At 43.8% G+C, this 144,179-nt stretch overlaps 4 protein-coding genes and 1 pseudogene across 6 annotated transcripts; 2 read left to right on the top strand and 3 right to left on the bottom strand.

The window, feature by feature from the left end:
• The first annotated feature begins 15,415 nt into the window (after positions 1-15,415).
• Positions 15,416-18,088, top strand: LOC132491601 (pro-neuregulin-2, membrane-bound isoform-like; annotated as a pseudogene).
• A 12,914-nt stretch (positions 18,089-31,002) lies between these two features.
• GNE (glucosamine (UDP-N-acetyl)-2-epimerase/N-acetylmannosamine kinase) lies at positions 31,003-70,184 on the top strand. 3 transcript variants are annotated; one of them, XM_060100845.1, is made up of 12 exons: positions 31,003-31,140; positions 36,475-36,680; positions 49,840-50,291; positions 53,460-53,612; positions 55,956-56,168; positions 58,559-58,646; positions 59,386-59,596; positions 61,936-62,065; positions 62,425-62,646; positions 64,613-64,795; positions 67,400-67,516; positions 68,040-70,184. In XM_060100845.1, the coding sequence occupies exons 2-12, from the start codon at positions 36,517-36,519 to the stop codon at positions 68,273-68,275; spliced, it is 2,169 nt and encodes a 722-aa protein (XP_059956828.1). In that variant the 5' UTR covers positions 31,003-31,140; positions 36,475-36,516; the 3' UTR covers positions 68,276-70,184. The 3 variants fall into 3 exon arrangements, with proteins under 3 accessions (XP_059956828.1, XP_059956827.1, XP_059956826.1); XM_060100844.1 differs by lacking the exon at positions 62,425-62,646 and having other exon boundaries at positions 31,060-31,140; XM_060100843.1 differs by lacking the exon at positions 36,475-36,680 and having other exon boundaries at positions 31,067-31,140.
• Positions 70,185-74,294: 4,110 nt separating this feature from the next.
• On the bottom strand, positions 74,295-94,435 carry CLTA (clathrin light chain A). Its single transcript, XM_060101116.1, has 5 exons — positions 94,110-94,435; positions 86,910-86,947; positions 84,708-84,825; positions 80,330-80,441; positions 74,295-74,763 (listed from the first exon to the last, which is right to left on the bottom strand). Exons 1-5 carry the CDS (start codon positions 94,309-94,311, stop codon positions 74,592-74,594), a joined length of 642 nt encoding a protein of 213 aa, XP_059957099.1. The 5' UTR covers positions 94,312-94,435; the 3' UTR covers positions 74,295-74,591.
• Positions 94,436-113,662: 19,227 nt separating this feature from the next.
• On the bottom strand, positions 113,663-115,429 carry CCIN (calicin). Its single transcript, XM_060102388.1, has one exon. It carries the CDS (start codon positions 115,427-115,429, stop codon positions 113,663-113,665), a length of 1,767 nt encoding a protein of 588 aa, XP_059958371.1.
• Positions 115,430-120,333: 4,904 nt separating this feature from the next.
• Positions 120,334-140,622, bottom strand: GLIPR2 (GLI pathogenesis related 2). Its single transcript, XM_060101749.1, has 5 exons — positions 140,501-140,622; positions 130,369-130,477; positions 129,905-130,008; positions 127,877-127,954; positions 120,334-120,778 (listed from the first exon to the last, which is right to left on the bottom strand). The coding sequence occupies exons 1-5, from the start codon at positions 140,511-140,513 to the stop codon at positions 120,618-120,620; spliced, it is 465 nt and encodes a 154-aa protein (XP_059957732.1). The 5' UTR covers positions 140,514-140,622; the 3' UTR covers positions 120,334-120,617.
• Positions 140,623-144,179: the final 3,557 nt, after the last annotated feature.

The raw sequence follows: 144,179 nt of genomic DNA, 5'->3' as shown, positions 1-144,179 counted from the left end.
ACCTTTACACTTATCCCCACATTCAAGGGAAGTCTCAAGTTTTCACAAATGCCCCCCTCCCCTGGGGTAGATGCTCGTGTAGTGGGTTGAATGGTGGTCCGCTGTATTAGTTAGGGTTCACCAGAGAAATGGAACCAATAGGATGTAAATATATATATAGAGAAAGAGGTTTATTTTAAGGAATTGGACCACATGATTATGGGGGCTTGGCAAGTCCAAAATCTGATGGGGGAGGCAGCAGGCTGGAGACCCAGGAAGAACAAATATTGCAGATGAAGTCCAAAGGCTGGCTGCTGGCAGAATTCCCTTGTGCTCTGGGGAGGTCAGCCTTTGTTTTATTCAGGCCTTCAACTGATTGGGTGAGGCCCACCCACAATATGGAGGCCAATCCGTGAATAATGTTTGAGCACATATCTGGGCACCATGGCCCAGCAAAATTGACACATAAAATTCACCATCATATCCCCCAAAAGGTGTGTCCCTGTCAAATTCCTGGAACCAGTGAATGTTACCTTATCTGGAAAAAGAGTTTCTGGAATTAGGTATCTTGAGATGGGGAGATCATCCTGGATCATCCAGGTAAGCCCTTAATCCAATGACAAGGGTCCTTACAAGAGACACACAGAGTGGAGATGCACAGGACGGAGAAAGGCCACGTGGAGACAGACAGGAGACGAGAGTGATTTAGCCACAGCCAAATAAGCCACTGGGAGTGAGAAGAGGCAAAAAATGATCCTTCCCTAGAGCCTCCAGAGGGGTTGCAACCCTGCCACCACTAGATTTTGGGCTTCTGGCCTCTAGACTGTGAGGGGTATACATTCCTGTTGTTTGAAGCCACCCAGCTTGCAGTGACTTGTTACAGCTGCCACGGGAAACTAATTCAGCTGGACAATGGTGAGAGGCTCCTCTCCCTCACTTCTGTGCTGTGGTTCCTCACCCTTGCACTTGCACACACAAGAAGTTTCTAGCAATTGCCACCAGTTCCTAGCAATCTGCTTAGTGCCTGCCCCTCCTCTACTTTCTGGGTACAAGGGTCCCATTGTGCGGGATATTAGAACCAGAATTTAACCGTGGACCCTCTTAAAAATGTACACGGTGTCATTTGTTGGTCTTTGCTGTGGAAGAAGCCATAGGCCAAATGGAAGTAAGGCAGAGGCTGAATTTGACACAAGGAGTTACCAATCGTTATTTCATCAAAGCCATGGACCCAATGCTTAGTTGTGTTTGTATAAGAAAAGATAAGGAACAATGATATTATGTTTCCCACTCTAGAGTAGTTAAAGTTTACATAAGTGTTAACACAGTACTAGAAAAATGTGAGGTGAGGCCTGATTTCAAATCCTGCATCTTAAAAGAAAAAAAAAAATCACACTGCAAAATCCACTTCAATAATCAAGATAGTTCATCAGTATAGATTTGTATTTATTTATCAATGTCTCATATTCTTTGAGTATGAGTATGCTTTCTCCACATCTGACTTTCTTTTTTAAAAAAAAATCCTCTTTCATATCTTTGGTATAGTTGTTTTCATTTTCAATAATCCAAAACATGTTGAATCACTTTTAATAGATCAAATAATCTTCTCTAGACATAAAATCATGAAGATTAAGACTGAGCTGACCTTCAGCACCAAAGAAACCATTCTGCCTTTCTCAGGTTTCTTTAGCCTTCTCATAAATACCTCATCCCAGCCCATTTTAATTTAATTCACATACTGAGTGCCTACTATGTGCTCGACACTATGCAAGATTCTGGAAATACAAAGATAAACAAAATAGCTGTGGTGACCCTAATGGAGTTTACAGTGTACTCCCAGTGCCATCCTGTTGAACTGTCGTGTGCTGGAGCAGCGGTTCTCAAAGTGTGGTCTGGGGTCTGCTGGGAAGGGAGGAGGGGTCCCTGAGATGGGCTGTGTGTGAAGCCCAAACATACTGCTGTGTTCATGATAATACAGCCTATTCTCATTTTTTTGCAGTACGTAGGGTCTATACAGTTGCTGTGAAACGCCGAGTTAGTGAATACCGAACTGTTTATCACCCCTAAGAGAAACATAAACTTAGGTTCCTGTGAGCCTCTGGTCACAACATTTTTGTCCACTGGTCAATATATAACCTTTGTGTGTTTCTGTTTAAAGACACCTTAACGTGAGAGAATGGGAGGCTTGTAGCCCGTCTCCCACCTACCTCCCTACCTTCCCCGGGAGGATATCATGGCATGATTTCTTAGGCCTTCCGGGTTCTGAGGAGGAAGGGGCTTCCTGCCCCAGTCCCCTCAGAATAGGGCTGTAGAATGTGAAACTCCTTGCTGTAGCCTAGAATAGGCTCCGCAGCAATGGGGTGTCCCACATCTCACACTGCAGTCAGCGGGCCCTTTTCGTCTCTGTGTTGTCCTGTTTGGTGTGTGTGACAAGGACCAAGGGAGCTGGTACCATAAAAGTGGCTTGTTGTATCTTTACTCTTCATCTGGTCAGGCCCCGTCTTTGGCCTGCTGTGTGCTTGACAAATATGAGCCACCAAAGGGCAGCCGTCGCCTGGGTGCCCTGCACAGGGACTCTGCTCATGGCTGAGCCATCGGGTCCCCAGATACCCAGCTTGAAACCCAGCAATGAGAACGTTATCCAAGTCAGCCCTCAGAGCTGAGCTTTAGTGACAGAGACTAGAAAAGGAGGGAGAGTGCTTTTGAAAATAGAGTTTTTAGTTAAGTGAGGAAAAGCAAACTGGATGTGAGGAAATGGATGGGAATGAAGAGTGGACATTTAACAAAAAAATGCCGCTGAGGGTTATGTATACCCTTCATCATATCTGGGAAATGTAAGAAAAATTTTGAGTTATTTAAAAATTACTCTTTAGTGGCCCAGCTGATTTCTCTGATTACAAAACTGCTACAAGTTCAGATCATGGCTTGCTTCATAGTCTGTAATTATATAATGATTAGGAATTCCTGTGCCTCGAGGGAACTCCATGATGCCTAACCCTCTTGAACTTCCCAACCAAACTGCAGAAGACAATTCTATTATTCTTTATGGAATTGCAAATTCCTTAAGCTTTCTACATATGGCGAAAGGAGAGTGGGCATAATACTTTAGCAGAATTTCTCAGTGGAAATATTCCTGCCATTTGGGGCAGGATAATTTTTTAGTGTGCAGGATAATTTCTGGCATTACAAGAAAGTTCTTTTTACCCAGTGAAACCAAAAGCACCTGTTCTTCGTTGTGACAGCTGAAGATTACCAGCCCCCATACACATTTTGGAATATACCCCTTTTGGGTATGGAATTGCCTCCCTTGAGAATGACTGCCATCCAGGAGAAGATGGAGAATATCTGGGAAATTCAGCCCAAGCCTCCCTCTGCCTAACTTTGTCATACTGTTTACTTCACTCCTGCAGCCACCCCATGTTGATGGGGTCTGGTGAAGGGGGCCCATCCTGAGAGGCAATGTTATGAACTAAACGTTTGTGTCCCCCCCAAATTCATATGTTGGAAACCACACCTCCCCCAAATATGATGTATTAGGAAGTGGGACCTTCAGGACGTAATTAGGATTGGATGAGATCATGAGAGTGGAGCTCCTCATGAATGGAATTAGTGCCCCTATAAGAGTGAGGGGAGGACTTCCCTGATGGCGCAGTGGTTGAGAATCCGCCTGCCAGTGCAGGGGACACGGGTTCAATCCCTGGTCCGGGAAGATCCTACATGCTGTGGAGCAACTAAGCCCGTGCGCCACAACTACTGAGCCTGCGCTCTAGAGCCCGTGAGCCACAACTGAGCCCATGCACCACAACTACTGGAGCTCGTGTGCTGCAACTACTGAGCCCACGTGCCGCAACTACTGAAGCCCGCACACTCTGGGGCCCGAGTGTCACAGCTGCTGCGCCCCCGTGCTGCAACTACTGAAGCCCACGCACCTAGAGCCTGTGCTCTGCAACAAGAGAAGCCACCACAATGAGATGCCCGCACACCGCAACAAAGAGCAGCCCCTGCTCCCCACAACTAGAGAAAGCCTGAGAGCAGCAGTGAAGACCCAACACAGCCAAAAAAAAAAAAAAAAAAAAAAGAAAGAAAAAGTGAGGGGAGCACTGGCTTTCCCTCTGCTCTCCGCCATGTGAAGGTACCACAAGAAGTGGAGATGTCCATAGTCTGCACCTCGAAAGAGAGCCCTCATCAGAACTTCAGCACGCTGCCACCCTGATCTTGGACATTCAGTCTCCAGAACTGTGAGAAATAAATTTCTGTTGTTTATAAACCACTATGTGTTATGGTAGTGCTTTGGTAGTTTGTTACAGCAGCTCAAACAGACTAAGGCATCCCAGGTCCCAAATGGCAAGTTGGGTCAAATCTCCTCTATTTTTGTCATCCCTTTTAACCTGTCAGCACCACAGAGCACACTCCAGATTTCAGCCTAGAGAGGGAGGATACAAGTCAGGCTCCCCTGATCACTGTTTCCGTGCCCCACTGCAATCTTCCTCCCACCATCCAATGGGGCTGCAAGAAGTGGGCTTATTCTCTCTCGTGTGAATTTCCCCTGCTTCATCTCCTTGCTGTGGTGGCGTTTGACCTCTCCCCATCCCTGGGGGTAACAATGGCAGATGCAGTGGAGGAAAACAGGAGAGAGTGAGTCTGGAGGTATTTTAAATTTTTATTTTAGGTGTTGTTGCATTCTACCTTTCAAAAATCTTGGTATCACACTTTGGCAGTGACCAGGGGCTCCCAGTTTGGAAGGGAGGCTGGGGTGGTGGTAAGGTTCTTCCCCTCGCCCAGAGGTATTTCTACTTGCTTCCCCAGTGGACTTCGCTGAATTTGCCTGGCAATCTGAGCCTGGAGGTCCTGCAAAACCCAGTAAGCAGCTTCTATGGAGGAGGGAGGAAGCAGTGCTTGGAAGGGGGCTTCTGGATACTGCTAACAGTCCATTTTCACCTGGGCAATGGTTACACAGTGTGTTCACCTTGAAACAATTCATGAGCTGTACACCTTATGATTTGTGCCCCTTTTTTGTATATGTGTTCTACTCCAAGTGAAAAAAAAAAGTTTAAAATTTTCCTTTGGTCCACTGACAAAACTCCAGCCTTAACTAGAATATAGTAACTCAACCTAATCACCTGAACTTATCAAATTAGCACTTCCCTCTCATACTATCCCAGAAACTTTAAATATTGTGATATTTTCTTCTGTTAATCATTTTAACTTATGTCTATTATCCTATTCTAAAAGTACTGTATGCTAATTATAGAAAATTTAGAAAAGTATAAATAAGAAAATTACAATCTGCAATTTTACCACCCAGGCAACCACTGTTATTTTCTATTTCCTTCTTAGTTTTTTTAATGCATACGTAAACTTTATATATAGTATATATAAACAGATAGTTTTTTTTTACAATATTAGGATCATTTTATTTAAAATTTTTTGAAGCCTACTTTTTTCACTTAATACATTGTGAACATTTTCCCATAATTTACTATAGTTTGAAAATAAAATTAAAAAAAAATGCATGTGCATACCTTCTTTTTTTTTAATGTTTTAATTTTTTAAATTTTTGGCTCCCTTGGGTCTTCGTTGCTGTGCGCCGGCTTTCTCTAGCTGTGGCGAGCGGGGGCTGCTCTTCGTTGTGGTGCGTGGGCTTCTCATTACAGTGGCTTGTCTTGTTGTGGAGCACTGGCTCTAGGTGCGTGGGCTTCAGTAGTTGGGGCACGTGGGCTCAGTAGTTGTGGCTCACAGACTCTAGAGCGCAGGCTCAGTAGTTGTGGCACACGGTCTTAGTTGCTCTGTGGCATGTGGGATCTTCCCGGACCAGGGCTCGAACCCGTGTTGCCTGCATTGGCAGGTGGATTCTTAACCACGGAGCCACCAGGGAAGCCCCAAAATAAAAATTTAATGCCTGTAAAACATTTTATATTATCATTATTCTATCGTAGGTCATTTATTCATTCATTCATTCATTCATCCAACCATTCTAGAATGAGTTTATTAAGTACTTACTATCCTATAGGCACTGGCTAGGTGCTGTGAACACAGTAAGAACAAGAGAGGCGTGGTCTCTTGTCATCAAGCAGTTTTCAGTCTATAGGGACAGAGAAATTTAAAAAATTAATTAAACCAATAAAAATCCCAAATGGAGTTTCTCATGGAACTTGGCAAGTTGGTCCTAAAATTTATATGGAAAAGCAAAGAATAGAGAGAATACTAAAGGGTGTCATAATAGTAAAATAGTTAAAATAGTAAAGACTATATATCTGAATTCTCTAAGTTTTTAAGAGGCATAAATGAAGATTGGAAATCCTGTTTGAATTGTGCTTTTTTGAATGTTGAATTGCTTTAGGAATAAAATATGTGGCTTAATGACTACAATATGGTTACTTACATATCCATACTTGTCTATAAAATGAATAGAATATAGTTTAGATAATTTTTTACATACGTGGGATCACACTTCATATAGCTTTTTAAAAGATTATTTATTTATTTATTTATTTATTTATTTTATTTTTGGCTTCATCGGGTCTTGGCTGTGGCACACGGGATCTTTGTTGAGGCATGCGGGCTCTTCGTTGTGGTGCACAGGCTTCTCTCTAGTTGTGGGGCATGTTTTCTCTTCTCTAGTTGTGGTGAACAGGCTCCAGGGCACGTGGGCTCTGTAATTGTGGTGCACAGGCTCCAGGGTGTGTGGGCTCTGTAGTTTGCAGCACGCGGGCTCTGTAGTTGAGGCGTGGGCTCAGTATTTGTGGCGCTTGGGCTTGGTTGCCCTGCGGCATGTGGGATCTTAGTTCACTGACCAGGGATCAAACCCACGTCCCCTGCATTGCAAGGTGGATTCTTTACCACTGGACCACCAAGGAAGTCTCTTCATATAGTTTTAATGCTGCTTTTTCATTTAGTAATATGCCTTAGGAAGTATTCCATACTGATACATACCATACTAATACAAAGGAATACTTAGGTATTCCTTTTAACAAGTACATGGTATTTTACAGTATGGATATTCTATATTTATTTAACCAGTCTCCTAGTGAGAGTTATTTAGGTTACCTCCAATTTTTTAAAGGTGCAATGATCGTAATTGTACATATATCTTTGTACACGTTAGCAGGTATACATGTATGATAGATGACTTGAAGTGGAAGTGAGTCAAAGAGTATGTACATTACAAATTCTGATAGATGTTGCCAAATTGTTCCTCCAACCATTTATACTCTCATCAGCAGAGTATGAGAGTTTTCTTCCCCAACACCATCACCATTATTATACATTATCAGTCCTTTTAGCTTTGTAAGATTTGATGGGCAAAAAATAATTCCTCCTTGTTTGTTTTCATGTATATTTCCCTAAGTGCTAGTGAGGTTGAGCATCTTTTCAAATATTTGTAGAATTAATTCTATTTCCTCTTCTAAGAATTATGTTTTTCTCCCCTGCCTTTTTTTCTCCATTAGCTTGCTTATGTTTTGTCACATCTCTGTAGGAATTCTAGATATATATTATAGTTATTAAGCATTTGTCTGTGGTATATGTTGCAAATATTTTTCCCAGTCTTGTGCTCTGAGGAGTTTTAAATTTCTGTTTAATAAAATTTGTCTGGTTTTTCTTGACGACTGAGTCTTTCCCACCCCATGATTATAAACGTATTGTCTGGTGTTTTCTTCTATATTTTTGTAAATGCAGATCTTGAGTCAATCTGGATTTTTTTCTGAGTATGGGATGAGGAAGTGATTCACTTTATTTTTTTTTCCTTATGGCTCCCATTGTCCTAGTACTATTTTTAGAGTAATTTTTCATTTTCCCACTGTTTGGAAATTCCACCTTTATCATACACTAAATTCCTTTGAATACATGGGTCAATTTCTGGACTCTATTCTCTTTCATTAATCCATATGTTTATTTGTTCTCTGACACTCCATTGTTTTAATTACTGTAGTTTTATAGATTGTTTTCATATCTGGTAGGGCAAATTCTCCACCTCATTTTCTTCCTCAATTTTTTTTTTTTGGTTATTTTTGTTTATTTTCTATTCTAGAAGAACTTGATAAGCAGCTTTTCATGTTCAGTTAAAAATCTTGTGAAAATTTTCATTGGGCTCCCCAATGAATGTGTAGATTATTGGGGAAGAATCAACATTCTTCCAGTAAGTTTTCCTCATATAAGTCTTGCACAGTTTTTATTAGGTTAGTTCCAAGTACTCAGTTGTCTTTGTGGTTCTTGTGAATGGGATTTCTTTTTCCAGTTACATTTTCTTATTCATTATTACTAGGGATTTTGTATCCAGTCACCTCAGTAACCTCTCATTCATTATAATAGTTATTTTAGTTGATCCTCTTGGGATAGCTAGACAGCCACATAATCTACAAATAATAATAGCTTTAATTCTTACTTTCCAGTATTTTTATGTCACATATTTTTCTTGTTGCACTGGTTACAACCTTCAACGCAATGTGAATAGTGGTGGCAATAGCATGAGAGGTTTTTTTTCACCATACATGTGAGGCTTGCTACAGATTTTGGTAGTTGTACTTTAATGAGTTTAGGAAGTTTCCAGATATCCTACATGACAAAAAGAGCTTTTGTCTTGGTTTTTTTTTTTTTTTTAATTAGAAATGGGTGAAGCAAATGCCTTTTCAAAATCTAATTTATTTAGTTTTTCTTTTTTGTTAATATAACAGATTATATCAAAAGACTTCTAAAGCTGGATCATCCTCACAGTCCAGAGACAAACATTATTTGGTCATTTAGGTATTATTCTTTTCATACATAGTTAGATTTTATTTACTAATATTTTATTTAGGATTCTTTTAATCAATTTCATATTTTGGTTTGTGCCAGCCTGTGCTAGTTCAGTAAATGTGTTAGCCTATGCTAGGCTATATGCTCCCCATTCTGTTCATTAGTTTTTAAAAACGGCAGTATAGCATGTTCTCTTCCTAAAAATGGATTACTTTTTTTTTTTTTTTTGGCCAAGAGGCTTGTGGGATCTAAGTTTCCCCATGAGGGATTGAACCCCGGCCCCTGCAGTGAAAGCACCGAGTCCTAACAACTGGACCACCAGGGAATTCCCAAAAATGGATTACTCTTTTTTTTTTTAACTTTTAATTTTATATTGGGGTATACTTGATTAACAATGTTGTGATAGTTTCAGGTATACAGCAAAGTGTTTCAGTTATACACGTTACATGTATCTATTCTTTTTCAAATTCTTTTCCCATTTAGGTTGTTACATAATATTGAGCAGAGTTCCCTGTGCTATACAGTAGAAAATGGATCACTTTTCATTTTAGCTTTCCTTAAGTACAATGTAACATTATGTGGTAGAAAAGGCCAAGATGGTGATATGTTCAAATGAACATATACCAATGAAATCAAAATAAGCAGATTATCAGCCTATATCCCTTGCCGCCAATCTGGCTGTGGGGTCCCTGAGCACCAAAAGTATAAGGTTCCTCCTTTATAAAATGTAACAACAGTTTTCTATCCTAATGTAGCTTAGATAAAGTGCAACAATATTGATTTTTCCTTCAATCTCATGAAACTAAGGGTTCTAAGTATGTTGAGGCCTGTGACTATTAAAGAACCTTAAATCCTCTAGTTTAATCTCTTTTACTTCTTTCCTCTAAGTAGCATATCAATAAATGTTTTAAATGAACCTGTGTGAAAACAGTGTGAAAAAGACTATTGAGATTTTGATTGTAGAGTTTTGTTTCTACCTTCAAGAAACTCAGGAGAAAATAATTTTTCTGGTGGAAAATAAAATTATCAGGTAGAATTGTGTATCAAAAACAGGAAAGTAACACTCAGACACTGCCTGTCCTACTTTCAAGCTACTGTCCAGAAATACAGGAAGAGTTTAGAGTCACCTTTTTTTTTTCTTCCTTTTCAGAGAGCCGGGGCTCAAGATTTAGTCTGGAAATCAGATGCCTATTTATCACCGCTCTGTGGCAGTTAAACCAAGAGAACAAATAGCTGCCCTCCTCATTGATTCAAACAACACCAGGTATGGAGCTTGTGCCACAGGATGGAAATCAACGTGTATCCTCACCAAGTGTTGTGCTTTCCAGGCCCTCATGTAAGTAACTTAGTAATTCAATAGACCTTTATCATTGAAATTGCAATCAGGAAAAAAGGAGAAAATGACAAGGAGTAAGAGGAAAGCTTTGGTTTTAAATCTGTCACATCTGCCTTTTTTTCTAATGTCATTCTTTTACTGCTAACTACTGGTAGTCACTCTCTGGGTGCTATTTGTTTCTCAGTGATGCTTTCACCACATAAAGAGGGTTAGCTTTTACTTTTTGAATCTTCTGCTTCATAAATGTAGTTTATTTCCAGAAGTGCAGTGTTTACTGCGACTATTTTTATTTTTTCCTTTGCTTCTGAAACATACAGAGCTGCCTGGCTTGGAGTAGTTTTTCTCCCAGCTATTTACCTATTGACTTACTACATTGGTGAGGGGAGTGCATTTATTTTGAGTTAATTAGTATCTAAGCCAAATTAAATGGAAATTACCATGTTTATCAATATATAAATATGTCATATAGTGTATTATATTATAAGAGAGCTTATTTAGCCTAAAATTTTTATTGAGGCATATGGAAATCCAGATGTTTTAGGAAACCATCATTACATTTCAGTTTGGTGATTTTCTTAAAAATTTATTTATTTTTGGCTACATTGGGTCTTCGTTGCTGTGCATGGGCTTTCTCTAGTTGCGGTGAGCGGGGGCTACTCTTCATTGCGGTGCGCAGGCTTCTCATTGCGGAGGCTTCTCATTGCGGGGGCTTCTCTTGTTGTAGAGCTCGGGCTCTAGGCACGCAGGCTTCAGTAGTTGTGGCACGTGGGCTCAGTAGTTGTGGCGCACGGCCTTAGTTGCTCCGCGGCATGTGGGATCTTCCTGGACCAGGGCTTGAACCCGTGTCCCCTGCACTGGCAGGTGGATTCTTAACCACTGCGCTATCAGGGAAGCCTCGTGATTTTTTTAAAAGACGTCTATATGTATTCAATTTTAAAATTATTTACAGTTAAGGAATTGGCTTATAAGCACTTTTCAATCAAATGATGTCATTCTTGCACTTATTTTCAACACAGTCTACTTCTAGTTATATCACTAATGCCTAATTTCAATTTGTCTTCTTCAAAGAGAACTTATTATTTTTATTTTTTAGTAGCACTTGTACTTCATTTAAATTCAGGGTCAGATTTTCTGAGCTTCTAGTTGTAACTTCTTCGGGTTTTTTTCCTCATGTCGTCAATGAAGTGTAAGAAATGGTTGTCTCTAGTTACAAAGGTAATATTTGCTCTGACTCCCTTTTTTCAAGTGACTGATTTTTTTTAAAAATGCACCTTGAAATTACCATTTCATTCCATCTGCCTAATGTTTGGTGGTTCTCCAACCACATCAACTCTGAAATACTCTGTGCGGCCTTAACGTTACCTTCCAAGGTACTCTCCCACTTAATAATCCAACCATTTTCCCCAATATTTCTCAACAAAACTTCTCCCACCAGGCTAGTCTCACTCCCTTTTTGTTATCTTCAACCACACTGTGTTCTCATCTAGGAAGATGCTCATTTAAAATGTAAAATAGGCAGGATTTCCTGGCAGACTGAGTTTGAAAGAGAAAGGAGGAGAAGTCAGGGATGGCTCACAGGTTACTGGGAGGGTGACAATACCATCACTGATACAGAAAAGGAAGAAGAGGAAAATTCACTGTGGCAAGTTGATTTGAAATGCCCGTGGAACACATCCGAATACAGGTGTCCTAAAAAGAGCTGGATATTTGGGTTTGGACTGAGAAGACTGGGCTAGACATTCAGATTTAGAAATAATATTAATGGTTGTTTGTTAAGCCGCGCAAGTGGATGAGGTCACACTAAGTGTGTACTAAAATGAGATGAAGGGAAGGCTAAATAGGGAATCCTAGGAAACATTAACATTTAAGTGGGCATTTGGGGAAGTATAGCAGCCAGAGAGGTTGGAGGTAGGCGGGAAATCGGGAGATGTCATGAAGCCCAGGAAAAAGAAAGTTTTGGGCTTTCCTGGTAGCGCAGTGGTTAAGAATCCGCCTGCCAATTCAGGGAACACGGGTTTGAGCCCTGGTCCGGGAAGATCCCACATGCCGCGGAGCAGCTAAGCCCATGCACCACAACTACTGAAGCCTGCACACCTAGAGCCTGTGCTGTGCAACAAGAGAAGCCACCACAATGAGAAACCCGCGTACCGCAGCAAAGAGTAGCCCCTGCTCTCTGCAACTAGAGAAAGCCTACGCACGGCAATGAAGACCCAATGCAGCCAAAAATAAATTAATTAATTGAAAGAAAGAAAGAAAGAAAGTTTTAAGAATAAAGCAGTGGCCAAAAGTGTAAAGAAAGGGTTGAGAGCATAGAAGCTGGAGGGCAGAAAAGATTATGTGCATGAGCAGTTGGATGAAGTGAGCTGGAAAAGAGGGAACATGGCCAGGAAACACCACGGAATGTTTAACACAAAGTGCAGTAAACTGAAGTCCCTGAGCTTCCACAGAACTTCATTCTCTATGAAATTAAGTAATGTCTAAGAGTCTGATTGTCTAAGACTTAGATAACTACTATACGTAAAATATTATAAAAAGAGTTCTGAACTGGCCAAGAGTAAAAGTATAACAAACTGGGAGCCAGGAACACTATAAAAATTTGGTGAAACAGGTAGGACAAGAAATGTAGTTGGATGCCTTGGGCTAAGAGTGAGCAGGGTATTTCAAGACAGATATACATTTTATTGAGTGAGTTGTGCCTATCACAAGTCTGTCTCTCCAATCCATATCTGTCTCCAGGAGTCCCCAATCTCATGCAAATGTCTTTTAGAGGCTACAAATTCAACATATGCAAATCAGGTCTCATTGTCTTCTCACCTACTCCAGCCCCTCCCCAACCTGCTTCTCCTCTGTTTCAGGGAATAACACTGGCGCCACCCCGTAGACTGAAGTGGAAACCTCTGTCACTCATTCTCTTCCAACCTCATCCCTCCGGTCTCATCTCTGTCATCAAGTTCTGTCCATTCTTTCTCCACCTTCTTTTGATTCTATCCTCTTGCTTTTCATTCCCACCACCACAGCTGCCACTGTATCCAGGTCCTGAAATAGGATTCCTAACTGGCCTACCTTCTTCTAGTCTTTCCTCCTCTTCCCAGTCCATCTCCACAACTCTAAGAAAGCAAATCTGATCACGTCCCTCCACTGGTTAAAAAAATCTCCCAATTCCAGTTAGGAGAAAGAAGGTCTGACCTCCTTAGCATGACATCATGCGAGGCCCCTGCCAACCTGGCCTTGCCCCCTCACCTTCGCTGCATCGCAGTGACCTTCTGCCTCCACACATCTGTCTTAGAACCCCACGAAGTTTCTCCTTGTTCTTCAACTCACCCGCTCCTTTACGCTTGATTCACTCTAAAGCCTGAGCAAGTCTTGTGCTACTATGATCATAAGCTTGGGTGCTGGAGGAGGGCAGACGGGAGAAGTTGAATATAAGTGATTTGGACCAGCCATAGAGAAAAGAAGAGGGGTAGCGGTGCCTCTCTGATGAGAGATGTGATCCCCCCATTGAACTCAGTGCTTAGTAGACTATATTTCTTAAATAAACCACAATTCAAGGGAGACAAGTATACCTGATAGAGCTAACTGCAAGGAATTTATGATCTGATGAGAGAAATAAGACATATAGAATGAGGTAACTAACGTGATTGATTTTTTCCCGTTCATTATAAAACATCGGATTCATTGCTTTACACTCATAAACATATAAAGACATTCAAAGATACCAGATAATTAATAATAAGTGTGAAATAAGTAGTCAAGACAAGTCCTACAGGAATTTAGAGGAGGAAGAGATTACTTCAGGATAGGGTGTTCAGATAATGTTTCACAACAGACATAGGACTTGAAGCCTGAGTAGGGTGTACGTAACAGGAGGAATAGCCTTCTAATTGTGGGGAATGACACAAACAGAGGCAGAGGAGGATGTGTTCACGGCAGAAAGATCTGGGTAGGGGAATAATGTTGGTAAGGACAGAAAGACGTCAGGGTGTGATTGTGGTGTCCCTTCGATGCCCAGCTTGATCCCCAGGCATACTTGCATACTTTACCTATCAGGGAATGGGAAACCCTGAAGTTGTTTTTGTTTTGTTTTTGTTTTTGTTTTTGCTGCGCCGCACGTCATGTGGGATCTTAGTTCTCCACCAGGGATGAACCCGTGCCCCTGCAGCGGAAGCGTGGAGTCTTAACTACTGGACACAATGAACACAGTCTTTTAAGGAGATTAATCAGGCAATAGTGTGCAGGACAGATTAGAAAAGCAAGGGAATGCAGGCCAGAAGAACAAGTAGAAGCAGTTATCTGGGTCTGAGATGCCATAGATTTTTTTTTTGTTGTTGTTGTTGTTGTACGCGGGCCTCTCACTGCTGTGGCCTCTCCCGTTGCGGAGCACAGGCTCCGGACACACAGGCTCCGCGGCCATGGCTCGCGGGCCCAGCCGCTCCGCGGCATGTGGGATCTTCCAGGATCGGGGCACGAACCCGCGTCCCCTGCATCGGCAGGCGGACTCTCAACCACTGCGCCACCAGGGAAGCCCTGCCATAGATTTTGATTCTAAGACTATTGACATGATAGATTTTTTTTTTTTTTTGAAGATGTTGGGGGTAGGAGTTTATTAATTAATTAATTTATTTTTGCTGTGTTGGATCGTCGTTTCTGTGCGGGGGCTTTCTCTAGTTGTGGCAAGCGGGGGCCACTTTTCATCGCGGTGCGTGGGCCTCTCACTATCGCGGCCTCTCTTGTTGCGGAGCACAGGCTCCAGACGCGCAGGCTCAGTAGTTGTGGCTCATGGGCCTAGTTGCTCCGCGGCATGTGGGATCCTCCCAGACCAGGGCTCGAACCTGTGTCCCCTGCATTAGCAGGCAGATTCTCAACCACTGCGCCACCAGGGAAGCCCGACATGATAGATTTTTGTAATAAAAAACTCACATTAAATGTATACACTGATTATAAAACAAATCTTTATTTTTAGGTATGTAAAATTACAAAAATATAGGCATCTTAGAATTAAGGAAATAAGATGAAGATCTGAACTAAGGTGATGATGGTGGGAATGAGAAGGGAAGAGTAGATGCAACAAGAAAAAACAAATCTTGAAGAATTTGAGAATTTGGATGTTAAAAGTCGGAGAGAGAAGATTAAAATATGACTCCATGGTTTTGAGTCTGAATGAAAGTGCCAAGTTGGTACCATTAAAAGAAATGGGGAAGTCAAGAGGTAAAAGAACCAAACTAAATTTTATGTATTGAGTTGGAGGTGAGGAAATATCTAATAGACAGTTGAAGATATGGGCTTAGAACTAGGAAGAAAGATCAGGCTAGATCTTTCTAGATAATAGATCTTGGATCTATTATCCAAGGAATTAGCTACACACAATTCGGAATGGAAGGTCTGAGAGTGAATGACATTCTGAAAGGTCAAGCACGTAGAGAACCGGGGCAGAAGTGTAATTGCAAGGGGGTACCCACGTTTTGGGACAGGAAGCAGGGTAAGGAAGAAAAACAGAAATGATCTGAAAGGTTGAATTAGATTCATTCCATAGTAGGGGCATGAAAACCACGAGAAGAGGGAGGTTGAAGCCTTATATTCATGCGTAGGATTTATGGGTGTTCATCATGTGCATTTGGGTGTGCCTTAAGCCTTCACACTGGTGTGAAGAAGCCCACTGCAGAATTCCAAAGCAATGTTCACTTGGGCCCCCACCTTCATCCTTAGCTGGATGCTGACTACTAACTCTGGGCTATTCCTCAGCTCCAGGAGTTCTGGACCAGTACCTTGGCTGGTTCCTCAGCCTTTGTCGAGCAATCATGAAATTTCTCCAAAGGCTTGTTGCTAGTATCACGTGCAGTTAATCTTAGCCAGATCCTATAAAGTCCAAAAGAATGTACTTCCCACCTAGCTCTTTAATGAGCAGTTATTTAAGAATGTAATTTTGTTGACCCAACTTTTTATAACAGAGTCAAAGTTAAAGGCAAACTAGTTTTTAGCACTTTACCAGTTCAGCTGGAATAGCTGTGCCAGTTAAACTTTCTGAACCCCTGTTAGTCAGGGATGACTTAGTTCTCTCTGGCTTACCTCATTTCCCTAGCAGACAGATAAGAAATAAAGTTATTTATTGGTTTAAAATGTGATACTTTCATAGCCCATAAAAATACATTTAAAAATTGTCCAATGAAGGGCAGTATTTCACAGAAACAAACACATAGTCATCGAATTTTTTTGTATTTTTCTTCTATAATTGGGAGAGCTAGCAAGGCATGTCTCACCATCACAGGAGCTCTAAAAAGCTGATTGGCTGACATGATTAGTAATTGGGAATATGAATTGTGATATACGATCCTGAAACACAAATTCCAAAAAGGCTTCTCTTCTTGTCATGAGTATCTTAATCAGGACGTTTGTAAGCATATCTTTCAATCTCATGCTCTTACAAACCTGAAGTTGACCCATACAGTTTAGATTGTTACTGACTTATTTTCAGCTAGTGTAAACTTAATCCTCACATGCCTTTCCCAAGAGAAACAGAAGTGCTTTCCCCTCTGTGTAGTGAAGCCTCATCAGTGTAACAGGAGCAATTCTCTCTCCTGTGGGGAAGTGCCCATATGACTTGGTTAGGCAGTAAACCATCTGGCTTATGCAGTGATATCTGGTTTGTAAGATGTGCCTTACCTCTTTATATGCTCAAGAGACTGGCCATTAACCATGTTGTGGCTGGAAAGTCCGAACCGACAGCCAGGAGCCCGCACGCACCTCGCACCCTGAGACAGCGACGCGCCCCGCACCGCTCCGGGAGGACCGGCCACCGGGCCCCGTGCCCCGCGCCCCGGCCCCGGCCCCGCCGCTGCCGCTGCTGTGGACCGCGGCCGTGGCGCCGGGGGGCGGCCGCCGGCGAGGAGGCGGCTCCCGCGGGGGCCTCAGTGTGCTAGGCGTCCCCGCCCAGCGTGGGCTCGGTGCAGGAGCTGGCTCAGCACGCCGCGGTGGTGATGGAGTGAAATGCGCACCCGCCGCGGCGGCAGCAGGGGGGCACTCGACAGGAAGGGGGCGGCGGCTGAGGCAGGGGCGCGGGGAGGCAAGCGCCAGCCGCCAGCCGTGGGCCCGGGACCGTGCCCTCCTGGCCCACAGGCCCCGCGCCCAGCGCCGCTGAGCCCGGAGACGAGGCGCCCTATCTGGTGAAGGTGCACCAGGTGTGGGCGGTGAAAGCCGGGAGCTTGAAGAAGGACTCGCTGCTCAGCGTGCGCCTGGGCGCCTGGGGCCACCCTGCGTTCCCCTCCTGCGGGAGGCTCAAGGAGGACAGCAGGTACATCTTCTTCATGGAGCCCGATGCCAACAGCAGCGGCCGCGCGCCGGCGGCCTTCCGAGCATCCTTCCCCCGCTCGAGACGGGCCGGAACCTCAAGAAGGAGGTCTGTCGGGTGCTGTGCAAGCGGTGCGCCTTGCCTCCCCATTCGGAAGAGATGAAAAGTCAGGAGTCTGCAGCAGATTCGAAACTAGTGCTTCAGTGCGAGACCAGTTCTGAATACTCCTCTCTCAAATTCAAATGGTTCAAGAATAGGAATGAATTAAACTGAAAGAACGAACCACAAAACATCAAGATACAAAAAAAGTCCAGGGAAGTGAGAACTTTGCATTAACAAAGCATCACTGGCTGATTCTGGACAATGTATGTGCAAAGTGATCAGCAAATTAGGAAATGACAGTGCCTCTGCCAATATCACCATTGTGGACTCAAATGAGATCATCACTGACATACCAGCCTCAACTGAGAAAACGTGTGTGTCTTCAGAGTCTCCCATTAGAATATCAGTATCAACAGAAGGAGCAAATACTTCTTCATCCACATCTACATCTACCACTGGGACAAGCCATCTTGTCAAGCGTGCCAGAAGGAGAAAACTTTCTGTGTGAATTTAGCAAGTACTTCATGGTGAAAGACCTTTCAAGCCCCTCAAGATACTTGTGCAAGTGCCCAAATGAGTTTAGTGGTGATCCCTGCCAAAACTACGTAATGGCCAGCTTCTACAGTACGTCCACTCCCTTCCTGTCTCTGCCTGAATAGGAGCATGCACAGTCGGTGCTGCTTTCTTGTTGCTGCATCTTCCCTCAGATTTCACCTAGAGCTAGATGTGTTTTACCAGGTCTAACATTAACTGCCTCTGCCTGTCGCATGAGAACATTAACAAAAGCAATTGTATTACTTCCTCTGTTCATGCCTAGTTGACTCTGAGATACTCATAGGTGTGTGAGGCTCCGATGTTTCTGAAATTTATCTTGAATAATGTGATACAAAATGATAGTCTATATCATACAGTACAATGATAATAAAGGCATTTAAAAGTCTCCCTCTTTAGGGCTTCCCTGGTGGTGCAGTGGTTGAGAGTCCGCCTGCCGATGCAGGGGACACGGGTTTGTGCCCCGGTCCGGGAAGATTCCACGTGCTGCGGAGCGGCTGGGCCCGTGAGCCATGGCCGCTGAGCCTGCGCGTCCGGAGCCTGTGCTCCGCAATGGGAGAGGCCACAACAGTGAGAGGCCCGCATAATGAAAAAATAAAAGTCTCACTTTTATTGATAAAATAAAATCATTCCACTAGACAGTCCATCTTCTTTATAAAATGACCCCATCCTGAAAAGGATGTTTGCTAAGTTGTAACCAGTACACGCTTGAAATGATGGTAAGTTCATTTCAGTTCAGAATGTGTTATTTCTAACAAGTAAACAGAAAAAATAATAATAATAAAAATATTGTGGCTGAGATATAGAGTGGGGCGAGGGGAACAGCTAAGGGAAGGATATTTATTAAACTGAAATATCCAGCTTAATATGGTGATTAATTACTCAATTCTTTCTATCTATTGATTTCTTCATCATATGGGCTAAGAACAGGAATGGCAAGTTCATGGCACCATCCCTGCCTCTCTTCCACACACCCCCCCGCCCCCACCAAAAAAAAAAAAGAAAAGCCCATATGGCAGACACCACAATACTCTTTTCCATTGAACTCAGCCTCAGAGTCATTTTCCACAGTTCTCCAGGCAGCCACTATCAGTTTGTTCGAGTGGGGAATTGAAATTATGAGGTTGGGGATTCTTTGTGGCTTACAGTTTTGGTGTTAGTATCTTCTGATTACAAGGAACAGGGAACCTTAAGAAAAAGAGGATTTATTTTAAGGATACACATAGTTTGGAGTCAGAGAGTTGTTCAGGATCCAAGGCAAGTCAGAGACTGGATTCTCGCCCTATGGTCCACCTGTTCAGCCTCTCATAACATATCTGTGTCTCTGTTTTTAATGTGCCCCCATTTCCCAACTGGCCAATCCTCTTTGTATTCCACAGTCTAAATGCTTCAGAGAGCTAATTTAACATGCTTTGTTAATTACCATTGTGTCTATTACTAAGCATAGCCTTGGTGCCAGGTTTTGTCACGGGTCATGAATAGGCAGCCCTTGGGTAGGCAGCCCATGCATACTGGTAATGTTTTCTTTATCTTAGTGGTAGTTATCCAGGTGTGTTCACTTCATGAAAATTCAAAATTCAACACGTGCTTATTATGTGCAAGTTTCTTTGTTATATTTTAATAAGTTTATTTTTCTAAAAATAGTTGTGGGAAACTGATCTCATTTTCTTTTTTGAAGGCTTTATCAAACTAGTACATCAGGAGAATGTCATAGACATATATGTTCATCTTAAGGAAGACATCTTTTAAAATTTCCTAAGACCGTTATGTGCAGTTCAGAGAGATGTGGGCTGGATAGTAGAAGAGTTATGTGAATTCTTAACTAGTGGAACAACTTACCAAAAATTGACAATCAAGATCAACCTGTAGATAGGTTTCTGTCATAATGTGTGAGGGTTCTGTTTAGTATAGAGAGGAAATACAGGCCAAGCATGTGGGATCAAGGGCTGGGCTCTTCTGCTTAATAGCTGTTTGACATTAGGGAACTTTTCTTTCCGTGCCTCAGTCTTTCTATCAATAAAATGGGAGTGATAGAGTCTACATCTTAAGATGGTTTAGAGTACTGAGTGAACATAAATAGTGTTCAGAAAAGTAGGCCACTAATATGCAGGTAGAATTTGTAGAGTGGCAGAGTACTTTATAATTAAATCACCAAGTTAAAGAGCAAGACAAGTCCCTGTTAGAAGAAATGTCCCCAAAGTGGCCAGATGAACATCTGTCAGGGATGCTGTAAAGAGGTCCCTTCCTTTAATGAGAAGGTTGGATTAGATGATCTCTCAAGGTCTAGGATTCTTTGTCAGTCTAATTGTGCCCTAAATACTTGAAGTTATAATTCTGCTTATGGAGTAATTCTATAGAATTACTTGCCAAGAGGAGATGGGGTCACCCATAACAAAATGGGCATGCTTTGGAAACATCTGAGAACTCGGAACTCGGAACTCATCTTTCCAATGTTGGGTGAAAACATGAGAAAGATACATAGCCACAACTTAGAGAAAAACACCGACCTGTAAGACTGAAGAAAGAAACAGAGATTTGGCTGCTTCATTTGTTCTTTAAAATGAACACCTGCCTTTACACATCATCTGAAATATACATTAGGCCCAATAGGAATATACACCTTCAGTAATCTGCCAACAATATCAAGGTAACTGCCTTGATTTGTTTGCAGGAAGTTGATGCTAATTTTTTAAAAATCTGATTTTATTATACTACAAAGCCATCAGTACTTTTTTTGCAGCATGTAGAGCCTTCAGATTAAAGCCAAAGGCAATCAAACCAAATGAACAAAACTTAATGACTTGAGGAGTGGCCAAGATGGTGGAGCAGGAAGACCCTGAGCTCACCTCCTTCCAGAGGCACACCAAAATTGCAACTATTTATAGACAAAGTATCCATGAGAGCAACCTGAAGACTAGCAAAAAATGTCTTCTAAGAGCTGACAGTTACAAAGAAGGAACCACAATGAGAAGGGGAAAAGGGACAGAGATGTAATTAGCCAAGACTCATGCCCACCAGGTAGGTGACACATGAATGGGAGGATAATTACAACTGCAGAAGTTCTCCCGCAAAAGCAAGGGGTCCAAGCCCCACACTGGGCTTCCCATCCCAGGGATCCTGCACTGGGGAGACAAGCCCCTGGAACATTTGGCTTTGAAGGCCAGTGTAGGAAGACCCAGAGGTCTGTGGGAAATAGAGGCCCCACTCTTAAATGGCACACACAAAATCTCACACACTCCAAGACCCAGAGCAGAAGCAGTAATTTGAAAGGAGGCTGGATCAAACCCACTTGCTGATCTTGGAGAGCCTCCTGAAGAGGCAAGAGGCAACTGAAATTCACCCTGGGGACATAGATGCCAGCAGCCGCCATTTTTGGGAGTTTAATCCACCATGAGGACACTGGCACTGGTAAGCACCACTTTGGAATCCTCCCTCTAGCTTATTAGTGCTGGAACCTACCTGCCCACCAGTCAGTCAGCACCCTCCTAGGATGTCCCAGGCCGGATGCCCCAGATGGGCAGGGACACGACCTCACCCACCAGCAGAAAGGACCCCCTGAGGCCCCAGCCCTGCCCCAGGACACACCCTCACATACCAGATGGCCCAGGACCCAGCCCCACCCAACTAGTGGGCCTACACCAGCTCTGGAACCTCCAGCCCCTCAGTCAGAGACCCCAGGACCCAGCTCCACCAGTGGGCTGACACTAGCCTTGGGAAGAGGCCTCACCCACCAGTGGCGGGACACCAGCCCCATGAACACCAAGATCCTGCAGCCAGCTGTGTCAGGACCCGGTGCATTCACCAGCAAGCTAACACCAACTCCAGGAGCACCAGGGCCAGCCTGGCCCTGCCCACCTGTGGGCCAGCACCAAATCTGCAACCCCTGGCCTCCACAGCCAGAGACCCCAGGACCCATCTCTACCCATTAGTGGGCTAGCTGTAGCCCCAGGACCTGACCTTGCCCACTAGTGGATGGGCATCAGCCCTGGGACCCCCTGGGCCCAAACCCGACCCACCAGTGGGCTGACCAGACCCCAGGACCACACAGACCTAATGCCAGCCATGTCAAGACCACACCCACCCATTAGCAGGCCAGCGCCACTCCAGGATGCCCTGGATCCTGGCCCTGCCCAATGGGAGGCCAAAAACAGCTCCAGGACACTTTGGGCCCCTCAGCCATCCATGTTAGGATCCGGCCCCACCTAACAGTGAGCCATCACCAGCTCTGGGTCACCTGCGACCCTCAGCCAGCCATATCAAGAAGCAGCCCCACCCACCAGCATCCCCAGCACACTCCTGGGCCATGGCCCCGCCCATCAGTAGGCCAACACTAGCTCCGGGACCCCCAGCCCAGCATTCAGCCACGCTGGGACTGAACTCCACCCACCAATGAGCTAGCACTATCCCCGGGACCCCCAGGCGGGATCTGTAGACAGTTGCCTCCTGACCTGGGCCTGCCCACTGGTGAGCTGGCACCAGGACCAGGGCACCCCTGGCTGTGCAGTCAGCCATGCCAAGACCCAGCCTGAACTAAACAGAGCCTTACAACCAACTGGAATGATGACCAGCAACACCTACCAGCATGCCCACAGTAGTCAGCCGACCACAACAGAAGGTCCCAAGCAGCCCACATAAGAGGGCACCCCTAAAGCAAGTAGCTCTGGTAACCCCAGGAGAGTGTGCTGCCAGGACCCATAGGACGTGTCCTGCATAAGGCCACTTCTCCAAGATTGGGAAACATAACCAACCAACTAAATACATAGAAATAGAAACAGGAAATTAGACAAAATGAGGCAACAGAGAAATATATTCCAAATAAAGGAAAAGAAAAAAACCTCTAAAGAAGAACTAAGTGAAGTGCAGATAAGCAAATCTACTTGATAGAGAGTTCAAGGTAATGATCATAAAGATGCTCAAAGAAGAGCCTCCTTCTGCCTCTCTCATCCTGTAAGACCCTTGAAACATCCTGCAGGTGGCTCCTATCTTGTGGGAATGTTGTTCACAGAAAATCATATCACCTTGTAAGGCCTTCCTCTGGTCTCAGGGAAGGTATAAAGGAAAGTAGGAGGGGCCGGACGGAGGGGGTCAATGGTTGCCTGGAGAGGTGGCTATTGACAGAACCACAGGTGGGGAGGAAGCTGTGCTAATTAACTGGATCTGGCTCTACAGCTTCCTTGGTCTCCTAAGCCCAGGATGATACCTGCCTCCCTCAGTGTGCTCTGGCTAAGCTTAGAAATGCTTCCTTAGGAGGAGACTAAATAAATTAGAGATTTGAAGTCAGAGGCCCCAGCTCTGAATACCAGTTAAGCCACCTCCTGGCTGGGTGATTCTACCAAGTTAACTTATCCTCTCTGAGTTTCAGTTTTCTCATCTGAAAATGTGCATAAAATCAGAACCTCTCTCTGTGGATTTTTGGTGAGGATTAAATGAAAAAGTTCTCAGAACTGTGAAAATATAAAATGAGTCCTAAATAAATATCATTAGTTGCTGTGGGGGAAAAAAAAGATGCTCGAAGAACTCGGGAGAAGAATGAATGAAAAGAGTGAGAAGTTAGAAGTTTTTAACAAAGAGTTAGAAAATATAAAGAAGAACCAAACAGAGGTGAATAATTCAATAACTGAAATTAAAAATATACTAGAAGGAATCAATGGTAGATTAGATAATATAGAGGGACAGATCAGCGATTTGGAAGACAGAGTAATTACTGTCTGAAATTACTGAAACTGAACTGAAAAAATAATAAAAAGAAATGAGGACAGTTTAAGAGGCCTCTGGGACAACATCAAGCATACTAACATTCACATAATAGGGGTTCCAGAAGGAGAAGAGAGAGAGAAGGGGGCAGAGAAATATTTGAAGACATAATAGCTGAAAACATCCCTTCCTGGGAAAGGGAAATAGACATCCAGATCCAGGAAGCACAGTGAGTTTCAACATGATTGACTGAAAGAGAACCACACCAAGACACATTGTAACTAAAATGGTGAAAATTAAAGATAAATAGAAAATATTAAAAGCAGCAAGGGAAAAGCAGCAAGTTACATACAAAGGAACTCCTGTAAGGCTATCAGCTGGCTTTTCAGCAGAAACTCTGCAGGCCAGAAGGGAGTGACACAATATATTTAAAATGATGAAAAGGAAAAACCTACTACCAAGAATACTCCACCCAGCAAGACTCTCATTCAGATTTGATGGAGAGATCAAAAGTTTTACAGACAAGCAAAAGTTAAAAGAGTTCAGCATCACCAAACCAGTGTTACAAGAAATGTTAAAGGGACTTCTATGAGAAAAAAAGAGGAGGCCACAACTAGGAACATGAAAATCACAAAATAAAAAAGCTCATCAGTAAAGGCAAATAACTACTTTAAATGTAAATGGACTAAATGCTCCAATCAAAGACATAGTATGGCTACAAAAACAAGACCCACATATATGCTGCCTACAAAAGACTCAGTGAAGATCTAAAGACACACACAGACTGAAAGTGAGGGGATGGAAAAAGGTATTTTATACAAATAGAAACAAAAAAAAAAAGCCAAGGTAACAATATTTATATCAGACAATATAGATCTTAAAACAAATATCATAACAAGAGACAAAGAAAGACATTACATAATGATCAAGAGATCAATCCAAGGAGAAGATATAACAATTGTAAATATATATGGACTCAGCACAGGAGCATTTATTTACTTATTTATTTTAAAATTTATTTTTTATTTTTTATTTTATTTATTTTTGGCTGTGTTGGGTCTTCGTTGCTGCACACGGGCTTTCTCTAGTTGCAGTGAGTGGGGGCTACTCTTCATTGCTGTGCACAGGCTACTCATTGCGGTGGCTTCTCTTGTTGCAGAGCATGGCCTCTAGGTGGGTGGGCTTCAGTTGTTGTGGCGCATGGGCTCAGTAGTTGTGGCTCACAGGCTTAGTTGCTCCACGGCATGTGGGATCTTCCTGGACCAGGGCTTGAACCCACGTCCCCTGCATTGGCAGGTGGATTCTTTTTTTTTTTTTTTTTTCTTTTTGCGGTATGTGGGCCTCTCACTGTTGTGGCCTCTCCCGCTGCGGAGCACAGGCTCCGGACGCGCAGGCCCAGTGGCCACGGCTCACAGGCCCAGCCGCTCCGCGGCATATGGGATCCTCCCAGACCAGGGCACGAACCCGTATCCCCTGCATCGGCAGGCGGACTCTCAACCACTGCGCCACCAGGGAGGCCCTGGCAGGTGGATTCTTAACCACTGCGCCACCAGGGAAATCCTCAAGATTTTTTTTGATGTGGACCATTTTTAAAGTCTTTATTGAATTTGTTACAATATTGCTTCTGTTTTATGTTTTGGTTTTTTGGCCACTAGGCATGTGAGATTTTAGCTCCCCGACCAGGGTCAAACCCATATCCCCTGCACTGGAAGACAAAGACTTAACCACTGGACCACCAGGGAAGTCCATGAACCCACTCTTATATGGGCAATTAGTCTATGACAAAGGAGACAAGAATATATGATGGAGAAAAACAATCTCTTCAATAAATGGTGTTGAGAAAATTGGGCAACTACATGCAGAAGAATCAAATGGGACTACTTTCTCATACCATATAAAAAATAAACTCAAAATGGATTAAAGACTTAAATGTAAGACCTGAAACCATAAACTCCTGAAAGAAAAATAGGCAGCACTCTCTTTGACATTGGTCTTAGCAATACGTTTTTTTTTCATATATCTCCAGGCAAGGGCAACAAAAGCAAAAATTTAAAAATGGAACTACATCAAACTATAAAGTTTTACACAGTGAAGGAAACTATCAGCAAAATTATAAGGCCATCTACTGAATGGGAGAACCTATTTGCAAATGATATATTCAGTAAGGGACTAATATCCAAAATACACAAAGAACTCATACAACTCAACATCAAAGAACAAACAACCCAATTTTAAAATGGCCAGAGATCCTGGATGGACATTTTTCCAAAGGAAACATACAGATGGCCAACAGGCATGTGAAAAGGATGCTGAACTTCACTTATCATCAGGGAAATGCAATTCAAGACCACAATGAGATATCACCTCACATCTGTCAGAATGGTTATTATATAAAAGATAACAAATAACAACTGTTGGCCAGGATGTGGAGAAAAGGGAACCCTCATGCACTTTTGGTAGGAATGTAAATTGGTGCAGCGACTATGGAAAACAGTAAGGAGGTTTCTCAAAAAATTAAAAACAGAGCTACCATATGATCCAGAAATTCTACTTCTGTATATTTATCTGAAGAAAATGAAAACACTAATTAGAAAAGCTATATGCACCCCTATATTCATTGCAGCATTATTTACAATAGCCAAGATATGGAAACAACCTAAGTGCCCATCAAAAGATGAATGATTAAGAAGATGTGATACACACACACACACACACACACACACACGGGACTATTACTCAGCCACAAAAAAAACAATAACATTTTACCATTTGTGACAACATGAATGGATCAGAGGGTGTTATGCTAAGTGATATAAGTCAGACAGAGAGAGACAAATATTTCACAATTTCACTTATTGTGGAATCTAGAAAACAAATGAAAGTGAGCCCATGCTCTCTGGAACCCATGTACCACAACTAGAGAGAAGCCTGTGTCACAACGAAGAGCCCACCTGCCGCAACTAAAAAATAAATAATAAATAAAAATAAAAATAAAATTTTTTTAATTTAAAAAATAAAATTAAAAAAAAACATTTTTCCATTTTGAAACAGCAGACTGAACATCTTTTCACACCCCCAAATCTCACTGAAAAGGCAGAAGAAGAAATAGAAAAATACAATAGAAGATTATCCAGGAATCTAAATACCAAAAACACCCAAATAAAGGAATTTCTCTAAAAAAAACAAAAAAACAAAAAACAAATGAACAGGGCTTCCCTGATGGCGCAGTGGTTGAGAGTCCGCCTGCCGATGCAGGGGACACGGGTTCGTGCCCCGGTCCGGGAGGATCCCACATGCCGCAGATGGGCTGGGTCCGTGAGCCATGGCCGCTGAGCCTGCGCGTCCGGAGCCTGTGCTCCATAACGGGAGAGGCCACAACAGTGAGAGGCCCGCGTACAGCAAAAAAACAAAAAAACAAAAAAACCCACAAATGAACAAACATAACAAAACAGAAATAGAGTCATAGATACAGAGAACAAACAGGTGTTACCAGAGCGAAGGGGGCTAGGTGGAGGAGAGAAATAAGTGAGGGAAGATTAAGAGGTACAAACTTTCAGTTACAAAATAAATGAGTCATAGGTATGAAATATACAGCATGAGGAATATAGTCAGTAATTAGGTAATATCTTTGTAAGGTGACAGATGACAACTAGACTTATCATGGTGATCGTTTTGAAATGTATAGCAATATTGAATCACTATGTTGTATATCAGGAACTAACATAGTGTTATAATTCAATTATCCTTCAAAAACCAACCAACCAACAAACAAACTCATAGAAAAAGAGATCAAATTTATGACTACCAGTGGTGAGGGGAGGGGAAATTAAATGAAGACAGTCAAAAGGTACAAACTTCTGTTACAGGATAAATAAGTACTAGAGATATAATGTACAACATGATAAATATAATTAACACTGTTGTATGTTATAAATGAAAGTTGTTAGAAGAGTAAGTTCTAAAGTTCTCATCACAAGGAAAAATGTATTTTTTCTATTTCTTTAGTTTTGCATCTATAGGAGATGATGGATGTTCACTAAACCTATTGTGGTCATCATTTCATGATGTATGTAAATCAAATCATTGTATTGTACACCTTAAACTTATACAGTGCTGTATGTCAATTATAACTCAGTAAAACTGGGAAAAAGTCAGCAAATTATTATTTAAAGTAAAAAAATTAAAACTTAATGGCTTGAGATTTTTGATATGTATTCATACTGTTAAAGAGCAAAGTAACAGAGATCCAGAAATGTAATATTTACCCATAGAAAAGTGATCTTAAAAAGTCAGGAGAAAATGCCCCCTACAGCTCCTTGCTGCAACTTCATCTCAAGAGAACATAGGAGAAAATCCTAAAAAGTGGTCACTTTATTTAGGGTTAAAGGAGTCTATGAACACAGAACCATTCAACTATATATGGAAATATAAAATTCTCAATATTGGTCAAACAAACACAAAATCTCCAAGTGGCTTAATAAGTGTACAAATTCTCAAAATTGTATTTCCTATTATTACAAGTATTTATATTTCTAGTTATATTTTTCCTAGCTATAATCTTAAGCATTAAGTATTTTAGAAACATATTATATTTACAATATACATACAGAAAAGTGCACATATCTTAGGTGGACAATATGAATTTTTACAAACTACACATACCCATGTAATAAGCCCCTAGAAAAAACTGAACATTAACACTGTTTTGAAATTTTTTATTCACTTTCAAGAGGAAAAAATTAATGTTCTATTCTGGATATTTGGTGGTATGGCATGTAACTTTAAAAGCAACATTCCCATCTTGAACATCTTCTGGGACTTTCTATTTTTTTTTTCTTATTTATTTGTTTGTTTGGCTGCGTTGGGTCTTAGTTGCGGCACAGGAGATCTTCGATGAGGATGAGGCATGCGGGATCTTTCGTTTTGGTGCACGGGCTTCTCTCTAATTGTGGCTCACGGGCTCCAGAGCACACAGGCTAGGTAGTAGCAGCATTTGTGCTCTCTAAGTGTGTTGCGTGGGCTCTAGAGTGCTCAGGCTTAGCTGCCCCACAGCATGTGGGATCTTAGTTCCCGGACCAGGGATCGAACCCACGTCCCCTGCATTGCAAGGCAGATGCTTAACAACTGGAACACCAGGGAAGTCCCCCTTCTGGGACTTTCAATATCACTTGTCGTAGACAAAATAATAGCTTTCTAAAGATATCCGTGTCCTAAACCCAGGAACCTGTGAATATGTTTCCTTACATACCAAAAGAGTCTTTGCAGGTGTGATTGAATTAAGGATTCTGAGATGGGAAGATTATCCTGAACTATCTGAGTGGATCCAATGTAATAAATTATAAGGGTCTTTTTAAGTAAAAGAGGCAGGCAGGAGAGTCAGAGAAGATGTGACAAGGGAAGCAGATGTCAGAAAGAGCATAAGCCAAGGAATGTGGGTAGCTTCTAGAAACTGGAAAAGGCAAGGAAGTAGATTCTCCCCTGCAGCCTAAGGAAGACAAAACTACTGATACCTTTGTTTTTTTTAATTGAGATATAATTGACATATAACATTATATTAGGTTCAGGTGTACAACACAAGGGTTTGACATATGTATATCTTATGAAATGATCACCACAATAAATCTAGTTAACATTGATCACCACACATAGTTATAAAAATTTTTTCTTGTGATGATAGCTACACTGCTTCTTTGATTTTAGCCCCTCAAAACCCATTTCAGACTCCTAACCTCCAGAACTGGAAGATAATACAATTGTATTTTTAAGCCACTAATTTTTATGTAATTTGTTACACCAGCAGTAGGAAACTAATACACCATCTGGAGTCTGGTGAATCTGTGTCCAGAATCATATATCTTATTGCCTATCTAATAGCTTCATGTGGCTATCTCATAGGCATCTCAAACCTAACATCACAAATTAAGCCATTATTTTTAACTCCCTAAACCTGATCACTCCTTCAGCTTTTCTCATCTTGGTAAATGGCACCAATCACCCAACTGCTAATGCCAGACATCTGGAAGTCAACCTTGTTTCCTTCGTTTTCTCTGTTATCCTCTCATACCCAATCTATAATGAAGTTGCATCAGTTCTACTTCCAAACTAAATATCATATCGATCCACTTCAAATGAGTTTCACTGCCACCATTTTTTTACAATTACTTTTATTTTATTCTCTTTAATATGGAATGTGTGCATATACTACAAAATACAAAAGAAATAAGTAGGAATTCAGTGAAAAGTCTATCTCCTCCCAGCCCTTCCAGATGCAATCAGTGGTACCAGGTTGTTTGTATGTGTATGTTTGTGTGTGTGTGTGTGTGTGTGTGTATCTTTCAGAGGCTTTTTTTTTTTCCACTGCTACCATTCTTGACTCTCACCCAATCCCTTCTCCACAGAACAGCCAAAGTGATATTTTAAAAAAGAAATCTCCTGGCACTTCCTTGCACGAAAGCCCTTAATGTCTGTCCTTTTGTGGCTGATAGGACCTTTTGGTGGCTCCAAGCTAGCTGCTGGGGAACTAACAGTTCACAAGTATTCTGCAAATTAGAGCATCATTAACTGAAATACATCAAGTGCAAAAGTTTGATTGGACTTGAAATTCACTTTATAGAAAGAACCGTCAATGAATTGTTAGGCTGTTTAAATAGTTTCGCCTGCGATAAATTCTTTAATGGTTGTAAAAAATATATTTTAATGTTTTGTATCACCAATTCAAAGCTTCTTGTCAATGGTGACTAGGAATTCGAAACAATCATTAGAAAGTCTTCATCAGGAGCTGTGTGAGGCCTTTCCCTCCCGTTTCTCTGCCACCTCTGTGCTCCTCCCTGAAGCAGGAAGGCCTGGGGGTTCCCTGCAGGGGAGGCCGAGGCTGAGCTCATTATAAGGATCAGCTGGTCTCTGCCTTGCCTGGGTCATCATCAGCATCCACTGAGCCCTCTAGCAGACACGGTTCTGGAGTGGCACAGCTTCACTCAGGAGAGGGCTCTGGGTCGACCCCCAGACGACCGTATTGTTTTGGTCATGCCTATGAAATGACTGCGTGGCTGGAAGGCGTAAGAAACTGCATCTCGGGCCCAAGGCCAAAACAACTGCCTCGTGCGGCGCTCGGCTCCCGAACTTTCGCGTGGCAGGCAGACGAGCCCCTCAAGGGCGGGACACTGGCCGGCCGCCCGGGGCTGTGCCACGACCACGGAAGGCGCCACCCCGCCCCGGCCTCCTCGCACAGCCAATCGCAGAATTCCTCCCCGCTCACGTAAGGCGCGTCGGCAGATTCGGGTGGGAACGCAGGGCGCGCGGGGTGTGCGGGGTGGGGGTCGAGGCGCGTCATCGCCCACGGGGTCGAGTGGCGGAAGCCAAGGGGGCGGTCTCACGCCGGCCTGCTTTCCGGCGCGGCGCTCAGCTCTTACCCGCGAGGTCCGGCGGCGGTAGCGGCGACGCGGGAGGAACGGCGGACCGGCACCTGGTGAGACCCGCGCGCCCGCCGGGGACTCGGGGGAGGCGGGCTTGGGGAGCGCAGCCTCCGGGCCCGCACCCCGAGGCCTCAGCTCCCCGGCCAGAGGCTCCGCACCCGGCCCGGGCCTCGCTCTGTCTCCCGCGGGCCTGCACGCCAGGGCCGCTCTTTAGTTCCGCTGTGGGCTCAGCCTTTGGCCCGTGGAGCAGACGGGTTGGGTTGAGTGCGGACCCCGGGCGAATAACCGGGAGTGGGGCGCGGGGTGTTAGAGGGAGGCCAGCTGCACTCCATCCCACCGGCTGTCCTGAAAGATAGCAAGCATCCGGTCACGGAGGTGTGCAGGAGAGGGCGGAGAGCTCCGTGACGGACAAGTGGCCCCGGGGTGTAAAGGGTTGGACTGAAAGATCATCTTGAGGGTCTGCGCCCAACCCTGACTGTATTCTGAGTCTGGGCTTTCTTGGAAGCTTGATATGCGTTTATTTTCCCTCTAATCCGGAGCACACTTGTAAAAAAGCACGAAAAAGTATTTTTTTTGGAATTCTGATGGAGAAGAGGGGTGGGGTACAGCTTGGCATTTAGAGGTAACTGGTTAACGCGACTGTGGAAGCTCAGGAAGAAGTCACACCAGAGTATAGCTCAGGATAGAGTTCTGAATTTCAGACCCTCCTGATTCCTGTGTCATCCCGTCTGCACTGAGGGAAGAGAGTGATACATCATATGTTCCCTTCATTCCCATGGTGCCTGGCAGGACCAGGCATAAGGAAGGTTCTCACTCATGGGTGCTTATGAAATGAACAGACACAGGCAAACACTGGATATGGACACTACCTTGAATGCTGATTTGGTGTTTGGTTCTGGTAATTGTTAATTGTGATTTGGGGCAAGTAAATTGGTTTTCACTGTGCCTCATTGTGCTTATTTGTGAAATGGGGCTAATAGGGCTGTGAGGATGAAGTGAGTTAATGCTTGTAAAGCTTTTAACACAGTGCTTGGCAGTTGTTTACTTTGATGGTTTCCTCTGCTCAGACTGCTTGAGCCAAGTGTTTGTCTTTTTCTATAGTTGAGTGGGACAACAGTATTTTTCTGGACAGGGTCACTCACCTTTTGTCAGTATTAATAATGGTCAGTCTTGAGTTGAGAGAATGCAGGTTTCTCAGAGATTGCCAGTTAGTTCAAGGTGAAGGTGTATTTTTTGGGTATTTTTCTGGTTTTACTGGCTCTGGTTACTATTAGGGAATTGAGTGAAATGGATGTAAATATCCAATCCACCTGCTTTCTGAGCTTTAGGCTTTAAGGACTGTGGACAGTGCATCTTCAGTGTCCATTTAAAAGATTTCTTGTTTTTAATAAAATTTTTCAAATATGCTGAAAAGGACAGAACAGTACGACACTCTACCAGTCATCAAGATTGAAGACATATTAACATGTTACCATGTTAGTTTCAGACCTCTACTTATGTTTTTTTTTAAATGTTTACATAGACAACAAAAACCCTTTAGGCCCTCTTTTCCTTTCCCTTCCCTCCTCCTTCAGACGTAACTACTTTCCTGAGTTGCTGTGTAATTTTATTTCAGATCAATAAACAACATACAGTAATGTTTTACATATTTAAAAAAATGGCCCTTTTTAATCTAACTTTTTAGAATTTTCTGTTTTCCTCTAATGTTATGTTTTTGAGGTTTATCAATATTGACACATTTAGACATAGTCCATTTATTTTCATTGCTGTCTAGGATTCCATTGTGTAAAGAAACTAGTTTTTTCTTGTTTTACATTGCACTTTATGCAACTTAAATCCTCCTATTATAGTTTAAGTCCATTATGTCACTTTTATTCATTCCATACTGGTCATGGAGACTTTGGTCACAGTTCTTAGTATAAAAATGGATCCTTGGGGGGCTTCCCTAGTGGCGCAGTGGTTGAGAGTCCGCCTGCCGATGCAGGGGACACGGGTTCGTGCCCCGGTCCGGGAGGATCCCACATGCCATGGAGCGGCTGGGCCCGTGAGCCATGGCCGCTGAGCCTGCACGTCCGGAGCCTGTGCTCCGCAACGGGAGAGGCCACAGCGGTGAGAGGCCCGCGTACCGCAAAAAACAAACAAGCAACAACAAAAAAAATGGATCCTTGGGCATGATATTTTATACAGAACAAATAATAATGTATACTAGGGGTAGAAAGAAAATTTGTTAATTTTGTCCCTGGTGCTTCTGCTTGGGAAAGTGAACTGGTAAAGATTTATTATGTGGCCAGGTGTCATGTACTAGATTGTAAGTTCCTAAAAATCAGAGGTGAGGTCTTTCTCAGCTCTGTCTCTGTTTTTTTTTTTTTTTTTTTTTTTGGCCATGCCATGTGGCATGTAGGATCTTGGTTCCCCGAGCAGGGATCAAACCCACGCCCCCTGCGTTGGAAGCGTGGAGTCTTAACCACTGGACTGCCAGGGAAGTCCCTCTCAGTTTTCTTTACAGTGTTCTGCACAGAGTCAGTTCTCAATAAGTGTTTGTGACATTGGTCATTTTTACTTCCAGGTCTCTCATAACCCTACATATATTTGAAAAGTTGATGGCCAGCAGTTTTCAAAATTGCACTTTTAGGTTTGATATTTCTAATGCCTTTGAACTTTCCCATTTTACCACTTAATTCTGAAACATAATTAAGAGCAGTTAAAAAACAAGGTATGCAACAACAGTGTAGCATAAGTTACTAATTGCATGATGCACTATGTATTTATAAAATATATTTGTATTTATATGTGTGAAGAAATGTGTATTTATTTGTATATGCATAGTTTATCTGCAGAAGGGTAGATAAGAAACTAGTAATTCTAAGCATTCAGGGAGAAGAACTACATGTCTAGGAACACAGATGAGAAGACTTTTTGCTCTTTGTGCCTTTTCAGTTTTAAACCATGTGAATGTACTACCTAATCAAAAAAAATAAGTTAAATAAAAAATTATTTTTAAAAAAGAATTCTCCCCTTAACAAAGGATTTTTACCATTTTTTTCCTAAGATTTAACTTTCTTCCTTAAAGTTTTGGCCTTAGTAACATTGTTTTATTTTTCATAGTTTGTGTATATGGCTACCTTACTTTCAGTTTTGGTATAATAACCTTTGAGTTACTTGGTAAATACTAAACATTTTAGAATTGCCCAATGGAAAGTTTACTATTCTCTTAAAATAAATACAAATTTATCAACCATGAATGATTTGCTTTGCCTCACCCAGCAAATTAAATATCACCAACAATTTATTCAGCTCACATTTAATGATGAGTGGAAAAAGGTTTATGTACAAGAACACTTAGGACAACTGTTTTTGGAAAAATATTTTTGTCTCTTTGGTTAGGTAGTGCTTAGATCTCACAAATACAACTCGCTTGACAGAATGCTCACTTCACTATCTTACAAGTGCTTTCCATTGGGTGGAATTAGCTCTTACTGGAGATTATAAATTCTGAATGGGCCTAATGATGGGCAATTTGTGTGATTATAGAAGTTCTAGCCTACGAGAGATGAGATATCAACAGCAGAAGGCTACTGACGAGATTTCCACTGAGTTTCAGAGTCTACCCTGATTGAAAAGGCAGCTCCCCTTTTATTGGCATCCTTACTCAAGCTTCTCTGGATTCCTGATTGCAAATTCTAAATATTGATACACTTCCAGAGACATAAGCGTTGAGATCAGTCCGTGAAGTGAAATTTTACATTGATAGAAGGAAGTGTAAAAAGCTCCTTGAAACATAGCTCTTATCCCTTGCCCCTGGTTTTTACTTTTTGAAAGGAGGGTATAGAATTGTGGGGGGATGGGTGGGCAAAGGAGTTGAGCAATAGTATATGTGTGTATGATGGGGCCACAGTGCTCAGAGGGAGGCAGCCACGAAGAGGGGTGGAGTAAAGAGGAACTGAGGTTTATGCGAAGGCTTTCCAGAGGAGATGACACTTAGCCTGAGTATTAAAGGATGAGGAAGCACCCAGGCAAGAGGGAAAGGAAGTTTTAGGTAGAGGAGCTTGCATCTAGAAAGGCACAGAGATATGGAGACCCACTGGTTGAACTGCAGGCACTTTGGCATGACTTCGGTTCAGAGTAAGGATAGTTGTAAGGGGACAAATGGTTGGAAGGATGAACTAGGTCCAGATCAGCAATTTGGAATTTATCCATAGGTGATATATCCTGTTTAGCAACGTAATCAGATTTATAAACTTTGGAAAGATCACCCTGAAAGTTTTTGGGAGGCAGGGCAAGACTAGAGACAGGCAAACCAGTTTGACAGCTGTTAGAATAGTTCGGACCTAAGATCAGGGATTGGACTAGGGCATGGGTGGGTGGGGATGGAGAAGAGATTGATTTGAAAGATATTCATTCCGGAGGTTGAATTGACTGGACTGAGGAGGTACAGGATGAGGAGCAGAGAAGACAAGGATGTCAAGGCATTTGGATGAATGGAAGTTCATAACAGAGTTAGAGAATAAGGAAGGAGGAACAGGTTTGGAAAAGAAAGTGAGTTCAGTTTGGGACAGTGACTTTGACGTGCCTATGGGACCGGAGATAGCTGGTAGGTATTTGGAGTTGTCAAGTGTGTAGGTACTGGCTATGGATGCTAATGAGGCCTTGAAGGTGGGGGTTTTTTGTTTCATCTTACTCATCTTTTCCTCAGCACTAATCACAGTGCTTTGTATATAGTGTGTAGCATGAGGGTGAATAGCTCACATTCCTTATAGGATGTGATCTTGAATCTTGGGGAAGTAATTTCCTCTCTTAAGACTTGTGTTTTTCTCTTTCTGTAAGTGGGGGAGTTGAACTAGATCAGTGGTTCTCAACCAAACTTTCGCTCTAATCTGGTATGTTGGGATCAATTGTGAGGAATGGCAAATAATTTTTAGTTAATAATAAAGAGCTGATGTTTGCTTGCCTTTTAAATGAGAGTTGATTTATATTAAACTCTTTCAAAATTGCATTCCAGCATGCTTTCTTAAGTGTAAGAGAAAAGGGTGGAGTCATAGTTGGTCTGCTGGAATTTCATAACTTGATATACCAGTGGGTGTGTCACACACAAGTGGGGTGGAAAAGTTAAGAATCACTATACTAAACGGTGCTTAAGGACTTAAGACTGCAAAATTTTACGTTTATATCTAGGACCTATCATTCTGATTATAAAGAATTTTTATTTTTTGTGTCTATAATGTCTTTTTAAAATTTATTTTTTACTGAAGTATAGTTGAACTACAATGTTGTATTAATTCCTGCTGTACAGCAAAGTGACTCATTTATACATATATATACATTCTTTTTCATATTATTTTGCATTATGGTTTATCATAGGATATTAATTTTTATTTTTGCAACTTCAGGAACTCTATTTTAAGAACCTCTCAAAAAGAAAAAAACAAGTCATGGAGAAGAAGGAGAATAACCGAAAGCTTCGGGTTTGTGTTGCTACTTGCAACCGTGCTGATTATTCTAAACTCGCCCCAATCATGTTTGGCATTAAAATGGAACCTGAGTTCTTTGAACTTGACGTGGTGGTACTTGGCTCTCACCTGATAGATGACTATGGGTAAGATGAAAGCATTTTCTTATGATATTCTTCATTGCATCACGATGTACTGGTGAGAACTTCGGTCTTGGCGCTGTGTGGACCCGGCTTCAAATCGCAATTCTACCACTTAGTTTTTAGGTGGCCTTGGAGAAGTTGCCTAGCATCTCTGAGCCTCAGGTTCCTCAGTTATAAAATGGAGTGAAAACTTGTGTTGTAGGTTATTGTGAAGAATGGAGATAGTGACATAAAGTATCTATACAGGAATGCTGCCTATTAGATGGTTGGTAAATTATAGCTATTATTATTATTACTTTTATTTGCTATTACATCCGGAAATGCCACTTATAAATATATGTTGTGTGACTATAATGTGATTCTATGTAATCTGTTTTGTGAGTTCTAATGCTAATCCTATATTAAAGCTGCATATAAAGTAGTAGATATGGAACAAGATTTTTAAAATCTAATTGATCCACAAGATAAAATAGAATTTTATAATACCGTTACCATTCATTCTTATTTTGCTGACATTAGGTTTGTTATTGATCACACTCTAAATATGAAAAATGAAACTTGGAAAATCTTTGAGGGAGCAGATGTATAAACCAAAGGTGAACATTTTGTTATATGTAATAAAGTGGCATTTAGTGCACCCTTGTGGCATGAAAACATTAATGCAGCCTCCAAAGTACTAAATATGAAAGAAGCTTGTGTTAAGGTAAAATTGTCTTTTTAAATGTCCTTTAACAATAAGATAAAAACAGCAAAAACAAATAAAAACCTGCCCCCAAAAACCAGTTTAGCAATTTGCTCTAAGAAAATACTTTTAAAGATAAGAGAGGAAACTTACGGAGAGCTCAAAAGTTCATAGATTTTTAAAATATGAAATGAATTATGGCTGTCTAAGAAAATCCACTTGGGTTTTACATTATTGAACAGAGATAGGACAAAGTAAAGGAGGAATTTTAGCTAGAGCCTGAGGGGAAAGTCTAAGTGTGTTCTTTTACTTCTGTGAGAAAAGTTTGGCAGAAGACTAGTGGGGAGAGGCTTTCAAGGAGATTGTGGTAGGTTTCTAATCTGCCTACCACAGTAATTAAGCAGGGAAGGCAGTTGTCAGGTGAGACTGCTGAAATGGAAACTTGACTAGTACTTAATGGAAATGTATGTTTACAGTGCATTCTAGCACAAGAAATTGGTTGCTTCTGGGGAGAAGAACTGGATAACTGGTAAAACAGAAGTGAGAAGTAGCCTTTTCACTGTACAAGCTTTTGTATCTTGAGTTTTGTTTTATTTATCCATCTATTTATTTATTTATGGCTGCGTTGAGTCTTCGTCGCTGTGTGCGGGGCTTCTCTAGTTGCGGTGAGCAGGGGCTACTCTTCGTTGTGTGTGGGCTTTTCATTGCAGTGGCTTCTCTTGCTGCGGAGCACGGGCTCTAGGCACGCGGGCTTCAGTAGTTGTGGCACACAAGCTCAGTAGTTGTGGCTCATGGACTCTAGAGCGCAGGCTCAGTAGTTGTGGTGCACGGGCTTAGTTGCTGTGGCATGTCCATTCTAAATGTCATAGTTTGCATCTACTAACCCCAAACTCCCAGTTCATCCCTCTCCCTCCCCCACCACCCCCTATGCAACCACAAATCTGTTCTCTGTCTGTGAGTCTGTTTTTGTCTTGTAGATAGATTCATTTGTGCCATATTTAATTTAATTTAATTTATTTATTTGGCCACACCATGCGGCTTGTGGGATCTTAGTTCCCCGACCAGAGGTTGAACCTGGGCCGTGGGCAGTGCAAGTGCCAAGTCCTAACCACTGGACCACCCGGGAGTTCCCTGAATTATCTGTTTCTTCTTGATTCAGTTTTGGTGGGCTGTATGTTTCTAGAAAGTTGTCCATTTCTTCTAGGTTGTCAAATTTGTTGGCAAATAATTGTTCATAGTGTTCTCTTATGGTTTTTTGTATTTCTGTGGTATCATTTGAGATTTCTCCTTTTTCCTTTCTTATTTTGTTTATTTGGGTTCTCTCTCTTTTCTTCTTGGTGAGCCTGGCCAGAGGTTTGTCAATTTTGCTTACCCTTTCAAAGAACCAACTCTTGGTTGTATTGATTTTTTTCTATTTTTTAAACTCTTATTTTATTTATTTCCTCTCTGATCTTTATTATTTCCTTCCTTCTGCTGACTTTAGGTTTTGTTTGTTCTTTTTCTAATACTTTTAGGTGGTAGGTTAGGTTGTTTATTTGAGATTTTTCTTGTTTTTTTGAGGAAGGCCTGTATCGCTATAAACTTCCCTCTAAGAACTGCTTTTGCTGCATCCCATAGATTTTGTATGGTTGTGTTTTCATTGTCATTTGTCGCAAGGTATTTTTAAATTTGTTTTGATTTCCTCATTGACTCATTGGTTTTTTAGTAGCATGTTTAGTCTCCATGTAATTGTTTTTTTCTCATTTCTTTTCCTGTGGTTGATTTCTAGTTTCATGCCATTGTAGTCAGAGAAGATGCTTGAAATAATTTCTATACTTTTAAATTTGTTGAGGTGAGTTTTTTTTTAATTAATTTATTCATTTTTGACTGTGTTGGGTCTTTGCTGCCACACCAAGGCTTTCTCCACTTGCAGTGAGCGGGGGCTACTCTTTGCTGTGGTGCACGGGCTTCTCATTGCAGTGGCTTCTCTTGTTGTGGAGCACAGGCTCTAGGCATGTGGGCTTCAGTAGCTGTGGCATGTGGGCTCAGTAGTTGTGGCTTGTGGGCTGTAGAGTGCAGGCTCAGTAGCTGTGGCACACGGGCTTGGTTGCTCCGCAGCATGTGGGAATCTTCCCGGACTAGGGCTTGAACCCGTGTCCCTTGCATTGGCAGGCGGATTCTTAACCACTGTGCCACCAGGGAAGTCCTGAGGTGAGTTTTGTGCCCTAGTATGTAGTCAATCCTAGAGAGTGTTCCATGTGCACTTGAAAAGAATGTGTATTCTGGGTTTTTTGGATGTAAAAAATGTCCTGAAAATATCAATTAAGTCAAACTTGTTCTGTTGTATCATATAGGATCTCTGTTGCCTTATTGATTTTCTGTGTAGAAGATCTGTGCATTGCTGTGAGTGGGGTGTTAAAGTCTCCTACTATTATTGTATTCCCATCAATTTCTTCCTTTATGTCTGTTAGTATTTGTTTTAAGTATTTGGGTGTACCTATATTAGGTACATATATGTTGACAAATGTAAAATCCTCTTCTTGTATTGATCCTTTTATCATTATATAGTGTCCTTTATCTTTCTTGATGGCCTTTGCTTTAAAGTCTGTTTTGTCTGATATGAGTATTGCAACTCCTGCTTTCTTGTCATTCCCATTTGCATGAAACATCTTTTTCCATCCCCTCACTTTCAATCTATGTGTGTCCTTTGCCCTAAGGTGGGTCTCTTGTAGGCAGTATATTGTTGGCCCTTGTTTTTTAATCCAGTCTGCCACTCTGTGTCTTTCGATTGGAGCACTCAGCCCATTGACATTTAAGGTAATTATTCATACATATGTATTTATTGCCATTTTATTTTATTTTTTATTTTTTTTCTTTTTTCTTTTGCGGTATGCGAGCCTACCACTGCCGCGGCCTCTCCTGTTGCGGAGCACAGGCTCCGGACGCGCAGGCCCAGCGGCCATGGCCCACGGGCCCAGCCGCTCCGCGGCATGCGGGATCCTTCCGGACCAGGGCACAAACCCGCGTCCCCTGCATCGGCAGGCGGACTCCCAACCACTGTGCCACCAGGGAAGCCCCTATTGCCATTTTAAACCTTGTTTTCCAGTTGATTTTATGTTTCTTCTTTGTTCCTTTCTTTTTCCTTTAGTGGTTTGATGATTTCCTTTTCTTTTATCCTTGTGTTTTCTTCTTTTTGGTTTTTGTGAATCTGTTTTATGTTTTTGATTTGTGGTTGCCCTGTTTTTCAAGAATGTTAACCCCTTCCTATATTTGCTTGCTTTAGACTGATAGTCATATAGGCTCAAAAACATTCTAAAAAAAAAAGCAATCTATATTTTCTTACTCTCCTTCCCCACATTTTGTGATTTTGATTTCCTTTTTCACAACTTCATGTTTATCCTTTTACCGTTCCTTGTGTTTATTGTCACTTTCACAAATAGGCTTTTTTAAAAAAAAATCTGTATATTGGCTTAAGTGGTTTACTTTCCTACTGTAATTTCCTCCTTTCTATATCTTCTTCTTTTCTATTTAGAGAAGACCTTTCAATATTCCTTTTAAGATAGGTTTAGTATTGCTGTATTCTTCTAGTTTTTGCTTGTCTGAGAAATTCTTTATTTCTCCTCCTAAATGATAATCTTGCTGGGTACAGTATTCTAGGTTGCAGATTTTTCCCTTTCAAGACTTTGAATGTACTTTGCCACTCCCTCCTGGCTTGCAGTGTTTCTGTAGATAAACTAGCTGATAGCTTTATGAGGGTTCCCTTGTAATTAACTCTTTGTTTTTCTCTTGCTGCCTTTAGAATCCTCTCTTTAACTTTTGCCATTTTTATTATGATATGTCTTGGTGTAGCTCTGTTTGGGTTCATCTTGTTTGGGACCCTCTGTGCTTCCTGTATCTGGATATCTGTTTCCTTCTTTAGGTTTGGGAAGTTTTCAGCCATAATTTCTTCAAATACATTTTCAATCCCCTTTTCTCTTTCTTCTTCTTCTGGAATTCCTATTATGCATAGATTGGCATGCTTTATATTATCCCATAGGTCTCTCATATTGCTTTCTTGGGTTTTTTTTTTTTTTTTTTTTTTTTGGCTTTCTGTCTGCTATTTTGATTGGGTAGTTTCCATTTTTCTATCTTCCAAATCACTTACTCTTTCTTCTGCATTATTCATCCTGCTATTCTTTGCTCTTAGCTTAGCTTTCATCTCGGCAAATGAATTTTCTAATTTCTAATTTTCTTGGCTCCACCTTATAGTTTTTAGTTCCTTTTTACAGTACTCTGCATTTCTGTGATACCATTTCTTAATTCCTTCAGTATTTTCATTACCTCCTTTTTGAACTTGGTGTCTGTTAGACTGAAGAGGTCTGTTTCATTGTTTGTTCTTTCAGGGGAATACTCTTGGTCTTTTAACTGGGAGTGCTTTCTCTCCTTCATTTTGCTTATATTTCTTTTACTCTGTGAGTTTAGGTGAAAAATTATCTACCCTAGTCTTGGAGGGCTATTTATATGTGGGAGCATCCCTGCACAGCTTGTGTGGATTTAATACTTTTTTGGCATGAGGGCTGTTTTTAGTTTGGATGCTTGCCATCCCTTTCCTCAGCATGTGCTCACTGTTATCCCCTTGATAGGGGATGTGCAGGTGTACGGCCCGTGTGCACTCCTGGGAAGGTGGGGGCAGCGGATGGCACCTGGTCGAGGGATTCTTGGCAGCAGTGGCAGCAGGCCAGGCACGCTCCTGGGAAGGTGGGGGCAGTGACCAGTGCCTGCTCACAGGACCCTCAGCGGCAGCAGCGGTCTGTGCCTGCCTCTAGAGTCCGAGATGGCAGTGATGGCTCTCGCCTACCCCTGGGGCTCATGTAGGCAGTGCCCTGCCGCTGGCTAGTGTGTGAGCAGAGAAAGAAGCTCCTATGGCGGTCCTGTCCGTCTCCTTGTGTGCCACCCAGCAATGGCACCCTGCCTCTCTGGCGGGCCCAGACCTTCTCCCATACCACACCCTGGTCCCCTCAGGCTGTCTCCACGCAGCCAACCCCTTTCCTCTCCCCAGGGTCTGACCTCTGAAGCCCGAGCCTCAGCTTCCAGCCCCCACCCGGCCCAGCGGACAAGCCTCTCAGGCTGGGGAGTGTCGGGCAGCAGCACTGACCCTCGGTGCAGGTCTCTCTCCACTCTACCCTCCACAGACCGGTTGCTGCACTCTCTTCTGAGGCTCTGAAGTTCCCCCTCCCATCCTGGCAGATCTCCCCACCAGTGAGGGGACTTCCCAGTGTGTGGAAACCTTTCCTTTTTTTACTGGTCCTTCCCAGCGGTGCAGGTCCCATCCTGATTCCTTTCTCTCTTTCTTTTTCTTTTTTCTTTTGTCCTTCCCAATTACATGGAGATTTTCTTGCCCTTTTGGAAGTCTGAGGTCTTCTGCCAGCATTCAGTAGATGTTTTGTGAGAATCGTTCCACATGTAGATATATTTTGATTTAAACATTTTGATATGTATTTTCTGTAACATCTTCCATAAGATGTTACGGAAAACCCTGAATGAACTTTTTGGCCAACCCCATATTTGTGGGAGAGGGTGAGCTCCACATCCTACTCCTCCAGTTTGGTCCGATCTCAGCACATTTTTTTTAAGAGGCTAGGGATGTTTCTAAACATCCTACAGTTCACGGGTCAGCCCTCCACGACAAAGATCTGTCTGGCCTAAAATGTCAATAATGCTGACATTGAGAGACCTTGATCTATGGTATTTCCCCCACAGAAACATGAAGAAAATGATGGGAACAGTGCTGTATTTTGGTCTGAAAGGTTGGCTTCATCATTAGCTAAGTGACTTGCTCGCCTATTAAGGTTAATGTCAAATAGGTGGGGTTCAAATTCATGCTTAGCAAAATTGCACATGACTTCATGACTCCATGACTTGGTATTTCAGGAATGCTTGAGAATTTTAGAGTCATGCATGCAAAAATCTGCTGCACTTTCTTTTCTGTGTGTGTAAATAAATAACCTTCTTTCTCTCTCTTCTCAACACACAACATTTAAAACAGATAGAGTGCCCTGCACTGTATGCTCAACTGGTGCTCATTGCATTGTGAAGACTTTCCCATACCAACTAGTTTCTCATTTAGAGAGGGTTAAAAATGACTGTCGTAGACTCAGAAGGATTAATATTCTAATAACTAAAGGAGGTTGCTCTGGATAGGAAGTGAAAATAAAAACAAATTAAGGTGAAAAACTTAGAATAAGACTGTCAAACATGCTAATTAATTGTGAAGGTGGGAGTATCTTCTCGGGAGGAATTGAGTAATTTTTAAGTCTAGTTGACTCTAACAGAATAAGTATCTTCAGCACAATTGTGCATAACTTTTGTATCTCAAGACAGAAGATAGTTGGCACTCTTTATGCAGCTGTCTGAGTATTTTTCTGCAGGAAGAGACATGGTAGGGGGACCATCCCAAATGTAAAAGCTGAGGAGAAAACTTAAAATCCCTCAAGGATCAGATTCCTTCTGCTATTGGAGAGGCGAAGTTTGAGAACTGCTAATCATATTTCTTTATACTTTTAATGTGCAACAGCACAAAGAAAAGAAATAATCAGAAAACAACTGATAGATCATTCAACTGATTTTCATCTAAGAATGATGCTTCCAAATTAGAGACAAGGTTATTTAAGAGGAGGAGGAGAGGTACTATCAGTAAAGATTAATGAGAAGATAGGTTGTGGTGGTGTGGGTACCATGACAGCCCCTACTGCTGTGAAGAGGTTCAGTTTGGGGACTTAAGACAAATGCACTGGATCAAGTCTAATTTCATTTAGAGACTATATCGGTGGCCTAGTTTTGTTACAGTCCCATAGTTTTTGAAAATGTTCAAGTTTGGCAGCAGTTCAAACTAAATACTTAAAACATATTTGTTTAATACATGTTTAATACAGAACTTAATTTAAAAATAAACTCGATATTTCAGTTTAATTCAGGGCTTAGCAAATTCTTCAAGTATATTTGGTGTTATGGGACATAGTGTTTTGTTTTTTGAGATGCTATTTCAAGGGGATTCTGGTTCCTGATTCAAACAGTTAGGTATGAACATTCTGTAGGCGGGACAGTCTCAGAATTAAAGCTATGTTGCAATCTTAGAAGAAATACTGGCCAGAGGTTTCCAAATTTGGTAAAACAAACAAACAAAAAAAAACATTGATGTACAGATCCAGAAAGGTCAACAACCCCTAACAGATAAATACAAAGAAAACTACCTGTAGACAATAGCATAGTCAATTTGCTGAAAACAAGAAAATCTTGAAAGCAACAAGACAAAAATTACATTTCTTACAGGGGAACAATGATATGAATGATAACTAACTCACTGTCTGACAGTGGAGGCCAGGAGACAATGGAGCATCTTTAATGTGCTCAAAGGGGGAAAAAACCTCCTGTTAACCCAGAATTTTTTATCTGTGAAAATATCTTTCAAAAATGAAGTTGAAGAGAAAAGCTAAGCAAATTATCACCATCAGGTATATACTACAAAAAAATGCTAAGGCAGATTCTTCAAACTGTAGAGAAATGATACCTGTTGGGAACTTAGATCTACAGGAAGGAGTGACTAGAAATGGTAAAATACATGCATATATATAAAAGAAAGAATGTCTTTAAAAAATAGACCTTATTTTTTAGAACAGTTTTAGCTCTAACAGCAAAATTGAGCAGCAGGTACAGAAGTTTCCCATATACCTCTCTTCCCCTATACATGCATAGCATCCCCATTATCAACATCCCCTACCACACTTCAGTGGTACGTTTTTTACAATTGATGAACCTCCACTGACACATTGTTATCACCCAAAGTCCATAGTTTACATTAGGGTTCAGCTTGGTGGTGTAAGTCCTCTGGGTTTGGACAAATGTATAACGACATGTATCTACCATTATAGTATCACACAGAGTCATTTCACTGCCCCCCAAGTCTTCTCCTCTACCTAGTCATCTCTTCCCCCCAACAGTCTCCTGGCAATCAGTGATGTTTTCACCATTTCCATAGATTTTTGCCTTTTCCAGAATGTCATATACTTGGAATCATATAGTATGTAGCCTCTTCAGATTTGCTTCTTTCATTTAGTAATACGCATTTAAGTTTCCTTCATGTATTTTCATAGCTTGATAGTCATTTCTTTTTTTCACTGAATGATATTCCATTGTGTGGATGTATGATAGTTTATTTCTCCATTCCCTTACTGAAGGATATTTTGGTTGCTTCCAAGTTTTGGCAATTATGAATAAAGCTGCTATAAACATTCGTTTTGCAGATTTTTGTGTGACATAAGTTTTCCGCTCGTTTAGGTAAACCAAGGAGCATGATTGCTAGATCATATGGTAAGAGCACGTTTACTTTTGCAATAATCTGCCAAACTGTCTTCCAAAGTGGCTGTATCATTTTGTATTCCCCGCAACAGTGAATGAGAGTTCCTGTTGCTCCACATCCTTGCCAGCATTTAGTGTTGTCAGTGTTCTGGATTTTGGCCATTCTAATAGGTGTGTAGCAGTATCTTGTTGTTTTAATTTGCATTTCCTTGATGACATATAATGTGGAGTATCTTTTCATGTGCTTATTTGCTATCTTTTTTTTTTTTTTTTTTTTTTTTGTTTCTTTTTGCGGTACGTGGGCCTCTCACTGTTGTGGCCTCTCCCCTTGCGGAGCACAGGCTCCGGATGCGCAGGCTCAGCGGCCATGGCTCACGGGCCCAGCTGCTCCGCGGCATGTGGGATCTTCCCGGACCGGGACACGAACCCGCGTCCCCTGCATCGGCAGGCGGACTCTCAACCACTGCGCCACCAGGAAAGCCCCTTATTTGCTATCTTTATATCATCTTTGGTGAGGTGTATGTTAAGGTCTTTAGCCCATTTTTATTTATTTATTTAAAATTTTTTTTTTTTTAATTTTTGGCTGTGTTGGGTCTTTGTTGCTATGCGCGGGCTTTCTCTAGTTGCGGTGAGCGGGAGCTACTCTTCGTTGTGGTGCACGGGCTTCTCATAGCAGTGGCTTCTCTTGTTGCAGAGCATGGGCTCTAGGTGCATGGGCTTCAGTACTTGTGGCACTCAGGCTCAGTACTTGTGGCTCATGGGCTCTAGAGCGCAGGCTCAGTAGTTGTGGCGCACGGGCTTCGTTGCTCCGCAGCACGTGGGATCTCCCTGGACCAGGGCTCAAACCCATGTCTCCTGCATTGGCAGGCGGATTCTTAACCACTGTGCCACCGGGGAAGCCCTTTAGCCCATTTTTGGGTTTTTTTTTTTTTTTTTTTTTTGCGTTTCGCGGGCCTCTCACTGCTGTGGCCTCTCCCGTTGCGGAGCACAGGCTCCGGACGCGCAGGCTCAGCGGCCATGGCTCACGGGCCTAGCCGCTCCGTGGCATGTGGGATCTTCCTGGACCAGAGCACGAACCCGTGTCCCCTGCATCGGCAGGCGGACTCTCAACCACTGCGCCACCAGGGAAGCCCTAGCCCATTTTTAAATCGGGTTTTTTATTGTTGAGGTTTAAGCTCAGGGGTCAAACAAGAAATCCTAAGGGAAATTAGAAAATGTTTTGAATTGGATAATAAATATTGCAGTATATCAGACTTCCCTGGTGGTGCAGTGGTTAAGAATCCACCTGCCAATGCAGGGGACATGGGTTCGAGCCCTGGTCGGAGAAGATCCCGTGTGCCGCGGAGCAACTAAGCCTGTGCGCCACAACTACTGATTCTGCTCTCTAGAGCCCACGAGCCGCAACTACTAAAGTCCGTGCACTGAGAGCACATGCTCCGCAACAAGAGAAGCCACTGCAGTGAGAAGCCTGCGCACTGCAACTAGAGAAAGCCCACGCACAGCAACAAAGACCCAATGCAGTCAAAAATGAATAAATAAATAAATTTAAATTAAAAACAAATATTACAGTATATCAAAATTTGTGGGTATAGATTAAGCAGTGCTTATGGGGAAATTTATAGCTTTAAATACTTATGTGAAAAAAGAGAAATTTAGAGTCAAGGATCCATTTCCACAAATAGGAAAAAGAAAATTAAGCCCAAAGTAAGTAGAAGGGAGGAACAATAGAGTGGAAATCAATGAAATATAAGAGTAGATTAAACAGTAGAGAAAATTAATCGAGGCAAAAGTTATTTCTTTAAAATAATAAAATTGACAAGCTCCTGCAGAACAAGAAAAAGGGAACACTGTATTTACCAATATAGGATAACAAAGAGGATATCATCTTGATGTTACAGCCATTAAAAGAATAAAAGGAGAATATTAGGCCGGTAAATTTGACAGTCAATTTAGATGAAATGGACAAACTCCTTGAAAAACACTGCTTACCAAAATTGACAAAAAAATAGAAAATCTCAATAGCTCTATATTAAAGAAATTGGATTCATTATCAAACACTTCCTATAAAAATAACTTCCTACCAAGTTGGCTGCACTTTTGAATTCTATCAAACTTTTCAGATCCTATATAAACTTTTTCAGAAAACAGAGGAGCCACGGGACTTCCTAGATTATTTACTAAGGTCAGCATAATCCTGATATCAAAACCTGAGAAAGACATTATAAGAAACTTCAGATCAGTATCCCTCATGAATTATAGACATAAAAATTTTAAACAAAAAATTAGCAAATCATATCCAGCAATATACAAAAACAGACAGTACGTCATGACCAAGTGGGTTTATCTCAGGAATTCAAGATTGATTTAACATTTGAAAATCAATTAGTGTGATTCATGTATTAACAGAGTAAAGGGGGAAATCAAATGGTACAGATGAACTGGTTTGCAAGGCAGAAATAGAGACACAGATGTAGAGAACAAACGTATGGACACCAAGGGGGGAAAGCGGGGGTGGGATGAATTGGGATATTGGGACTGACATATATACACTAATATGTATAAAATAAATAACTAATGAGAACCTGCTCTATAGCACAGGGAACTCTACTTCACTTCGCTGTACAGTAGAAACTAACACAACATTGTAAAACAACTATACCCCAATTAAGAAAAAAGGCGGGGGGCGGGGGAACCAACACAATCATCTCAATAGATATTAAAAAAGCATTTGACAAAATTCAACAACTAGTTATGGTAAAACCTTTAGCAAACTTGGAATAGAAAGGAAATTCCTCAGTCTGATAAAGACCACCTCTCAAAAACCTATAGCTAACATAAAATTTGTGCTTTTCTCCAAAGATTGGTAACAAGGTAAGCACATCCACTTTCACCACTTCTCTGTGTACTGCATGTAACAGCCAGTGCAATGAAACAAGAAATATAAATAAAGGCACAAGATTGTCTTTATTTACAGATGACATCATAGCTTTTGTAGGAAAATCCAAAGGAATCTATAAAATGACTACTAAGCCATCAGTGTGATATATGTAAAGAATCCTTCATGATCTGAGAAAATATAGTGTTAAATGGATTAACTAGATTACAGAATTGTACTGTGATGTGTTCTCAACCATGTTAAAATATTATGCATAAAATGGCTAGAAAGAAACCAAAATGGTAATACTGATATTTCCAAGTGGTAGGTTTATGCATGATAATTTACTGTATCTTCCAATTTTTAAATAATAAATGTACTATATATTTAGAAAAAAAAGTCAGATCTTTTAAAATCTAGTCATAACAGGCAGGAAACTTTAAGGCATTGAGAATTGCTCTTGTTACTGAAGCATGAAACAGACCTGAAACTGCATTTCACAGCCAATTTAAAAACCTACATTTTCACCCCAGTCAGAATTATGCTGCATTAAGTGGAAGCGTACAAAGAGAATTCAGGAGATAATTTCCATCATTCAGAAATTTATAATATAGTGACATGTCAGGTATCCTGGTTCCATACTATTTTTTTTAATGAGCTCTGCTTTTATAAGTAATTTTTTCTATTAAGTAGCATATTTATTTATTTTTTAATTTATATACATTTTAAAAAAGAAAGAAAAAGTTGTGACCACTGTAAAATTTACTCTCTGTTTTCCTGATAAAAACATTCTCCCTCCGATGTTTCTCCCTCCATGTGCTCACTGAAGGGGGCACAAGTGAGACCTCCCAGGTGCGGGATGTGTTGATCTGGGTGGTGGCTAGAGGGGTGTTTGTGTAGAAAAATTAATCAAGTGATCTGTATATTTAGGGTCTGTGCTTTTTTTTTTTTTTTTTTTTGCGGTATGCGGGCCTCTCACTGTTGTGGCCTCCCCTGTTGCGGAGCACAGGCTCCGGACGCGCAGGCTCAGCGGCCATGGCCCACGGGCCCAGCCGCTCCGCGGCATATGGGATCCTCCCAGACTGGGGCACGAACCCGTATCCCCTGCATCGGCAGGCGGACTCTCAACCACTTGCGCCACCAGGGAGGCCCTGTGCTTTTATTTTTGTGTGTAAGTTACACTTCATTTATTTTAACAAGGAAATATTTCTCCCTTCAGGGTTAATGTTGATGTTTTTATAGCCCTATACTTAAGAACATGCTCTCACATTTTTATTTCTCTCCTGCTTTAGAAACACATATCGCATGATTGAACAAGATGACTTTGACATTAACACCAGACTACACACAATTGTCAGAGGGGAAGATGAGGCAGCCATGGTGGAGTCAGTGGGCCTGGCCCTTGTGAAGCTACCAGATGTTCTTAACCGCCTGAAGCCTGATATCATGATTGTTCATGGAGACAGGTTTGATGCCCTGGCTCTGGCTACGTCTGCTGCCTTGATGAACATCCGAATCCTTCACATTGAAGGTGGGGAAGTCAGTGGGACCATTGACGACTCTATCAGACACGCTATAACGAAACTGGCTCATTATCATGTGTGCTGCACCCGAAGTGCAGAGCAACACCTGATATCCATGTGTGAGGACCATGATCGCATCTTGTTGGCAGGCTGCCCTTCCTATGACAAACTTCTCTCCGCCAAGAACAAAGACTACATGAGCATCATTCGGATGTGGTTAGGTATGTATCAGACTTCATTCAGTCTAATGGTTGCTTTTGTCCGAAAGTTTGGGTATGCTTCAATCCTTTGGAAACTACTGTGGATAGAATGTTCCAGTAGCAATCAGAAGGCCAAGGTTTTTAGTTCATAGGTCTCGCCCTATGGTATGACTTCACCTCTCTGAGACTCACCTTTTCTATAAAATAAACTTAATGGATTGAATTTTTTAAATCTATGCTATTTTTATACAATGGAATGCTTTTAATCCATTAAATATAATGTTATAGGTGAATATTAGTTACAGGGACTGATCCTGATATATCAAAAAGGAAAAAAAAGCAAGCTATAAAATTATATGTATAATGATACATTTTTATAAAAACAGTAACGTAGAAAGGTCGGTAAGTATGTGCACCAAGTCATTTATAATATTCACTTCTGGTTAGTAGAATTAAGGGGTTTTTTCCCCTTTATTTTGCTTTTTAGCACAATGAAAAAAATTGTTATTTTTAATTTTAATGCCTTTCTTATGGGCTTGTTGGAATACTCAGATGAGATAATGAATGTTGAAAGCAGTTATAAGGGATTATGATTATTATTAAAAAGCAGAAGTCATAGTTGTACCATTAGAGATTGTTACCTCTGTAAGTAAGCCTTAAGGTCTGAAATCTTCAATGATCAATGATCTGGATTCCTGGAAATTACTTTTTGCTAATCAGAGGCAAAGAAAACGGGTTTACAAACAATGTCTATTAGTTAATTTATAGTGAGAGTACTATTTAGAGGGCCAATCAGGACTAATCGTCTATTTAGGTATTTAGGGCTTTCCTCTGTGAAGAGGTGGATCTGTTGAATAATGAAGTTACTAGTAAATTAATTTGGTGATTGTGTAATCAAAGTGATTGTGTATATTTTAAATCCAGATCACATTAGAACAGGAAATAAATTGGGCTTTTCTACTATATAAGTTAATCCATTCTATATATCTCTTATCCTTGGACAAATTCGTAGCTATCAGGGAACCTGTCAAGATAATGCTGATGGAACAGGCTTCTTCTGTCTCTTCCATCTCTCCTTTCTGCATGCTTCTAAGTAAACATTCTTGCATTCTGTTCTGATTATAGTGTTAGCTCACTATGTCTTCAGATAAAGCTTTGTATTTCTGAAAAACTTGTAATGAATAGAAAATAACTCTTATAAAGCAGAATATAGCAAAATTGTACTTGTAGGGCTTAAGGTTCTCTTTGGAACCTTTTAAGCAGTTTGTGAAAAAAAGAATGACGAAATAGCAAAAACTAGATTTTTTTTTTTTAAAACCAGTGGGGGAGAAAAAGACATTGAGCCAAAGCCACCTGTCCCTGGCAATAATACCTTTTGTGCAAAGCCTGTACCTGCTTCTCAACCTGCAATTTCTGACGTTATCCTTCTGCTTATAAGAAAAATAGTATTGGGTAAGCCACTCAGAACATGCAGCTTTGTAACCAGAACATTAATAAATAACAGTCCTAATAAAAATATTAGCAAAGTTAAAAAGACATGTTACATTCCTAATACTGAAAGAAATACCACAGTAAATATAGAACTTTTGGACCCCAAACCAAGTAATGGTACCATAATGGAAAGGGTTGTGTGGAAGGGCTGAAGCTGCTGAGTTCTGGAGACAAAGGCAGATAAATGTCAGAAGTCATACATCAAGGACCAGGTGCAGGCTTTGCACAAAATGTATTATGGCCAGGGATGGGTAGCTCCAGCTCATTGCTCTGTGTTTTCTTTTTCACTGTTCTTTTTTTTACTACTTTGTACAAAAATGTAGTAATTATATCCCCACCCCTCCCCCAGTTTAGAACATGATATGGGACCAGTCATTTTTTAAAATAAAATTTTGGAGCCTGTAGTCTTTTAAATCAAATACTACTGAAGATTCTTAGTAAAAAATTTCTGTTACCATTAAATCATAAAAAGTAACTGCTGGGCTTCCCTGGTGGCGCAGTGGTTGAGAGTCCGCCTGCCGATGCAGGGTACCCAGGTTCGTGCCCCGGTCCTGGAAGATCCCACATGCCGCGGAGCAGCTGGGCCTGTGAGCCATGGCCGCTGAGCCTGTGCGTCCGGAGCCTGTGCTCCGCAACGGGAGAGGCCACAACAGTGAGAGGCCCGCATACCGCAAAAAAAAAAAAAAAAAGTAACTGCTACTGATTGAATTTCGATTAATGATAAACATAGTTCATGATAAAGTTGATCATTAAAATTAATATCACAAAGAAATATATTCTTTCATTAAAAATAAGTGAGTAGTGGGCTTCCCTGGTGGCGCAGTGGTTGGGAGTCCGCCTGCCGATGCAGGGGACGCAGGTTCGTGCCCCGGTCCGGGAGGATCCCACATGCCGCGGAGCGGCTGGGCCCGTGAGCCATGGCCGCTGAGCCTGCGCGTCTGGAGCCTGTGCTCCGCAATGGGAGAGGCCACAACAGTGAGAGGCCCGCGTACCACAAAAAAAAAAAGTGAGTAGAAAAAAACAAAAAAATGAGTAGAGCTCATCTTCAGTTTTATGGGATAATATAGGCACTGTTGCAGAATTCTTTGTGTTATTTGGCATGGCACTGTCCATTCATATCTTTTGCTTTACATTTTTGCTGAGGAACTGTCCTTGGGATCCCAGCCTGGGGATGAGTGAAGCCTTTCTAGTCCTTTGAACAGAGTTAGAAACACTGGTGGTTTGTTGAATCTGGTGGGCAATAGTGGGGAAATGCCTATGCATTATATGAAATTTATTTCATGCTCAATCAACCTCTAAATGCCCTGATTTGCAACACATTATTACTCATTAATATTGCTGATAATTCATTAGAAACTCTAGTTAGAAATTGGGAAGAGTCACATTTTTCTAACGCTTTGAAATATTTTGAATTTTAAAACAATAAAGTCTAGTGTCTACTATTTAAAATTATATATTTTGTTTGTGGTAGCAAGCACCTTTGTAAACGTTAAAAGTTCCCTGAAGAATCCTTGGACTTGTTGCTGTAAGTTCTTATCCTTTGATCCGAATTTGGATGCCCTGCTTAGAATGTGACAAATTGTTTTTTCCTTAGAATTTTAAAACATAGACTTTGGGGTCTTGCTTTTTAGAATTTGCTTCTTCCTCCTTTAAGATTCTTAACTAATGAAGCAATGTGGTTTGATTTTCTTTCAACAGGTGATGATGTAAAATCTAAAGATTACATTGTTGCACTACAGCACCCTGTGACCACGGACATTAAGCATTCCCTAAAAATGTTTGAACTAACATTGGATGCACTTATCTCATTTAACAAGCGGACCCTAGTTCTGTTTCCAAATATTGATGCAGGTAATTTAACTTGAAAATGAAAGTATGCCACCTACCTTTCCAGTTTTATGTTTCTATTATGTCTTCTTTTGACCGACCTTCCTATCTTGCTCATCTTATCATTGAAGGCCATTCTATTCTGAAATGCATTCTGATTTTCAAAGGATCACCAATTTTGCAGTAGATTGAGGAGTTTGCGATATTATTGTCAAGTCTAGCAGAAACTTAATAGGAAAGAAATAAGTACTTAAAAAAAATCTCAAATCTCCATTCTAGTTTCATGTTTAGTCTCTTCCCTCCAGTTTCCATCAACGAGAAAATGCAATAGCCAAAACCATTTTTTTTTTTAGATTCCATATATATGTGTTAGCATATGGTATTTGTTTTTCTCTTTCTGACTTACTTCACTCTGTATGACAGACTCTAGGGAGGGAGACACAAGAGGGAGGAGATAATGGGGATATATGTATATGTATAGCTGATTTGTTATAAAGCAGAAACTAACACACCATTGTAAAGCAATTATACTCCAATAAAGATGTTTAAAAAAATGCAATAGCCAAGAGATATAAACCTTAGAAGCTGAAAGAGTGTCTCTAGGAAAGTAATGATCCTACTGACTGCAGTAAAATAGCCATTATTTTTATTTCTTGTTCTCTTATTTATGTTAGCTATACCTTAATTTAATCTTTAGATCTCTAGTTCCCAACCAGTTGATCCTTAATCACCTACTGATTGATCACCTACTGGTGGATGGAACCAGTGCTAGTAAGACTTTAGGTTAATGGTAGGGATATATAAATGGGAAATGCCAGAGCAGGGCCTGATACTGAGGGATTTTCAGATACTGGTTATTATTAGCTGATACCACTCATTGCTGAGCTCTTAGGCATTTTTTGGTAAAGGAGGCAGGATCCCTTCTCTGCAGTGCCAAGATGTCACCATCTTACACTGAAAGAATCCTTCCCTTAGTGTGTCTTGAATAATCTTTTCCGTTAGGGGGAACAAAGTAGGGTGTTAGTAGGAAAAAAACTTTAAGACCCCCCAACCCAGATTTCATCCAGGTTATGTATCAATATTTCAAAAACCTTAATATTTATTATTTTCTAATCCTTTAAATTTTTGCATAAATATTTATAATGTAATTATATCTCTTCTTCAGTATTCATTGTCAGTGATATTCTGTTTGTAATATACCTTCCTTATTGTATATACTTTAGAATTTGAGATTTTTTACCCCTATGAAAGAAAAGGGTCCCAGGAATGCCTAAATCATGTCTGCCACTCGCCTCTCCTTTTCACAGGGTTTTTGATACAATATACACAGGGAACGAGGGAAATAAGAATCAAGGCATCACTTTCTCATTACCTGACTTAGTGCCCCATTCCCTAATGTAGGGTTTTCTGGAAAACAGGTTTAGTGCCTGTTGTTTAGATATAGGGCCAAAGAGAAGCCTTCAGTTGAACCCAAATCTGAATCTTGGAATAGTCGCAGCTTCTGGCGTGCCCTGCACTACACGAGTTCTAGGTAATGACTGGCACGTTCTGGCAGGAGAGAAGTGGCCGGGCCTGCTCTAAGGAGTTAGCCCCTGAGTCTGCTGCCTACCTTGCCATGGAGAAAGTTAAAAGGAGAACACATACATGCCCAGCTTCTGTTAAATTCACGGCTCCTGCACACCAGTGGACACGGTGTGGTCATCGTCCTGCCTTGTAACTGATCAGATTAGCCTCCTTGCCCGCCTTGGTCACATTCACTAGGAAAGGGTAGAGAGGCAAGCAGAGGGGCATTGAATATCATCTCCCCCTCATACATCCGTAACTTTTCAAAAAAAAGTCATGCATTTAAAGTAAAATATCAGCCACAGTATCAGAATTATCTGTATTTGCTTAGAGCTTGTTTAGTCCACGTAAGTGGGAGTTATTGCTGTCCCATTGAGCTGTCGTTAATGTAGATGTGAGCATAGCTGAGGCAGAGGCCCTCTGATCAGCTTGGTATGTGGAGCCCGAGACCTTTCCATTTAGGAACTCCTGGCTTAAGAGATAGAGACTGTTGGCCTGTCTTGAGCCTCTTAATTGGTAAGGTAAGAGCTTTTACTGGGGTGTTAGTATTTGCTTTGTGGAGTGCTGTTTGAAGAGACCCACTGCTGCTGTTTAAAGTTTCTAGATGAGTTGAAACAGAGGGCTGACCAGATGCTTTGGATGTTCATCATTCATGAAAAGATCAGTAATTAAAAGGACTATTTCCCTAATAACTGTTATGAGTTTTTATAGGGGATATTTCTTTAAGTGGGGCTATACTTGCCAATGATAATTGTTCCTTTATCTCATAAACCATTTAACAGTTGGTTCTTTTCATTTTCACAGGCAGCAAAGAGATGGTTCGAGTGATGCGGAAGAAGGGCATTGAGCATCATCCCAATTTTCGTGCAGTTAAACATGTCCCATTTGACCAGTTTATACAGCTGGTTGCCCATGCTGGTTGTATGATTGGGAACAGCAGCTGTGGGGTGCGAGAGGTTGGAGCTTTTGGAACACCTGTGATCAACCTAGGAACACGTCAGATTGGAAGAGAAACAGGTATTTACCTTTGCTTATATTTCAACTGACTAAGCTTAATACATTTGTATGAGTTATTATAAAGTATGCACCTATCAGTGCCGGCATAATATGTTTATCAATAAGTGAGTGAATGAGGTTAATGACCAATTGTAGCCTGAAACCTATAGGTAGCACACAATGATTACCAAATTTTTTACTGTCTTTGTAATATCAGAGCTAAGAGTTTCTTAGTTAATTATGGTCTTTCATGGCTGTGTTTAAGAGAGAATGTGGTTGAATGTGTTATATGAATGCTAGTCTTTCGTTTTCCTGTGCCCAGTAAAATGAAGAAGGGAATCAACAGTAACTCTTACACTTTTGGTTTGAGTAGTGGGGGTATTCTTTCCTGATATGGAGGACCCTGAGGAAGGAATAATTTGGGAGCGGGTAGAATTCAGAGTTCTCTAATGGCCATGTTAAGTTTGAGATGCCTATTAGATATGAGTGGAGATGGCAGGTTGGCAGCTATGTTGTTCCAGGGAGAGTTGAAGTTGAAGATACGAATTTGAGAGTGATGGCGTATAGATGGTGTTTAGTTAGGATATCAGTTCAGCTGCTGTAAGAGAGAGACCCAAAATAATAGTGCCTCAGATAAGTTAGATTTTCTTTGTTTCTCACTGGTAAGTCATCAGAGACTTAGCCTCCATCTATCTTCTTGATGGTTGCTCCAGCTCTTTCTGTCAAGTGCACATTTTAGCCACTGGGAAAGGAGGAGAGGGGAAGATGTCCTTCCCTCTAAAAGCACCACTTGGAAGTTGCAAGTATTTCTTCATACATGCTATCAGAATGTCGTCACATGGCCACATCCAGCTGCAAGGGTAGCTGAAGAATACATATACCCTTTAGCTGGGTGATCAGATGCCAAGCTAAAAATTCTGCTACTGTACAAAAGATATTGAGGATAATGACACACTCTGCCAGAAATGGTATTTAAAACCAAGGGATGAAATGAGGTTACCCAGGGGGAACATGTAAATAGGGAAGAGAATGGAGCCTAGGACCAAACTCTGGAGCCCTTCTGATGAGGAGGGAAGGGCCAGGAGGGAAGACTGAAAAGGAACTGCCAGAAAACCAGGAGTGTGATATTATTAAAGCCCAGAAAAGAAAGGGTTTCAAGGAGATGGTGTTGAATGATGCTGAGAGTTCAAATAAGATGTGAACATTGGATTTGGTACCAGGGTCTTCTATCAAAAGCAGTCTGTCCTGGGACTTCCCTGGTGGTGCAGTGGTTAAGAATCCACCTGCCAAGGCAGGGGACACAGGATCGATCCCTGGTCCAGAAAGATCCCACATGCCGCAGAGCAACTAAGCCCGTGCACCACAACTACTGAGCCTGCGCTCTAGAGCCTGTGAGCCACAACTACTGAGCCTGCATGCCACAACTGCTGAAGCCTGCACGCCTAGAGCCTGTGCTCCACAACAAGAGAAGCCACCGCAATGAGAAGCCTGCGCACCGCAACGAAGAGCAGCCCCCGCTCACCTCAACTAGAGAAAGCCCACGCGCAGCAACGAAGACCCAATGCAGCCAAAAATAAATAAATTTATTAAAAAAAAAGATTTCTCTTAAAAAAAAAAAAAGGCAGTCTGTCCTTTCTGCCACTACACTTACACAAACATGTGCCCCTCCATCCTTTCCTTCTTACCTTCTTTACATTGGAGGGTGTGGGGTCACCCCTGCCTGTCCACTGCTCTGCCTTCTGCCTGTGTTCTGAATCCCCACCCCTCTTGCCTTCTCAAGGACGTTTCTCTTCCATGTATCTTTAGCCTCCTCAGCATTTAAACATGCCTAAGTCTCTGGTATCTTCAAAACAAAACAATACAAAACAACCTCTCCCCACCCACCAGCCTTCTGCTTTTCTCCTCTCCATAGCCAAGTCTATTGAAAGAACATGTCATTGTCACTGTATTTACTCCCTCAAATTGGTCAGAAAATGTATGGAAAGGAAGTGACTGCATCAACAGCTGACTGGCCAGTTGACTAACTGGCAACCTGTCCTGACCAGTTGATGCCACAACTGGCTGAGTAGATGGAAGGTAGGGCAGATGGAAAGAGTGGACATGCTGGATGAATAGATGAGTGGCAGGTGGATACTGGATTAATTGCCTTATTTATTCCAATAAACAAACAAGAGCTTGATTTATTCTCTTTGGGAATAAAGGAACCTACAGCCCCTTAAGTATCTGATATATGGAGATCTTGCTGAGAGTGCTTTAAAAGGTATAAAGTACAAAAGTTCATCTCTCTAATAGAAGACTTGTTTGAAGCCCTCTGGGTTACAGGGCTACTTATGAGCACGACACACTGCTCATTTCTATATTCTTTGGTTTCTCCCACTTCCGAATCACCATACGGCACTGGATTTACCTAGGGGAGAATGTCCTTCATGTCCGGGATGCTGACACCCAAGACAAAATATTGCAAGCGCTGCACCTTCAGTTTGGTAAACAGTACCCTTGGTGAGTGTATACTTTTAAAGTGATTTAAAACAGGAGCTGCTTTGGGCACCGTTTTCAACCTGTTTAGTCATCCTAATGGTGCTCTCATTCTACATCCTTAGAGGTCCCTATCTGCTGGTGAGACAGGGCTTGCTAATATACCCCCTATTACTCTACCAAGGGTTCCAGTGGAGAATAATTTGTCCCAGTTAATTAATATAACACTTCTGCTAGGAACTACTGCTTTAGCCTATTTTGAATTTCTATAAGTATTAGAAAGTAATGTAACGATTTTCTTTAAAAATAGTATAGTTCAGCATTTTAATTTAGACTATCCGTTCTGTTTCAAATTAATCAGATTTTCCTTTATTTGAATCTTTTTTCTGAAAATATTTTTTCCCTACAAAAGTAAAGATGAAAACCAAAAAAGCAAAAAAAAATTTTTTTTACTGTCCCAAACTATGATATATTCTGAAATTGGCTTAACAAAGATAATTTTTCTTTGATCTTACAGGCAATTTGTTAATGATATCTCAGGAGGAAGCAGTTGTATTTCAATCAACAATGGTTTTAGATATTCTATTGATAATATGAAGGTATTTAGTTACAGTGTTGCTGAAGAGATCCAGATGTTGTTATTTTAAAAGAAGAAGCCCAAACTATTTATTACCTGAAATTTCAGATTCCAATAATACTATGTCCTCAATATAATTTAATATGTATAAGAGAAACAATTTAATTGACTTTTTGGGCATTGCAGTTCAAAGATATATGGGGATGGAAATGCTGTTCCGAGGATTTTGAAGTTTCTCAAATCTATTGATCTTCAAGAGCCACTACAAAAGAAATTCTGTTTTCCTCCTGTGAAGGATAACATCTCCCAAGATATTGACCATATTCTTGAAACTCTAAGTGCCTTGGCTGTTGATCTTGGTGGGACGAACCTCCGAGTTGCAATAGTCAGCATGAAGGTAAAGTAACTCCTAAGGTCTTAACTTTATATCCCATATGAGTAGTTGATTTTTTAAAAGTGTGGTTGGAAGGTAGGACTAGAAACATACACAAGAGCTTGTAATCATTTGCCCACAGTATTGACTTTTGGTTCCATTACAATGTGGGTCTCACTATTTTACTAATCACTAACATTTTAAAGAAGTAAAGTTCTCAGGGAATCCAAGTTAGTAGACTTAAGTTGACAATGGGAGACCCATTAGGCATCAGAGAGAGCATCTGCCACCCAGGAGACCTGAAATTCTATACTTGGTAACAGCTTGGAGCATGGAGTATGTTGATTACTCTCACTACCCAGGGGATGGTGTCTGCAAATGGTGAGGGGAATTGCTTCTCCTCTAGATCATGATTTTAGTTGCATACAGCATACCTTCAATCTCTTAACCAAACCATCACCACAGTGTAGACAGAGCCTTTATAAAACACCAAACTGTGCATGTTAAAATGATCTCTGGGGCTTCCCTGGTGGCGCAGTGGTTGAGAGTCCACCTGCCGATGCAGGGGACACGGGTTTGTGCCCCGGTCCGGGAAGATCCCACATGCCGAGGAGCAGCTTGGCCCATGAGCCATGGCTGCTGAGCCTGTGCATCCGGAGCCTGTGCTCCGCAACGAGAGAGGCCACAACAGTGAGAGGCCCGCGTACCACAAAAAAAAAAAAAAAAAAAAAAAAAAAGATCTCTGATGACTTACCAAGGAAGAATAAACCTAACAGAAAAATCTTTGTTTGAAGCATTGTAGATGTGTGAAGTTTCAGGAATCCATGAGAAATGCAGAGGATTTTAAACACAAAGTTGTTTAGATAAAATAAAAGTAAAACAAAACATAATTTTATCTAGTGAAGACAAAGCCCTCCTTTATAAATACTCTTTAAAAAGTATTAATAGAAAAATATTTTCTTAACATAAAGATGATATATTCCATATCAATGGCGAACACCCTCTGTAGTGGCATTTCTAGAGGCATTCCTGTTAAAATCAAGTGGAAAAGAAGGATGTTTTCTGCAACATTTAACATAATTCTCAAAGTTAGGAAGGGAATAAAGCAAATAGCAAAAATGGCGATTGTGGACAGGGTAAAACAAAAAATATTATTTATAGACAATATGAATAACCCAACAAGCTTGTAGAATTAATAGCACAATTGAGTAAAATGGCTAGATATTATGATAAATATATAAATATCAATAACTTTTTACTTACATGAAATTGTAGGTAAAGATTTGAGTTTTTCTGTAGGTGAGTATTTGTCAACCCTGATTGCACATTAGTGTTACCTGGAAGCTTTAAAAAATATATGGATGCCTGACTCCCACCCCAGACTAGTTAGATGCCAGTCTCTGGGGGTAGGGACTAAGCATCAATATTTGTTCAAAGCTGCCCAGGTGATTCTGATGCACAGTGAAGGCGGAGAAGCACAACTAGGTTTATTTTTAATGACAGTCATTAGTGACAGCTTTAACCCTTGTAAATGGATAAAAATCCGTTAATAACAGAAGAATGAAAAAAGTGATCCTACTTAGAACAACAGAACTTATAAAATAAAGTTTTCTGGTTTCCTAAACCAGAAAACTATGTGATCTATAAAAAGAAAATCTAAAAACTTTACTATAAAATATAAAGGCTTGAAAAATATCCTGGTTAGGAGTGCTGAGTATTTTTTTAAATGTCATCACTTTCCAAATTGAATTATGAGTTTAACGTAATTCTAGTCAGTATTTCAGTGAGGTTTTTTAAAGTTTAAAACCACATTATTCTGAAATTTACTTAAAATAATACACAAGTGAGAAGAGGAAAGAAATTTAAAAACAAGAATAATTAGGAGGGACTGTCCCTGATTGGTATTAAAACATATCACCAAGCACAGCAATTTAAACATCATGGTTCCATACCATTATTGACTTCAGTTATGGCAGATGATTAAAGCTTAATGACTTAGGATATTTATTTAGTTGCTTCAGTATTTAAACAAGGCAATTTTGTCAACCTGAAAGAGTTAAAAATGACCTTTTAATGACGATTCAGATTAGCCAACATTCACCTTATGTTTAAGAGAGGGCCCATCTGGTTGGCTGTGGAGTTGTCATTGCTTCAACGGCCATATGCTAGGTTGTCTTCCCAGGAAACTACTTGAGTGTATCCCAGGGCTGGCCCAAGCCAGACAGTGGATTCCTTCCCCAGCAGTCATCTGACTCTGCAGTACTGTCCTAGAGTAATGTCTGATTTATCACGAAAAAGGTCAAAGATTCACTGCATGCTCCTTAGCTGAGACCCATGAGACAGATCTGTTTTTTCTCTTTTAGGGTGAAATAGTTAAGAAGTATACTCAGTTCAATCCTAAAACCTATGAAGAGAGGATTAATTTAATCCTACAGATGTGTGTAGAAGCTGCAGCAGAAGCTGTAAAACTCAACTGCAGAATTTTGGGAGTAGGTGAGATTGTAAATTACATACCTAAGCAATGTTCATTTTAATGTACAAAGTTTGCTGAGTTCAGATGCATGATGGAACATCAGGTCACTGTCTGCCCTGTGTGTAGATGGCTCCACGTCCTGTCTGGGGGCCTTCCTGGGACCCCAACAAATATTGTGAGAGAAGCATTGATGGAACTGTCAATCTATGGGGAGCCACAGATTTAGCTCAGAACTGCCTTACATTTCCTTGCAGTCTTGGTAATGTTTGTTTTAGGAGATCTTGGGTGAATTAATTTGTGTTCCAAGCCCAGAAAGTCAGCACACTTTTCTGAGATTGCTCATCAGAATCATTTTCCTTGTGTTTGTGGTGGAGCTCAGGCATTTCCACAGGTGGCCGTGTAAATCCTCGGGAAGGAATTGTGCTGCATTCAACCAAACTGATTCAGGAGTGGAACTCTGTGGATCTCAGGACCCCCCTGTCTGACACTTTGCATCTCCCAGTATGGGTAGACAATGATGGCAACTGTGCTGCCCTGGCAGAAAGGAAATTTGGCCAAGGGAAGGGCCTTGAAAACTTTGTGACACTTATCACAGGCACAGGTAAGAGGAGTAGAGATGGCTGCTTCAGGAGCTAGGGTGTGTGCTGGGGCACGTGCCTTTACCACTCAGCCAGGCAGTTTACAAGTCAGCTTTCACCTTCACTTCCTGCTTGAGTAGAGCCTGAAGGTGAGAGCTGAGTGCCCGCCCAGGTCTTTTCTGAGCATGTGCCCAGCCCTGTGCATGCATGTGGCCTTCTGAATTCCCAGGAATCATCCGAGCTATTCAAAGCCCTTATTCCCCAAAGCTGCTCATTGCTCATTCCCCAGGATTTCCTCCTACTCTTTGGTTAGTATATTGTTTGTCACAACTGTTGTCCATTGCCCTAGGCAGTAGAGACTAATAACTATATTTTGCCTTTAAATGTTTTTGATTAGTGCCCCCTGGATAGCCCCCTCAGCCCTGGGAAAGTTCTGGGGTAGGTGAGATAAAGGCAAGCCCTTTGAGCTGGTCCTCCGGGAGCCACCAAGCAGGTCAAAACAAACCACCACAATTTTTTCAGAAGAAGGTTCATTCTGCTCTCTCCAGTATTGCCATCTGTACTGGCAATGTAGGCTGTTATTCTAGGCCATCGCCAAGCTGGGGGGGTGAGGGGTGGGCGTGATGGGACCAGAAAATGCCAGACATCTCTAAGATTCAGCCATTTTTTTCTTGATTAATTATTCCCCTGGTTGTTGTAAAGTTTTGGTTAGTTTCCAGAGTTCCAAAAAACTCGATTCTGACAGTTTTTGCCAGTTTGTTCATTGCTTTAGTGGAGGGCTGGGCTTTTGGAGTTCCCTACTCTGCCACTTTTGCTGATGTCCCAATTTGTTGTTTAAATGAGAAGATGGGCTCAGCTAGTCAGTGTTCGAGGCAGCACTTGGTCCCACATATGCCTAACTTCAAACCGTGTGTGCTCTTTTTTTTTTTTTTTAATTGGGGTATAGCTGTTTCACAATGTTGTGTTAGTTTCTACTGTACAGCGAAGTGGAGTTCCCTGCGCTATCCTAATATGTATAAAACCGTGTGTGCTCTTAAACTCCACATTATACTACCTCCCTAATGCTGAGCTCATGCACTTCTCTTAGTCTTGGACACAGTTTTAGCAAGCTTGGATATCATTTCCTAGTTCAGAGCAGTAATAACCTGCAAATTAGAGGAGTGAGGGTTGATGAGTAGGTGCCACAAGAAGTAAGAGATGGCAGGACAACTCTAAAATGCAGACCCTATTAAAGCAAAATGCCCTTTACCCCTTACTAACTCAACTCCATAACAAAAAATAGTCATCAATATTCATAATTATTGAATCATAGATTTTTAGACATGGTGGCATTATGAAGAGGCAAAACCATGTTTCATATTCTCTGTTTAAGAAAGCAGGTGGTGTATGAAACCTTTCGGAAAGATTGTCTTATCTTGGGTTTCTCCCACAGCGGAGCCTGAGACAAGGAGTTCAGTGTGGGTATTTTATTTTGGAGGTGATTCTGAGAAGCAGGAGTGAGGGAGTGGGAAGAGTGGGACAGAGCAGGGGAGCCATTCGAGGATGTATTATCAAAGGTGCCTTGAGGACAGTGGGGGCTGAAATCTACCAGAACCTCCCAGAAAGCCTGCAGAATACTACCCAGAGTTGTCCACTTCATCTGCTGGCTCCTGTCTCTCCTTGGTTGACAGTTGCTGCTGGGCAACTGTGCTTGCATGGCTGCTAGGCTCTTACTTGAGTGTTGGAGAAGGCCTTGGTGAGAACCAAGTTGACATCATAGTGAGCCAAGCAGATGCAACACAGGGCACTGGAGGATCAGCTGAAAATATTTCCATACAAAATGATACCAGGTAAAGCTTTGGTACTTAGTAAGTTTCAGCTATCTAGGAAAGTAGGCACCGTATAGAACCTCACATTCCAAAGCTTTGCTAAACAGAGGAGGCATTGCCATAGCACAGTTTTCTGTTTCAGGTGCAGAGCCACTTCAGTGATTGTCGTCTCTCACTCTAGGAATTGGCGGGGGGATCATCCATCAGCATGAACTGATCCATGGCAGCTCCTTCTGCGCTGCAGAGCTTGGCCACATTGTGGTGTCCCTGGATGGGCCTGACTGTTCCTGTGGAAGCCATGGGTGTATTGAAGCATATGCCTCTGGAATGGCCTTGCAGAGGGAAGCAAAAAAGCTACATGATGGTCGGTTTCTTTCACCTGAGGAATTAAATAGCCAAATGGTAGACAAGTACTTCAAAGTAGATATTCCAAAGACAGCTGAACGCTGACGCCAGAACTTTTAACCTTTTCACTCCCTAGAGGAAAATCAGGGCTCCACATACTGCAGCTCAAAGTCTCCTTGGTCCTGACCAGTATTAATACCCTTCCTCTCCAGCACTGGGAGGGCCGGGGTCTTGAGCTCCAGGATAGCAGGGGAGATGTCTTTCATTTTTGCCTTCTCAGCCCCTAGCACAGGTTGGGTACTTAATACAGATTTTATTGGAGAATTAAATGGATGAACATATTACAGTTTTTCAACTCTGAGAGGTTTATTTGAATTACACCTATTTCTGGACATGTTATAAATGTCAGGATGGTTTCTAGTCTAATGCAAGAGGGTGTCGTTTAATATCATTACAACATGGTGTGTCAAGTGCAATGAGAACGATGGCCAAGGAACATAGACGCACATGGGAAGGACACCAGTGCTCCCTCCCCGCCCTCTCCATATAGGGAAGGGAGCGTTAGGGCGCTGTCCTGGGAGTTGAGAGTCAAGAGGGTAAATAGAATTATTGAGGCAAGTTTGGATGAGCCAGGAAGCATTTCCAAGCATAGGAAACTGGTGTTGGTGCGTAAGGGCAAGGCAGGGCATAGTGTAGCAAGAGGTAAGCCAGGACCAGCAGCTAATGGAAAAACCACTGAAAAATTTTAGGGAAAAGACAGAGATCCAAATTTTAGATTCTTCACCACACTTTTTTTTTCTAGCGGGAAAATGGTAGTTGAATGGAGGCTGGCTTTAAGGGGGACAGTTCTAGAGCGACTTCCAGTTTTCTGGGTGGACAACTTTGGGGGTGGGGACATGAGAGGAGGAACAGGGCTTGGCAGAAGCTGACGGTTGGGAACCAGTGGGACACGTAGGTGCGCAGGAGGCAGCTGGCTGCAGGGGTCTGATGCTCAGGAGAGGGGACAGGACTGGAGGTTGGAATTTGGAATCATGGGCATTGAGGTGGCCATTAAACCTGTGAATGAGACTTGCAGTGAGATGAGAGTCCAGGGTGGAATCCTGTGAAATGTCAGCACTTGAGGGCAGGGAGGAAAACCAGGAAAGGGTAAAGTCATAGGAAGCAAAAAGGGAGTGTTTCAGGGAGAGCAGTGGGTAGTGTCAAGTGCTGAGTAAGGGGAAACCAGAAAGTTCATTGGCTTTAATCGTGAGGAAGGACATCATTTGAAGCCCTGAAAACAGTGTTTATTTTTCAGTCTCATTTTTATCATCACCCCCCACTGAGGAGCCTAAATGTTTAGACATTTTTTCCTAATCATTCAACCCCATGAAACTTTAATACCACAGATACATTTTATCTGTTGTTGTTTGTTACTGTCTGTATAAAAAGAGTTAAGAATTTTTTTGCCCACAAGAACCAATTTTTGCCCCCATGGGGGTAAATGCGTATCTTAAAGAAGTTCAGTCAAGTGGGGGCAGAAGCCTAACTACCCTGAGTAGGAGCAGAAGTGAGGGTTGAGAACGCAGTGGGGGGAGGGTGGAGGAGCCCTTCCAAAAAGGCCCCCGGGTGGGGAGGGAGAGATGAGCTGTGAAGCCCTGGTGGAGGGGTGAGAGAGGAAGAGCAGCGGGATGTGCGAACACAGACCTGTTTATAAGCAGGGGTAGAGGAGTAAGGGAGTTCTGCCTGGAGGCGTCCTTTCATCTGAGGGGTCAGAAATGGGGAAATCTCTTGGTAGCGGGAACGGGGATAGACGTCTGAGGAGATGAAGGCTGAGAAGGGCAATGAATGGGAATGGGCGAGAGTGGCCAGAGCAGCTGTGAGGGCCCCTGGAAGATAGGAGACCACCACTTGGTGTCTAGGTAACTGTCTGCTTGGTTGGGATTTTCTCCCATCAGAGCCCAAGTAATAGCAGATGAGGAAGGAGTTTGATCTGGATTGGTGGCTGGCAGTGTGAGGGGCAGAAAGTCAAGGACTATAGATAACTACAGAAATATCTACCATTCATTTAGCATTTACTCTGGCCAGCACTTAACTTGAGTACTTAAGTCCATTTTCTCATTTAATCCCTAAAGGAATCCTGCTAGGGTAGGTATCATTACCCCAGTCTTAGAAGAGAAACACGTGGAGGTGACACGACATGGGCAGGGTAGTGCAGCCGGTGGTGGTAGAACTGACAGCTGAACCCAGGTCTGTCCGTTTCTGAGGTGCCGTGCCTTCCTGCCACTGTGGGTCACTGGCAAATAATGCAGCCTTGCATCTGGGATAAGGAAGGAGATGAATGCAGAGGAGTTCTGGTAATCGGGGGGGGGGGGGGGGAACACTTCAAGATTGTTTAATATGGAAGGGGGAAGTGAAGGAGGCTCTGGTCAGAGTTGAGGATTTCCAGTTAGAGAAGTTCTGGATGATGTATAAGCAGGCAGCAAGAGGGCAGCAAAGCCCTCTGGCAAATGTATATGGATATTTACGAATGATAAAAAGCTTTGCAAATGTGAAAAGAGATTATCATCTTCCCACTTGGGGGCTTGAGCTTGGCCTTCCGCAGCACGTGAATGACTGCTTCTCCTTCTCACCTCTGCTCAAACAGAAGACCAGCTCTTGGTGGAAGGGATGTCAGTGCCAAAAGACGAAGCTGTGGGCGCACTCCATCTCATCCAAGCTGCGAAACTTGGCAGTGCAAAGGCCCAGAGCATCCTGAGGACAGGTGAGCATGCGGGTCTGGGCAGCTCTGACAGCCCAGGGCTCCGGCAAATGCCCGGCCCTCAGGGCCAGGGCAGAGGTAATTTTCCTACTTACTGTATTCAAGGTGTTTGGCAGCGCTGCCTTTTTAAACAGGTGTTTGTTTTGTTTTACAACTATGAAAAAACTACTTGTTCATTTTCTGGAAATTTAGAGAAATACAGGAGAGTAAGAAAAAGTATCTTTTAGTTTTACTGTTCAGAGTTATCAACTATTAACATTTCCTTCCAGTCTGTTTTTTTTTTACATAGTTGAGATCGTATAGTATAGTATATGTACAGTTTTATACCCAGCTCTTTTCATTTCAAAGTTTCACATAATCATTTTTTCATATTAAGGATAAATCATATAAACAGGTTTAGAAGTACTGCTTCCGTGAGGTAGTGTGAACCAACTATTCCTGGCTGGTGCTCTTTTCCACCTTCCTCTTTGACTTTGGATTTGGCTCTCTCCCTGAAAACTTGTTTTTAATTTTTGTTTTCCTGTAGCTGGAACAGCGTTGGGTCTTGGGGTTGTGAACATCCTCCACACTATGAATCCCTCCCTTGTGATCCTCTCTGGAGTCCTAGCCAGTCACTATATCCACACTGTCAAAGACGTCATCCGCCAGCAAGCCTTGTCCTCCGTTCAGGACGTGGACGTGGTCGTTTCAGATTTGGTGGAACCCGCCCTGCTCGGCGCCGCCAGCATGGTTCTGGACTACACGACTCGCAGGATCTACTAGTCCTCCGAAGAGTGGACGTGGACCGAGATTCAAGAGCTCCTTGGTGGAATCAGGTTGTCTTCTAGATGAGCATTTCTTAAAAGGCAAATTTGGTATTTCAGTTTATTTGGCAGGTGACTTTGGCAGAGTTTTTGCTATTAGTCTCCTCTTCCAAAGTCACTTTTCCCAACCCGTTTTTGTAGATGCTGCTCCTTGTGGGGTCATTTCAGCTCAAACCTTGTCACAATCTTCTGTGCCAAAAGGAGCTACAGTAGTAGCCGAGGAAGCCTTAGGACTCTGCTTACTAGATGTACCACTTAGACCTGCAGGCCTTGCTTGGGGTGTGACCTTGATACTGGAGTTTGGATTATTAATCCTTCCTCCTCTGACCCTAAGTTCAGAACACAGAAAGGGATCCAGTCAGGGAACAGAAGGAAATCTCACCATGAAGGGCTTAAGTAAACCTTTTAAAAGCAGTTTTATTGAGGTGTTTATTTTAAAGTGCACAATTTGGTCAAGTTTTGACATATATATACCTATGAAACCATGGCCACGATCAGGACATCAGGTGTATGTATCTCTCACCCCCAAACGTTACTTGTTGAAAGATGTTATTTGCTATTACTCTCTCAGAATCTTGAGTAACTTTACATCAGGGATCTGAATTACAGTGGCCTTAGTGACCTTGTCCTTATCTTCTTAAGGCCAGCTGAGAAGCCACTAGGACTTACAGCCTCTGAAAGATTAACCATCCCAGAAGGATCATTGCTACTGACAAGCAGACACCTCTCCCTTCAATAGTTTTTCATACTATGTTGAATATGACCCTGAAGTGTTGATTAAGGCAGTGTTTGTTGTGTGTCATATCTAGAGCCCACATCTGTGAATCTGGATTCTGGCTAAATAAGATTCCACGCTCGCATTGGTGTCAAGATAACAAAGGCCAAGGTTCTTGCTATTAATTTCAACATGGAAGAAATACTGATAGCCACCATTTATTAAGTGCCTACTGTGTGCCAGGCTCTGAACTTGGTGCTTCATATGCATTATTCTAAATTCTCACAACCAGTAAGGTAGGTGTTTTAATTCCCATTTTATAGAACCCCAAACTAAGTCAAGTGGTGTGCCTAAAGCTGCGTGGCTTATGAGTCTTAAAGACAGGGTTTGACCCGAGTCCCTCTGTGTTTTTTCTGCTAAGCCACACAAACCTCTCTTCATATCAAAAACTTCCAAAGTGCAAATATATTCTAATTTATTCCAGGCTACCAGGAGCTTTCACAAGAATATCTCATTAGCAAATGAATCGATTCATCCTTGACACTATCTCTCAGTGGTGAATTTAATAAAATATTCCTGTATGCTGTGGAAATTTTGCCAGTACAGTATTTGGTCTAGTGACAGGTTTTTATGGGTACTTTTAGATGACCTAAAAAAGGACATGCATATGTTTTTCAGATTTTTTATTATTTTAGGAAAACCTGAAGGTTTCTACAACATTATTGCAGTGTTCACATATAAAATGAAGGAATCAAGTTTGCATTTGAATTACTTCCTTCCTGGTGGGTTAATGTGAAAAGATAGGTTGGCTGATTCTTAGAACTCTGTCAGCTCTGAAATAATCTTCAGGTCCTGGTTGATTCCTGGGAAGGAAGCTAGTTGGCTTGGCCATCAGTGTCTGGGGTGGGTCGGTATATCGTGAAGGGGCGTCAGCTGTTCTTTGACAAAACCTACAACCACTGTATACACCAGACAGTTGCACTGCTACCAAGTTTCATACCAAATATTTGGAAGGATGGTATTGAATCTAAAACCAAATCTTAGTTTTTATTAAATTCATGGGAAGGCTAATATATTCCAACATAATTATTACATATAGCTAAATGATCACATCTTAATTTATTTTAATGTAAATATTTTTATGTTACTGTTCTGAGCCAAATTCTAAAAAAATAAATGTATTTCCTTGTGGAAATCCTGCCATTTTCGTATTTTGTTTTGTTCTTAATTAACTCATTAGCTAAAAGCATTCCCCTTCCCCAAAGAGATTTTTTGTGCTCCTTACTTTCTGAAGGTCATATAACTTCTTTAAGGCATTTAATATTGATTTAACAACCACCCCACCAAAAAACTTTAATAGAAAGCATCGTTATATAACTTTAAAATATATATATTGCAAAATGATTACCACACTGTCTAGCTAATATTGTCACAATACATAGTTAAGAGTTTTTTCCCTTGTTAAGATCTACTTTAATAGCAACTTTCAAATATGCCATATAGTATTATCAACTATAGTCGCCATGCTGTACATTACATCCCATGACTTATAACTGGAAGTTTGTACCTTTTGACCCTCTTCACCCACTCCCCACCTCCCAACCCTCCACCTGCGGCAACCACCAATCTGTTCTCTATGAGCTTGGTTTTGTTTTTTTAACATTCTACATATAAGTGAGATCATAGGGTATTTGTCTTTCTCGGTCTGATTTATTTCACTTAGCATAATGCCCTCAAGGTCTAGCCATGTTTCACAAATGGCAAGATTTCATTTTTTTTCTAATGGCTGAATACTATTCTGTCATATACATTTACACGTTTTATTTATCCATTCATCCGTTGATGGACACTTTGGTTGTTTCCATTACCTTGGCTATGTAAGTAATGCTGCATGTAAGAGTGCATATATCTTTTTGAGTTAATGTTTTTGTTTTCTTCAGATAAATACCCAGAACTGGAATTGCTGGATCATATGGGAGTTTCATTGTAATTTTTTGAGGAACCTCCATACTGTTTTCCATAGTGGCTGCACCAGTTTACATTCCCACCAGCAGTGTGCACAAGGGTTCCCTTTCTCTACCTCCTCTCCAACACTTATTTGTCTTTTTGATAACAGCTATTCTGAGAAATGTGAGGTGGTATCTCATTGTGGTTTTGATTTTCATTTTCCCTGATGATTAGTGATGTTGAGCACCTTTTCATTTACCCATTGGCCAGCTGTTTGGCTTCTATGGATAAATGTCTATTCAAATCCTCTTATTTTTAAATTGTTTTTATGCTATTGAGTTGTATGAATTCTTCACATATTTTGGATATGCACCCCTCACTGTATGTATGATTTGCAAATATTTTCTCCCTTTCAGTAGGTTGTCTTTTCATTTTGTCGATGGTTTTTTTTGCTGTGCAGCTTTTTAGTTTGATGTAGTCCCTGTTATTTTTGCTCTTGTTGCCTTTGCTTTTGGCATCAAATCCAAAAAAATCATCACAAGACTGATGTCATGGAGGTTATACTGCCTGTGTTTTCTTCTAGGATTTTTATGGTTTCAGGCCTTATAGTCAAGTCTTTAATCCATTTTGAGTTAATTTTTGTGTATGGTGTAAGATAATGGTCCAGTTTTCCCAACACCATTTATGAAGTGACTATCTTTCCTGATTGTATACTCTTGGCTCTGTTGTCATAAATTAACTGACCATATACGCATGGGTTTATTTTTGGGCTCTCTATGCTATTTCATTGATCTGTGTGTCTGTTTTTATGCCAGTACCAGACTGTTTTGATTACTATAGCTTTGTAATATGGTTTGAAGTCACAGTAATGCTTCCAGCTTTGTTCTTTCTTGAGATTGCTTTGGCTATTCAGGGTCTTTTGTGTTTCCATACTGATTTGAGGATTGTTCTATTTTTGTGAAAAATGCCATTGGGATTTTGATAGGGACTACAGTGAACCTGTAGATTGCTTTGGATAGTACAGACATTTTAACTATTAATTTTTCCAATCCATGAGCTTGGGGTCTGTTTGTCTTTAGTTTCTTTCATTGGTGTCTGATACTTTTCAGTGTACAGTTTTTTCACCTCCTTGGTTATACTTATTCCTAGGTGTTTTATTCTTTTTGATGTAATTGTAAACGGGATTGTCTTCTTAATTTCTCTTTCTGATAGTTCGTTATTAGTGTACAGAAAAGCAACAAATTTCTGTATACTAATTTTGTATCCTACAATGTAATTCATTTCTTAGTTGTTATTAGTAACAGTTTTTTGGTGGAGTCTTTAGGGTTTTTTATATATAAAACCATGTCATCTGCAAATAGTGACAGTTTTATTTCTTCCTTTCCAATGTGGATATCTTTTATTCTTTTCTTGCCTAAGCGCTCTGGCTAGGACTTCCAATACTATGTTGAATCCATTTAAAATTTGACATAAAAAGCAAAGTGGTCCCAAGAAAGAGGTTTGAAACTAAATACTGAGCACTCACTGAGTTTCTGAACCAACTCCTTCCTTTTTATGAAGCCCCATGTGAGTAATGCAGGCATTAGAAACAATCCAAAGCTACTACTGCTGTGTAACAAACCACCTCAAAACTTAAGAGGCTTAAACGGTAATCATTTTCTCTCATGGTTTCTGTGGGTCAGGAATTTTGGAAAGGCTCTACTTGGCAATTCTGACTCAGGGCATCAGATGCACTTGCAGTTAGACAGTGGCTGGAGCTGGAATAGGAGGTTGGAATAGGGCTGGCCATGCATCTCTCTTTGCTTGTAGTTTCCAGGTCTCTCCACGTGGGCTGATTTGGGCTTCCTCATAGCATGGTGGCTTCAGGATTGTAGAGCTTTTTACATGGTGGCTCAAGGACTACCAGCTTCTGTGTTCCAACAAACCAGCCGTAAGCTGTGTTGCCTTTTACAACCTAGCCTTGGATGCATATAGCATTACTTTTGTCATATTATCCAGTCACCTCTTGATTTCGAGAAAGTCAGACTTTACTGACATCTGATTAACTGCCACATCCACCCTCAAGAAGCCCATCCTGTGTGGGAGGCAAGACAAGTCCAGATGACACCAAGACAATATCAAAAGGTAAGCTGTTGCATGTAGAGGGCCATGGGAGCTCAGGGGAAAGGAAAGGCATTACGGAGGTGGCCTTTCAGCTAGTTCTTAAACCAGATTTCAACATTTTCAAGAGCATTAGCAAGGCCCAGAAGCAACTAATGGTTGGTGAACGACAGCAAGTGATTGCTTGATTACAAGTGGAGGTGGCTAAAGGGGAGGAATAGCAAAGAGGCCAGAAATGTGGGCCAGATCAAGGAATGCCCAACTAAGAAGCTTGGAGAGGGGAAGGTAGGCAGAAAAGTAAATGTTCCTCTCCCTTCCAGACATAATTTACCATAGGAGAGATGGTGGACATTCCTTCTTGGCAATGGCAAGACCTCCTGAGTGTGGCATTACAGGTGTTTACATCAATCTCCAACTTGGACTAGTATCAGGTAACCATTAGTAGCAGATTTCTGAAATATGGCTTTATCAGTCACTCGAACCATCACCTAAAATGTGACAGGTTCTGAGAGCAAATAATGAATGTTTTGATGCCTGACTGGAACACAGTCTCCTACAGGCACCTACTGTGTGGATCAGTGTGGTCCAGAACGTTCTATGATGACGTAAATGTTCTATAATCTGCCCCGTGCAATCCGAATGCTACCTAACTACATGTGGCCACAGAGCATATGGAGCTAGGGACTAGAATTGTATTTTAAATAGCCACCTGTGGCTACTGTACTGGCCAGCAAGGTCTAGATGAAGGACTTGACAATAGAAATATTAGCAAAGTGCTAAGGATGGCACAGATCCCAATGTGTGCTACAGGGATTCAGAGTTAATGGGGCCAGCCACATTCATGCCATCCTGACTCAGGTTTACTGGCTGAATCCAAAGGAGTAAGGGTCTCATTAGCTTTATTTCCCAGAGAGACCCCTGCTGAAATATACTATCCAAGATCCTACAGTAAGGGACGGTTACAAACAAGAGCCACCTGGGAGAGGGTGATTCAAAGCTCTATCTTTGGTGGGCAATGAGGGGTTAACTTTTAGCCAAGGAACTCCCTTTTCAATGGAAACTTCCACAGACTCCTACTATAGACAATAGAAACGCAGAGCTATTTTAGTTCAAGGCAGGGGTTGGCACCCAGTGGCTGTGCCTCAGCCCTAGAAAGGATAAAGGGAAATTCCTCACCAACCTCACTCCCAACTGCAGCACATCTTGTGGTCAATAATGAAGCTTCATGTTTGTTTATTGTCTGAAACAGAAATTTATTCTCAGAATAATGCACAAAAGCACAGGTTGAGGCTGCCATTGGGAGGCTTCCCCTCCCTTCCTCCGCCGCCTTCCCTCCTCTTTGAATGCCAGGGACAACACAGTTGAAGGAAACATGCAATCACAAACAACGATCAACTCTAAAGACAAAAGGTTTGGTCCAAAAGAACTCAACATAATTAATCCAATTACCGTGAAGAGCTTCACTGAGTAGGATTAAGATATTGCAGATGTAGTGTTTCCACAGGGTGGCTCTTCAGTGCACCAGGGGGGCCTGCTTGAGGGAGATGAGGACAGAACGCATGCGGGAGACATCTTTGGCCTGCTTGCTGGACTTGGGGTTAAAGTCACACAGCCGGGCCACCCGCTCCCACTCAGTGCCTGGGGACGACTCTTCAATGTCATTTACAAAGGCTTCTTCTGCTGCCCTGGAAGCAACAACAAAAGATGTTGGTTTAATGTAGAATCCCTGTTAGCTACCTGGCAGCTGCCCTGTTATGAAAGCAACTGCCTCTTTATGCCTGACTTAGCGGCATTCTGGTTTTCCAAAGAACAGCCCCTGGCCCAGGTCAGACTCGGGAGCAGACACATGGCCAGCTTTCCTAGGCACAGGGTGCCCGGACTGCTGCGTAAAATGTTGGAATACAGGTGTTTGGTTCAGGACTCACTCTCTCTGTTGATACAGAGAATTTAAAAAGCCAGTCCTTAGCCAGCTACTCACCGCCTTCATTAGCAAGGGCAAAGCAGCAGGCTGGCCAAGAACTTGAACAGCAGTTTATGTTGGGCTGTACTAAGTTTCAAGTAAATTTAGAGACCTCCAAAGAAGCCCACAGGTCACTGCACAATAGCCTCTGGATTTATTCCTAAGGCTGGAGAGAAACAGGGCAGATCAAAAGGAATTCAAGACAAAGCTCCCATGCTAGCAAGCACTAGAGACTAAAGCCATCTAAAGCCATTCTGGAAGGGGTTTGTTAGGACATTCTCCAGTTCAGCCAAAAGTTTGCCATTTTCCCTCCAGCCGGGTACCATGGGCCTCTCAGGGCACTCTGGCAGGGGTGGGCGCCCAATGGCCGAGAGCCAAGCAGTGTGAATTGCTTTTTGGTAGGATGCTGCTCCAACATTTTTTCACACCAAGGTCAGCCCATCCCCAGTTGGGAACTAACTTGTAGGAGCTACAGCCTAAAAAGACAATGCTAAGAGGAAGGAAGACACACTACTTCATCTACTCCAACAGGCATCACGGGCAAAGCGAAAGCAATGGAGATGACTGGTCTGTGGGGACAGAGGGGTGGCACTCTCACAGGGATGGCCGTGGCAAACACCGCTGAAGCCCAGAGCCACTACAACACTGCGACTTCATGGCACACACAGGGGCAGTGAGAAAGGTTTACTTAACTGTTCTAGGCTGTAGCAAGGATGGTTTATGTTTGTGCTTAAAGGTGAAGAAAAGAAACAAGAAAAACTTTAGGTCAGATACAGAAAATGAGAATGAGCTCAATGCAGATGGTCAGTAAGCTAGACATGCCCTTGCCACTCTGTACTCTTGGGGACGTGCGGCTGGCTTTGCTGGGCCACCCTGCTGCCCAGCAAACCCAGACTTGACTTTTCCAGTCTCCATTTCTACTCCAGAGAGAATGTGCAAAAAGTAAATCCAACACCACCTGTAAGTCCAGCATTTCACAAGTCTCATTGCAAATGCACCCACGGGCCCAGGAAACCCATCATCCTAACCCATCATCCTAATGGGATGAAGGGCTCAAGGTCATGCGCCCTAAGAGGCTGTACAGACCTCAGCCTGTTGTCTACTCTTCCCACAAGTTCCTCACTTCCTTCATTCCACCCTCATCTCCCTTACATCAAAAGGCTAGTCCTAATTTTCAAGGAGGAAACAAGCAATTCAGCAATACTGCTTTGATAACAGAAATCCTTAAACCAAAACAAAACTTTTCCAGAGAAGTTGCAGTTTTCTTTACGAGGAAAAGCCACAGTGGCCTGTGTCAGACAGCTCTGGCTATCTCGACCTCAAAGCTGGGGGTCTCTTTATGCCAGAGTGGGGGACAGGGCATCAGAAGCTGGCCACTAAACAACAATTTCTGGTATGAGACCACAGAGAAACGATTACAGACCCCACGGGAGACTGGCCCCTCTGCTGACTCTTCTGCCCCAACCCCACATTCTTCAAAGGAACCCAGTGTAGAAAATGCTGCCTGCACTGGCTCCTAACCCAGGGCTTCTTCCCCGTCCCCAGGTGGGGACACTCCCCCTTCCCACCTGGGGCAGGGAGGCAGCAGTGGCAGCAGCAACAAGAGGTCAGAGCCCCCCCCCCCCCCCGAGTCCCAACGCCTTCCCACACGAGGTCACGAGATCACGAATGACTCACGTTTTGAAAGTGAGTGAGCTTCCTTCCCTCCAAACCCCAAAATGAAAAATGGCAACTAGAGTTGCAGGGAGTCGTGGTTCTGTGAGACAATCAATGGAACATTCCCCCAGCTTATCAACTCTTAAGCAGCCCCCTAAGAGTTGAAATACTTTTAAAAGCAAACCAACTTGTGACATAAAAGGAGCATTAACTATAAACAGAAAGTAGGAACAATCAAGACAAGAAAAGGAATTAGTTTTGCAACATACACATAACCAATCACGTCAGCGAAGGGTTGTTTGTAGAAAGCTTCATCTGCCACCCTAGACAGCAAGAGGTCCAAAAGGCAGGCAAGCAGGCAGGAAAAAAGAGAGAACATTGAGAAGCAGAAACATCTCAAATCCACAATAGAGGCACGACTGTGCTCTGGGGAGCTGCTCCCAAGGCTCCATCCTAACCGAGCGAGGCTTCCAGCACTGGACGCTCCAGCAGGTGAGGCTTCCTATTGGCCTTCCCCACGGGATTCTCCAGAGTGAGTGCTGCCAGCTTCATCCCCAGGCCTTACCCCAGCGACACCCACTTACGGGCTGAGCCCTCTGATAGACATTGTGTCCATTCCATCCTCAACCCCAAACAACCTAGGATGCTGAGTGTTCTCCCCGCACTTTACAGATGATGTGATAGAGAAGGGAGGCCTCGAGATGAAGCAACCTGTTTGGCAACAAGTAGCAACAGGGGTGGCAGAACTGACAACCAAGGCGGCTCTTTCCACCGTAAGTTACTGCTGCTCCCCAGCTGGTGCACGCTCGGGAAGCCACGCCTCCTTCCTGCCAGCCTCAGTAAACACCACTGGGCACAAACGCTGCCAGACGCCAGGAAAGCTAGGGCCCAAAGCCAGCTTAATCTTGGATTATCCGACTACTGCTTCCCCACACTGACTAGCCGGGACCAACTGCCAGTATCCTGGGAATATAGATGGTCATTTCAAAATGCCCACCTTTGAAAAAAGAGGAGCTGGAGGCAAGTAGTGAGAAGACCTGCAGACAAGGGTCCTGGCTCTGGTGTACTGTGTGTCCTTGAACACAACCGTCAGTGTGCTCAGTCCCTGCCAGACTCGACTGCTTTGACTGTGTACAGCCCAGAAGCCAGAACTTCATCCCCCTTTCACTCTCACACGGGAACGGACCTAAATGGCAACTCTGGGACAAGAAGGAAAGGGGGGCAAGCTGGGTGGGCAAGTTCACAAAGCAGGGGACAGGCTGAATCCCTGGGCCCAGCCAGCCCCCCTCATCCAGCGTGGGTGGGCAGGGAACCTCCCTCAATGAGTCTTACCCTCTCCTTTGCCCAGTGAGTTTGGGGCACAGGAGTGGGAGGGACGCTTTAAGGACAGTCATGCCTGGTCATTAACCTAAGCTCCCATATTTATTTGAAGGGAAATTCTAGTAATTTTATTTTTAAACTCACACATACCCTTGCTTATCTCCCATTTTGGTTTATACATAGGAGGTGTTATGTGGAAATTTAAAGAAAGCAAAAAGAACAGCCTGATTGTAACTCCAAATAAGTCAGCAGGAGAACTAGTTTGTGGGCACAATGAGTGGGAGGGAAAGGAAAGGCAGGCCAGCTTGTCAACTCATAATCCTTTTAGTTTACACAAAGGGCTAAACCTAGTCAATTTCAACTTGTGCTTGCCTCTACTGGGAGAGAATAAAGGTTTAATGACTCCTGTTCAAAGCATTACTGAGACAACAAAAGCTTGCTGTCAGGCTTTTGCCCCTTTGCAGCTAATAGCCAGAGTGGAAGGAGCTGTTGGTGACAGGACAGCACGGCCCCATCGAGGCTACAGCCCCAGAACAAAAGGGAAACCACACACAAAAACTCAGCTGGCCCTTCCACCTATTTAGAGGGGCCTGAAAGCAGCAACCCTCAGGCAAGGCAGGAAGGGGACTCCACACGTGGAGGGTCAGCCTGGTTTTACCAAGTACTTCAGAGCAGATGCACGGCCTGAGGCAACTCGCCAGGGTAAACGGGGCCTCACAGGGTTCCTGCACAAAGCACCCATCCATCCTTCTTTAGAAACCTGGGGGAAATCATCCTGAATGAGCACAGGATAAAGGAGCCTGGACCTGTCAGCACTTCAAACTGACCACAATCTCACAGCAGAAGCCCCCAGAAGCTAACGCTACTACCCTCAGCAACTCAACCCCGACCAGAGGGCAGCCCCAGCATACTTGTCACAAAACTTCAAATGGAACCTGACAGGCACGCATGCCCCACCGGAAGGTGGCCAGGACAGAGGCTCAAGCCTGGCACCCGAAGCAGTGACAGAACCAAGAACGGGCAACAGGAGACAGGTAGTTGAAGGCTGCTGCACAAACAGTCCATCTGTTCTGCCGTAGCCGCCCCACAATGGCAGAAACTGTCTGGCAAAGAGGTCAGCTCCCTCTCTTCTGGCAGATTTCCACTTAAGAGCTGCCAGAGACAAGGGTACTTAAACCCACTCCTGCCTCTGAGAACAAGGACCCAAGGCTCTTTACCATGAAAATTACAAATAGCCCCAGGCCGAGTCTAACCTATCTTTTACACTGAAGTGGGTGGAGTGACTATGAAGTGAAAGCCAGTTCCGAGTTCGCAGGGGAAGCAAGCCCACTGGCCTGCGCCCAGGCGAGCAGTGCTGCCCCCATCTCTCTCTCTGAGCTGCTTCCAAGTGGACTCTGAGCATGGAGCATTTAAAGACCACAGCTGCTGGTCGGTGGTGAAGGAGAATGACACTGTTTACTCCCTACAACTACTTAACCTTCAGTAAGTGAGTAAATTCTGAAAAGAGCATTTTTTTAAAAAGTCACCTCAAGGTTTTTCTCAGACACAGGTAATAAGCACCCAGAGAACCCTTAATTCTGAAGTCACTGTGTTGGAAAATCTTGGCCACCTAATGACGAAACACACATCCCTGCTACTGGACCCTTTGGGGAGCAGCCCTCAGAGGTAGGGGATGCGACATGACTGAGTCTATAATCACCTCCAAAGTACTGAGATCCTCGAATAGTCATGAAAGTGGCCTTTCATTCCAGGGTTACATTCTTACATGTGGACTTGATCCCGTGAGATGACACTTCCTTCTGCAGAATCATACCATTACAGGCAGTGCACACTAACCAAACTCTCAGCTGCAGAGCTAGACGCACTACAACTAGTGTGGCGAAAAAACGGGCTGAATTACTCTCACAAGATCCAAGAGACTTGTAACCCTTATGTTTCAAGTGTGTATATATATATATATATATATATATTTTTTTTTTTTTTTTTTTGCGGTATGCGGGCCTCTCACTGCTGTGGCCTCTCCCGCTGCGGAGCACAGGCTCCGGACGCGCAGGCTCAGCGGCCATGGCTCACGGGCCCAGCCGCTCCGCGGCATGTGGGATCTTCCCAGACCGGGGCATGAACCCGCGTCCCCTGCATCGGCAGGCGGACTCTCAACCACTGCGCCACCAGGGAAGCCCTCAAGTATATTTTTGAAAACCTGCAAAGACATTTCACCCTAAAAGACGTGGCACCTGAAAACCTACACTGGCTGGTGGAAACGGACCTGATTTTGTCTTGGCAAACGAGCTGTTCTAGAAGCAATGCGGACTGACCTGTTATTCGCTTTCGTCTTCTGTAGCTGCTCGTCCTGCCTCGCATACCACTCATCCAGCTCCTTTATTGCTTTTTCTTTCCACTCTGCTTCCTGCTTCCGAGAATTGGCATCTTTGAAGGGAAGGAAAAGAAAGACGATACAAATGAGGCGAAATGCAAATTGAAGTCCGCTTCACCGTGTATTTGGGCTTACTAATCTCATGCTGTGTGCGGGTGCATGTGGGTGTTGGAGGGAGAACAGTCGGGAGGGAAGATAAAATTCTCTTTTCCCTGATTGTATGTCCAGCTCTCAATCTCAGCAATTCTACTCAAAGTGTTTCACCACCATTTATCCCAGTCCACCTACCTATATGTTAGTGGATCACTAGTTTGGGGGGTTTTTTGAGGTGGGGGAGAGGTGGAAATACTGACTTTTAATTTTAAAAAAGGCTTTTGGGACACCAACTGGGGAAAAAGCAATTACAGGTGATTCTTTAATGATGCTGCCAGTTCAGGGTGGACTATTAATATGAGATAATCTTTTAATAAGATCTCCTCACAAACTATATTCCACACAGGTTGGACAATTAATGGTAGATGCACATCTATGAAGCAGGGAGCTATGAGAAAAATGATCAGAGGTACAGATGATTCCAGAACCAGGAAACAGTAGGGTATAGATGGAATTGAGGGGAGCACAAAATATCTACTCCTCCTTAGGCCACAGAGCGAGTTGGTGGCAGAGCTAGGGCAGAACTAAAGGAGAAGCTCCAATCGGAGAACTGTGGGGGGAGAGGTGAGGGTCGTCATTAACAGCTATCCAAAAGGCTCTAGGTGAGAGAGAAAATGCACACCTAGCAGGTGTGCCAGATTGGATTCTCACCCACAAAGTTTCTCAGGACTAAATACGAGTTTCCCTAAGATACTAAGCTAAAGAAACATGTCAGTAAATGGTAGAGAGAAGGAAATACAGGTCATACTTTTGCCACAGTTGACACCGGAAGTCACCCTAATACCTAAACTTTAAGCACATTCTTAAGGATGTCCTCTCTGGCAGGTGTTTTACAGACATTTCATTTAATCTTTACAACAATCCCAAGAAGGTAAACTAGTCCCATATTCAGCAGTGAGAAAAGCTACAGCTCCGCAAGTTTGAGTAACGTTCTCAAATAAGTGGCAGAGCCAAGATTCACACCCAGGTCTGACTCTAAAGCTCACACATTCTTACTTCACTGTGCTGCCTCCAAAGAGAGGGACGAGGGACGGAAAGGGAGGCAGGCCCAGCAACAGTCACAGATGTGACCAGCAGATGGGCATCAGTGATCCAGACCAGAGTCTGGACAGTGCAGAGCCAGAGTCCAACATGTAATGAGTGTCCTTGAGGAGCAAAGTACAAAGCAAACAACCTCTTTAAGGGAAGAAAGTAAACATTCAGGGGCAATTTTAGGGCCTTTGCAAGAAAGGTCTTGTAGTAACAACCTGCAGAAGACTTTGTAACAACTAGAAATAACCTAGTAGCAGCTAGAAACTCCCCCAAAGTTTCAGATTATAAAGAACTTTTTACCCTATTATCTAACTTATCAGAAGGTGACATATTGGCTCAGGAGGAGAATTATTTCACTCAAATTTTCCACTGATGACTCAAGTATACACAGTAAACTTGTGATGTGTGTCTGTCCATGGCATTAAGTGTATGTGGAATGGAGTGTGCTGTGATGCAGGGAGAGATGCTGTGGGCCAACAGTGTCCTATGGACAAGAAACTGAAAAAACTTTAAACAATAAGGTCTCCTTTTCAAGAGTTGTGAAATTACTTCCAAAGAATTACTTTTTGATTGGAGAGTATTTTCTTTCTGTATAGTCTAATGATCATTTTACTGCATAAAATAGTTCCTTTAAATCGTCTTCTTGCTTTTATAAATTTATGAAGTGACAATGGCAATAAGAATTTAGAATTCTTAAACGCTTAGCTTGATGGAACAAAGATCCAAGCTGTAATACAGCGTCTCTGAATCTGGGAGGGAGAAGGGAGAGGAGAGGGTGAAAAATCCTCTTAGAGAGCAGGGTACGCTGACAGCTGTCTTCTCTGGCCATACACATTAATGTTCACAGAAAATTATTGGAAAACGTAGCACACAGCTAAGCTTAAGGCCATGGACATTGCTTCTCTATTTTTAGCATCTTGCACTTTCTCACAGTTCTTGCAAGGGAAAAAGGTGAAACTACAGAAACACCTAATTCATGGACCAGTTTAATTCGATTCTACTGGAATACGAGGCCAAATGTTTGACTTCCCTCAGGAAAGCAACATGAGTTAAGAAAACAGAACTTCATGGAATATTCCCAAAGGGCCCAATTTGATAATTGAAAAAGAAAATGCAATTTTTCCAGACACCAAAGTGTACGCTTCTCCATGGAGAAGACAACTTTGCTAAACTTTGGGGGAGGAGAAAAGATAAAGCTGGGTTCTGCACCATGAAAAAGACTCCAGTAGTACTAATACCTGCTAAGTCTTACCTCTAAGTCTACTTAGAAGAGATGCTCAAAGAAGAACAAGCAAGGACCAAGGCTGTTTGCACCATGAAGACCTATCTTCATCTTTCTAAAGCTGCGCTATCCAGTACAGTGGCTACTAGCCTCATGTGGCCATTTAAATTTATTAAAATTAAATAAAATTTAAAACTCAGTTTCTCAGTCATAATAGCCACATGCAGTTAGTGGCTACCATACAGAACAGCACAGATACAGAACGTTTCCATCATCAAAGAAACTACTATTGGATACTGCTGTAAAGGTTAAACATAAGTGTGGGGCCTCCCTGGTGGCGCAAGTGGTTGAGAGTCCGCCTGCCGATGCAGGGGATACGGGTTCGTGCCCCGGTCTGGGAGGATCCCATATGCCGCGGAGCGGCTGGGCCCGTGAGCCATGGCCGCTGAGCCTGCGCGTCCGGAGCCTGTGCTCCGCAACGGGGGAGGCCACAACAGTGAGAGGCCCGCATACCGCAAAAAAAAAAAAAAAAAAAAAAAAAACATAAGTGTGCCCTCTGTTCTGAAAGCCACAGAAACTGGGCTGGAGAGACACTAATTGGCTGTATTATCTGGGTCAATTCCTTTCCTATTTCTAGGTGTCTTTTCCTATTTCTACACCATCTGAGTCATGTTTTCACTAGTTCAGTGATTCCCAAGAAGGAATAATAATGCTGACACTGTGGTAACGTAGAAGCATGTTGCTATTTCTAGATGTAAAATAAAATATTTAGGCACGATGTATGTGGTGGTGTCTATATCTTAAAGTGGATCAGAAAAAAAATTATGTGTATATTCACAATACACATATAAATGTATGCACATGTGAGTGTATAAAACACACACATACATGCCTCATTTATACAAAGACAACTCAATATGGCAAAATGTTCATTACTGAATCTGGAGGAAGGGGCACACATGTTTGTTTTACTCTATTCTGTGTCTGAAATTTTAATAAAAAATTGAGAAAAGAATACCCTCTGGATAACACCCCCCCCCACCTCTGCCACACCTTTCCAACCCACATGTACAGATACCAAGTTTCTCCCGATCTTGACCAACAGCTGACACTCCACGGAGAAGGCTCTTCAGCAAAGGCCAGGCTGGCTGGCACTGATTCTCAGGCTTGGCCTGCCCCTCGAGATGGCGTACACTAAATGCAATGCGGCTGAAGGGATGGGTATGGATTCTGAAGCAGAGCTGACTTAAGCTGAAATTCTGACTCTACCACTTCTAGCCGTGGCGATCCAAAAACTTACTCTTCCTCTGATCCTCACTTTCCTCACCCATAAAAAGTAAAAACTTACAGGGATATTAGGGTAAGAAAACCAAATCGTACATATTACCTAACATCCTTCACATTTTCCTCTCAAGCATTACTTTAAATTCAGCCTTCAAATGGTAAATGGACTGTGAAGACCCTCACATGGATATAATACCTTCAGGTTTACAAAGCACTCTCATAAATACCATCTCAGACTACCCTTGGGGTTGATAACACTGATCTTACTTCACAGATGAAGAAACAGATTCTGTAAGGTTTGAGCAACCAAGTGCCCAGAGCTGGTAAGTTACAGCTGGGCATGGAGCCCAGTCTTCCACTCCAAGTCCAAGGCTCTTTCCACAGCACCACTCTGCCCTTCCTGAGAGGAGAGATACACTATGGCTCTCTGGGCTGCCTGAATCCCCGCACAGCGGCCTGTGATTAAGCATCTCCACGTGGTGGCCTTGTGACCTTGTTGGGAAAGATACCTTCCCCAAAACTGTACAAGGACATTATGGCTAGTTCATGTTAAAAAGGAATAAAAGTAGAGTCAAGGTCAACTATTCCACTGAAAACAGATACCCAAAGACAGAAAGGGATTCCTTACCAAGGGCTTCCAAGCGTTCCGTTTGCTCTTCTCTCCATTTACGGATACTTTCAGGCTCTGACTGCAATCGATCCACTTGTGAAATAGCTGCATAACTGTCTGTTGGCCCATTACTCTCCTTAACACAAAACACAGTTGTGCTCTATCAGTACCAAAACCTCCTCCCAGAAACGCACTTCACCCAAGTTAGAACCGCTGTTTATGTGCAACACTGATGGCTGTGGTAAATGTAAAGGATTACCTTACGAGCACCACCACCACCTTATGTGCCAATAGGGAGCTTTCAACATTATGCGCTCAATCCTTGCAATCCACAAGGGAGCCTGAGTAGTTCTTATCCTGTTAATAAATGGGACATGAGTGGGAGATAGGAAAGCTGGGGAAGTGAGTAATGGACTTACTAGGAAACAGTGTGATCAGTTTTAGTTTCCTTACTTGACACAGAGATTGTGATATCTTCAAAGTAACAAAGGTACACAGCACGGCAAGGCCTAGAACCTGACACTTCTAAATGTTATTATACAATACAGGGAAAAGTACACTTAATACCACCTAATCAAAATATAGTGAATTCTAGGAAAAAGAGAGTCCAAAAGAAAATGTATAGTTACTACAGTCACACCAAAGAAAAAAAAGGCAGGCCAATGTGAGTCACAGCATATGGGGAGGGGAGGGAGACACACAGGTTCCTTAGAGTGGTTAAGATTTGGGAGCTAATAAATAAATTGATAGTCAAAAAGAATCTAATCTTTACAGAATTATTTCACCTACTGAACTAGGGAATATTACCAGCTTAACTTAACCAGACTATAAATAAAGATGGAAAGAAAATTATTTACAGTAGTACTTATTAGTAATTAACTTACTGTTAGTACTTTCCATGTTTCAGCCTCATAAAAGCTTTATCTCCCAAACACCTTGCAAGTCAAATTTTTATTCCCATGTCAGCAGTCGGGGAATTAAACTGAGGTGCAGAGAAATGACATGTCCAAATTCACAGCTAGTAAGGGATAAAGCCAGGACTGAACCCCATTCCATCTCACTCTAAAGACCAAGCTCTAAACCAGGGATTGGAAACTATAGCCAGCTCGGCCACCTGTTTTTAATTAAATTTTACTGAACAGAGCTATGCCCATTCGTTTACATACTGTCTACAGATGCTTTCATGTTACAGCAACAGAACAGGTTGACAGAGACCTTATGACCCACAAAGCTTAAAATGTTTACTATCTGGTCCTTTACAGCAAAAGTTAGTCCACCTTTGGCTTAAACCAATTAGACTAATCTCATCCTTCCTGACAGTTAACTGGTTGAAGGGTGGGCAGAAACCCAGGCAGAAGCAAAGCACCACGCTATTTCCCCAGGCTAGTGATTACTTCCATCTGGTCAAGAGGGAAACATAGGACTTTTGTTGAGTGGTTGGGAGAAACCTCCATGTTCTAGATTGTATGACATGCACATGTGAGACCTGGAAGTGCTGTAGCCATTCTGCCACCGTGAAAGAGTATAAAACTGCACACTCAGCTGGCAGAACCAGAGTCCTAGAGGAACTGAGTCGGAATCCAGGCCCGAGGACCCCTAGCCTATCTCAGAGTTCTTTCAATTATATGAGCTAGTGAATTCTATTTAAGCCAATGCAAGTTGGGCTGGTGACCAAAAACTCAGTGATACAGAGGGAAAATAATGGTAGTTGTCACAAATACCAGCCACCCCCCACCCTCAAGACAATCTAAAAGCTAAAAGGTTCCAATGCTGGCCCCACCACATACTACCTTTGTTACTTTTAGACTCCTGGTTTAACCTCTGTATGCCTCAGTTTATTCATCTGTAAATGGGAATAACAATAGTTCAGGTCCCTCAGATTGTTGTGAGAATTAAAGAAAATTCAGTATAAACAGTGCTTGATACTACATAGCACAGTGTTTAAATTAGCCGCCACTGCCACCACCACTGCCATCATCATGAAGGGTCATTTCTTGAGAATAAAGTTGGTAACACTAGGGCCAGGTCAATCAGATTTTAAAAGACTACTCTATCAATGTCACCTCTCTTCAAATCCTTCCACTTTGGCAGGTAACATACCAGTTACTAATACATCCAGGAAAGTCAAAGGAGTAGGGTCCCTTCCAGGTCAGTCAATTCAAACCACAGGAAAGGAAGACTCTCAACACTATCATGCAACATAATCAGAGTACTCTGTACCTGGTAGTATTCGCCATTCATGATTCCATCAACGGCATCTGCAAGACATAAGATTTCAATCTGTCAATCAGGGCTGGTCATGTGCTGGGCCAAAGGGTTACAGAGTATGAAACAGTGCTGTAAGTACTCTAAGTTACTAAATACTATCCCTGTGCTAGGTACCAGATAAACAATGGACAACTTTCTATTTAATGAAATCAAGATGTGCTTACACAAATGACTTCCCCAAAATGTGGACAAATCTGTCCAAAAGCTTTTGGTAATTGTCTTCTGGCTTAGAGATAACACTTAGAAGCCCGGCAGAAGAGCCTCACAGAGCAACAGTTTCTCTATGAAAGTTCTAGAGAAGGCAAAGGATAAGGGTGGCCCGGAATCCTTCACAGCGAGCAGAGATATGCAGCTTCATATTTAAACCAAGGTGCTTTCTTGGGGTCAGGACTCTCCATCCTTTGGCTAGAATAGGTTTGGCACCTGAGGGTCTACAGTTGAGACTTCTTGCTAATTCCTCTAGTCTACTTGGAATTAGTCCAGAACAGTAAGATTTGGGCGTACCAAATTAAATTAGTGTTTTCAAGGATGCAAGTTACAAAAACTCAGATTGTATACAATCTGATCTTACTGGCACAATTAATTGTTCAAGAGCTAAATGAGAAAGTCCATCTCAGAAATATGAAAAATGTCTTAAGACCCAGAGATTATCAATCCATATAGTACAAAATGGTGGTCCACAGGCTGAACATATTTTATTTAAAATACAAAGCACTAAATCAGGAAATTTCACAAAATCAGGATTCCCAGTGTGTGTGTGGGGGGGTGTGCAGACAGAAGATCTGGCAATACTGGGCCTGCATTCCTTAAATGAAGGCAGCCTTTACGTGCAGCACGCTCTGAACAATTTGCCAGTCCCCACTAGTCCCATTTTTTTTTTAAACCCATTTTGTGTGTCACTAATTCAATTACCTGATTGGCCCAATAAGCATGTGTTTCTAACCCATGCCCTGACCCAACAGCCGTCACTGAGACAGCCTGTAGCAGGCTGCACGCCAGCCCTTTGGAGTGGCTGCTCTGCCTCCCCTTGAAAGCTTCAATACAGGCACCATAAAAATGCAGCATCCACCTACATATTCTATGTATTCTCTATCTGTTGGTTCACCCGTATTTACTGCCTACTATGTAGGACTTCCAGTATTTTGTCCAATTGTTTTCAAACTATGATGACCATGTTATTGCATGGGATGGGAGAGGGAAGAGGAGAAAAGAGATGAACCTAAAAGATACAAGAACCCAAGGAGTAAAAGGAATGCAGAGCAGCTAGTGTGGGCCACCATCACAAGGACCTCAGAAACATCAGAGGTTTTCCTAGAAGCCAGAGGCAGGGTGCTCTCAGCTGCATTCTTTCCTTTGAACAGGCAAAGATTTCATCAAACCACTCCAGTTTTCTTGGTTCCTAACTAATTAAACCAAACTTGAACCGCCTATTTTCCAAATCAACCTCGTTCTCTTGCTTCTCCCAATTACCCTCCTCTTAGCTTTGGGAGTACTGAAAACTTTCATTCCCCAGCATGCCTCCTTGATACCAAAACATTGTTTTTAAAAAAAGGAAAATGGAGACAGAAGAAAATGCCACATAATTTCATTACTCAGCCTATTGGTTTCTATTTTTTTTTTACTTTATCTAATGCATACACATAAAATTTCTTCCAGCAAAACAACTCCTATAACAGATGCTTTTTAGTAATCCATTCATCTACATCATGAAATTCTCAACTTTTTTAGTATGAAAACACCTACTACTTTCTGCTTCCAATGTGCCAGGCACAATGTTAAACACTTTCTCTACATTCAGTTTAATCCTCACAACAAATCTGTATGTATCAGCACTTCACAAACGACCTTAAAATACATGTAGGGTTGGTTCCTTGAGAGGTAAGTAAGGTGTTCTTGAAGGGGCAGATAACTAATGACAGTATTTTCACTCTTAAATTTATTTTTTGTTTAAGATATATAAGAAAAACATTAAATGCATGTATCATGAGATAATCAGCATTTAAAAAGTGGTGCAATTCCTGGGCAAGCAAGAAGTCAGAGGAAGGATCATCTGATAACCTGAGGCATGAAGACAAACCACAGGATCTAAGCACTTACAAACCCATCACAGCTCTGATCCATGTTTCACTTGCTGGTTATCTATCAATCATTTCAACATATTTCTCGTACTTTTCTTAATTTCCTTACTTGTTTTACTCCTATGCTTTATTTATGCAAGTACAAAAATGAGTTTCTTGTAGTTTTTGTCAGTGGCTTTTTTCTACTTTAAGTTGTTTCTGTGCCACCTATCCCTATGATTTTTTTTTTTTTTTTTTTTTTTGCGGTATGTGGGCCTCTCACTGTTGTGGCCTCCCCCGCCGCGGAGCACAGGCTCCGGACGCGCAGGCTCCGGACGCGCAGGCTCAGCGGCCATGGCTCACGGGCCCAGCCGCTCCGCGGCATATGGGATCCTCCCAGACCGGGGCACGAACCCGTATCCCCTGCATCGGCAGGCGGACTCTCAACCACTTGCGCCACCAGGGAGGCCCTATCCCTATGATTTTTAAAGTATTCTATCAAGTTTTGAAAATGTAAATTTAGCAAAAAACTAATAAAAGTATTTGCAGGGGGCATATTCAATCCTTCCTCAGCAATAAATTTCTTGACATAGAACTGATGGATCACAGAATATATATTCTAAAGACCTCTAAACACCAGCCATTTGCCCCCTTTGGTTCATCATTTGTATTTCCACCATCAACACGAGTGCCCCATTTTTCAGACCTTCACTGATACTAGAGACTGAGTTTTAGCGTGTTTTAAAATTTTTGCTAATCTGATAGCAGGAAAAAAAACCTTAAGGTGGCTTTGTTATGCCAATCTTCTGTGAGGTGATCACCTGACATTTGATTTTCTTCTTTACTAAACTGCCTGAGTTTTGCCCATTTTTCTGCTATCCTTTGATTTCTAAGTATTCTTTCTGTATTATTTGTTTTCTCACATTGCAAATATTTTCCCCATTATCTTTTTGTATGGTTTACAATAGTTAATGCCTAGAACTACTTAACTTGTATGAGACACTATCAGTTTTTTTTTCCTTTATGATTTCTCTGTCTGCATTTATGATGAAGGCCTTTCCTACTCCAAGATAAATATTCACTTTTCTTCTGGTACTTAAAAAAAAAAAAAAAAGCAAAAAGCCTCTCTTTAATCCACTTGGAATTTATTTTTTTTGAGTAAAATTTAAAAAGTGAGATATGGGACACGGGTTCGAGCCCTGGTCCGGGAAGATCTCACATGCTGTGGAATAACTAAGCCCGTGCGCCACAACTACTGAGCCTGCGCTCTAGAGCCTGAGAGCCACAACTGCTGAAGCCCGCACGCCTAGAGCCCGTGCTCCACAACAAGAGAAGCCACCACGATGAGAAGCCTGTGCACGGCAACGAAGAATAGCCCCTGCTCGCCACAACTAGAGAAAGCCCATGCGCAGCAACGATGACCTAACGCGGCCATAAATAAGTAAGTAAATACTATTTTTAAAAAGTGAGATAATTTTAAATCTTCGGGCCTACAATGGCTTGTCTGGCCAGGCCTACATTTTGGTTAATATATTACAACTAACACACCAACTATCCAGTTAATATTTATTTCAACCCAGGGCCACTGTCAGTAGGAGAGACCTTGGTCACTACTCCAGACACAACATCACAAGCAATTCTCATCCCATAGCTCTTTCTAAGTCACATGTTGCCTGTCCTTTAGCTCTGAAGACTCATCCAGACTCACTGGCAAGTGTTTTGAGCTTTTATTAGTTACTGTACTACTGTACTGACATTCAACTGGCTCAAATCAAAGGATCATCTGTTGCTATAGAAACATGAAGAAGAAAGGCCACCCAGGGCCTTGATTTATTAGGACAACTAAGCTAACCAACTTGATGCTCCAGAAGGAAACTTTCTAGGGCATCTCTAGAACTCCAGACAAAACTCCAGCCAGAATGTTTCCAGAGATGAAACTCCAGACAGAAACTCCAGCCAGAATGTTTCCAGAGATGAAAGACTCTTTATCCCAAACCCACCTTCAACTTCCCATGTTCCCCAACCAATGGAAGTCAAGCAGACCTGGGTCTGAACTCCTGTGGAGTCATGCATTAGCTTGCCACTTTAGGAACACTGCTTAACTTCCACAACCATCAGTTCTCACCTGAAACAGGATGACACTACCACTCTGCCTGCAGAGTTACTGCATGGATCTGAAAGTACACAGAGAACCTGGGGCACAGCAAATGTGCAGTATCACTAAGGATCATGGATGCAATTTCCCCGAACTTCCCTCCACCACTGCTACCAAGAAAATTACTCTCCACCTCCAGAAAGCTTTCCTTTATGCACCTCTCTTCCTTCGATGAGTGCCTCACTGCCATACTCTCTCAGTAACTCCTTAATCACCTCTCTTATCCTCCTCCATCCTCAGCCCTCACGACTGAGGGCTTTTCCTCGGCTCTGGACTCGGGCTGCCTCTTTCCTGACCGTTTGTTCTTACTCAGTACACCCAAGCCACTTCATTCAGCTGGTTACCTCCCACCTCTAAACTAATGTTCTTCTCCGGATGTCCTAACAACTGAGGGTGTCATCCAAGGCTCAGGCCTAGCCTCTCCTCCATGGGAGTTTTCCCCAAGGCTGGGGGAGTTTAGGTATGTTCCTCTCTCCTCAATCTCTGTTAGTGCCTCCTGCCTATATATCTCTGTATGGTAACACATCAGATACAGAGCTCCCTCCTAAAATCTGTGTCTTCAGTACACCCCAAAGCCTATAGGCTTTGGAACACCTTTCTCACCTCACTCCCAAGGAATAATAGGCAGGGACTGTGTGTAGTCATAACATACCAGGTTCTGTGTGTAAGCACTTTACGGGTGCTCTCCAATATAATCCTAGCAATCCTGTGTGGTGTGTATCCGCACCTTTTACAGAGAAGAAAACTGAGGCAGGGCAGTGGCAGCGATGGTTATGTAAGTTGTCTGAGACCACAAAGCTAAACTCACATTCAAGCAGTCTAGGACAGCACAGACTCTTAACCCCTAGAGAGAGAGAAGAAAAGAGAAAAAGAGAGAAGATAAAGTGTCCAACTAGTGCTCTAGTCCTCAAAGGAAGTGCTGACCACTGCACTATTTTTTTTCTGACCACTGCACTATTACCAACCTCAACTACATTGTCAGAGATCTGGCTTTAAGTCACTAAATGCTTAGTTCACTAAGAAAGTCCTTCCTAGGAACTAAGTCAGCAATCATCCCTTCCTTCCCTTTGCTGAAAGCTTGATGCACAAGGGATCTGTGTGTCCAGCTCTATTCTTTCCCTTTTACCCCTCCCATCACCAAGATCTGCTGGTTCTATACAGGACCCCTGTACCTGACATTTTTGCACATTCCTTTCTATCTACTGTGTGCCAGACACCCTGCTAGGCACCAGGGATACAACAGTGAGCAAGAGTCAACACCGTCCTTCAATCAGGACAGTCTTCTATGAGTCCTGATACCCCCAACTGTCCTCCCCAGGGCAACCACAACTGCCTTTCAGAAATGACAATCTCTTATCCCAGGCCACCCCTGCTTAAACAACTGCAACAGACTATGGCACAGTCTAAGGTGGGGGGACTTGGCGCTCAGCTATTAACTTGCCCTTTTTTCTTAAGCAAGTCGTTTCTCTGCAGGACTCAGTTTTCTCCTTCTATTCAATGAGTGAGATAAACGAAGGATCTAAAAATATTACGATTCTCAGGCAAATGCTGAAGACCTCCCGACAACAACAAAGAAACCCTAATCACCTAAAGCCAAATTCATTTTCCAGACACAGCCTATTTCAGCCCAACCTGCTTGCTATAAATTGCATTTTCAGGTACACTACCCATTCTCCTGTAAATTCTTATTGGGCAACTGATTTGCTCAGGAGGCAACATGATGTAGTATAAAAATTCAGGCTGCAAACTAGCAGTCTCCCCACCCCCACTCCCCAAACAGGTTCTGCTTGGCTCAAGACTGAGATTTCGGAGTCCGAACGGTTTTACGAAGACCACTCACTACTCTAGTGCACCAAAGCCGCAGTCTCCAATACTCCTTATTATCTCACAGCCCGCATGTTTCTCTCATTTACGTTACCTGCCTAGGCCCTTAAGGTCTGAGTTTAGGGTAGCATAAACACCCCTATCTGTCCCACCTGTACCTTATTCTCCCTTAGTTGGAACGTTTTTTAAAGAAATGAAAAGCCGCGTCCCGTTTCTTCTAGCTCATTTCCTACTTCCCTATACGATTAAAAAGGTCTCTTCGACTCATCCTTTCCCCCTACCGCCATAATCCGAAGCACTGCACACAGGTAAGGCATTCAGAAGTCAGACTGGCAGCCTGCCACGTGCTCGCTTTCTCTTTTTTGCTGGAGCTTGGCTGGGGAAAGGCCACACTACTTTTTCCCTTCACCTCCTGGAAGACCGATCCAGGCTAATCTCAGGTTCTGCTTAGGTAACACTGCCTACCAAAGCTCTTCCCAGAGGAAGGAGAGCTCCGGAAGTCCTAGCAGTGATACGTTCCACAAGCGGTAAGACTCTTGCCCTCTTTGGCCAGAGTTTCTCCAGGGCTAGACCGTCTTTCTCGCGTTCCCTATTCACTCCTCCTTTCCTCCCCCTCACCCAACATTCTGTACACCTTAAGTGCTGAAACACTGAACTGCATTGCCATTTTCGTTTCTGTCTCGAAAACGATACCACGATTTTTTTTTTCTTTTTCCGGCCTTCCTTCCTACTAACTGGTCTGTGTTAGGCTCAGACTGGCCTGTAAGTCTGGCCAAAGTGCGCCAATGCGGCTGTGCCTCTGAGGCCAGGCTCAAGGCACAGCAAGTGCTCAGTGAAAGATCCCTGCATTGAACGGGCTTCTTCGGGTTCCTCAGCTTATCCTATTTCCTTGACTTTTTCCCCCGCCCGTGCCCGGGAGCGCTCAAACACACTCACAGAACGGACCAGGCTTGCCGAGCCTGCGTTTCTGCATGACTGAGCCGGGGTCCCGTTTCCTTTTTGCAATCCTCCTTAACCTCCCGCTCAGCGAGGTACAAGAGTTACACAGAGCTCTCAGACCCGCTCCGGGCCGAGTTTCCGGACAAGTGCTCCCGCCCCGAACGCGCCCGCACTCACCCGGACCCCCCGGCGGCTCGCCGTGCGGCTGGGGCCCGGGGGCGCCGCCGTCCAGGATAGCGAAGGCCTCGTCGTTCTCGATGCCCGCAATCTCGCTCTCCTGCTGCGCCAAAAAGGCCGCGGCAGGGTCCTCTTCGCCAGCCACTCCGTTCCCCAGCGCGGGGCCGCTAGCGTGGGCGCCGAACGGATCTAACTCAGCCATGGTGGGCAGTTCAACAGCACGAACACCGACGTTGAGAGACACACCAACCGACCACGCAACTCGGCGCCCGGCAGCAGCCGCTGTGGTGGCGACTGATATCTAGCGGGAGGAGGGAGAAGACGGAAGCGGAAACCCTGCCCCAATATCCGGTCGGTCTAGGCTGTGTTGGAGAGCCGAAAAGGTAATAACCAATCAGAGGACAGAAGTGGTTCAAGAGCTAACCAATCAGCCGGAGGAGGGTTGGGCCCCCGAGTGAAGCTCGTGACTCGGGAAGCACCTGCGTGGAGGGTGCTGAGCCCGGCCGGCCCCCGGCAGGCGGAAGTGGTGCGTGACTTAAAGCAGCTTTGCCTGACCCGCCTTTGGTGCTGGACCGACCCGGGACCGCCACCTCACTGAGGACTCTGAACCGGGAAGTGAGGTGAAGTTAGGGCGGCGATGATTGGCCGATTTCAGAAGAGTCAAGCCACTTAGGCTTTCTGAATCTCAGTTTCCTCATTTGTAAAATGGGAACAAGAATCCTGCACTATCTCCCTCCCAGGATTACTGGGAAAACTGACTCCTTTTACGGCTGTGTACTGGCTTTCTAAAAAAATTTTTATTTGTTAACCCACTGACCCATTCTGGGTTGTTTTCTCCCCTAGAGCCGCCTGACTTAAATGTAATCAATTCAAATCCACTGTGACGTTTCTCCCCTATAGTATTGTTATAAAAAGGCGAATATATCCCCTTATACAAAGCCCTTTTGCCGCCAGTACTCTTTTCAGAGCTACACAGAAGTTTCTAGGACTGAAAAATTCCTTCAGGATCATCGGGTTCGTAGGGAAGCTGAGACCCCCATGAGGGGTCATTCCCACAGGGAGTCAGTGGCCAAGAGGAAACCCAGGTCTCCTGGGCAATCTCGAATGGTACTAGCCACAACATCTTATATGTGCACACCCTTCCCACCTAAGGACAGCAGGAACTTGCGTAGAAAACAAAGTGCTGTCAGTATTTCTTTTAAATCAGGGACATGTTAATAACATGGCTAGTTAATTTTGTCTACACCCTAGGGAGGATAATACAGTGATTCCAGTTCCTCGTGCTCATGTTGAGGAGGGGCTTATCCACTGGCCAAAAGAAGGACCTTTCTCCTTCACCACCACCACCCTGAAAAGTCGAAAACAGAAACAAACCAAAAGAACCAACCAGAGGTCAAAGTTGCCTCCAGAGGTAGTCAGCAAGGGACAAGAAAGTGGTTCCTAAAAATATACACTAATCTTTGTTGACACAAAAGGGTAATTGCTTCCTTAAAGCATGTATTTACCTTTAAAGTCGTTTAAAGTATGAAGTGTAGGAAAGTTTTGAAGAAAATCATTTAAGAAATTTAAAATTTTAGGGCCTGCACCTGACTCAGTTTCCCCCCTCTTTTGTTTTAATGCTCATCCCTAACATAAATGGGCTCATCCCTAACAAATTGGCAACAACGCATGAAGTAGTTTCACATTCTTCTTCTCTTTGAAACAATATATCCTGCCCCTGTTAGGAGGATAAGGGACAGGGACTACCCTGAGAGGGCCCCAGGAAGACAGCTTTTGGTTGCTCACAGCAGTAGTAGCTGAGGGACAGACAGCATTCGCTTGGGGGCAAGCGCGTAACTCTGGGGAAGCTGTCCTGAGAGTCACTTGCTAGAGGGGGCACCACCTCTCATCATGCAAAATCAGCAAGTGTTTATTCACTCAAAATTGAGGAAATCAGCTGCGGTGTTTAGGGATGACTTCACAGGGGAGGTGGCTTGGAGTTCAGTTATGATATTTGGGTAAGGTTTAGAAGAGTTACTCCTGGCGGCCTAATGTTACAGTTGTGCAAGGTTTCATAGCTTGGCATGTTTGGGGGACAGAGAGTAAATTAGTTTGGGTGGGCCTGAAGGGCTTAAGCAGAGGAATAATTGAAGGTAAATCCGCTGGGGTGAGGGCAGGGGCCACGTATGCCTTACTTATCTTTGTATTCTTAGGGTCTAGCATTATACCTGGCACATAGCAGGTGTTCAATAAACATTTGTTGCTGGAATGGAGTGGCATTTGAGATGGATCTCAAAGGAGAAGGGTTGTGAGATATATATGATGGAGAGGAAGAAAGGCAGGCTGTGCTCTGGGAAGTGATTTGGCTAGGTGATGGAAGATCAGGAAAGTAAATGGATACAGCTGAAGAAAGTGTGTTGGAGTCAAATCATGGAGGACTTAAGAGCCCAGGTGAGGATTATTACTACATTTGCAGAAGCTGTGGGGAGCCTTTGACGGACCTTACCTGGCCAATGACTCGGTCAGAACCCTGTTCTGGAAGAATCTTCTGGCAGCTCAGGCAGTTAGCATGGCAGAGGGTTCTAAAAACAGGGAGGACAGTTAGGAAAGACTGCTGCAGTGGTTCAGGAGGGAGATGCAGGGGACCAAGGATGATATTCTAGGAAACAGAGCAGTGGGCTCAGGTGGAAGGAAAATAATGGAGGTAATATACATAGTATAATACTTGGTAAGTAATAGCAGAAAGAGGAGGCACAGAGAGAGAGAGGAGATTCACAGATAACTTTTATAGCTTGTGAAACCATGAACAGAAATAGCCAGAACAGGAAAAGCCGGTTGTGTGGAATGGGAGGAGATGAGACAAATGAAGAGTTTAGCGTGGACATACTGAGCACGAGGGACCTGTGGGATATTCAGGAGACATTCCACAGGATATTGGAAATCTAAGTCTGAAGTTCAGGAGAGAGGAGGATCTAATTCCAGCAATGGTGGGCAAGTTGTTCAGGGCCAACTGTTCTGCTGAAAACAACTAGAAGATCTGGGCAAAAAGTTTTAAAAATCTCTTTGAAGGCATCAGAGGATTACCAACGCAGTGAGGAATTGTTGGCCAAAGTTCTAGAAGGGGAAGGAAGCCAAGAAAAGTGAGCCTAACATTTGGAGCCATTTCTCCTCTCAAGGAGACTGTTAGTTGTAAAAGCAGAGGCTGAGAAGCTGCGTAGAGTTTTCAATAAACAAGGCTGGGAGAAGAAAATAGTTGAGGGCCTATCAAGAAGAAGGGGCCCTAATAAATGTACCAGGCTTTTTGTTGGGACCCCAAAGGGCTACCTACTAGGAATAAAGGGGGAAAAGGCCTTGATTGAATTAAAGTGATCCAGGCTTTCTAGTGCCCTTACCTTAGAGCTGCCTGCCAAAAGCAAGAGTAAATTCTCTCTGACAGAAAAAAATTTCATCCAAAAATAAATAAGCATGAAAAGACAAAACATGTTCAGAAATATTTTCAAGGACAGGCATACGATAGAAATTCCAGAGGATTCAGATAATGGAGTTATCAGACCTAGACTTTAAACTAGCTATGATTAAAGACTTCAAGGAATTAAAATAATGAGAATTTCAGCAGTTCAAAATTTTGAGAACTAAAATTTACAGTATCTGATATTAAGAGTTCAATGGATAGGTTTAATAGTGGATTAGACATAGCTGAAAAGAGAACTAGTGAACCAGGAGACAGAGCAGAAAAATATCCAAGCTGAAACAGAATCAAAAGGATGAAAACCACAGAAAAGAGCATAAAAAACATGGGATACGAGGGACAGGTTTTATAATGTAATTTTAGCAAGGAGAGGACTTCCCTGGTGGCGCAGTGGTTTAAGAATCTGCCTGCCAATGCACGGGACACAGGTTCGAGCCCTGGTCCGGGAAGATTGCCCATGCCGGGGAGCAACTAAGCCCGTGCACCGCTACTACTGAGCCTGTGCTCTAGAGCCCGTGAGCCACAACTACTGAGCCTGCATGCCACGCCCACTGAAGCCCGCACGCCTAGAGCCTGTGCTCCACAACAAGAGAAGCCACCACAATGAGAAGCCCACGCACCACAACAGAGTAGCCCCCTGCTCACTACAACTAGAGAAAGCCCACGCGCAGCAACGAAGACCCAACACAGCCAAAAATAAATAAATTAATTAATTAATTTAAAAAAATTTCAGCAAGGAGAGTAGAGAAAGAATGGAGCAATGTTGGAAGAGAAAATTGCTAAGAATTTCCCAAAATTGGAAATCAAACCACAGATTTAAGAGAATCACCATGAACTCCAAGCAAGATAAAAAAAAAAAAACCAAAAACACTCCCTAAAAGAACTGTTTAAAATCTACATGCCTCTTGTGCATTTTTAAATTGACATCTAATTTTTTTCATAACTTAATTAGTTGCAAGGGATATAATTTCTCATATCTTGTAATAGTGATCCTTTCAAATAAAATCGTTGCATTGCTCTTTTAAATGTATCTGGTAGCATCTAAATACCATAGTGATTTGATACTCACCATAATCCATTAAAAAATGATAAAGCTTTTCATTAATATTAAATTTCAGATTTTTACTTTTGCTCCATAACACATACTACCATTCCAACACTTGCCCCTATCATACTTCCTGGTAACAAAAATATGTAATATAATTAACTTTTTAAAATATCCTATGACCATAAGGCTCTGAATGTTAAAATTTTGTTTTGCATTGACATCATTATTAGTAGTATACATTTAACCAAAGCAACAAAATATACCAGAAAATTTTATAATTACTAAATATTACTAAATATAAAAAGTAAAATTTTATTAGAAGTTCATGTCTTAAAGATCTTGATGGGCTTGTATTATCTATTGTGTAATTAGAATTTAGTACCTTAAAATAACAAATATTTATTATTTCACATAGTTTTTGAGGGTCAGGAATCTGAGGGGCATCTCTCATGAGGCTGTCTCACATGGCTGTTGTCAGGAAGTGTCAGTTCCTTGCCACATGGGCCTCTCCAAAAGGTTGCTCATGACACAGAAGTTGACATCCTCCAGAGTGAGTAATCCAAGAAAGAAAGAATGACCGAGACAGAGGCATAGTATCTTTTTAATAACTTTATTGAGGTAAAATTCATATACCATACAATTCACCCATTTAAAGTATACAATTCAGTGGCTTTTAGTATAGTCACAGAACTGTGCATCTATCACCACTCAATTTTAGAACCTTTTGATTACCCCCAAAAGAAACTTTGTACTTTCAGTCTCCACTTCTCAGTACTCTCAAATCCCCCAGCTCTAGGCAACAACTAATTTTCTATTTTCTGTCTCTGTAGAGTTGCCTATTGTGGACATTTCATAAAAATGGAATTATACAACATGTGGTCTTTTGTGACTGGCTTCTTTCATTTAGCATAATTTTTTCAAGGTTCATCCATATTGTAGCATGTGTGAGTACTTCATTCCTTTTTATGGCTTAATAATAATCCACTATATGGATATACTACATTTATTTATTTATGAGTCGAGCATTTGGGTTATTTCCACTTCTTAACTATTATGTATGATACTGCTATGAACATTCATGTACAGTTTTTGTGTGCATATATGTTTTTATTTCTCTTGAGTATGTATACCTAGGAATGAAATTAATGAGTATGTATACCCAGTATATATATTACTGGGTCATATGGTAACTGCATGTTTAATCATTTGAGAAATTGCCAGACTGTTTTCCAAAGTGGTTGTACTATTTTACATTCCCACCAGCATTGTTTGAGGGTTCCAGTTTTTCCATATTCTCACTAATATTTCTTATCTGTTTTTTTTAAGTTATTATAACCATCCTAGTGGGTATGAAGTGGCATCTCATTGTGGTTTTGATTTGCATTTCACTGATGGCTAATGATATTGAGCATCTTTTCATGTGCATGTTGGCTATGTGTGTATCTTCTTTGAGGAAATGTATTCAGATCCTTTGCCCATCTTTAAATTGCTTTTTTTCCCTTTTATTACTGAGTTGTAAGACTTCCTTATATTATAATACAGGTTCCTTGTCATATATGATGTTCTTTTCAAATATTTTTTCCATTTGTGTCTTTTCACTTTCTTGATGGTGTCCTTTGAGGCACAAAAGTTTTTAATTTTTATGATGACGGTTATTTATGTTTTTGGTAATATCTAAGAAACTACTGGCTATCCAAAGTCATAAAGGTACCTATGTGAGACTGATAAAAGTTTTTTAAAAATTCAAAATCAGGAATAAAAATAGGATCATTGAAGAGTCTAAAGACATTATAAAGATCATACAAGTATATACAGACAATTGTATGTTAATAAATTTGAAAATGTAAATGAAATAGAGAAATTCCTAGAAAATACAACTTAAAAATAACATGAGGAGAAATAGAACTGAATATTCCTATAACTAGCAAAAACATCTTAATAAGTTAAAACACTTCACATAAAGAAAATTTCATTTGGCTTCATTAGTGAAAATTCCAGTCTTCACAAATTCTTCCAGAGAATTTTAAAAAGGAGAATACACTTCTTAACTCGTTTTATGGGAAGCATAATCTTGATACAAAACCCAACAAAGACAGTAAGAGAAAGGAAAATTATAGGCGAAGTCATTCATGAATATAGTTGAAAAAACCCTGAGTGGGAGTAGGATGGAGTAAGCACATCCCTCTTGGTCTTTCCCACTGAATGCAGCTATAAAACCTAGCCAGAATAAATGGAGCAGAAGCTATCTGAGGACTCAGAAAAGGACTCTGGCAAATTGGGGAAGACCGAAATATGGAGCTCTGAACTGGCAACGAGCTCACCATTTTTTATCCTCTGGTCCTCTGCTACTTGACCGCAGACATAGGCACAGCTATGAAAATGCATGGCAGAGTGGGCTAAGCTCAGCTCTAGCTTTTACATTACTCTGGCTGGCGAATCAAAAAGAGTAACGCTGGGGAACTGAAGAGTACAAGGGAGATCATAGAGAGTGAGGAGCTTGGGAGAGTGACCCCATAAAAAACTGTTTACAGGGCTTCCCTGGTGGCGCAGTGGTTGAGCATCCGCCTGCTGATGCAGGGGACATGGATTCGTGCCCCGGTCCAGGAGGATCCCACGTGCCGCAGAGCGGCTGGGCCCATGAGTCATGGCCGCTGAGCCTGTGCGTCCGGAGCCTGTGCTCCGCAACGGGAGAGGCCACAACAGTGAGAAGCCCGCGTACAGCAAAAAAAAAAAAAAAAAAAAAAAAAAAAAAAAAAATTTGTTTACAAATTCCTGGGCTCAGCCCTTACCTGTAGTTTGGTTGATCTGGTCTTAGTCGGCGTATAAAAGACTTACAGAACTGAATTTACCATCATCCAGGTCCCAGACTGGCCACTGGGTTGTGCAAACATGGGACAGATCCAAATACCATTGCAAAATCTTTGAAGATTGAAATGAAATTCTAACCACAGCTCACAACAGGTCAGTTGGAACTTATGTCCGGAAACTAATTAGGTCAATTGCATACTAATACAAAAACATCAACATTCCTCATAGGATTTAAATAAGACTCAAGAGTCTCATGTCATGGTATTCAAAATATTTATGATACAATCTGGAATTACTTGGCATATGAATAACCAGGAAAATCTCAACTCACAAATAAAAAGTCAATCAACACATGTCAATGCCAAGATGACTTAGATATTGGCAATATCTGACAAAAACTTCACATGAGCTATTATAAAAATGCTGTAACAAATAACTGTAAACACCCTTGGAACAAATGGAAAACTAGAAAGTTTCAGTAAAGAGATGGAAAATATAAAGAATAACAAAATGGAAATGTTTGAACTGGAAGATTTTAAAAAGAAACTTAAAAACTCACTGGATAGACTCCAAAACAAAATGGAGATGACAGAGGTAAGAGTTATTGAATGTGAAGATTGATCAGTAGATATTAGTCTGAACAGTGAGGGAAAAAAAGAAAAAAGCTGACAAGAGCCCCAGGGACTTGTGGAACCACAACAAAAAGTCCAACATTCGTTCCATCAGACTCCTAGAAAGAGAAAGGGTGCAGAGCTGGAAAAAATATTTTAAATAATAAGAGCTGAAAACTCGTCAAATTTGGCAAAGACATAAATCTACAGATTCAAAAAGCTCAGTGAATCCCAAACAAAACAAAGCCAAATAAATTTATATCTAGACTCATCATGATAAAACAGCTGAAAGCTAAAGAAAATAAAAAATCTTGAAAGCAGCCAGACAAAAATAACACATTACTGACAAGGGAACAATGATTTGAATGAATGTTGAATTCTCATCAGAAACCATGAAGGCCAGAGGAAGTGGCACAACATTTTTAAGGTGTTGGAAAAAAGAACTATCAAGCTAGAATTTTATATCCAGTGAGAATATTTCACCTTCAGTGAATATTTCATGAAGATTTCATAAAGATAAAATAAAGTCATTCTCAGAAGGAGGAAAAGTAAGAGAATTCATGGCCAGCTGACATGTTCCAAAAGAAGTGCTAATGAAAGTTTTTCAGAGAAAAGGGAAATGACACCAAAAGGAAACTTGAAACATCAGGAATGAAGAAAGAGTGACAGAAATGATAAATATCTAGGTACATATAATAGACTATTATTTTTCTCTTGAGTTCTTTAAAATATGCTTGATATCTGAAAGCAAAAACATAACAGTGTCTGATGGGGTTTTCAGTGTTTGTAGGTGTAATATATAAGACAACTATAATATAAGGGAGGGAAGTAAAAGATCTATATGGCAGTAAGGTTTTTATATTCCACTTGAAGTAGGAAAATATTAATTTAAAAAAGACTATTGGGAAAGGTGGGAGGGAGGGATAAATTAGGAGTTTGGGATTAACATATACACAGTACTATATATAAAGCAGATAATCAACAAGGACCTACTATATAGCACAGGGAACTCTACTCAATATTCTGTAATAACCTAAATGGGAAAAGAATCTGAAAAAGAATAAAATATATGTATATGTATAACTGAATCACTTTGCTGTACACCTGAAAGTAACACAACATTATAAATCAACCATACTCCAATATAAAATAAAAAAATTTTTTTAAGACTACTAAGTTCAGTATGTACATTGTAATCCCTAAAGTAACCATAAAGCCTTTATACAAAGAGATATAGTCAAAACACAATAAATTAAGATGGGATACTAAAAAATTTTTCAAATAACCCAAAGGAAGGCAGAGGAATGAAAGAGGGAAAAGGGGGAAAAAAATAAAAAGATAGACCTAAATCCAAACGTATCAATCAATTGCATTAAATGTATTTTAAACACACCAATGGAAAAAAAAAAACAGAGGTGGTTAGAACGAATAACAAAACAGGAACCAATTGTATTCTACCTATAAGAAACTCACTTCAAATATAATAATATAGATAGATTCAAAGTAAAATGATGAAAAAAGATATGCCATGCAAACACTCATGTCAGACAAAGTAGACTCAAAGCAAGGAGAATTACAAAGGATAAAGGCATATATTACATAATGATAAAAGGATCAATTCACCGAGAAAACATTACAATTCTAAATATGTATGTAAAGCAACAACAATCTCAAAATACATGAAGCAAAAAGTGACAGAAGTGAAAGGAGAAACACAAATCCACAATTATAGTTGGAAAAAGTACAATGTATGTTCTCTGATTGTAATGGAATTAATGTAGATATCGCAAACAGAACGATATTAGGAAAATTCCAAACCTTTGGAAATTAAATAACACACTTCTAAATAACTCATGAGTCAAAGAGGAAGTCTCAAGGGGAATTGGAAAATATTTTGAACTGAATAAGTGAAAATACAACATATAGAATTTGTGGGATGTAGTTCTTAGAGTGAAATTTATAGTATTAAATGCTTATATTCGAAAAGAAGAGAGGTCTCAAGTAACTAATCTAAGTTTCCACCTAAGAAACTAGAAAAAGAAGAGCAAAATAAACTCAAAGCAAGCAGAAGGAAAGAAATAATAAGAGCATAAACCCATAAAACTGAAAACTGAAAAATAGAAAATTAATGAAATTAAAAGCTGGCTCTTTGAAAAAATTCAATAAATCTCTCGCAAGACTGGCAAGAAAAGATAGAGGACATAAATTACCACTATCACAGAATGAAAGACCTGGCAAACATTAAAAGGATAATAAGAGAATATTATGAACAACTCCACATAAATTTGACAATTTAAGTGAAATAGACAAATTCCTGAAAGCCATAAACTACTCAAACTCACCAAAGATGACATAGATACTCTAAATAGTCCTATAACTATCTAAGAAATTGAGTTTGTAGCTTAAAACCTTTCATGAAAATAAATCTCCAGACCAGATGGCACTGCTGGCCAGTTCAACTAAATATTTTAAAAAGTAAGACAAATTCTACACAATGTCTCCAGGGGAAAGAAAAAAGAGAGAAATGCACAATATTGTAAATCAACTATATTTCAATAAAAAGTTTTTAAAAAGAGGGAGAGAAAAAGGAGCACTTCCCAACTCATTTTATGGAGCAAGCATTACTTTGATGCCAAAAGTAGACAAAGGTAGTACCAAAAAGAAAAGAAAACTGTAGATCAATATCCCCTAAGAACAGAGATGCAAAAATCCTACAGAATGTTAGCAAATTGAATCTAGCAACATATAAAAAGAACAATATATCATGACAAAATGTAGCTTATCCCAGGATGCAAAGCTGGTTCAATATTTGCAAAATAAATCATTGTAATCCACCACATTCACAGTCTAATGAATAAAACTCACATAATTATATAAATTCACACAGAAAAATATTTGACAAAATTCAACATTCACTTTTTATAAAATCTCAGCAAACTAGGAATGGAGCAGAACTTCCTCAGCCTGATAAAGGACATCTATGAAAAACCTATTTAATGGTGAAAGACTGAATGCTCTCCCCCTAGGATCAGGGATAAGTCAAGGATGTTCCCACACATCATTCCCGTTCAACATTGTACTGGAAGTCCTAGCCAGCACAGCAAGACAAGAAAAAGACATAAAAGGCATACAGATTAGAGAGGAAGAAATAAATTTGTCCCTATTTGTAGATGACATGATTGTCTACATAGAAAATTTCAAGAAATCTACCCAATAAACTCCTAAAATAAGTGAGTTTAGCAAAGTTGCAAGGTATATGGTCAACACACAAAAATCAATTGTATTTCTATATAGTACTAGCAGTGTATTATTATAAACTAAAAAATTGAAAAGACCATTTACAATAGCTCCATATGATAACTTTACAAATAAAAACCTGAGGGCTTCCCTGGTGGCGCAGTGGTTGAGAGTCCGCCTGCCGATGCAGGGGACACGGGTTCGTGCCCCGATCCCGGAAGATCCCACATGCCGCGGAGCGGCTGGGCCCGCGAGCCATGGCCGCGGAGCCTGTGTGTCCGGAGCCTGTGCTCCGCAACGGGAGAGGCCACAGCAGTGAGAGGCCCGCGTACAGCAAAAAAAAAAAATAATAAAAAAAAAAATAATAATAAAAACCTGAGTGAATATATAGTGGATGGAATCTGGTAATATTTTAAAGAAATTATATAATTACTGAGGCTAATAATTATATAAATGTATATTATATTTTATATCAAAATTTATATGTAATATGTCATAGGCAAGTTAGGTTTATCCCAGGAATGGATGGATGGTTTTACATTGACAAATTAATAAAAGTGAATTGTCCTAAAACAAGGAAAAAACATGCTCATTTCAATAGATTCAGAAAAATATTTGATAATTCAACATCTATCACAATAAAAGCTTTTAGCAACTTGGAATAGAGGGAACTTCCTTAAAAAAAAACCAAGTCATTATTTATACATGATATAATTGTGTATATGGAAACTATGGAAATATCTCCAAATAAATTATTACAAATTCTTTCTATATTCTGGATACAAGTCCTTTGCCAGATAGGTGATTTGCAAATATTTTCTTCAATATGTGGCTTGTCTTTTCATCCACTTAACAGTGCCTTTCCCAGAGCAAAAGTTTTTCATTTTGATGAGGTCCAATTTACCAGTTTTTAAATGGATCATGCTTTTGGTGTCATATTTAAGAAATCTTTGCTTAACCTCCAGTTACAAATATTTTGTCCATGTTTTCTTCCAGAAGTTTTGTAGTTTTACATTTTACATTTAGAGCTGTGATTCATATTGAGTGGAGAGAAGATATTTACCACATGTACAACTGATAAAGGGCTCACATCTAGAATATCTAAACATCTCCTACAATCTGCTAAATACATAATGAATATACAGAAATCAACTGTATTTCTATAGACTAACTATAAAAAGAGGAAATGAATTTTTAAAAGAATATAATATACATAACTATATATATTTTAATAACATTTGTTAATTTTAAATCATCAAGTACCTAGGAATAAATCTAACAAAAGTTGTGTAAGACCTCTACAAAGTATAAAACTTTAAGAGGAATTAAAGAAGGCTCCCCAAAATGGAAACATACCAAGTCCGTGAATTTTAAAAACTGATATTCAAATATATATGAAATTTTCCTAAATTGATCTGTAAATTCATTGCAATCACAACCAAAATCCCAAAAGTTTTTTTGGGGGGGATCTTGACAATGAATTCTAAACTGTATAGGATATGTTAAAGCTATAGAAATGGAGGCTGTGGTACTGGCATAAGGTCAGATGGATAGACTAATGGAATAAGAGAGCTCATAAGCATGTCCACCCATGTATGGACATGAGATTTACAATGAAGGTGGCACTGCGGAGAAGTGGGAAAATTGGTACTGGGACAATTATATATCCATATGGGATATTCGTGTCCTCTGGGTAGAGAATGGTTTCCTCAAGTATCATGAGCAGTATCCAAAAACAAAAAGACAAATCAGACTAACTAAAATTAAAATATACCATTATGAGTGAAAGGGTAAGCCACAGAGTGGAAGAAGATATTTACCACATTTGAAACTGGTAAAGGACTCATATCCAGTATATATTAAGAATGCCAACAAGTCAAAAAGAGAAAATAGTCAACCAAATAGAAAAAAGCAAAGATTTCACAAAAGAGGAAATCCAAATGTCCAATAAACATTAAAAGGTGCTTAACCTATAATTATCAATCAAGAGAATGCAAATTAAAACTGCATGGAGATAATACTTCATAATCTGATCGGCGATAATAAAAGTCGGACAATGCCAAGTACTGGCAAGCATGTAGAAACGACAGGACTTCTCATGTACTGCTGATGGCAATGGAAACTGGCACAATCACTTTGCAGAATAGTTTGGCATTATCTAGAAATGAAGACAGCAATTCCACTGCTAGGTATATGTCCCAGATAAACTTGCGTACACGTGCACCAAGATACATTCACAAGAATAGCATTGCCTGTAATTGTCCAAACTGGAAACAACCCAGATGTCCATCAACAGGAGACTGGATAAATGAAAGGATATGTGCACATGACAGAAAACTATCCAGAAGAGGGATGGGAAGAACTACACCTACATACAACAACATGGATCAACTGTGAAAACAATTTGACTGAAAGAAGCCAGACACAAAATAATTCACACTGTACAATTCTCTTATGTAAAGTTCAAGACTAAACTAATCTGTGTATTAGAAATGCTTACTTAGATGGTAAACTATATAGAAAAGCAAGGAAGGCATTATCATAAAGGTCAGAGGGGAGAGAAGGGATATAATCAGGAAGGGGGCCACATAGGAGACTTTTGAGGTATTGGCAATATTCTATCTCTTGAACTCAATAGTGGTTACATGGATATTTACAATATTTACAATAATTCGTTAAGCTATACAATTATGTATTGTCACTTTTCTATGTGTGTTATATCCCTAATAAAAAAGGTTTTCATGTTTCTTACAAGTCTGAATAAAGCATTCTAATAATAAAATTTCTAAAATTTTTTTTTGGCCACACTGCATGGCATGTGATATCTTAGTTTTCCAACCAGGGATCAGACCCACGCCCCCGGCAGTGGAAGCACAGAGTCGTAACCACTGGACCACTAGGGAAGTCCCAAATTTTGTTTTGATTTTTTAAATTTTAATTGTAATTTTTTTGGCCATGCTGCATGCTTGAGGGATCTCAGTTTACTGACCAGGGATTGAACCCGGGCCCTCAGCAGTGAAAGGGCGGAGTCTTAACCACTGGAGTGCCAAGGAATTCCCAATAAGCGTTCTAACTTACAGTTGATATATTTACTTTTGCTCAAAGATATAACACTGTTCTATGGAAAGTAAATGTGGGGGACTTCCCTGGTGGTGGCAGTGGTTAAGAATTCACCTGCCAATGCAGGGGACATGGGTTCGAGCCCTGGTCCGGGAAGATCCCACATGCCACAGAGCAACTAAGCCCGTGTGCCACAATTACAGAGCTTGCACTGTAGAGCCCGCGAGCCACAACTATTGAGCCCATGAGCCGCAACTACTGAAGCCCGCATGCCTGGAGCCCGCCCTGCCACAAGAGAAGCCACCGCAATGAGAAGCCCGCACGCAGCAACGAAGACCCAATGCAGCCAAAAATAAATAAATTAAATAATAATTTTTTTTAATTTAAAAAAAAGAGGAACTTTTTATGTCATCCTTTAAATGGTACCAAATATGCAAATAGACCCAGGAGAATGGGAGTGCTTTCTTATTACTGAGAATGGTGAAAATGCAGAGAGGACATGCTTGGTAGTGGATATTTTCTAACATACTTTTAAAAATCTTAAATATTCTAAGATAGATGGCTAGGTAGGAAGGCATAGAGACTTGTCATGATTCTGTTGCCTGAATGAAATAATACATAGAGACTTGTCATGATTCTGTGGCCTGAATGAAATAATGCACTACAACGGTCACGTTTCTGAGCCATGCTATCTTTGTTTTGTCTTCACAGAACTCTTCCCCAAGAGTAATACTTTCTCTGCTAACAGTTGAGCACAGAAGAGGCAAGGTTATTAAACAACTGTAATCAAAAATAAGTCCCTGAGGGCTTCCCTGGTGGTGCAGTGGTTGAGAGTCCACCTGCCGATGCAGGGGACACGGGTTCGTGCCCCCGTCCGGGAAGATCCCACATGCCGCAGAGCAGCTGGGCCCGTAAGCCATGGCCGCTGAGCCTGCGCGTCCGGAGCCTGTGCTCCACAACGGGAGAGGCCACAACAGTGAGAGGCCCGTGTACCACACACACACACAAAAAAGCCCCTGAAAAGATATCCAGCATCATTAGGCATCAGGGCAATACAAATCAAAACCACAATGACATGTTACTTTCTCCCACTAGGATGACTATATCTGGGAAGACAGATAATAAGTGTTGGTGAGGGTGCAGAAAAATTAGAACCCTAATACATTGTAGGTGGGAATGTAAAATGATGCAGCTCCTCTGGGAAACAGTCTGGCAGTTCCTCAAATGGTTAAACATAGAGTTAAAATTTGATCTAAAAATTCTATTCCTATGTATATACCCAAGAGAAATGAAAACATATGTGAACACAAAACCTTGTACACAAATGTTCCTAGAGCACTATTCATTATAGCCAAGAAGTGGAAACAACCCAAATGTCCATCAATTAACTGATAAACGGATACATAAAATGTGGTATAACCTCACAATGGAATAGTATTCAGCTGTAAGAAGGAATGAAGTACTGGCACATGCCACAACATGGATGAACCTTGAAAACATTATGCTAAGTGAGAGCTAGAAAAAAGGTCATATTTTATATGAAACATCTAGAATAGGCTAATCTATAGAGACAGAAAGTAGATTAGTGGTTGCCTAGGGCTGGGAAAATGATGGGGTTGGAGTGTCACAGGTAACAGGTACAAGGTTTCTTTTTGGAGCGATGAAAATGTTCTAAAATTGATTGTGGCAATGACTGTACAACTCTGTGAATATATAAAAGCCACTGAATTCTATACTTTAAGTGGGTGAATTGTAGTATGTGAATTACACCTCAATAAAGCTTTTAAAAATATGTCATCGTACCATTGTGCTATTTAACATTTCTGAAAAACTCAACTTGGACCAAAATACCCCAGTTTCTAACACCAGATTTCACACCTTAGCAGAAACACTGTCTAGAAAAGCCAGAAAAATACAATAAACTCTTCTTTGGATATTGGTGTCTTGATGAAAGGAGTCTTCGCCGACACTTCACTGACACCAGTTTATATCCTTACGTGGCATCCGGGGCAGTGCATCCTGGGAAGATTTGGGATGGTTAAAGTTTGCTCTGTGTGTGTGTGTGTGTAAAATGTTTGACAGATAATTTTGAAAGGGAAGATGGGAAGAGGGAGCTAGAATGAAATCTCCACCACAGGTGTATTCTCAGATCAATTTTAGGAAAAAGTTGAGGATCTGGAAACTGATTCCCTTAAAACTATGAATGTCTGAATTTCCCTTGGAAAGACTTCATGTACCCCAGTTTGAAGACCTGGATTGTAGTACAAAAGTCATGTCTTTCAAGACCATAATCTCTGCTATGAATTGCTAAAGTTCCCCTAGCAACAAAAGAATTGGACTCTGATTCCTACATTCAGCTGTGTCAGTCTCCTAAAGGTGATAAACCCTGATGCTTCAGCTTCATGGTCTAATTTTAATGTGGGAAGGAGGAAGGAAAGGCCACATTGGTTAATATATCAAATTATAATCCCACTATGCTAAAAATCTCCCATTTTAGCAAGCACTCAAGTGATTCTGCTGCAGATGGGAGTGCCCAATACTGCCCAGTACTGCAAGGAAAAGAAAGAATGCTGAGAAAAAGACAGAGGACAGTGTCATCAGGAGACAGTTTGGTGGCATGGTGGGAACAGAAGCCAGACTGAGTGGGTTAGAGATTGGTCTGGAGCCAGAGAGCAGAAGCAATATTTAGGAAGCTCAGCTGAGGAGAGATATGCCCAGATAGCAAGAGGCGGACCTCAGAACTGAGGAGGGTTTGTTTTCAGGATAGGAGAACCTTGATAGGAGCACCTTTACGGGATGAAGAGAAGACATCAGGAAGGGGATGTGGAGAGAGACTGGCACTGGGGAGCCTGAAAAGTTGTGAGGTCACAGAATGGAGTGACAGGGAGGGGGGCTTCCCTGGTGACGCAGTGGTATAAGAATCCGCCTGTCAATGCAGGGGACATGGGTTCGAGCCCTGGTCCGGGAAGATCCCACATGCCACGGAGCAACTAAGTCCGTGCGCCACAACCACTGAGCCCATGAGCCACAACTACTGAAGCCCGCGTGTGTAGAGCCCATGCTCTGCAACAAGAGAAGCCACCGCAATGAGAAGCCCGCGCACCACAACAAAGAGTAGCCCCTGCTCGCCGCAACTAGAGAAAGCCCGCGCGCAGCAACGAAGACCCAACGCAGCCAAAAATAAATAAATTAAAAATAAAATAAATAAATTTATTTTTTTAAAAAAAGAGAGAGACAGGGAGGGGTCAGCTTTGAGTCGTGGAAGGACACCTCTTCCTCTGAGGTGCAGAAAAGAAGCAGAAGCTCTGGGGGATAAGGGATTGTTTATGGTGCTAGGTAATTTGATCTCTATTTCTTTGGAGTTCTGGTGGCAGAATGAGAGGTAAGTGGCTGAGAAGAAAGAGAAAGGAAGGACCCGGCCCCAGGACACCAGAGAAGGTTGGAGAATCAGCACTAGGGAATGGCATCTGGTGTCATAAGAGGTGACTCTGGGGTCAGCCAAGCCTGCTGGGGTGCTGATGGGGCAGCTGGGCTTAGCTGCGTGGGTCTGTAAGACCCTGTTCTTCCAGCTGGGGGACGCAATGAAGTGAGCAGAGGCGGGGGCTGCCCAGGATTGGAGAAGTGAGAAACGTGGGAGAGGTTCCAGGGGAGAGCACGTCAGCTGTGACGTCCAAGGTCCTGGCCTGCAAGGAGGAAAGTAAGACTTGGGCAGAGCGGTAGGCTTTGAAGAGGGAGGCCACCTGTCAGGGAAGTCAGGAAGACGCTGCGAGGGAGGTGGAGCAGGCCTGAGTGGGAAAAGGCAGGGGATGGAGCAGATCTGAACCATGAGGATATGTAAAGTATCCTGCACTGTATAATACAGTCGCCACTAGTTTTGTGGGGCTTTATGTATGTAGTTAGTCCAAAATGAGCCATGCTGTAAGTGTAATACACACTGGCACAGGGACCTGCACAGAGAGGCCTCAGTGACTGGTGTGTGTGTGTGTGTGAATTGATGAGTGGACAAGTAAATTCATGAATGAACGAGTGAATGGGTGAATGAGGATTATATATAGTGTTCGAGGACGTGAGTCAGTTTCTTCTAAATTGTTGAGGATCATATGCAAGTACACGAATGAAAGGGAAGAGGGAGTTAGAATTGAGGAGAGCTCACTAAGACTTTGAGGTAGGAGTCTCAAAGAACATTTTATGGAACCTAACTTAATATAAAGACCCAAGACCCTAGACCCTTGCCTCACGCCTCTTTTTTTTCTTTTCAAAAAGTACTCCCAAAGCACTTTAATATATGCCAGGGACTGTTCTAGGCATTTTGCACATCACATCACCCTGTGAGGTAGGCGCTCTTATTGTCCCCCTTTTACAGATAAGGTAACTAAGGCACAGAGATATCAATAGCTTTCCCAGGATTACCCAGTAAGTGATGGAACTGGTATTTGAACCAGGCCATCTGTCCCCAGTGTCCAGACCCCTAACTGCTACACCATCCTGTCTCTCACCCCATCATCTCGCCTTATCGCCAATCTTCTCTCCAACAGAGATGCAGGTTCCTTTTTCTCTCCCATTACTCAGCTCTCTTCCACCCCCAGCTCCTCAGAACTTGTATTCCTGGAGAAAGTTCCCAATGAATCTTGCTTACTGGAAACAATTGTTAAGTAAACCCCCAACTTTCCCACAAATGAGACACAAACACACCATAGCTGCGTGGCCAAACACAACAGCCAAGTAACCCTGCCTCCCCTCCTATCCCAACCCCACTCCCTTTGCCCGCATCCCTGAGCCTGGCTCACACTGCCTTCCCCCTCCCCAGCCCGGGAGGCTCCTCTCCCAGACCTGAGATTGGCCCTCCCCTGCCTTCCTAGGCAGACTCAAGGGAAATGAGTGATGGAGGAGTCTGAGGCTTCACAACTCTAAGTAAATGTCTTAACTGTCAGTCTAGCAGATGCCCGCAAGGTGACTACAGGGGTATAGAATAGGGGGCCTTCCAGACATCACCTTGGCCAGTGCCTGGGAGATGCCTCAATCTCACCCACCAGGGATTCCCTTCCAGTCTCTGCTTGGATCTCTCCAGTGACAGAGTAGCCCTGAATTTCCACCCACTGGGAGCCACTACCCAGGAGATGCCTTGATCCCACACATCAGGGACTCTTCCAGCCTCAGCCTGGATTCCTCCAGTGACAGAGTGGCTGTGAACTTCTCCCCACTGGGGGTAGCTGTAGCCCAGCATCTCCACCTTTAGGGCCAAAGACTGAGAAGGAACCAACAGGCCATCTTCTTCTCTTTCTCTCTCTCATTAAATTGTGAATAATAATGCATTTACTTATTCTCCCACTTAAAAAGCCGTTTAAATCCTTTGAAGAATCTTGCGAGGTAGCTTGGCTAGACAGCAGGCAGGACAGTCCAGGGCCACTGGTGGGGGGGCCAGGGTCTTCCACTTGCCTGCGTTTTGGTCCAGCATGTAGGCGTTTGGATTGATGGTGTAGTCCTTTGCCTGGACATCACTGGCTGTGGTGATACCTCCACATACAAACACCTTGTTGTCTCCAATGGAGCATATAGCATGGGACACATCCAGGGGGCAGCTGTTGGGCAACAGAGGCACTGCGGCAGTTGTCTTGTTGGCCTTTATCTTCTGCAGGTTGATTTCCAGACTCTGCCAGTGGCTGTACACACAGAGGATGTTGTCCTGATGAAAAGAGAGCAGGGGCCGGTGGTTGAACTCAATGGGGAAGGTGATACACTGGACCACGTCCCCAGTGTTGGTGTCAAAGCAGTCCACCACCCCGACCCGGGTGATGTAGCCCTTCACCAAGCACCGCCCAGTGACAATGTACAGGTTCTGGTCACCCTTGGTGATCACGGCTGTGCTGTCCATAGGGACGCTCATCTTCCCTGCCAGGCACCAGGCCTTCCTGCACTCGTCATAGCGATAGATGTTAGAGACATACCTCCTTGGGGCAATGCTCCCACCCACTGAGTACACTGTCCCCCCGCAGGTCACCATGGTGTGGAAGACAAGCCCAACTGGCAGGTCGGGCAACTTGGTCCAGGAGTTGTCATCCATGTCATACCGCCAAGCCGTCTTCAGCCCTGAACTCTGCTCAGTGATACCACCAGAGATGTAGATGTAGCGACCAGCAGAGGTGGCACTAAGTGCTGCTGCCCGATAGGGCATCTCTGAGAGCTTCAACCACAGGTTCTCCTGAATGATATAAGCAAACAGTCCATTGCTGAACTTGCCGTGGGCCTTTTGGCCACCTAGGATGACCACTGCATCAAGCAGGGCCCCTTTCCGCTGGTAGCTCAGCAGGCTGGTTGGCCTCTCCTGCCTGCGGTCCACAAGGACACTCTCAATCAGGGTTGTGTGGGCTGAGCTGCTCTCCATGCCCATCAGCTTGTTGCTGGCATGCATCAGCGTCTTGTTGGAGACAGCATTAAGATTGATGTAATCGAAGAACTTCTTGAAACACTTCTCCCGCTCATCCTTCCGGAAGTATACCCAATCGATGAGTGCATTGAGAGCCTGGTCCTCATTGAGCACATGCAAGTTTTCATCTCGGAGCAGGCGGCCGAAGATGACAGGTGGACAGTGCATGAAGTGCATGGAGGCCTCAGGACTGGCCCAGTAGTGGAAGTCGTCGCGAATGCCAGAGTAGGCCCAGTCTGATACCTCTCTGAGCTCAAACAACTCAGCCAAGAGGAGGTAGTGAAAGCAGTTGGCACGGTGGATGGACTTAATCAGGAAGTCACTGCAGTGAATTCGAAGGCGTGGTATGTTGAAATACTGGGCCCCACGAAGCAGCTCCTCCACATTCTTCTCTGAGATTACCACCTTTCCGCTGTAGAAGTAGTCCAGGAGCTGGTCCACCGTGGTCGGACTCAGGTAGTTGGGGTCAATGGTGATAAAGAGCTCATCAGTGGTCTTCACGTCGTTGTTGGAGATGAGACTCTTCACCCGTGAAGAGACCGCGGCCAGCACATTGCGATGTGCAAAGAAGACATGGTGGTCCACAGTCAGGGCCATGTCCCAGTACTCTCTGCGTTTTCTCTGTTTGTTCAGGTTCTGCAGCACAAAGCTGTTGTAGTTTTTCTCGGTGAACTCCAATTTCATGGTGAATCTTGCTGGCTGAGGCAGAACAGCAGCAGGTACTGGAGAACAGATTTTCTCAGGCCTTTGGGATTCAGACTGATGGTTGTTTGCAGAGCAGTTGATCAGGGAGGAGTGGGGGTGGGAGAGAGGATGATGTCACAGAGTGGATGAGGTCATCACAATGCAGGCCCCCCAGAGGCCTTTCTCAGAGGCACAGGGCTTTTCTCCCCTCTGATGGCCCTGAGCTGCCAAGGCCAGATGCCCTGCCAGGGCCTAGTGTCAGGGCCCAGAACTCAGGAGGAGACTCAGAGATGGGTCACAACTCCCACCTGGGACCTTCAACCTCAGTTCAGGGCTGCTTCTGGAATGTCAGAGCCAGTTTGGGCAGGGGTGGTGTGGAGAGGGTCAGGAAGGCCGGGGGTGGGGGGAAGGAAAGGGATTATTAGATCATCTAGAAGAATTTACATTGTACAGGAGGGAAACTGAGGCCCAGAGAAGAGAAGGGACTTGCCCAAGATCACATAGCCAGTTGGAAGCAGAACAGGGCCTGGAACCCAGGCCTTCTGTAATGTAGGATTTTTCCCACCCTTCCGGGACGCTCATAACTACTCAGCTTTCCTCTGTCTCTGATTTTCAAGCCCCAAAGCACATTTCTCTGCCAAGGCTCCTGGATATCAGAGAAGAAAAGCTCTGTCCTTTGGCTTCTGACCTTTGTGGTTACAGATACCATTCTTTATAAAATAGAGGGAGAGGCAGAGGCCACTCCCAGGAGCAGGGACACAGGAGTAAGCTGCGTACTGGGGGCTGGGAGGGCCTTCAAAGCCCTGATTATTTCAGTTCCACTGAAAACTAGGACATTCTCTCCACATTTCCAAGTCTCTAGCTTGTAAAATGTTGGGGGTTGTGATGGGTCTGCTCTCTCCATCAAGTGTGGACTTCTCTCTAAACCTCAGTTTCCTTCTCTGTGAGATGGGAATAATAATAGTACCCGCTTCAAAGATTAATAAGAGGGCTTCCCTGGTGGCGCAGCGGTTGAGGGTCCGTCTGCCAGTTCAGGGGACACGGGTTCGAGCCCTGGTCCAGGAGGATCCCACATGCCGCGGAGCAACGAAGCCCGTGAGCCACAACTACTGAGCCTGCGCACCCTAGAGCCCGTGCTGCGCAACAAGAGAAGCCATCGCAATAAGAAGCCCGCGCACCGCAAAGAAAAGTAGTCCCCCCGCTCACCACAACTAGAGAAAGCCCGCGCACAGCAACGAAGACCCAACGCAGCCAAAAAAAAAAAAAAGATTAATACGAGTTTACAAGAGAAAAGGACTAGAAAGTGTTAAGCACAGTGTTTGCCTCGTAACAAACCTTCGATAGTTGCTAGCCGCCATTACTTTAATATTACACCAGTTCGCCAAGCTCCGGCGTCCTTGGCTGGCTGCTCCCTTCGGAAACCCTTGTGGTGGTTCTCAGTTTGCGGTGGTTGGGAAGTCTGCAATCCCCATCCCCTCCGGCCGGGCTCCATGCGCTCCCTCGGCCACGCGGTGGCGCTAGAGGGTCATCTCCCGCCTGGGAGCGGCGCACCGCCCCCCACCCCCTCCTCCCTGTAGCCGGGCCTCCTACGATCAACACAAAACACAACTGTGCCCATTTTCCAGAAGGGGGTATTGAGCCCCAGACTGCGGGCGCAGGGCCGGGCGGCCAGAGAGGAGCCATCCAGACCCCGAGGGGGACCCTCGGCGCCCCGCGGGGTGGGGTGCTCGCGGGCTCGGCCGGCTCGCACGTCCACTGCACTCCCCGCCTCCGAGCGGGCGTGGGTCCCTCGGGGTTCCCGAGGCGCGGCTGTACCCAGGAGGGGATAAGGACCAGTCGGAGCCTCCCACGGAGGAGGGCCGTCTCCTGCGGGCCCCACCCGGACCAGCCTTTGGGGGCTCCCAGGAAGGGGCTCAACACGCAGACCCTGGCGGCCTTGGCGTGGTCGTGCAGAGAGGACCTGGCCTCGGGCCGCGTCCTTGATCTCCTCCAACCTGGGCCCTGAGGCCCACTCCTGACTCTCAAGCCGTCCTTAGCGTCCCTACTAGGAAAACTGTCATTGCAGCCCGGGGAATGTGAGCCTGCCAGGTCTTTCCCTCCCTGGTGTAGTCAAGTTCTCATTATTATTCACTGTCTCTCCCTCATCCTTTCATTCCAGACCTGGCTTTTTCTTAATTTGAAAATTATTTTAAAGTACCTACCTTTTAATGCTGAATTTGTTCACCTTGATATCTTCAGGGTTAGAGGCACTCAGTCTCTTGAGATACGTGTCTGCACAGGACTAAGACTTTCCGTTTTCCCCAAAGGAACAAAGCTTGGCTTTCAGCCCCTCCACAGACTAGCTGTGTGGCTGAGGTGAGTTCCACCTGGTCCGTTCTCTCCCTGTGAGGATAATTGAGCTCTAATTGCTTCTCCAGCTCTGATCTCTGGAGAGGGGAGGCGAGAGGCAGCAGTGACTCAGGCAGAGGAGGATGAGCTCTCTTGGTGCTGCTGTCAGACGCTTGTCACTCCCATTGGCTTCCAGGCCTGCCCACCCAGGGTCAGGCCCTGGTGCTGCACCACTCCTTTGCCCACACACCCACTTTGGCGGAGGAGGTGGCCATGCCCCTCTGTTTTTGTTTCAGGTCCCAGAACACCATGGAGGGAAGGTCTTTCATCAGATGCTTCCTTCCAGTTAAGAAAGTTGGGCTTATGGGCCATCATGGAGACCTGAAAGCATCCAGTAGACTTAACTCCATGTGCCAGACCTTGTACAGCTGGACAAATTGGGGCCCAGAGGGGGGAAGGGGCTCGTCCAACTCAGTTCACAGAGCTAGGGCTGGGAGCCAGGGTTCCCAGCTCCTTCCTCTGCCCTCTGGCTGCAAAGGAGAGCCGGCAATCTGGCTTGTCTTCTCCTGTTGAACTTGTGGGAGTTGCCATCTTTAAGAAATCCATTAAAGAAGTTAGATATGTGCCCACCGGCTCAGCCAGCTTTGTTGTCTGGCTCTTCTTCAGCCTGGAAATCTCCTCTGGTCAGCTTGTTCCTTACTCCAGTCAACTGAGGAAACAGACTCCAGCCTAAAGAGGCTGGCAGCCGGCCAGTGTCCACCACCTAGTTATGTATGTGTGTATTGGGTAGAGTGTGTCCCTAGGAGCCCCAGGAAATTCAATGACTGGTCATTGAGTTTGTGTTGCTCGTGGTAGCTGCCCAGGTGTGGCCAGAATAGGATCTCATCTCAAGGCCCTCAGCTGGGTCTCTTTACTCCATCCATCCTCAGCTTCCGGCCCAGCTCAGCATTTTCTGTTCATGGAAACTCCCTAAGGGAGGGGACTCCAATATTCTAATCTTCTGGGGAACATCAGTTGATATATCAACTTGTTGGGAAGCCCTGAAGAAAATGAAGGGTATGTTTTAAAGATACAGATTTGGCCTGGAACTAGAAAGGTCAAGAAGAGTCTTTCTGTATTTCCACCTGTTTTATACCTCTGACAACTGGCTTTCTCACTTCTATGTATTTCCAACTCATAACAGGGCTTGCATATAGCTTTGGCTTGCCGTGGCCTTAATTCAAACTCATGGCATCCGTATTTTTTCAGTTCCACCGGTAAATTCTCTCCATATTTCTTGGCTCAAATTCCCAGTCCATGGCCAGCCTAGGGATTGGCTGCCCTTGGATCACATGTCCACTCTAGACCAGTCAGCTGTGTGATGGTAGGTCACGTGATTCAAAACATAGCCACCTAAGGAGCACAGTTTACAGGGGAGAGGTTGGAGGTATTCAGAATCTTGAGTTACATAAGATGGGAACTCAGAAGAGTTATGGATTACTACCTTAGTCACTGATAAAGAATCGGGCATGAATCACATGGGAGTAAGATATTACACAAACAAAAAAGATTTTATCAATATCCCTGGGTGAAATGAAGGGCACAGCATGAGCCTGTGTTCACAGTGCAACAGAGACCTTCAAAGACTGGCCTGCACAGACTCCCAGACCTGCCTATCTCACCACCTGGAGATGCCACGGTTTCAGGCACACACAGCTTGGCACCTGGGTTGGTCCCTCCCACATGGACCACTTGAAGTCGATATTCAAGAGGACTTTGTGTAGTTTGAGGCAAAACACAGAACTAAATTAGCGACTCTAAGTCCCAGCATGGGAGACATCTCCCTGGAACATGTGGGCCTGTCACACATTCCTGGAGGGAGCAGCAACACAGCTGCAGCCACAGCTGCCAGGAACACACCCCGGGCTCCCACCCTGTGTGCTGGGGGGAGGGCAGAGGCTGGAGGGCTTCCTCTGGGGGCCCTGAGTGAGCTCACCCTCACCCCCACGCTCACTGACTTCATCCTCCAAGGCTGCTTGGCCAAGAGCCCAGGCGGTGTGAGGGGCTTTCTCCCAGAACAGGCCCTGGGCCACCAGGCTGAGTGGGGGATGGGTGAGTCACAGGCCTAGCCCAGCTCCCTAGAAACCAAGGTGGTGCTGGGGGGCACACTGAACTCTGAAATGCCAGAGGATTTTAAGAAAAAAGGAAGGGTGGTGGGTGGGCAAGGGGCGGTGGAAGGTAGAAAAATGCAAGGAAGTAAAGCTTTTTTCTCCATTTGTTCTTTGGCAGTCCCACCAGAAAATTCCAGGAGGCGTGCAGATGACATCATGGCTTACAACTGAGAAATCTCAGTAATTCTGTGAAATGGAGCCCCTGCTTACCCCGTGTTTCCGATGGAAGCTGCTTTATATTTATGTGTTTAAAACTGTATCTTGTGTCACATTTAATGAGGGTTTAATATTCTTAAATATCTACCAAAAGTAGATTACAATGCATGAAGATCACATAAAATGAACTTCATTTTCTCAGCATCACAAACATTTGGAATACAGAAAGTCCAGGGATGGATATTATAAGTAAGAAAGGTACAAAAGGAGTTTGCTTAAAAAATTTTTTTAAAGTTTAAAAATTGATTTCCCCCCCAAAGTCCAAATAATTGCAGTCTAGGGAACCATCAAAGTAAAGGCTTCATATGCTCATTTCTTTGGTAAGAATGAATTCATGCAGAACTGTAAAACCGAGTGTGTGCTCAAGAGACTCATAACATCACACAAGCAAGCACCTACACCCACAGGGACAGACACACAGCTGAGTTTTTGTTGTTCTAGGCACTTCAAATCCAAGTTCTTAAGTCTGCCACCTTCCCGTTACATTGGACAAATTACTTCTTTGGAGGCAGGACATTTTCTTCAAAGAAGCCCTGGTTGACGACATTCCCTGCTGGGAAGTATCTAGCCACCACGAAAGAGGACCCATCACTTGCAGATGCCTTCCCCACTCCCATCTTCTTTGTATTCTTCCATACCATGGCAGTGAAATGTCCTGTAGGGGAACAGTCATGGGGAGAGGGAAACAGATTAGTTAGCAAAGCCTGGAGAATGATGTTTCAAGGGACTCTTGAACGCCTGTGCCATCTTGCCATGCTGTGAGAGGCTTGATCTTCAGCCACCAATCAGAGGAAGGAGACACAAAACACTGACCAATTTTCTAATGCATCAGGTCCTCTCAGTCAGCCACGAAGACCCTACTCATCTCACTCTCTGATGCCCAAAGGTTTCATGGTCTCCCAGAGATCATGGCAAAGCCCAGAGACCCCAACAATTAGGATGCCACCCTACCTGGCACCTGCTTCCACCCCTCCCCCCAAACTGTACTCTTCAAGGTCACCAATGATCTCCATGTTCCTTCCCAATGGTCACCTTTTGTCTTCATGTTACTTGACATCTCAGGAACATTAATGGAGTCGACTCTTCCGCTTTATAAAGGACTCTCCTCTTTTGGTTTCCTCTCTTGGCATTCCTCCCATGTCACTGCCTCTTCCTCTTCCTCCTCTATCTCACTTGTGAATATCGGAGGACCCGCTTTTCCCAAGGCTCAATCCTGGGCTCTCTTATCTTTTCTTTTTGCACTCTTCAGGCAATTTCGTCTTTCCCTGGCTCCCAAATTTCTTTCTCCAGCCCAAATCTCTCCTCTGTGTTCCAAACACAACTACTTACTTGACATTTCCACTTGGATGACTCACAGGCATCTCAAATTTAACCTGCCCAAACCTCACTCTTGATTTTGGTCCCTCCCATTTCCATGACTGGTACCTCTGTGCACAAAATCCTCAGGGTGGCTCTGTATTCCTCCCTCCCGCTCATTTCCCCACAACAACCCATCATTCAATCCTGAGGAATCGGAAGGGTAAGCTGTGACAAAGTGAGAGAGTGGCATGGACATATATACACTACCAAACGTAAAATAGATAGCTAGTGGGAAGCAGCCGCATAGCACAGGGAGATCAGCTCGGTGCTTTGTGCCAACCTAGAGGGGTGGGATAGGGAGGGTGGGAGGTAGGGAGACGCAAGAGGGAAGAGATATGGGAACATACGTATATGTATAACTGATTCACTTTGTTATAAAGCAGAAACTAACACACCATTGTAAAGCAATTATACTCCAATAAAGATGTTAAAAAAAAAATCCTGAAGAATCTAACCCCAAAATACATCTCCAGTCCATCCACTCCCCAAACTGTGGTCTCAACCACAAACTTTTCTCACTTGGGACCACTGCAACAGCCTTCGCCTGGCTTTCCAGCATCCACCCTTGCCGCCTCAATTCACTTTCCACTGACATAGCCAGAGAGATCATTTTGAGACATAAGTCCTATCTGTTTACTTCTCTGCTTAAAAATCCTTCCATTGTTTCTAGTCATACCTAAAACGAGAGTGAATGCTTTGCCCCAGTGGCCTCATTTCCATTCCTTGAACACATCCAGTTATTTCCGACTATAAAGCCTTTGCACACACTGGCCACTGTATGCAACGTTCTTCTGATGACCAGCGTTTTCTTGTCCCTTAGGTGTCAGTCCAAATGTCACTTTTTCAGAGAGGCCTTTCACAATCACTCTTATTTCCTGAACACCTTCCTCCCCAGAGAGTCTTATTGCACCATTTTCCCCCTCATAGCATTCTTTACCATTTGCAATGATATATTTGATTATTTGCTAATTGTTTGGCTCCTTCACTAGGCCATGAGCCCCACATGGGCAGGAACCAAATTGGTTTATTCATCAAAGTACACGTAGTGCCCTGGCACAGCCTGACACATGGAAAATGTAAAATAAACCTTTGTTGAATGAATGAATGGAATGAATGAGTGAATGAATGAAAGGCATATGAAAGAACCATCTTGGACTAAGTTCTGCCACCACTGGAAGTGCAGGGTTTCTACGGTTTGAGCTCTTTGAGACCTTGACAAGTTAGAGCCTCCTTCAGTTCCCTCTGCTCTGAGTCAAATAGCCCAGTTCCTTCTCAAGCTACTGCCTGCCCCTCCAGGTGCTTCTGGGGCTTGCCAAAGCTTCCCAGCATCATTCTCTCACTGTTCAGGCTGCCTGCACCTCACTCACTGGTATTTTCAAACTGTTAACATAGCTTAGCTTCTAACTCCCCTCCTGCTTTGGGGTCAAAGAGCTGATGCTGTAACATACTCTTTGCTGAATGACCATAAATTCTCGTCTCCTGGGAGTAGAGGTTGGGAGTTCAACCTTTGCACCTTTCTTATAGAGATTCTTTGACAGGTCAATGGGATATTTACTGCCATGTCACAGAATGGCATTCGTTTTCGAAAACAACCCCAAAGAGATTATGTTTCCTCTTTGAGGGCAGGCACCATATCTGTCTTATTGACCATTGGGCTTGGCACATAGTAGATGCCCAATTAATATCTGATGAAGAAAAGAAGAGACAGAGGGAAGGAGGAAAATTGTGATCAGAGTAGCTAAGCTTCCAGTGGCTGGTTAGGAAAGAAAGAGGGCAACCGCTTTATACCTATTAAGATGGAAACTATTTAAAAAACAAAACCAGGGCTTCCCTGGTGGCGCAGTGGTTGAGAGTCCGCCTGCCGATGCAGGGGACACGGGTTCGTGCCCCGGTCTGGGAGGATCCCACATGCCACGGAGTGGCTGGGCCCGTGAGCCATGGCCGCTGAGCCTGCGCGTCCGGATCCTGCGCGTCTGGAGCCTGTGCTCCGCAATGGGAGAGGCCACAACAGTGAGAGGCCCGTGTACTGCTAAAAAATAAATAAATAAAATAAAAAACAAAACCAAATGTTGGTGAGGATGGGGAGAAATTGGATCCCTTTTGCTTTGCTGATGGGAATGTAAGATGGTGCAGCCACTGTGGGAGACAGTATGGCAGTTCCTAAAATAATTAAATACAGAATTACCGTATAATCTGGTAATTCCACTTCTAGGCATACATCCAAAAGAACTGAAAGCAGAACTCAAATATTTGTACACCAGTGTTCATGGCAATATTATTCACAACAGCCCAAAGGGGGAAAGAAAACAACTGCCCGTCGATAGATGAATGGGTAAACAAAATGTATACACAATGGAATATTATTCAGCTTTAAAAAAGAAATAAAATTCCGACATATGCTACAAATGGATGAACCTTGAGGGTATTATGCTAAGTGAAATAAGCCAGACACAAAAGGATAAATATTGTAGGATTCTTACCTATATAGGTAGAATAGTCAAATTCATGGAGACAGAAAGTAGAACAGTAGTTACCAAGGCTTGGGTTGGGGGTGGTAGGAAAGGATAAAAGTAATTGTTTAATGGGTTTAGAGTTTCAATTTGGGATGATGAGAAAATTCAGCAGATGGATGGTGGTGATGAGTGCACAACGACATGAATGTACTCAATCCCACTGACCTGTATGCTTAAAAATGGTTAAAACGGTAAATTTATGTTAAGTGTATTTCACCACAAAATAAAGAAAGAAAGAAAGAAAGAAAGAAAGGGAAAGAAAGGAAGGAAGGAAAGAGACAGGCTGGTACCCACACTCTTCCATTCAGGGAAGAGACAGAGTTGATATTTCCCATTGTCTTGTATTTGATAAGGACTAAATAAACTTTCGTTAATTAAATTGTGTTTTTTCCCCCTATAAATGCACTCCATTTTTATAATTTTGAAATTTAGGTATAGTTTATTTCTTTGTCTACATCCCTAAAAGATTTGAGGTTACTAAATTCTTTATGAAAATAAGCAAACATAAACACTAATCAGTAGGGTTGATGGGATACAATCAAAGCAAGAATTAAAAGAAAACATAGGGTTGATGTGATACAATCAAAGCAAGAATTAGAAGAAAACAAACACTAAGTACAATTATGCATCCTGACCACTTATCCTTAAGTTCATGTTCACTGTTGCTCAATACACTTTGATTCTCACCTCAGAAAAGAAGAAATACTACTTTCCAATTCACCCTTGGTCCTTACACTTTTGAGTCACATCTCTTTCCCATCTTCAGGCTGTCAGCAGCATTGCCAGGTGTCACTGCTTCTATAGACTGTCTTGTCTTTTCTTGTTCTTTTCTTTTTTTTTTTTTTTTTAATTTGGCCATGCCATGAGGCATGTGGGATCTTAGTTCCCCAACCAGGGACTGAACCCAAGCCCCCTGCATTGGAAGCATGGAGTCTTAACCACTGGACTGCCAGAGAAGTCCCTTAGACTGTCTTTTCATTAAGGTTCATGCCCTTTTTCATACAAGGCTCTTCTCCAAGAGACCACATGCTTTAGCCACTGACCCACCCATTCTCTCTGTCACCCAGACAAGGAAGAGCTGCCATTTATCCACTGGTTGCCAGGAAAATAATTAAGACACCATATGCGCACCAGCAGTGTGAATGCCCGTGGAAGCCTATTCCAAATAGATGAGACTAAGTAATCTTTCTTCTGACTGGAGAGGTTTCTGTCTGCACAGTGATAATCAAGCCTGGGTATTTAGAGATGAATTAAAGGACACAACTTCCTTAGCAACCATCAAGATACACACTGGTTTCTAACCCTAAACTACTAACAGTTTCCTTCTTTTTCTTTTTTTTTTTCCTAAAGGGATCACATCCTCTTTCCTGCTATGGACCCAAACTTCCTAGAATATGCATTTGAAAAACAAGTTGAATAAGTTACAGTACATCCTTGCAAGAGAATAATGCATAAGAAAGAGAAATCTCTTTCTGTATTGATATGGAACAATCTCTGCCAAGCTGCTATGTGAACAAAGCAAGTGCAAAACAGATCATCTATCTGACACCAGAGTATAAAAAAGAGAAAAGAGAGCATTTACACAACTGCTGGTTCAGAACATCTCTAGAATGATACACAAGAAACTGGTATTACTGGTTGGGAGGGAAAGTGCTGGAGGCCAGGGACGGAAGGAAGACTTTCCACCTTATACAGCTTGCAAATTTCATGTCATATAAAAGTATTATTTATTCAGAATAAACAAAGCCTACGCATTAAAAGAAAACATAAAGGGACTGCAAGAAGCTATTTTTCTCTGCTCAGCACAAAGCATAGAACAGTGTCCTTCATCACAAGACTTTGACCCAGGTGGGGTGGGGTGGGGTAGGGACAGATTATAGGATATTTCAAAGGCATTTTCACCTACAACATGGACTCAGGTCAGGGAACCCCTGAACCATGGTGCAGCAAGAAGCAGCTCTGGGGGAGGCTGACTCATGGGGGATATGGGCTTGAGCATCTTTAAGGGTCTTGCGAGCCCCGCTTATATCACCACCCAAAGCTGTGCTCCCGTCTGAGGATCAGGCTCTGTGTGACCCCAGGCATTGTCCACTGGCACCTGGGATGGCATAGGGGCTGGAGGCTCTGGGATTTTCCTCTTTAGGGCTGGGAGATGTGGGGCAACAGACAGGATCACAGGGGGTCAGTGATCACGGAAAGTTGAGTCCCATCTCCAGCTCTGACACTTGAGAGATTCCCACCTTGGAGCAGGGGCCATGGAAAAAGCATCAGATTGAGGATAGAAGGTAAACAGAAGTCTCTTCCCCTTTCTGGACCTCAGTTTCTCTTCTGCAAACGGGTGGAATAAAGCCCCACCTTCAAATGGTGTTGCAGGGTTATGTGGCCATGGAGGCAGAGATGCTTTTTACTGTCAAGTGGCATGCACACACGAGCAACACCAATCACTTGCTCTGACACATGTCTGATTGCTCAAGAATCTTGCTCAACGGAAAAGGACATACAGACGCTGTGAAATAAAACGTCTTCTGGACACTGATCTTTATGAAAAGAAGACCAGGTTCTGCCTACACGTCCTTAATCACTGGTAGGAGGTTGTCACTGTTCCCTCCCTCACCTCTCAAATCTAATTGCCACAGAACCAGCAATTCTCACTCAGGGCCTGACAGTGGCCTCCTTGTCCTGCCCCGCAGGGCAGACGCTTCTACCTCTCCCCACATGACTGCAAGAACCCCTGCCCAAAGGGGTGAGCACAAACCACAGGAAACGGTGACTGGCTCTGAGAACGTGTCACTTCCTGCTTCTGAAGAATCCTCCAGAGGGTAAGAAGCCATAAGTGGCTCCACCCATGGGTGGGATGGGGTGGGGTAGAGGAATGGGGGGTGGACAGAGAATCCCCTTTTCAGTTTCCCTGGTGCCTTCTGGTCAGAGAAATTCACAGCCCCTTCCAACCCATCCTGGGCCCTGGGTGCATGTGAGTCGGTCCTGAGGAAAGACAGGAGCCTGGTGATTCCTGCTGAGGGGCAGGGGGGAGCCCAGAGCTTGGAGCAGCTGCCCGGGGCTTAGTAAGCTAACCATTTACTGCTCACCGGGGAGGCCTATGCAAAGGCTGATGGTCCCCATGGCCGGTTCCCTGCATCTAAATACCGGCTCTCAGAATGTCCCATAGAGGGCTCCACCTTGTCCCTCTGCATTGGGGACAGGGAAGAACGGGGAGTCGACCCTAGTTCACACAACTACTAGTGCCAGAGCTAGACTAGATCCAAGCTTTCTGCATTCCAGGCTTGCCTGAATGATAAGTATAAAGTATAAAGTATACAAAGTATAAAGGTGAGAGAGTGCCTGGGAAGCTGTGAGGAGTGAGGTGCAGAGAGGAAGGATGTGAGGGTGTGGGGGGAGGAGGGAGCTCAGACCAGAAGAGCCAGCAGCTTGGCCCTTTTCTTGATGGCCCCAGGAAGCCACTGGCAGTTTAATCAGGAAAGCAGCGTGGGCAGAAGGGGTCTTAGAATATTCTGGCTGCTCGGGAGCAGGCTGGAGCAGAAGTGGGATGACTGGTTAAAAGCGCTGAGGCATCACTCCTGGAAAGAAACGTTCAGCGACCTTTGAAATCCACAGCCTCCTTATATCACACTCCAGTCACGTGAAGAGCTTTGAGCTGGTGGGACAGGAATTGGCAGCTTGGGTGCTCTTGGATGGAGGGATGTGTGTGTGTGTGTGTTGGGAAAACAGGGTTTTGCCTTTGGGCAAAGTCAAACTGGAGAAATATGGAAGAAGTGAAACAGGGGAGAAATGATTGATTTTCAGAGAGTTAGCTCCTCTCTGAAGTCAGACCCAAACTGCACCCCAGCCCAGGGCCAGGTCACTGGTGTGACCATGTCACTCACCTGTCCCGGAAGTGAAGCCAGGCTGCTGAAAATTGTAGTTCTTTATTTCACTGTACCATCTATCAGCCACCTCCTTTCCTGTATGGAAAAGACAGTTTAAAACTCAGCAGCAAAATCAACCGACTCCCTATTCCTTCCATCTTCTCCCATTAACCCCAAAGCACCCATCCCACAGTTAGATGTCTCATAAAGAACCAACGAGCTGACATGGGGACTCCTGCCCATGAGCACATCCAGGCTGTAGGGAGGGCCTTGTTAGGGGTTGGAAAGAGCCCTGGCCTGAGGTCAAGGGACCAGCATCTGTGTCCCTGCCCTGACACTAATTCACTGTGTAATCCTGGGCAAGGCCTGCCCCGCTCTGTACAATCGGGTTGAATACAACGTACTCCAAGGGCTTCTAATGATGCTCCGAGTTTCTGGGAGACCACACCCTCATCCCACCCAAGTCTGGCTCCTGAAACACCCACAGGAGGAAATGTAATTGAGCCGGTGGGTCAAGGTCTCCACTGCAGGCAGAAGAGTACTCCCCTGGAGCATCCACTGGCCACAGCATTTCCCTGGGAGCGGCTGATCTCAGGGCCAGAGAGCTAGGAGCCTTGGACCTCAGAGCAGTAAGTCTTTTTTTTTTTTTTTTTTACAACTTTATTGGAGTATAATTGCTTCACAATGGTGTATTAGTTTCTGCTTTATAACAAAGTGAATCAGTTATACATATACATCTGTTCCCATATCCCTTCCTTCTTGCGTCTCCCTCCCTCAGAGCAGTAAGTCTTGAACTTGAATGAATGCACGAATCACCTGGGGCTCTTGTTAGAAGGCAGATTCTGACTTTGGTAGATCTAGGGTGGAGCCTTGAGTCTGCATTTCTAACAAGTTCCCAGGTGCTGCTGCTCATCTGTGGCAGCAGCTGGGGAGCTGTTCAAAATTACTGATGCCTGGGGCCTGCCACAGGCTGACTGTATCAGTGTCTCCGGAGGGGATATCCAGGCACTAGTATTTTTTGAAAGCTCCACAAAAGTTCCCAGTGTGTAGCCAGGGTGGGGAACCACTGCCCTAGAAATGTCCTACCCAACCCCTCTGTAGAGATGGGGAAACTGGGGCCATGGAAGGTAGCAGATTTGCTCAAAGCCCCACAGGGAGCCAGTGCGAGGAGCCCTGTCTCCGGCCGGCTCTCTCCCACCCCTCTCCCTTCTCCCCGCCAAGGCCCACAGCCTGAGCCTGGGGAGGGGCTGCAGGTCTCAGGCTCCTGCTTTCCCAGGGAGCAAGCGCACACGTCTCCTGGAGGGACTCTGCCCCAGGGAAACCAAGAGGACTCCCAGGGCCTCCCCGGGGAACTCCCAGGAATGTGAGGCCAGGGAGGGAGCAGTCATTCTCCCCAGGAGTTTGGAGAAAGCTTCAGAGCACGAGGTAGCTCTCTCCAGCATTTTTCCTAAAAAGCCACAACGGCCTTGTCAGAGCCAGGAAGCTCAAGAATGTTTGGTCAGTGTGGTGGCATCACCATTCCAGGCTGTGACCTTGGATGAGGAATTGTCTTTCCCATTATTATTACTTTTTCCAGCACGGAAAAAAGCTCTACTGCACTTTTTCTCGTGAAGAAAGTTAATACATAAGCACTGTAAATATTTTCAGAAAAACGCAAGGAACGTAAAATCCTTCTGAGGCTGGGGATGCTTCAGGGCCCGCAGGGTCAGGCTGAGACTCAGCATAGAAACGGTCTGTCTCCCCGCCCTCACTCCTCTGCTGGGAGCTCTTCTGGAAGGGGGTTGGGGCCGGGCAGTCTGACTCATCTCTGTGTCCCTGGCAGCCAGCACAGGCCTGGCCCTGAGCTGGCCATTGGAGACCTTGTGGTGAGCGGCAGTCAGCTCCTTGGAGCAGACAGACAGCTCTGGGGTTCTCTTCCCTTTTTCTGGGCCTGTGGCTGCATCACGGCGACGACACCACGGAGGGCGCTGGGGCCAGAAGGGGCCTGCATGCTGGATGTCCTAGGCCTGGCTCAGGCAGGAGTTGGGGAGCCGAGAAACGACTCACCTGTCTGATCGTAGGATGCCCACGCCAGGTTCTCTCCGCACTGGCCACGACCGGACTCTGGGCTGTGCTTGAGGATCCTCGTGCTGGCCAGGGCCTCTGAATACCTGCCGGAATCCACGGTGCTTCCTTAGAGCGAGTACAGCCCAGGGAAGCCCCCAGAGTAGGAGCCCTAACCTGGTGTGGCTGAGCTTCCTTCCCTGCCCTGGGCTTGCTGAGGCGATCAGGAGCATCACACCTGCAACTCGTCTAAGTCCCCACTCCAGTCCCATTTTACAGAGGAGCAAAGTGAGGCTCAGAGGAACAATGGGACCTGCCTGAGTAAGTGGCAGAGTGGTTATTCAAGTCTGGCTGTATTTGCCCCCCAACCCAAGTCCCTCCTGCCTTCCAGAGCCCATCTGGGACTGCAGCAGTGGCAGCACCGGGAAGGGCCCGAGTTGCCCGGGGCCCTGGGGGGGGGGACTCACTGCTGAGCCTCCCGGTTGAGCTTCTTGCAGAGCTTCAGCGGAGAGACGCCATGCTGCTTCCGGTACTCATTGTGGGCCTTCAGGACCTCGTCATTAAACTGCTTGGAAGCTGCAATGATTTCAAGATGGAGACTGTCTCAGCGCGGAGAAAAGGGCTACGGAAAGTACGCCAGCAGGCTTCAGAGCAAAGCCCAGCTCAAACCTCAGGCCATGTGCCCAGGCTGCTGCCCCAGTCTCTGCACATTGATGCCCCCTGGACTGCGCAGGGCCCCATGGGGCACGTTAGGCATTTGGATCTTTATCCAAGGCAATGGGAAGCAACTGAATGGGGGCGGGGAGTGAGCTGAGGAGAGCTGTGTTTCTGGAAGACCCTGCTGGCTGCTGAGTGGGGGATGGGCTGGAGGTGCAGAGCAGATGGTGGGAGGCTGGACAGGAAGCAGCAGGACTTCTGCAAGAAAATGTTTGAAGGAGACTGGGTATCTCAGAGCGGACCTACAGTGCATGGTTGGGGGGGACTGGCAAGGGCTGGAGGTGGGAGCCCAGAGAGAAGAGGCCTGGCTGGGGTGGAGGGGTGCCTGCACTGTCCCAAGAAAGAGGGACAGATGAAGAGAAGAGGACCAACCAGGGTAGAACAGCACTGGGAAGCGGAGAGAGGGGAGAGTGTGGGAGAGAACGCGGTGGTGGGGTGGGATCAGCTGGGTTCAGGCTTGCAGGTGAGGGAAGAGGTGGAGCCTGTGTCCAACTGGGTCACAACCTCAGAAAAAGCAAGGCCAAGAAGTGGTGAAGCCAAGGGTAGGCCAGGTCGGTAGTGGACAGAGGTCACTTCAATTCGGATCTGAAATGGAACCCCGTCCATCCCACATCCTCCATCCATCTCTCCACCACTCATCCATCCAACTATTGATTCATGATCTAAGCATCAGCATCCAACCACCCATCCATCATCCATCCAATCCCAACCCATCCCTCTGTACATCTGCTCTCTGAGTGCCTCCTCTGTGCGAGGTCCCATATTGTATGCTGGGGGTCCAGAGACAAATCAGCCATGTCCTGCCCTCAAAGAGCTCACACACAGAAGGGAGACAGCCTTGTAAACAGACACTAGCCAACAGTGTGGTAGGGCCAAGGTGCAGGTGAGCACAGGTCAAGAGGAACTCAGAGAAAAGCAGCCTAACATGATCTGGGGGATCAGGAAGGTGACCCCTGATTTGAGGCCCCACAGATGTCTGGACAGGAGCTGGCCAGGCTAAGATTGCAAAGGCGCAGAGCACAGCCTTAGGAATCTGGGAGTCCCCCCTCTCCCTCCCCCCACCTCCCCACCATGGAAACGGGGGGGTGAGCTGGGTGAGTTATGAGCGAAGGCCACAGAGGGTCCATAACACTGAGCTAGTCCCCTCTGGCGGGAGCCTGACCCTGAGGCCTGGCCATGGGCAGGGAGGGTGTAAACCAGAGGATGAAAGAAGCACCCCTCTGTCCACTGGCCCAGGTCACCTTCGCCAGCCACCTTTCTCCTCCTCTGCTGTCTTCCCCCAGAGGCCATGGAGAAGAACCAGCAGGGGTCCTCTTCCCCTCCCTCAGCCAGATCCCTCAGGTCTCCTAGGCCTTCAGATAGAATCCCACTGGGCCTCTGAGGGGATGTGAGGGAAGAAGACCCAGGGCTTGCCCTCCAGAGCTTTGGGCTAGACGCCAACCCAGCAGAGGGAAGGACACTGCAGGCTATGCCAGTGGTGGTTGAGCTTTCCAAGGGGTTTCCGAGATATTGGACAGTGAGTGGTCCTGACCTCAAACATTCCAGGGCCCGGCAGGGCAGTCCATTGGGGTCCAGTCACAGTAATGTGGAGTGAGACAGGGACAGGGGTGGGAGAGGGGTGCTGAATGCCAGGATCTGGGAGATCTGGGTTGACAGGCAGAGATGGGGAGATGCTGTGACAAAGGCATGGAGGTGAAAACCCTGGTGATGGTAACTGGGCACAAGGCAGAGGGTGGAGCTACCACCTGAAGTCTCAGGCCTCTGTGGCTAAGAGGCCGGCCAAGCCCTTGTTGGAACGAAAGACAAGGATTTGGGGTTTATTGGAGGGAGGGGGGGAAAGGGAAGATGCTGTCTAATGGGTATAGAGTTTCAGATCTACAAGATGGAAAAGTTCTGGAGATCTGTTTTATAGCAATGTGAATATACTTTACACTACACTAAAAAATGGTTAAGATGGTAAATTCTATGTCATGTGTTTTTTACCACAATTAAAAAAAAAAAGATTTTGGGTTTAGCATGTTCCTGTGGATAATGGAGTCACAGAGGCTTTTAAAGAATATCTCAGGTGCAAGTGGTGGAAGCCACAGCAACTCACGGGAACCGCACTGGGGCCTCGCTGACAACACGCTAAGGAGTCAGCTGGGTGGCGTGGCAGCCAGAAACCCATGGGCTCCGGGGTGATGTGTTGCACAAGCCAGTGTCCAGCTGGAATGCTTCACCCAGCCCAGGCCCCACCTTGCATTAGAGGCAGTGAGAATCTGAAGTGTGTTTGGAGATGGTGATGAGGTGAAGGAGGGGCTGGATATGTGGTCTTATAAGGGATGGTTGCAAGTACAGGAGAAGATCAGACTTTGGAAGACACCGTAGAGGGCCCTGCTGAACTCTGGGGCCCCACAGGGCAGAGCTGGGGCCAGTGGGTGGAAAAGCCAGGATGACAGATTTCAGCTCAGCCTAAGATAGGTCTTTCTCTCCATGAACGCTTTCTGAAGACAGAAAAGGCTACCTCGCAAGGTAGTGAGCTCTCCAGCACTGGGGACAAACAAGCAGGTGATGCCTCTCAGAGGGATTCAGGCACTGAAGACCCAGTCAGATGACCTTTAAGTCCCTTCCAACCCTGAGATCCCATAAGGTCCCATCAGGGTAGGGGTGAGAGGAGGCAAGATGACCGACTGACCCCAAACTTCCAGGAGTTCATAGCTTGTCTAACGAGTGATCAAGGTAAGTGTATGTGTCCATGCAAGGGCAGGTGTGGATACACACAAAGTGACAGAAGGTCTCTATCTGAGTGACAGACCTGGCCAGGTCCATACTAATGTTCCTTCCAGCTCCTATGTCCCAGGCAGGCCACGGTGGGACACTACGGGAGATGCATGGGACTGAGTGGCATGGGCAATGTGACCACAGATGTATCAGGGAAAGCTCCCTGGAGGAGGTGATGAGGAGGCAAAAGCGCAGAAAGGGCCAGTGTGGAAGGGACCTGGTGTATCCCGGGGCTGTGAGGAGGAGGTGGAGATAAGGGGAATGGGGGGGTCGCTAAGGTGAAGCCCGTTTAAAGACAGCTCTGGGGCTGCCCTGGTGGCGCAGTGGTTGAGAGTCCGCCTGCCGATGCAGAGGACAGGGGTTTGTGCCCCAGTCCAGGAAGATCCCACATGCCGCGGAGTGGCTAAGCTCGTGAGCCATGGCCGCTGAGCCTGCGTGTCCGGAGCCTGTGCTCTACAACGGGAGAGGCCACAACAGTGAGAGGCCCGCGTACCGCAAAAAAAAAAAAAGACAGCTCTGAGTGCTGGGGTGAGGATACACTGGACTCTGGAGTGCTCAGGCCCTGCAGTCTCCTTGGCAGAGGGGACATAAGGTTGCTAAAAACTAGGTCACTGCACTCCCAGAATGTGGGAAGTAGTGAAACAAAAGTGAAAGTTCCTGCGCCCAACCTAAGCTCGTGGCCCAGAAGCTGAAGCCAGTCATTGATCCCAGCAGAGCCAGTGCCCTGGGCCAGGGTTCCTAGGAAGGGGTCAGGAGGGGTGCCCTCTCTCCCTGCCCCTGGCTGGGAGGCCTGGGGGCCCCACGACCACACCCCTGGCTGACTCACTGGTCCCCTCTCACCACGGCAGCCAGTCCCAGTCCAGGCGGCCCCTGTGAGCAGAACCTCAACCTCAGGGAGGCAAGATACCACTGATGACCACACCCAGAAAGAGGCACACCTCACTTTTGTAGAAAAACCTGAAAGCAGATAAACATAAGGAAAAAAGGAGTCAAAGAAAACCCACCCATCCCTGCCTGACACAGGGAGAGCCCTCAGAGCCACCCCATGGTTGGGGGTGGGGAGGGGAAGGGAGGGATTATGCCCTTATTTTGTGGGAGGGTAAACTGAGGCTCAGAGGTCACACAGCCTTAGGGTACCAGCCTGGAATGAAGGAGGACCTTTCTTCTGCTCGATGGCCAACCATTCTAGGTGCCAAGCCTGTGCAAGATCTGATTTACTTCTCACCACCATTGTGGGAGCTTCCACTACTGTACCCATTTTTTGGATGAGGAAACTGAGGCTCAAGAAGGAAGTAACCTGTCCACATTCCTACAACTGGACCAGAGGTAGGCCCATGAGGAGAGAAACCCTGCCCTTAACCCCACCCCACCCCAAGGGTCACGAGACAGAGGAAATCATTGAGAAGAGAAAGATAGGGCCACCAGACCCAGGAGGAGGATCAGCCCAGTGGGGTTGGCAGCCGCCTTCAAATCTCTGAGGGGAAAGAAGAGGAAGAAGGAAGAGGAGAAAAGAACTCAGATTTCTCAAGAGCCTCCTCTGTGCCAAGGCCTTTATAGACAGACCGGCATGAGGGGCCCCAGAGGAAAATCAGGGGCTGTGGAGTAGAAGCTCCAGGGGGCAGACCTGGGGCTTAAGGCCAGAGCTGTTGAAAGGTGGAAGGGGCTGCCTGGGCCTGGCTCCTGCAGCTGAGGGAAGGCGGCAGGCCAGGGCGGTCTCTGCCGCTTGGAGGGTGCAGGCATCTTGGGTGGGGCTGGACTGGGGGCTCTTGAAGGTTCTTTAGGGCAGAGCTCCTAACTGTCGAATAAAGACTCTAAGGAGGTCCGTGCCCCTCCTCCCTCGCAGCTGGTGGCTGGACGGGCTCCTCCCTCAGCATCCATCCTCTTCGGAGGCCTCCCAGAGCCCAGCTGACTCATTTCTCAGCCCTCGCCAGACTCCCCACCAGAGAGGCCCAGGACCGTCAGGGGCCAAGGCAGGAATTATGGACAGGCCCCTTTGGTCCCCTGGCAAGAGGCTAGAAAGCCTTTGGGGCAAAGCTGGTTTTGCTAGTTTATCAGGAAGAAAGAATAAAAAGTTGATTAAAAAAACAAACATATATACACTAATATGTATAAAATAGATAACTAATAAGAACCTCTGTATAAAAAATAAATAAAATAAAATTCAAAAAACAAACAAACAAACAAAAAAGCAATGAGTTCCAGATGAGTAGCTCTTTTCAGCTTGGGTTCCAGGAAATTCAAGAGGCAAATCCCAGCTCTGCCTTTTACTAGCTGGGTGACCTTGGACAGGTTTCTTAATCACTCTGTGCCTCATTGACTCCATATACAAGATGGGGATAACAGTATTCACCTCACAGGGTTGTTGTGAGAATTAAATAAATTAATCTTCGTAAATGCTTTAGAACAGCTCTGGAGCAAAGTGAACAACTATAGTTCAACTAAATGTCAGCTATAATTATTATCATTACTGTTGGGCAGCCTCCTAAAGTCCAAAGTTCCTCCTGGCCTTGGGGGAAACTGCCCCCATCAGATCCCTTCCCTGATTTTAACAGGAGCAGGGCTGCTGGTATTTAACTTGGCCTTTGATGACCTCTTTCAGTACCTCTGAGCTCAGATATTTACTGAGTAAGTGAGCACAAGAGCAAATGAATGAGATTCTCACACTATCACTGGGTAAGCCTGAGGACAGGATTCTTCTCATTACAGAGGAGGAAACTTTGGTCTTTAGGAGGACATGTGAATTGCCCGAGGTCACACAGTGAGTCCACATCAGAGCCAGATCTAAGAATGTCCCTCCTTTGCCCCGGACCTCACACACTTCCCACCTTACATACATCTTCCTTTCCCTGAGCATGAATGACAAGGATGTCCCAGTGTATCTATCGGCTGCCCCTTTGTGATGGGCAATAGTCACTGAAGGGCTGAAGGAGCCAAGGGCAGGGAGAGCGCTTGCTCCCACCAGCAGACAGGTGGTCCCCTCTCCAGCCCCGCCTGCCGCCACGCAGGACTACCCGCCAGCACTGGGCAAGCCCCTGCCCAGTGCCGGGGCCCTGCTTCCCCACCTGTGTGAGAAGGAAGGATGACATCTGTGGTTTTCAAAATAGCTTCAAAGCAGGGAAACCCTTTCTTTGAACCTTTCTCTGGAATCAACAGATGAAAACGGTACTGCTGGGACTGACCTGGCCACATGGCCTCCCCTTGCAGAGGTGTGAGGGCCTTGCTCAGTAGAAAATTCCTGGATTAGTTGGTCCCTGAAGGTCTTTCTGCTCTGATAACCTCTGGGGCTGGGAGATGTGGGTCAAGGGATAATAAGATTCTTAGAGATAATTAGAGGATGTGTGGATGTCCCTAAGGGCCAGAGTCCAGGCTGAGAAGCAGGATGACAAGTGGGTATTGTGGTAGAGGGGACAGCAACCGGCTGGGAAGTCAGAGAGCTGGGTACAAATCCCAGTTTGTCCACTTATTGGTCAGGGTGTGAGCTTGGGCGAAGTACTCAACCTCTGTAAATCTATTCAGCTGATAACAATTGTCTCACAGTGCTATTACAAAAGTTAGTAACACATGTGAAATACCCAGCTCCAAGCCTGGCACACAGCAGGAGCAGAATAATTGGTGATCACTGTTATTAGGGACTATATTAGAGGCTTCCACTGAGCCCCAGGCCATTGCCTTTCTCTGCCCGGCTGCAAACTGAAGCCCAGCAGGGAGACCAGGGCCAGTGGCCGGACCTGGAAGTCTCTGAACACTGGGCCAAGTGACTTCTGGAATTTAAGCTGTTTTGGTTATGTGACACTTTTCCAGCAATGCCTGCTACCCCAACAGCTCTGGGGTATATCTGAGGTTGAAGATTAAAAAGAGATGGGCTCCTATGCAGTGATGAGGAAACTGAGGGCCAGAAGAGGCAGGCTCCTTATGAAGGTCTTTGTGGAACCACAGAAAGCCCCTGGGAGGATACATGTCTGTGATGCCGCCTGTCTTTTGGGCACAGACAGCCTCAGGCTGGCAGCCTGGAACATCAAGCTTGGGACCATGTCACCCAGAAAAGTCACTTTCTCTTGGGGACCCTTAGGGGAGCCAGATATTATCCAGGGGGCTCAGAGTCTTCGGGGCGGGGTGGGGGAGACAAATAAAATGCATGTGGCTAAAGGCCAGCATTCTGAAAGGTCCCTGGGTATATGTGGAGGGTGGGCATGGGAAGGGGGGTGGAAACTGCCTGAACCACCTCTAATCTGTCTTCCACCACCATCCTGCTCGACTCTGCATTTCCAGTCCTGGAAGGTGTCATCACCTTCCTGCACCCAGATTCATACCACTGACCTTTCCTTCATATTCACAACAACTTAGTCACCACGTCTGCTCGAGGCTACCATCTCAAAAATCCATCCCCGCTTCCTCTCCAGTCCCTTAGAGGTCTCTGTCATCTCTTGCCTGAGTAACTGCAGCAGCCTCTCCCTGACCCCCACCTCCACCTTCTTCCTATCTGATCCACCCTCCACCCTGGAACAGCTCTAGTCCTGCGGCTTTGAGATCGACGCTTTTCGATGGTACCCCCAGGTCCCATCGGAAAAAGTCCAAAGTTCCAAGACACTCTGGGGTCTGACCACCTCTTCCAGGAGCCTTTATTGGACGCTTGGGCAGAGATTTCCCCTCCCCTGAGCTCCCACTGCTCTTCACCTGTACCTGTCTTGTGGCTTAGATCACTTTCCACCTCTTACTGGAGCCATGTGGTGCCTGTCTATCCCCCCCAGTCCGCTTTATGGTGCATTTCATAATCCACATGAACACTCCTGAGGGCAGGGGCCATGCCCTCCGCAGCACTGGGTCCACAGCTTGGTACAGAGCTGATAAATGGTGGAATAGAAGGATGAGAGGGAGGGAAGGAAGGATGGAGGGAGGGAGAGAGGGGGAGAGGGATGAATGAACAAATAGAAGATAGGCACCCAGCAGTTCTGGAAAACTGTTTCTTAGGGAAGAAGCCAGAAACAACTGATTAAAATATAGCTTTAGAGAATTTGTGGATTTTCTCCTAATCTATAGAGAAAGGAACTGATTTCCCAAGTAGGGATCTCAAAGTGCCCTCTCACATCTTCCATGCTCGTGTCCCCACCCTCCTCTCCCCACACCCGCCACCTATCACATTCTTCTTTAACTGCAAGTCACCTTTCCATACTGTAAAAGACCCTGGGGATGATATAGGCCATCCTCCTTGTATAGATGAGGAAACTGAGGCACAGAGAAGGAAAGGGCTCTGACTGAGATTACACAGCAAGTGATTAGCAGAGCCGGGGCTGAAAGCCAGACCTGTAACTACAGATAAGGGCAGGTTAGGACCAATGCCAGAGAAAGCTACTTACTCCCAACACTGGTACCTCATAAGTCCAGATCTTGAGGACAGATTCAAGAAGAGACCCAGCCTTACCCATCTGAGGCTGACAATCTCAGCTTCCCATGAAGCAGGACTTTTGAACTCTGTTCAAAAGCTGTTCATTTACAATAGCCCGGAGATGGAAACAACCTAAGTGTCCATCATCCAATGAATGGATAAAGAAGATGTGGCACATATATACAATGGAATATTACTCAGCCATAAAAAGAAACGAAATTGAGCTATTTGTAATGAGGTGGATAGACCTAGAGTCTGTCATACAGAGTGAAGTAAGTCAGAAAGAGAAAGACAAATACCGTATGCTAACACATATATATGGAATTTAAGAAAAAAAAATGTCATGAAGAACCTAGGGGTAAGACAGGAAAAAAGACACAGACGTACTAGAGAATGGACTTGAGGATATGGGGAGGGGGAAGGGTAAGCTGGGACAAAGCGAGAGAGAGGCATGGACATATATACACTACCAAACGTAAGGTAGATAGCTAGTGGGAAGCAGCTGCATAGCACAGGGAGATCAGCTCGGTGCTTTGTGCCCACCTAGAGGGGTGGGATAGGGAGGGTGGGAGGGAGGGAGATGCAAGAGGGAAGAGATATGGGAACATATGTATATGTATAACTGATTCACTTTGTTATACAGCAGAAACTAACACACCACTGTAAAGCAATTATACTCCAATAAAGATGTAAAAAAAAAAAAAAAGCCTCCTGTGAGGCAGGAACTATGCTGAGATAGACATGGTTCCTGGCTGCCAAAAGTGAGGAGTCTGTGGGAAACAGGTCTTTGGCTGGGTAGTGTCCCAACCTGACTGCTGGGAGGGCTGCAACAAAGAAGACAACAGGTGGGGAAATCGGGGTGGGCTCCCAGCACAGGAGTTGAGCCTAGAAAGATGGGGAGGATTTTCAACTTCACAGAAGTGGGAGAGGTGGAGTGCTGGTGGTGGTGGTGAGTGCTGGGAAAGGGAACCCAGCGGAAGAACTATGCCCAGAGCACAGCTGAGTGCAGGGGGAGGAAAGGGGCGATGGTCAACTCCCAGAGGGCCCCGCCGTGGGGCTGAAGAATGTGTACTCTTTCACCTGCAGACAATGGGATGGAAGGTGTTAGGGAATCACCGGGACAGCCACCGTGGTGAGGATGGTCCGCGACAGGTCAGAGAGAAAGAGGAAGCCGTTGTTGGCAGCCGTGTGTAGCCTGACTGAGTCTGGCACTGGGTAGGGGTGGAGGGGGGCTTAAAGGAGGAGGGACAACGACCGAAGAAAAGGATGCTCAGAGCTGTCTTTCGGAGGGTTGGTCGGGGCAGGCTGTTTTGCAGGAAGAGATGCTGTCACAGTTCTGTGGCTTTTTCCAACTCTAACCCTGTCCTGAAACAAAGCAAAAGCCACGCCTTGGCCGGACGCTGAGCGCTAATCCCATCAGCGCCTGGAAGCCCTCCCTGACGCAATCTCTGGCTCGCAGACAGGAGGACCCTCCCTCGGTCTCGCCTTCCTCCCTCTCTCCCGAGGGCCCGACGGCCACCCCGGCTTCCTGGCTGCCCCGGAAACTGCCCGCGTCGCGAGCCCCTCCATCCCGCACCCAGTAGTCCCGGAGCGCGGCCGGAACCGTGTCGCCCTGGCGGAGGCTGTCGACGCGCTTCCCGGGGATCCAGCCCACCGCGGGAAGAGTGACAGTGAAGACCCCGGAGCCTGGGGCTCCGAGCCATCCCCGCACCCCGGCCCAGCTGGCACGGCGGGCTCACCTGATTTGCCCATGGCAGGCTCCGCGCGCTCCTCGGCTCCCGCTGCGCTGCGCTGCGCTCCCTGCCGGCCCCGCGCCGCTCCGAGAGCCGAGGAGGAGGCCGGGCGGCCGCAGCTCCTCCCCCGGCGCGGCCCGGCCCCCGCCTTATAAGGCAGCGGCAGCTGCGGGAGGAGGCGCCTGGGGCCACCCCGCCGGCTGCCTGGAGGAGGCACCGCGCGCCTTCTCGCCCTGCTCCCGAGAACTTGCCCCGCGTGGGGACCCCAGCGACTGCTCAGGGCTCTCCAAGTGCGGACGGGGAGCCCAGGGCCTCCTGGACACCTGTCCCTCTCGAGACACTGAATGGGGATGCAGAGGGAAGCCCACGCCTCTCACCCTGTTCCTGGTAGATGCTCAGCAACTGATGCGCTGCGGGGACCTCGGGGCTCACAGTCGAGGTGTGAGGGTCGGTTCCGACCCGCATCACCAGGGGTCGGTGCTCTTCCCGCCGCGGCCTGACCCCCACAAACCCCTAAGGCCCCGAGCATGCCGCCTTCCCCTCCCCAGTGACCCCGGGCTCCGAAGGGCATCTCCGTCCTCTCTCCAGCACACACCCTCTGGTGCGAGTCCAGGTGGGAGATGGGCACTCCCCAACCCTCCTGCGTGGCCGCTGCAGGGAAGCTCCTGCAGCCCCGCTCTGACCTGTCCTTTTGCCCCTCGTTGCCTGTCACACCAAGCCAAATCCCCCACCCCTGAAGTCAAAATAGACTTTTTTGCGGGGTTGGGAGGGGTCGCCAAGCGGCTTGCGGGATCTTGTTTCCCAGACCAGGTATCCAACCCGGCCTGGCAGCGAAAGCGCTGAGTCCTAACCACTGGACCGCCAGGGAATTCCCCAAAGTAGACTTTTTGATATTCCTCAAACATGTTCTGAGATTCCTCGCCTCCTTGCCTTCCTCAGGGTGTTCTGTCGGCCTGGGCTGCTGGCCCATCTCTGCCCATTCAAGTCTTACCCTTCTCTCAGGGCGTATGGGTCCCTTCAACTTCCAGAGGTCCTGACCTTTTCTGGCCTTGGGGCAGTGGTCAGTACACACCTGGCACTGGGGAGACTTGGTCTCAGTCACAGCCCCATTCCGTGTGAGAAGAGTGGGGAATAAAGACATAGCCTGGGGCACCTGTGTGAGATTCCCCAGAGTAACTCCTTATTGGGGAAGGAGCTCAGTAAACCCTAATTAAAGGAAGCTAATTTTAAGACCTTTCAATAAGTGGGCACTGAAGTGAACTGACTTGCTTATTATAAGGGTAGACTTTTTTTTTCTTTCTTTTTTTTTGGGCTGTGTTGGGTCTTCGTTGCTGCGCGCGGGCTTTCTCTAGTTGTGACGAGCGGGGGACTACTCTTCGTTGCGGTGCACGGACTTCTCATTGCGGAGCACGGGCTCTAGGCACGCAGGCTTCAGTAGTTGCGGCGTGCAGGCTCCGTAGTTGTGGTGCACGGGCTTAGTTGCTCCGCAGCATGTGGGATCTTCCCAGACCAGGGCTCGAACCCATGTCCCCTACATTGGCAGGCGGATTCTTAACCACTGCGCCACTAGGGAAGTCCCTATAAGGGTAGACTTTTTAACACCAAGGGCTTCAAATGTCCAGTAGGGCAACAGCAAGGCTGGGCACTGCCCTCTTTACTCCTTCCCCTATGTCAGGCAAATACATTTACTGTAGTTTCATACTTTCAAACAGCATCAGAGGGGAGCAAGTTGCTGCCCACTCTAAATCCAAAGAGACTTCTGGTGCTAGGTGGGGGTCTTATTCCCTCTGTTCAATTCCTCTCCCATTTTGCCAACAGATCCCCATTGAAATGACCAAATGAACCCAGTAGGAAGAATTCCATGTCACCTCTAGAATCTCTAGAAGGCGGTTTCCATTGTAAACAAAACTTCAAGGAGGTGCATGGACTGAGGTAGCTGAGCAAAGTGGAGCCACTCACTGCATGCAGCCGGAAGCCCATGTGGGGACCAAGTTTCACTCACATATCCTTGTATAGAGTTGAGGGCTAGACGTGAGAGCCTGAGAATGGGTGGGGGACAGGATCCTAAGTAGTGGCATCTTTGGAGTCTGTGTAGGGTGGGATGCTGTGGGCTTTAGAGCTGGCTTTAGCAGCAGGCACAGGGAAGGGACAGTGTGCTGAATGGAGTTATATCAATGCCAAGGTTGACTCCTACCAAGGGCCCTGGGCTGGTTGGAGGGGGAGTTGCTGCTTAGCTGGCCCCAGAGAAAAGAGATATGGCAACAAAAGTCAGACGGAAAGAGTGTTTGACCCAAGTTATTTTTTGTTTGTTTTATGTCCTATTTAAGAACTCCTTACCTACTCCAAGATCATGAAAAGTTTCTATATTTCTTCTAGAAGTTTTACGTTTTAGCTCTTACATTCATTTTGATTATGGTGTATGGTGTGAAGTCATGGTTGTAATTCTCTCTCTCTCTTTTTTTTTCTTATTTGGCATATAAATATCAAATTGCTCCAATAAAATTTCTTGAAAAGATTATTATTTCCCAATTGGTCATATACATATATGGGCTCTCTATTCTATTCCATTGATCTATATACCTATTTTTACTAATACCCCACTGTCTAGATTACTACCGCTTTATAATGTCTTGAAATCAGATAGTGTAAATCTACCCGTTTTTTCTTTTCAAGGTTGTTTTGTTCCTTTTAAGTCCTTTTTATTTCCATGTAAATTAAAAAATCAGCTTGTCAATTACTTTAAAACAAAACAACTAAAAATAGCCTGCTGAGATTTTGATTGGGATTGCCTTGAATTTATAGATAAACTTGGGAAGAACTGTTACCTCTTAATACTGAGTTTGCTGATCCACCAGCATGGTATATCTTTCCGTTTATTTATATCTTCTTTAATCCCTCTCAGATATGTTTTGTAGAATGTTGGTCTATAGTTAGTTTTCTATTCTTGTAATGTCTTTTTCAGACTTGGGTATCAGGTTAATTCTGGCCTTATAAAATAAGTTTGGAAAGGGTTCTCCTGTTTTCTGGATGTTTGTATAGAATTAGTATTATTTCTTAAATATTTGCTGCAAATCATCAATGAAGCCATCTAGGCATGGAGGTCCTTTTTGGTGGGGGGGTGGTTTAAATGATAAATTCAGCTTTATTGATGGATATAGAACCTTTCAGATGATCTATTTCTTCTTGAGTGAGCTTAACTTTTTCTTGGTGGTGGTGGTGATTTTCCTCCTTAAAATGACCCCCAAGTGAAGTGCTGTTTAGTGTTCCTAAGTGCAAGAAGGCTGTGGTGTGCCTTAAGAAGAAAATGTACATTAGATAAGTTTCTTTCAGGCATGAGGTATAGTGCTATTGGCCATGAGTCCAATGTTGATGAATCAACAGTATATATTAAATATAATGTCTTTAAACAGAGACACACATAAATCAGGGTTATTATTGATTGCTGGACAAAAAAAAATGTGACTAGAAGCTCACAGGAACCTAACCCTGTACTTTCTCTACGAGCAATGGTTCAATATTCCCTAATTTGGTGTTCCTGGCAACTTTATAAAGCATAATTATTGCAAATAATGAGAATCAACTGTACTATTGATCTCAGAAAAACAGCTTTTGGGTTAACTGATTTTCACATTCACAATTTCATTGATTTCTCTTAATAAATAAATAAATAAATAAATAAATAAAT

Source organism: Mesoplodon densirostris, chromosome 6 (assembly GCF_025265405.1).
Source record: "Mesoplodon densirostris isolate mMesDen1 chromosome 6, mMesDen1 primary haplotype, whole genome shotgun sequence".
NCBI lineage: Eukaryota > Metazoa > Chordata > Mammalia > Artiodactyla > Ziphiidae > Mesoplodon > Mesoplodon densirostris.
This window is presented reverse-complemented; position numbering and strand designations above follow the sequence as displayed.

Bases quoted from the DNA above. Each gene is read 5' to 3' on its own strand.
- GNE (XM_060100845.1), top strand. From the start codon at position 36,517: ATGGAGAAGAAGGAGAATAACCGAAAGCTTCGGGTTTGTGTTGCTACT. The intron at 53,613-55,955 runs GTAATTTAACTT...TCATTTTCACAG, and splicing joins GTTTCCAAATATTGATGCAG to GCAGCAAAGAGATGGTTCGA. The intron at 64,796-67,399 runs GTCGGTTTCTTT...CTGCTCAAACAG, and splicing joins AGCAAAAAAGCTACATGATG to AAGACCAGCTCTTGGTGGAA.
- GLIPR2 (XM_060101749.1), bottom strand. The intron at 130,009-130,368 runs GTGAGTCCCCCC...GGATTCCGGCAG, and splicing joins CTCAACCGGGAGGCTCAGCA to GTATTCAGAGGCCCTGGCCA. The intron at 127,955-129,904 runs GTGAGTCGTTTC...TTTTCCATACAG, and splicing joins GGCATCCTACGATCAGACAG to GAAAGGAGGTGGCTGATAGA.
- CLTA (XM_060101116.1), bottom strand. From the start codon at position 94,311: ATGGCTGAGTTAGATCCGTTCGGCGCCCACGCTAGCGGCCCCGCGCTG. The intron at 86,948-94,109 runs GTGAGTGCGGGC...TATGTCTTGCAG, and splicing joins CGAGCCGCCGGGGGGTCCGG to ATGCCGTTGATGGAATCATG. The intron at 74,764-80,329 runs GTCAGTCCGCAT...TGTTGCTTCCAG, and splicing joins AAGACGAAAGCGAATAACAG to GGCAGCAGAAGAAGCCTTTG.
- CCIN (XM_060102388.1), bottom strand. From the start codon at position 115,429: ATGAAATTGGAGTTCACCGAGAAAAACTACAACAGCTTTGTGCTGCAG.